At 41.2% G+C, this 121896-nt stretch overlaps 9 protein-coding genes and 2 long non-coding RNA genes across 16 annotated transcripts; 4 read left to right on the top strand and 7 right to left on the bottom strand.

The window, feature by feature from the left end:
- The first annotated feature begins 254 nt into the window (after positions 1–254).
- On the top strand, positions 255–4377 carry fam169b (family with sequence similarity 169 member B). 3 transcript variants are annotated; one of them, XM_041837423.2, is made up of 9 exons: positions 255–337; positions 617–759; positions 1170–1272; positions 1377–1462; positions 1721–1895; positions 2323–2505; positions 3229–3354; positions 3606–3671; positions 3984–4377. In XM_041837423.2, exons 1-8 carry the CDS (start codon positions 301–303, stop codon positions 3653–3655), a joined length of 903 nt encoding a protein of 300 aa, XP_041693357.1. In that variant the 5' UTR covers positions 255–300; the 3' UTR covers positions 3656–3671; positions 3984–4377. The 3 variants fall into 3 exon arrangements, with proteins under 3 accessions (XP_041693357.1, XP_041693358.1, XP_041693359.1); XM_041837424.2 differs by having other exon boundaries at positions 3229–3370; XM_041837425.2 differs by having other exon boundaries at positions 278–337; positions 653–759.
- Positions 4378–5680: 1303 nt separating this feature from the next.
- Positions 5681–7937, top strand: LOC121531888 (arpin-like). Its single transcript, XM_041837422.2, has 6 exons — positions 5681–5925; positions 6201–6276; positions 6507–6639; positions 6874–7080; positions 7192–7355; positions 7551–7937. The coding sequence occupies exons 1-6, from the start codon at positions 5834–5836 to the stop codon at positions 7557–7559; spliced, it is 681 nt and encodes a 226-aa protein (XP_041693356.2). The 5' UTR covers positions 5681–5833; the 3' UTR covers positions 7560–7937.
- A 333-nt stretch (positions 7938–8270) lies between these two features.
- Positions 8271–21603, bottom strand: LOC121531887 (aminopeptidase N). The gene is made up of 21 exons (XM_041837421.2): positions 20394–21603; positions 20230–20271; positions 18809–18951; positions 17548–17690; positions 17054–17180; positions 16637–16791; positions 16387–16500; positions 16118–16261; positions 15899–15964; positions 15625–15690; positions 15332–15480; positions 13037–13113; positions 11433–11566; positions 11001–11056; positions 10663–10810; positions 10464–10543; positions 10256–10366; positions 9843–10010; positions 9609–9749; positions 9124–9205; positions 8271–8903 (listed from the first exon to the last, which is right to left on the bottom strand). The coding sequence occupies exons 1-21, from the start codon at positions 20981–20983 to the stop codon at positions 8742–8744; spliced, it is 2898 nt and encodes a 965-aa protein (XP_041693355.1). The 5' UTR covers positions 20984–21603; the 3' UTR covers positions 8271–8741.
- A 1619-nt stretch (positions 21604–23222) lies between these two features.
- Positions 23223–25031, bottom strand: LOC121531341. The gene has a single exon (XM_041836576.1). The coding sequence runs from the start codon at positions 24440–24442 to the stop codon at positions 23564–23566; it is 879 nt and encodes a 292-aa protein (XP_041692510.1). The 5' UTR covers positions 24443–25031; the 3' UTR covers positions 23223–23563.
- A 3057-nt stretch (positions 25032–28088) lies between these two features.
- On the bottom strand, positions 28089–29617 carry LOC121531886. Its single transcript, XR_005994210.1, has 2 exons — positions 29479–29617; positions 28089–29250 (listed from the first exon to the last, which is right to left on the bottom strand). It is a non-coding gene; the product is annotated as an uncharacterized LOC121531886 (long non-coding RNA).
- An 83-nt stretch (positions 29618–29700) lies between these two features.
- LOC121531884 (histone-lysine N-methyltransferase KMT5B) lies at positions 29701–36874 on the top strand. Of its 2 annotated transcripts, XM_041837416.1 has the most exons (11): positions 29701–29784; positions 30009–30060; positions 31535–31720; positions 31887–32034; positions 32258–32423; positions 32518–32627; positions 32739–32905; positions 33018–33037; positions 33133–33269; positions 33376–33575; positions 34282–36874. In XM_041837416.1, exons 3-11 carry the CDS (start codon positions 31588–31590, stop codon positions 35997–35999), a joined length of 2799 nt encoding a protein of 932 aa, XP_041693350.1. In that variant the 5' UTR covers positions 29701–29784; positions 30009–30060; positions 31535–31587; the 3' UTR covers positions 36000–36874. The 2 variants fall into 2 exon arrangements, with proteins under 2 accessions (XP_041693350.1, XP_041693351.1); XM_041837417.2 differs by lacking the exon at positions 29701–29784 and having other exon boundaries at positions 29804–30060; positions 31444–31720.
- A 1138-nt stretch (positions 36875–38012) lies between these two features.
- Positions 38013–61857, top strand: chka (choline kinase alpha). Of its 2 annotated transcripts, XM_041837418.2 has the most exons (12): positions 38014–38507; positions 38923–39031; positions 41622–41675; positions 49589–49702; positions 51286–51419; positions 52016–52120; positions 53999–54057; positions 54993–55080; positions 56458–56566; positions 56670–56776; positions 57209–57290; positions 59453–61857. In XM_041837418.2, exons 1-12 carry the CDS (start codon positions 38272–38274, stop codon positions 59510–59512), a joined length of 1257 nt encoding a protein of 418 aa, XP_041693352.1. In that variant the 5' UTR covers positions 38014–38271; the 3' UTR covers positions 59513–61857. The 2 variants fall into 2 exon arrangements, with proteins under 2 accessions (XP_041693353.1, XP_041693352.1); XM_041837419.2 differs by lacking the exon at positions 41622–41675 and having other exon boundaries at positions 38013–38507.
- Positions 61858–83138: 21281 nt separating this feature from the next.
- LOC121531340 lies at positions 83139–85047 on the bottom strand. The gene is made up of 3 exons (XR_005994127.1): positions 84779–85047; positions 84571–84682; positions 83139–84426 (listed from the first exon to the last, which is right to left on the bottom strand). It is a non-coding gene; the product is annotated as an uncharacterized LOC121531340 (long non-coding RNA).
- Positions 85048–87026: 1979 nt separating this feature from the next.
- si:dkey-12e7.4 (uncharacterized protein LOC558132 homolog) lies at positions 87027–89958 on the bottom strand. 2 transcript variants are annotated; one of them, XM_041837414.2, is made up of 6 exons: positions 89681–89958; positions 88652–88703; positions 88497–88558; positions 88109–88267; positions 87900–88010; positions 87027–87725 (listed from the first exon to the last, which is right to left on the bottom strand). In XM_041837414.2, exons 1-6 carry the CDS (start codon positions 89825–89827, stop codon positions 87612–87614), a joined length of 645 nt encoding a protein of 214 aa, XP_041693348.1. In that variant the 5' UTR covers positions 89828–89958; the 3' UTR covers positions 87027–87611. The 2 variants fall into 2 exon arrangements, with proteins under 2 accessions (XP_041693348.1, XP_041693347.1); XM_041837413.2 differs by having other exon boundaries at positions 88371–88558; positions 89681–89956.
- A 1787-nt stretch (positions 89959–91745) lies between these two features.
- Positions 91746–96897, bottom strand: LOC121531881 (aspartate aminotransferase, mitochondrial). Its single transcript, XM_041837412.1, has 10 exons — positions 96737–96897; positions 95541–95697; positions 95223–95351; positions 95070–95129; positions 94569–94730; positions 94339–94443; positions 94080–94230; positions 93799–93964; positions 93553–93703; positions 91746–93403 (listed from the first exon to the last, which is right to left on the bottom strand). Exons 1-10 carry the CDS (start codon positions 96814–96816, stop codon positions 93281–93283), a joined length of 1284 nt encoding a protein of 427 aa, XP_041693346.1. The 5' UTR covers positions 96817–96897; the 3' UTR covers positions 91746–93280.
- A 5903-nt stretch (positions 96898–102800) lies between these two features.
- On the bottom strand, positions 102801–117240 carry LOC121531880 (calretinin). The gene is made up of 11 exons (XM_041837411.2): positions 117041–117240; positions 113607–113683; positions 112415–112504; positions 112040–112120; positions 110876–110932; positions 110175–110252; positions 105389–105444; positions 105233–105272; positions 104989–105042; positions 103553–103624; positions 102801–103423 (listed from the first exon to the last, which is right to left on the bottom strand). The coding sequence occupies exons 1-11, from the start codon at positions 117132–117134 to the stop codon at positions 103307–103309; spliced, it is 816 nt and encodes a 271-aa protein (XP_041693345.1). The 5' UTR covers positions 117135–117240; the 3' UTR covers positions 102801–103306.
- Between the last annotated feature and the right edge of the window lie 4656 nt (positions 117241–121896).

The following is a 121896-nucleotide window of genomic DNA, read 5'->3' as shown; positions in this document are numbered from 1 at the left end:
TCTTCACCAACTCTGTTCAACGTGGTGCTTGATTCGAACTCAGCATCCACTTCCGCCATCTTCTCCCCTCCTTCTGGCTTGCCAATTGGAATTGCTCTTGATCCTCCCATTTCTTAAACCCATTGCTCCCCATCCTCACACTTCCCTCGACACGCCCATTATAAATCACTCCAGCGATGCAGCTACCTACGACTCACTTGAAGTGCCTCTAAAAAACAATGTTTTGATATATGTTTTCCCTGTCGCCACAAGGTGGTAGTGTTGCATAACATTCGTCGTCCAGTTGACAGAATTTTCAAGATGGACTCCAACCCGACCTCCCAAACACAAAAGAAAGGTAAAAGAGTGTAACGTAAGCCCATTATGTGACACAAATGCCTAGAATGTTCAGTAGCCGATTTCTGATACGTTTTTTAATACTCTTAAGAGGTTGCTGACAGTCAAACACGTTACACAGTCGTATTCCATGCGTCTTGTAAAAGTTCAGTGTTCATTTGCAAGCAGTGATAAACGCTAGAAAATGTTTCAAGTTACGTTTAGACCTTGGTAGAATTAAAGTCGACATGGAGAAAATATCACATGCAGAGTGTAATGTTATGTTTTACTGTTGCCCAAGGGGAAATCAAGGAAATATATCCCATTGACCTCCCAGATCTAGATTACAGTGCACTGAGTTCAACCTCTGAAAACATATTGACAGCCCTGGTGTCAAACACCTATCAAGGAGAGCGTTGGTTTATACCCTCAAATGGCTCAAAGGTATGTTTTTTAAATTATGAGTTTCTGGTTACACTCACTCCAAATAAAACCATGCTGGTGTAGGCTACAGATGAGCACCTCTCCCCTTATGAAAAAATATGACAGTCAGAGTGCAGTATAACTGCAGTACACTGCAGTATGCTGTAAATACTGCATCCAAAATAACACTGTTTTTTTTACTGCTGTAATTTTGCAGTATAACTGCAGTTCAACTGCAGTACACTGCAGTTATTCTGCAATTACTGCGTCCAAAATACAACAGTCGACTGCAGTTACTGCACTTTTACTGCAGTTTCAAAACTGCAATCTTTTTTTTGTAAGGGTCTTACAAAAACATCCAATGTTGGTGACAGATCTATCACCTGCCAAATTTAACCCCTGCACATAAAACCTCTGCTTCCCTCCATCAGGTGGAGGTGACACATGACAACGTGGGCAGACTCCAGCTGTTCGGTGATGATGATCCACCTTGTACTCTGCTGACTCTGCACATGCCTGCAGATGGAACTCAAGGTTGATACCCTACAGAGAAAGGTTGCCTTTCAGATCTGCTGTGTTTGGTTGATGTTATATAGGCTACAGTATAATGTTACATAGAATGTTATATGTTTTCACAGTGGTGGCCCTAAACCTGCATGGAAAGTGGTGGTCATTAAATGATGTTTTGAAGACATCCATCAAATCCAAATCTGGTCTTGTGATGGTATGTTCTTTACATTTGCACTTGTGTCCTCCATGGTAAGCGAGTAAATGGCATCACTCTTAATGTAGGCCTATACCATGACTTCCCATTACCTTCATGTTTAGAAGGAGTAGGCACACATAAATGAAATATGCACTAAATGCTATGTTTTTACATGGTTATTACATATAAAGGGTGTATTACTACATGTAATAACCACTGAATGTGGCTTTTGCCAATGTGTTTAGGATAAGGCTTAGCTGTGTAGGTCATTAACAGGTGCAGTCTGTTATGGAGAGAGTGATACTGTTCCTGCTTAGTCAAATAATTTTTGGAGTTTTGGAGAGGCCTTCAGGGGAAGAGATTTACTTCTCACCTTATCCTATGAGGGAATTTGGCAAAATTCTATGGCATAATGGAGAGGCAGTTGGATTCTACACCATCAAAAAGAAAGGTAAGGCAGTCTCACATTGTGTTAGTTTCCCATTTTCTGCCAGTTGACAAAAATAGTGGCTTACAAAAAGATTCTCATCTGCACTCAATTTCTATTTAGAACAGGGAGTGTTGCTAGGTCAACACAGTGCATTGCAACAAAATAGTAAGGCTGCACAGGCAGAAAATCAACCCCAAAAACTATTTTACAAATATGTATGCTCTCGGTTTACACAATAGGCTCTGTATGTGTATGTGTATGTTTAAATGTTGAATTTGGGTGAGTCAGAATTAGAGGAAAGTGTCACATTCAATCATCCCATTACTGTTTTCAAGTCAATAATTTATAAAAGAGAAACAGTGCAGGGAGGAATTTATTTTCTTTTGGGGGTTGCATATGTTTTTGATCATTTGGTCAAAGCAACATAATGTATAATTGGCTGTTTCAGGAAGTCTGTGTGATGGATTTACTAGTCGAAGCTATCAGCTTTCTGTCCTTGACACTGTGTTTGTGAGGACTCAGTGGAGGAGGAGTGGTCTGGCACTGCAGATCCTGGGAGACTTCTGTAAATCCCTCCCCAACGAGGAAGTGATAGGAATCAGCTGTCCCATATCCCCAAGCATGATTAAAGGTGGGTCAGTCAGTATTAGAAATTCAAAGGTTAATTACGTCAATGCTGGTTGTACCTGTTGTAGTCATCCATGCAAAGATTGCTGAATTTATATAAGGACAAAGTCAGATAAGGGGAAGTGCTTCCAGTCAATTTGGAGATGGCACACGCTATCACTTGGTTGGACGCATAACAATGTATGGTGTGTTATGAAGGACTGTTTACCTAGCCCCAAACAGAGATATCTATGAGCGAGGGTGGGGTGGGGTGGGGTGGGGTAGGGTTTCACACTAGCTGTACTTTATCTTCCAGGATATGTACTGAGTCATAATGTATGTAGCCTAATGGATCTTTAGACATATACCCACACTTTTAGATGACACTACATTTGAAATAATGCTAGCCAGCTTGTCCTCTTTAAAAAAAATTGGGCAACACTTTCAGATAAAATGTAACCACGATAATATACTGTATGTCTGGACTCCAAAACGTTAACAAGGTAATGAGGTTTTTAAAATGAGGAATTTGCTGCAGGAATTTTCAAGGAATTTACCTTTTAAACATTATAACGTCATGTTTATGAGGACAAATTACAACGAAACAAATGAGTGTTACTAAAGTAATTATGCCTTATGGACAATTCAGGACAACATCAAAGTTACCCCATTTAACCCACAGTGAACTTCTAAGTGAAGTCTCAATTCCAGTGAACTGTCCATTGTATGTCTCCAACTCCCTCTCCAGTGTGCAGCAAGTATCTGCTGATGCACCAGGACCAAAGGGACCGGCTCTATGAGGTGGAAGCTCCTGGGGGCTGGGGCCAGAGACGGAACATATGGCTCAACATACAGCTCAACCGCAGCACAAACAGTGAGGCCCTCCCTAGGTTTGGATCAGGGTGTACCAATGCAAAGGTTGTGTGATAATGGGAGACAGACAGATATCACTGTAAACATCATAACATGGTCTGTTAGTTGTAAGACAAGAAAGCACATTTTGAAAGCATTCCACTTATAAATAGGGTTCATGTTTAATAATATGATGTCAGGAGTTTATAGCTATTTTATTTTTATGTTATTTTAATAACATTACATCTTTGTAAAGTGGGATTGTCTTTGTAGGCTCAAGTGAGGAGCAATGTCCAACAACATTGAACAAGGAGAAAATATAAATAATCATATCACCAGGTGAGGTCATTTTATTTATATTTCATTATGGTCACAGAGTCGTAGTTAGGAGGGACTGTTTATGACCTTGTTTTAGATTTGGTCTCAACCTCAAGTGACTTTTAGAGTCCATCACAACAAATTTAGCAACCACTAGATATTGTAATTAAGACCATTTATAAGCTGTAGGAGGAAAATAAGTGAACTTATACATGGGTTAGGGAAATCAATGTGTAATCAAATATATTACATCTGATTTAGCCTACTCATATTGTCTGAGGAATGTGTATTTATAACTGTTCTATCTGCCTCTTTCCTAACCCTTCCCTCAAGATGTCTCTTGATTATGGGTTTTCTGATGGTTTGGCTGCCGCCAGTGACGCAGCATCTTGTGATCACCACAGGAGTAAAAGAGAGAAGCCACCGGCAGACGGGCTGAGAGGAGTGCTAATTCCAAACAGGCTAGGACATTAGATTAAACCTCAGACCACAGATGGATCATGGTCCTCATAAGACTTCAAGTCATGTTTTTTTAAATGTCATTTGTAGCAGGACATAGAAGGTCATTTGTGTCAGTTGTGATTTTGAGCAACTGTAAGGTGCTGACTAATGGCTAGAAATAATCGATTTTCAAAACAACATTTATAATTTTGTGACCTGAATTGCAAACAGTACATATCAGTTTTATATTCTGCTTAATAAAGTGATAACATCATCACTGTGGTTACATGGGTGTCTGTTGCAATGTGTTTACTGCTTTGTAATCATTCTGTCCTCCCATCTTAGACTATAATTGGATGTTAAAGTAACTGCCCAGTGAAAATCTCACTTTTAAAAGTTCATATTTACATTTACATTTTAGTCATTTAGCAGACGCTCTTATCCAGAGCGACTTACAGGAGCAATTAGGGTTAAGTGCCTTGCTCAAGGGCACATTTACGTCATTTAGCAGACGCTCTTATCCAGAGCGACTCACAAATTGGTGCATTCACCCTATAGCCAGTGGGATAACCACTTTACAAACAATATTCTGTTTACTACTATCCAAATAATGTTGTTGACTCGTCCTATACTCGTATTTGTGGCCAAAGCATAAATTGGAGGAAATAAACTTCAAAACCCCCAACCACAAACTTGTATCTCAAACAGACCATTTAAAAAATGCTTGCTATTTCCTCATAGAACATGATGTCATCTCCCTGAGGAGGGAGGATGAGCTGGCAAATCAGCGGTCTAGAGGAGGATGACCTGGCCAATCAGCAGTCTACTTGCGTTAATATTTTTAATGACTGGTATTCGCCCCCACCCCATTCTGTTGTTGGGGTACGTCCACACCATTCCAACACAGAAGCTGCTTTTTAACATACTTAATAACTATTTTTTTGGAAGGAAAACTATTTCACGCATATTTTATTTATAGGTTATATTTCATAGAAATCTGGAAAGACTGGCCACTTACTTTAAACGTATGTTGCTTGGCAGGGCAACATTAATAAACACAGGTAAACATTTTCTAAAATAGGATACAAGAGAAATAAAGAAAAATACACAGGGGGCACATGCAGAATGCTAAGCAGAACAACTCTAGGCCTACTGAGTAAGAAAGCATTAATGGTGGAGAGTCCTGGACCTAGACAAAAAAGGAAAGGTAGTAGGCTGCTGCCCATCAGAGGAGGCTGGTGGGAGGAGCTATAGTAGGACGGCCTCATTGTGATGGCTGGAATGGAATAAATGGAAAGGTATCAAACATATGAAAACCACATGTTTGACTCCGTTCCATGAGTTCCATTCCATCCATTACAATGAGCCCTTCCTCCTATAGCTCCTCCCACCAGCCTCCTCTCCTGCCCATTCACATCATCATAGGCCAGCCTATTGGAATCAGAGCCAATGTTACAATACCAAACAGTATCATTTAATTTCACTATCAAACATTTATACTTTTCTGATCTGATTGACATGTTTTACTCACCTGTCAGTCAGTGCTGTTGGCACAGACACCGACTGGCCGTCAATTCCAGTGGTGTATCGTTTACATATAATTTCGGGACACACCGACTTTCAAAACGAGCACAACAAAACTTTTTCCCGTTTGACGTAGAATCAGGAAGTCACGGGATAGTTTTGCTTCGGTTTTTCGAGTATCAAAACAGTGTGAATGTTGCTTTATCTACATTTACAAAATGAGCCGAATTTATAACAACACGTCCTTGCAGAATAAACCTGTTCATAATGAGAAGATTGGGCACGCGTGGTCCCCCTCCTCATATCAGAGGTATGATGCCGTGACGCAGATCAAAGCTATGATGCTGCCTGCAGAGAATCAGTGTAATTCTGCATAAAGATCAACTATAATACTGCATAGAGATACAATATAATACTTAAATATGCCTAATGTTATATTAAATGCAGTAGATGGCTCTGTGAGTGCGTGTGTATGAGAGAGAGAGAGCAAAAGAGCGAGAGAGAGAAACAAGAACAAGTGCATGTAGGCTAAGCTACAGTCCTGAAAAATTGTATACAGCAGCCTACAATCATTTTCTCCCACAGTGGTCTAGGTGTCATATTAGAGGGAAAGTTGGTTGATGTCTCACGCCATGTTATCTCTGACGTCAACAATCAGAAGGTAAGCTGACATCATGGAAAAACTTCCTCAATTAAATATGATTAGGCTATTTGATTGTTATTAGGCTATTTTATTGATATCATTGTTCTACTCTGCGCTAAAGTAGTCCTACTGTTGGCTAATTGTACTAAAATGAAAGTGATGACCACATGAGGATCTAGGCCTACTTGGTTTTCTAGGACATCAAATTTAAACAATCTAGATTGCCACATGTTGTGCTGTATTGGCAGGACCGTTTCTATGTCCTATACATCAAACCTTGTCGAATCCACCAAAGGAAATTTGATGCTAAAGGAATGGAAATGGAACCAAACTTCAGTGAACCCAAAAAGGTCAACACAGGTTATCTCATGTCATCATTCAGTGAGTATTCTTATCCACTTCATACAACGTTGTGAATAGGCCTACAGTCTAAGGTCAGATGATTCACAGATTGGAAGATACCGGTAACACCTTACATTTACTCATCAAAGCTTGTTCAAGGACTCTCAGAATGATGTTAAAACATACATACATTTACCACCATACTATATTCTTTGTAAAAACAACTCTAGTGGTGCTGTCTGAACTGGTGTGTTGTTTGTTACTACCATGCAGAGGTGGAGGCTAAAGGAGAGACTGATTGCCTCACTGAAGTCCAGCTGGAAAACCTAGTGACCAAGGAGGATCTGGTGAAAGTGACAGGGAAACACTGTCCAAGTGGGACCTACGCTTTCTGGTACCCAGAGGGAGAGATGGGCAAGACTGAACTAGAAACAGGCCAGGACATTAGACTGAAAACCAAAGGCGATGGCCCATTTATTTGTAAGTTTGATGTTCAGCAATCCCTTGAAAAGTAGCCTAAACCGTTTGCAGTTTGATTGTAGCTCTAAACAGGATCAGCATTGTGTACTTAGTTTTTGTCTGCTCTTTCAGTTTCCTTGGCCAAAATCGATGGAGGCACAGTGACCAAGTGCAATTTTGCCGGAGACAAAGAGGCAGGAGCATCGTGGACAGACAAAATAATGGCCAACAAATCAGATGCCAGCAGTGCAACGAAGTCTGAAGGCAAGGGCGAGGGAGCAGATGAGGAGGAATGGGTAAGGGGAGTGCGAGATTCCTGAGGCACGATTTATTTCCTTTATTTAAAGTTTAAATCTTTTGAAGAACATGTCAAAAATGATCTACAGTCTAATTAAATTATCTACATACATTATTGCATTTTCTCTGTACTGTATATCTTTTATGACACCCCATTTCAATGTTGGACCCCTATCACTGTGTTTCTGTTTTAGGATGATTGAGGAGATGAATGGAATTGCACAGTAAAACCTCCTTATTCCTATGTTGGTTTGTACGCCACGGTTCCAGCCACCAACGTTGCTTGTGCAGCATATGCACACTAAAAAGGAAGAGGCTTGTTTCATTTTTTAAATGTTGCTTTTTATTCAGCACTCCTTTTGTAATATAGAGTTCTCTACAAGAAATTGACAAATCTGGCTATTGCAGTGTATCTTCGGTATAGGGGTGTAAAAGTATTGCTTTGAACCGGTCTTTGGTAAACAGCATACATGCTTTACCCCTCTACTAATTCTCTATTGAGAATGTATCCTTGTTTGTAGAAGGGTACAAATGATATGTACTGCACATATTAACCTTGTAATAAAACAAATGGCAATTTATGTGATGGGGTTCTTGTTCTAATGATGTGTCATCCAAAATGTAAACCATCAATTGGGTATGAGTGATCATGCAAGGGCAGAGTTATAACTTTTACTAGTAGAGTAACCGTTGCCTGCTAATCAGAATATCAGTGTGTGCAAATGTATGAAGTTGCCACTTAGATTTAGGCTACAGTAGGCTAAGTAAACTATTGTAGGTGATTTTAAATCATGCATTCTCCAAAAAAGATTAGAAACCGTTTGGGTTACCATCATTACTTGTGTACATGTAACAAATAAACTAAATGTATCTCAGCTTTTCTGAGCCTTTTACTAACAAATAATACACTTAGATACAATAATGTTCATATTTATTGTTGAATAGTCCCCCCCATGACATGATAGCCCAAAGTTTTACATTCATTTAAAAAAGGAAAATTACAAAAAGGAAAATGGCAAGATGCAATACATTGGCACATAATACTTTTACAAATGCATAGACATAATATTGCTATAGTTGCGTGTTGTTTGATAGTCTTAACAAAATAATTGTAGTTGTCAATGAACCTGAGGAAGTGCTTTCTTTGGATTTGACTTTTTCAGTGTCAACAATATTGGCAAGTCTCAATAACAAATGGTGGAATGTTACTTGTTCAAATAAAACATTAGAATTTCTTGTTGAATTACTACAAGTGACGTAATTCCTTTCAAACATTGAAATATACATATTTCTTTTAGAATAATATTGCATGTTGATTATATGGAACCTGTTTTTGTATGTAATTAGAATTAAATAAAATCTGCTTTTCATCCCATCAGCTCAGTTCAGCTGCTCTCGCTTGATTCTCTTCTAAACCACTCCAGAACAGTCTGCTGGTTTTCCTTCACCCATTTAATGTTGGCCTGAGTTCTCTCAATGGCTTGCTCTAGGGCCCTGCTCGCAGAACCCAATTCTGTTTCATCATAGTCGCTCTGGAACTGCTTCAGCTGCACAATAACAATCAGGGAAAAGTTAGAATTAGGGCGGAAACCAGTAATTAGTGCCATTACTCAAAACTCAACTCCCACCAGCTGAACCAAGTCTCTCATCCCCAGACATTAAAACTCAATCACGCATTCTATTCAGTCATCAAGGCGGAGGAGGAGGAGAGGTTTGTGACTCAGATATTGTTGTAGGCCTGCCTGTTACCAATGGGGAGAAGCTCACCTCTTGGAGCTCAAAGTCCGTGGAAAATCTCTGCGTCACTCCCTCAATCAGACGGCCAAATGACATGATCCCTCCTCCGTACCTGAGGAAGAGGGTGGAGGGGAGAGATGAGCATGTTTGCTCAGCAAGCAGTTTAATAGAAGTCAATTTATGACTGCCTGGCAACTCCAAACAAATGGATGATAAATTAGAGCAGATGTGATTTCCTCTGATTGCCCAAGGAGACCTTAGTACCAGACATGGTTGATCGGTCTACGCCTTCCTTATTGGTATATTGCTTTATTGCTTGAGGTTTATTTAGGTGATTTTTATACAACACCTTATGAGACACCATACAAAAACCCTTAACTGTGCCACCTCATGAGCTGTATAATTACTAGTAGATCATGGGTCCATTATTTCAGTTGGAAACGAACTTGGTTCTCTGGCTTGTTTGTCGTAACATTAGCCCTATATACAGTACTTAACAACAGAAATAAACATACTCCAAGCTGATGTAGTTCCAGTTGGCGCGTACAAAATTCCAGGCTATTGCTTGCCCTGCCACATTCCTGGCTATGTAGTTGATGGTAGAAACGGCATCCATTTTTCTTATCTTGTCAGGGTTCAAAGTGTACTCAAGGTATCTGCAAGATAAGAAGGAAATGTCCGGTAAATGGTTGCACAGTAACTAAAGTTCATGTCCCCGAAGAGGGTGGTACAGAGGGAAATAATCTAACCTGTTCAGGAGCCAGATCTTCCTGGTGCATGAGAGGGCAAATCTTAGTTTGTCTTTCTCCGTGGCTATGGTGGCATTCTGGAACTTGCCCCAAGCGAATTCCCATTCCTTCTCTCCCCCAGCAGCTATAGCTTGGCAGTAGATGGTGGCCTTCAGGTTGGGTTGTATGCTGTGACAGAGGGGATAATCATAGAGAGAAACAGTATCTGTTCATTAAAGTTAAAAGGATCAATACACTCAATATAGCCAAAATAGCATATAACATTCTGGTATTATGTTATTGAATCAATATCATGCATATTACAGGTTATAAATGTGTTATGTGTTCTGAATTATATGATGATCCCATTCAACTGTGGAATACAGTGCTAAGTGCATCTGGTTATGTTGGTTTGATGAAACTCAATCCCATACAGATTGTTGGTTTCGTTTGTCATCCAGTTGTCAAAGAGCTTTTTTGCCATTTTTTGGCAGTCTTCAATGTCATTGCTGCATGCGACTGAGATGGCATTAATCTGGTTGTACCTGCGAACAAATAATAACATGTTAATAACATGCTTTCAGAGAGGAAATGTTAATGGGATTGCAATATCAGATGATTATGGGAGAAAATAAATCTCACTGTTCAGAATGATTCTCAGGGACTGTAGTGACATTTTCAAAATGTTGATAAAGGCCACCAACTTGCTTTCGCATGTATGCCTGGGAATAGCATAGGAAAAATAACATTACACTCGTATTTGTCACTCAATTGTGTAGGAATACAGTTTCCTATGATAACAGGGCACTTTAATGTACAGTATCTGTATTTGAGTACTGACCTGCATTGGGCCATAGACCTCGGAGCGATCAAACATAAGAATGAAATAGTCCAGGTTTCTCAGTGCTGATTCCCATGGTATGTACTCTGTGTCATTCCGGAGGTACTTGGTAGTTCTCAGAGCCAGTGTCACATTAATATGTTTGGCCCTAGATAAACATATAATACATCATATAAGAAGACCTTAGCAGTCCAATGAGGATATTAATTGCATCATGAAAGCATGACTTCCATAAGGTTTCAAACCATGAAAATGCAATCACTGTAATGTGTAAGATGTGTACCAGAGTATACATTTTGAAGGAAAACCATGAATTTATCATTCTTAGATGAGACTACCTTGCCAGGTTGAATGCATCATCAATAAGCTGTCCCCGGTTGATGAGTGGAATTTCCTGTGAATAAATCAAATGAATTCTAATTATTAAAGCAAACTACAATAGCATATTATCTTATTTGACTTATTAAGGGTCATGCTCCATGGTCTGTGATCTGTGACGAGGGGTTCAAAATAGCGGATGCATGCCAGGTGTCTGGCATTCTTCAATGTACTTACAAAAACCTTGTCCAGCACATTCTCTCCAAATATTTATTACCATAACAAAATATCACCTAGTCTCCTTAGAATATGCTACATCGTTTATTCTGCCGAGGACAGTTCATGATAATGCACAAGCGCAGCCTTCTAAGCACCTGCAATAATGTGCTCTGTTTTGTGTCTGACTAGGACTGTATGAACAATACTGTTCGACACAAATGAGGAAGACTGACATGAATATTCATTTCCAGCTGAGAGAGCAGTCTTTCCCAATTTGCTGGATCGTAGTTGACTCTGAAATATCCCGTACAGTTTATGTTGGCAAGCACCCACTTGCCATCTTCAGACTTGAACACTGACATCGTTTCTGTTGAACAAATACAGAACATGAGAGTACAGTTTTGCCTCAATTAGGTTTTTATTCACAGAACTACTGACTAGCAGCATTTAATTAGTTGGGTTTGCTATTATCATACAATATACAGCAGTGTTGTGCTTGAGGCCACCTAAAGGGAGACCGATTCAAGACCAAGACTGGAGCAAATCTAGTCCATGTCAAGACCGAATGAAGACCGAGGCGAGGGGGCCGAGACCGAATCTAGACCGAGGCGAGGGGACCGAGACCGAGTCAAGACCGCGACCAAAACAATGCGAGTCCAATTTAAGACCATGATTGTAATTGTTTCAAATCACCTCCATAATAAGAGTCCGAATTCCCAGTATTTCTGTGTTCATATTAAGAAGAACATATGGATTTTTTTGACATTCAGAATGGTGGAAAAATGCATGCTGAGGGAAAATAGAGAGCCACTCTACAAATTATCACTAACCCAAACAGGTCTCTAAATATTAGATAAAAAGACAAAATATGTAACAACTTCCTCGGTCTGCCCTTCCTAATAGTTTTCCAACGCTTCCCTACTAGCTGCACTGAGCAGGTGACGTTTATTGGGATGAATCTTGTCCTGGAGGCAGAGCTAAGCGATTTCCACTAGATTGGCCAGTGGCAAAGTAAAAATTGGCTTTATATACTAACAATTCCTGAAAACAAAACAAAAATGTTGGTCTTAATTCAAGATCAGGGTTAGGCATACGGTTATCAGTGTGGTTAAGTTTATGGTTAGGTTTCAAATCAGATTTTATGATATTGTGGTTTTGCCAGCTATTGACTACACTGCACTAGTCAACCTGCCAACCTGCACTAGCGGAGCAAAGAAATTCGGTCCGTACTATCAGGGATCCTTGGGATGTCCCAACCCCATTTAAATTGACATTTAAAATAGTTAGGGTAGGGACGTCCCAAGGATCTCGAATAGCACTGACCAAAGACATTCAGACGAGTGCAACAAGGTTTGAAGATAGTTTTCAACGAAAGTAAAGGCCAGTAATGTTACGAGTAAGGAAGGAAGCCCAGGTTCCAATAGGCGATAAGATATTAACGCATCATGAAGGGAGTGTGGATATTTGACCTGTGGAAGCGTTTTAATCCGTTGACTGAATGGGAGCTGAAAACGATGCGTTTTTTTACTCTGCTGGTCTCGGGAAGAAATTACGAGTCCTCACTGTTCGAGACTGAGTCAAGACCAAGTAAAAAAGTATCCGACACCAAGACAAGACCGAGACAGACTCGAGACCTACAACACTGGTATACAGTAGGATATTTGCCATGTTCAGTCTATCTATAATAATGGAGAATTACTGTACAGAACATAATTTAGCTCATCCGATCAGCTCTCTCAGTTACCCTGGGGACGAGGTTACTCATTAGGTGATACTAAGACATACATAAACAATTTTACATAGTGTACATAAGTTCATTCAATGTAATATTCCTTACTTGTAGGACTAGACAGTACTTCTGTTGTGGGAGGTAAACCTTCCTTCATCACTTTGATTGGGACATGCCATGTAAAACTAATGAAAGAGATAAATGAATCAAAATCAATGGCATACTATTATGACCTACAGCCATTGATATTTACATATGCGAATAAAATGCTTAAATGTAGGCCTAATTCATTACAATGTCATCCAATTTAAAGGGTAATAATATAGTAACATCTTATTTTAAATATACATGACAACAGCAGTCATAATATTGTCATAAACATGTCATAACTGAATGTATTATAAATTGTTATGACAGGTGTTGGGACATATGTTGACAATTTTTTGCAATTTAAGCAACAATCTTTAGGTTAAGCAACATAAACTGTTATGTCAACATATGTCATCTTATGACATTCATTGTCATGTTCATGATAATAGTATGTACAGTTGTAGTTGGAAGTTTACATACACCTTAGCCAAATACATTTAAACTCCTGACATTTAATCCTAGTAAAAATTCCCTGTTTTAGGTCAGTTAGGATCACCACTTTATTTTAAGAATGTGAAATGTCAGAATAATAGTAGAGAGAATGGTTTATTTCAGCTTTTATTTCTTTCATCACATTCCCAGAGGGTCAGAAGTTTACATACACTCAATTAGTATTTGGTAGCATTGCCTTTAAATTGTTTAACTTGGGTCAAACATTTCGGGTAGCCTTCCACAAGTTTCCCACAATAAGTTGGGTGAAGTTTGGCCCATTCCTCCTGACAGAGCTGGTGTAACTGAGTCAGGTTTGTAGGCCTCCTTGCTCACACACGCTTTTTCAGTTCTGCCCACACATTTTCTATAAGATTGAGGTCAGGGCTTTGTGATGGCCACTACAATACCTTGTCTTTGTTGTCCTTAAGCCATTTTGCCACAACTTTGGAAGTATGCTTGGGGTCATTGTCCATTTGGAAGACCCATTTGCGACCAAGCTTTAACTTCCTGACTGATGTCTTGAGATGTTGCTTCAATATATCCACATAATGTTCCTTCCTTCTATTTTGTGAAGTGCACCAGTCCCTCCTGCAGCAAAGCACCCCCACAGCATGATGCTGCCAACCCCGTGCTTCACGGTTGGGATGGTGTTCTTCGGCTTGCAATTAACCCCCTTTTTCCTCCAAACATAACGATGGTCATTATGGCCAAACAGTTCTATTTTTGTTTCATCAGACCAGAGGACATTTCTCCAAAAAGTAAGATCTTTGTCCCCATGTGCAGTTGCAAACCAAAGTCTGGCTTTTTTTATGCCGGTTTTGGAGCAGTGGCTTCTTCCTTGCTGAGCGGCCTTTCAGGTTATGTCGATATAGGACTAGTTTTCCTGTGGATATAGATACTTTTGTACCTGTTTCCTCCAGCATCTTCACAAGGTTCTTCGCTGTTGTTCTGGGATTGATTTGCACTTTTCACACCAAAGTACTTTGATCTCTAGGAGACAGAACGCATCTCCTTCCTGAGCGGTATGACGGCTGCGTGGTCCCATGGTGTTTATACTTGCGTACTATTGTTTGTACAGGCGTTTGGAAATTGCTCCCAAGGATGAACCAGACTTGTGGAGGTCTACCATTTTTTTTCTGAGGTCTTGACTGATTTCTTTTGATTTTCCCATGATGTCAAGCAAAGAGGCACTGAGTTTGAAGGTAGGCCTTGAAATACATCCACAGGTACACCTCCAATTTACTCAAATTATATCAATTAGCCTATCAGAAGCTTCTAAAGCCATGACATAATTTTCTGGAATTTTCCAAGCTGTTTAAACGCACAGTCAACTTAGTTATGTAAACTTCTGACCCACTGGAATTGTGATACAGTGAATTATAAGTGAAATAATCTGTCTGTAAACAATTGTTGGAAAAATTACTTGTGTCATGCACAAAGTAGATGTCCTAACAGACTTGGCAAAACTATAGTTTGTTAACAAGACATTTGTGGAGTGGTTGAAAAACGTATTTTAATGACTCCAACCAAGTGTATGTAAACTTCCGACTTCAACTGTAGCTGTTATGGCGTATAGTTCAATTGAAGTGTTACCAATGAGACTCTAAAACTGTTGACTGGAATGTCTGTCAGAGTAGCAATAATGCATTGCTTAGAGGTGGAGTAGCCTTGGTTTGAACTACCCACCTGCTGTGGGGGACCTAGCGCAGGATTTCACAAGGTCAGCCATATAGGCATCTAATTCTACATGGAGGGGATGATCATTGGTTTAGGACACCTCTTCCATTTCTTTTCTCTCTCTGTGGTGTTTCTTGGACTTACTTGTAGTCAGATGTTTGAATTAGGAGGAAATGTTCTTGAGAAACGTCCCCAGTGGTGGTGTTGATGGTGATGACAGGGTAGCCCATTTGCATTGTCCAAGTTTCCATGACTTTAGCAACTTCAATTTCGTAGCCATTTTGTTGCACCGCCTAGAAAGTTTTTGTCATTAGCATTTTCGACCATGTATTCATGCGGCTAAAGCATTCTATACGTTTTACGTGCTTGAAAGCACAGAAATACATATACGAGTTTTGTGTTAATAGGCCTAGTAAAACTACTGTATCATAGTTTACCTGTTGTAAATATTCCCACAGGTCCTTGTGTACAGTATTACTGTACTGGAAAGCATGAAGGTATTTCTGAAACGTTTTGAAACAATAGTATTTACACACACTCTTAAGAATTGGATACAAAAATGTCATTGATTATTGATCCACAAAACGTTCCCATTAGTTTTGATACATCCATATGGAAAATTGCAAAAAACAAATATACCACATAGATGTTCCACACACTGACAATAAGCCATCCTACACCTATAATGGACAGAGACATATTTTGACTTACTTTCAGACCATCCAGGAACACCTTATCCGTCAGATAATCTGCAAGCATTCTCAGCACAGCTGCCCCCTGAAGAGTGAAAAGATATGTTCATATTCATAGATTACATTAACTCATTGCGTCACTATAAAGAACATTCCTGTACAATGTAAAATAAAATGTAAAAAAATAACGTTTTTGATATTGTCTCTCTTCCCCCATTGGGCTCGGTCACATCCAGACCTTGCTGTAGGTGATGGAATCAAAAAGCTCAGTGATGTCACTAGGAGTTTGAACATCATCCTCATTAGAGCTTAGAGGATGGGATGAGGCCAACGAATCCACTTGAAATACAGTCTGGATGTCATTTAGAACAATCAGATCTTTCTGGAAAAACAAAACATTTGAAACCTCTTCAGAGTGTGACCACAATTTGCAATCTTATGCAATAGATGCAGAAAAATATATACTGAGAATGGGAAGTCAAATTATTAATGTTGATGGGGACATACTATGTTCCATTTAGGCTCAATGTGATCCACTCCCATATAAGATATATATGTTGCAAATCCCTCATTCAGCCACAGGTCATTCCACCATTTCATTGTCACCAGGTTTCCAAACCACTGAAAACAACATATTTAAGTGGTGTTACAGTAAATGCCACTACAATACAATATAATGTTTTAATGAATTGTAGTTAAGTTTACATTATACATCTTTTACTAGATTTTGACATATAGTAATTATGAGTTTTCGTACCTGATGGGCAAGCTCATGTGCAATAACTGTGGCAATCCTCTCTTTGTTTGATGTGGAGGACACCCCTTCCTCATATAGCAGAGATGTCTCACGATATGTTACCAAGCCCCAATTCTCCATGGCACCTGCACTGAAGTCTGGTAGAGCAATCTGATCTAAAGTAGATATAAAAGAGGTTATTTTATATTGCATACCATTTGCAAGCATTAGTTGTACATAACCGTATGCTGTTTGATTACATTTCAGCTGATGATTTAATTGAATTTCACAACATTATCAGTGTTCTTCTTACAATGTTTTAGACAGGTAATTTATGCAGTAAAGAATTCAATTGATTTTATGACAATTCATCTTTGTTGAAATGTGATGATAAACCCATGCTTATTTTACATTGTTATGGTGCAATAGTGCACATACCTAGCTTGTTCAAAGGATAATTCATGCCAAATACTTCTTTACTCTCATAGAACGTCAGTATTTTTCCAGTGATATCTGCTGCATACTCTGCATGTCTAGCTTTTATGGCCTCCGGTCGAGCATATGTCTTTAACAAACCGAACAGAGAAGAAAAAAGTGAGTTTTAGTATCATATCAATATGATTTGGTGAGTAAACACATCTCTACCATGAAAATCAGCAGTATAGTCTAAACTGAATACATATACACATTTTTTTGGAGAAGCTATGTTTCAAAACTGTCATGTTTACATGAAATGTATGGTGGTTTGCCTGGAATCTAGAGAGAATTGCCATTTATTTTTCATTTACTACTGTATCAACTTTCTTTGACTTGGCTATTAAAATACAAACCTTTTCACATGGTCCTTGTTATACATATGTTACAAAATACAAGTAATTTAGTTGATATCATATAATACACTATTACAGCTATAATTCAACAACTATACATACCTTAATTTCAACTCTTTCATGATTAGATTGTATGAACTTGAAATCAGACACTGTGAAAGCTAAGAGGTATGTTGACATTTTCTTAGTCATTTGAAAGCGAGTGACTTCCCAGAGCTCTCCATCGATATCCACAAGGGTACTACCTAAAAGTAATTTAAAAATACACTGATTACTTTGAAAGTAAGAAAGAAAATCATTTTGTTTTGACACGTCACACAATCTACAGTAAATAGCATACTCTTTATAAGCAAAAAGAACAGGAATAGTATATGCATGAATTAGCCTCATAATTTGTGAATGTATAGCTAGGTTTCCATCCAATTGGTGACACATTTTCATGGGAATATCAATCAGTATTCTAAAATCCGCATAAATATAATATTTTCCCACCAGTGGTGTGTTTCCACCAACTGGACTTGATACAGATAAAAGACACTCAGTGATGACATAGTGCACACAAAATGTACTTTTTCGCTTTCGTTTTCATGTCCCGGGTGAAAATCTAAAGTTCAATGTGTTTCCAACCCATTTTAAAGTCTACCGATTGTTTTGTCACAAAAACTGTGTTAAATAGCAAATGTGCCCACTCTGGTCTTGGCACGTGTGCTCTAGCCAACAGCTAGCAGATACAGTGCGGGTAGGCTAGTCTACATGATGAGCTTATTATGGATAAGAGCAACACTTTTTTATTTGTCAATCGGCAGTCAAGCATCGATCATCATGTCACCAGAATTGGAAAGGAGCATCAAGATCACTGTGCACTTTCACCACCCTGTGAAGTTCATAAATTATTTAATCTGTAGCCTAATAAATTGTGTGGTTTCCCGAGTCGTAGTGGGAGGACCACACAAGGTATCATCGCGTGACTCCAAGTTAACTTCGATATGATGGTTATTATATCAACATTTGCATATAATAGCTTTCCAACACAATTTCTCGCATAATTCATTTTACCCAAACAAAAAGATACCACCTTGTCTAGCGTATTTAGTTTTGTCAACATTTGGAAAGTGTACCGAAAAATGTGCTGTTTCCATCAGGCCTGTCGTGAGATTTTTTATCTGATATGTACTTTACTCGCATAAAACGGTTGGATGGAAACCTGGTTATAGTTTACAAAAAGACATGCACATAAAATGATGAATTTATTGAGAAGTCATAAGTGTATGTCTATATTATTGAATATACAGTATAGTCTACATACAGTATGAATGTAAGACACCCTTTTGCCTAGTATGACAGAATTAAATGTGCTTCTCACCTGTGGCTTTCCCATTTGCTAGTGCGTGTGTGCCAGGCCTATGGATGATAGTGACTTGAAATTTAGCCTTCATGGCTGGCTCATCGAAACAAGGAAATACTTTCCTGGCATCTGTTGGCTGCATTTGGCTAGTAGCAATGAATCTGTGTGGAAAGTATTTTTTGAAAAATAGGATAAATATTACAACTACAATTGAACAACAGCAATAAAATACAGAAAATAGTTGCTTGTCATTTTGATTCGATTAGCCTTTCAGTATTTCAAAGTATCCAAGCTTCCAATGTATACAGTATGAACTGTGATGGACATTTATTGCGATACAGTACTGTAATTGTAAAGCCACTGAGGAAGTAACAATTTGTGTCAAACGACTGTCCTATTTTATTCAAGGAATGAGAAGCAAAGCTGTTGCTGAAGTGAACTGAGTAAAAAATTGCAACATTCTCCCAGGGGGTCTTTTTACCATAAACACTTTTAAGTTGAGCATATACTGTAAATAGGAGCCAGGACTAACAACTGCTGGGTGATTTGATATGACAAGAAATAAGGAAATATATTCCCATTTTTAAGGACATGTTGTATTTCCCTAGAAAACATGACACCTTGACACACATGAATATGTGATCGTTACCATGCTGTATATCAGTGACCTGCTAGTTTACAGACCACAGTGCTTGAACAGAGAAAGGACACAAAGTTTCTCATGATTTGTATTCTATTGTACTCTCATGCTTCCCTAAAAAACATGATTTGCTTGCAGCTGGAGCTCCTATTTCTTATGAAGAGCCAAAATGGCCTCATCAAAGGACATGGGAACATCCATGTCTGTACACGTATCCACTGAAGAGGCCACTTTGGGCTCTTTTTAAAGAAAAGCAAATCGTGTTTTTTTAGGGAAACATGAGAGTACAATAGAATACAAATCATGAGAAACTTTGTGTCCTTTCTCTGTTCAAGCACTGTGGTCTGTAAACTAGCAGGTCACTGATTTACAGCATGGTAACGATCACATATTCATGTGTGTCAAAGTGTAATGACCAAGTGGTTTCAGCACCATTAATACATTTTGAGGAAGCACTGCATATTAATGGAGCAAGCTACTGCCTTCCCTAACCTGTCAGTAATCTTTCATACTATAGACTCCTAGATGTAACAGCCTCTGCCAAGAGGTCTGGATCTAATGACACAGTAGGTCAAGAGGTCTGGACATTTTACAGGTTCAGGAGTTAAGTGTGCTTCTCTTATAATCACAGAGTCGCTAGACAACTATCACCTGTAAATTGCCCATGTGATCATGCCTTTATCATATAGAAATCTCTATCCAACCTGAGCACTGTTTAGGGTGGTAGTTGGTGATCAATCCAGTTATGTAATGCAATTGATGATGCAAACATATATTATCAGATTTGTACAAGTCTTACCTTTCATCAAGCTCAACGATAATCGTTTCATTCCCGAACCACCTGTAAATGGGTTTTCATATAAGAGTCAAATCTATTTTCCATCTCACAGCATTCTTTTCATATTTTTTGGACAAATTATTGATAATGTTTTGTTTTTCAGCAGTTATCAAAGAAACACTTACCTTTCAGTGTCATCCTTTGTGCTTGGTTCTTTTTTGTATGAACTCATGTAAAAACCAGCCAGATCATCAAGGAGCTCCCCCTTAAATGCAGTAAAGAGACTGTAGTTCCCACCTTCCTCTAAAACATCTTCCAGTTGAATCTCTAAGAAGTTGCTTTCATTATTATACAGTATGGTGTTGTGAACTTTGATGGTCTTTTCATTGTCACGATTTTTCACTGTTACATCAGTCACATTCTGTTTACTGTGAAGGAAGATAGTTTTGGTGTTCTCCACACATCTAAAATTCACAGTGGAGTTTCCAGTGAAGATGAGAGATTGGTTGGTAGCGTTGGTTATAACGGTGTAGAGGTGAGGCTGTAGGACGATGTCATAGTACTCTGGAATGAGGTTTCCTGGGAGTCTCAGGTTGGGTGGTGGTCCAGTTGGATACGGAGTAGTGGCATTAGGTGTTGGTGGTGGTGTAGGACCTGTCTTGATTCTTTCAGTCTCATACACAATCATCATTGTAATTATTCCTCCAATAGATGAGACGGTAAACACCACTGTGGCTATGGCCAGAAACTTTGAGATATACACGCCACTGGCCATGTCCAGTCCTTCTGGAAGAGCCTCCTGCCTCCTGTTGTGTTGGTAAAGCTTGAAACTCGGAACTGAACTTGAAACAGAACTGAGCTGCTTTTAATTGGCTCTATGTCTCCATCTGACCTCCCATAAACATGCACACGGCTATGGGCATGTGCTAACCAGTTATTGCTCATAGATTAAGCATTAACTTGCCATTGCGAGCAAAGAGTAATACTGAAGGAGGTCGATGTTCATTCAAATGAAATCAGTCAGATTGTTCTCCCACACATCTGGCATTGGTTATCCTCTCATACCACCAATCCTGGGTTAGGTGAACCTCAAAAGGGAACGCTTTGTCTCCCAACCATCCCAAGCCTCTCAAGAAGTGCTAGGCACAAAAAGTGATACTTTATAACGCGTAAGCTCCTCTCAAAAGAAAAATGTCCTTTAAGAGCAAGAAAAAAAGCATGCTGTCCCTCTGGTGTCTATGTTGATCCTCACGGTTCTAAGTAATGATAGAACCAGTTGTGTGGGGCAGCAGCAAGAGCTGCAGCCCTCTAAGTCCTCAAAAGTTCCCTACCAGTCTTCCAAACAACCTCTGAGTGCACTGGTGGGTCTGTGTCCCTCCAGCACTGGATTACTATGTATTCAGGGAAAATTAGGAGCATGTGTTTGCGCGAGGAGGGTGTGTTATAGGGGAGGGGATTTTAGTACATTATTATTTGGAATGGCCCCCTTCACCACACATTCTTTACCTCAAGAGAAAAAATGGAAGAAAACGAAACATTCTGGGAAATTGAGTCTGTGACAAATGGAATTCCACTGTGGGAAATCTATTTGCTTGGTAAACCAAGATTTTATAAAAAATAGACGTATAGGCCTACTGTATATAAAGTTTATAGATTGAAGTACCTGTAGATGCTTTTATGATAGCAAATCAAAGAACGCTTGTAAACCCTCAGACTATTTTGAATATTATTGATATAAACTAATTTGTTTGTATCAATACTTCAGATTGTTTTCCTCCTTTACCTGACCAAATAAATCCAAGCATGACAATACCTTGCCAGAAATTATGGTACGTGTTTACAATGGTTTTCAGGAGTAATTAATGTTTGTATCTAGTCATGGTACAAAGTTTAATGTGCTTGATTCAAAGAATTGAAACAACTTCCTGTTTTTCCCCCAGTAAATGATCATTGCATAAAATAAAACAAAGAAAGTGAAAAGGTTCCCAAGTTTACCATTAATATTTTCTTTGCATTCTGCATTTTAAAAGTCAAAATACTGTATGTGGTCAACTCCTTATTCAGTGTTGTCTTACTGCCAACAAGCTGTCTTATGTTAAGCTGTGAGAAATGTTGCCATTAGGTATTTTATTTCTCATGATAGGAAAAGCTCACTTTCAACTAAACAACCATACATTATAAATAATATATAAATTGGTCATTTAGCAGACGCTCTTATCCAGAGCGACTTTCAGGAGCAATTAGGGTTAAGTGCCTTGCTCAAGTGCACATCGACAGATTTTTCACCTAGTCGGCTCGGTTACTGGCACAACGCTCTTAACCACTAAGCTACCTGCCGCCCTACATTAGTTAATGGTCCTCCTTTAAGTAAAATATCCCTAGGCACATATGCAATCACACATACGTTAAATGATATTCCCCCACCCCCCTTTAAATAACAAAGAATAGAGCAGCAAAGACTGTACATGGGTCCTTTAACAGATCCATAAAAGTATTCTAAAATCCCAGAAACAAAACAATGGTCAAAAGGAAATGTCAGCATACAATTCAATGACTTGTTGGAATGTCATTAGCTTATACCCTCAGTAAATAGGCCTACCAACATTCTGGTTACAACCTGATTAATGAGAGCACAGGCATTACTCATTGGCCTTAAATTATGTTTTACAAGTGCAGTTGGAAATACAGGCAAATTGCACCTTTTAAGAGAAATCTTTATGGTTAAATTAAAACATTAAGGATAAGGTCGTCTCGTGGTTAAGGGAGGCACTGCAGGCTTACTAATTCCATTCTTGAAGTAATTCATATTTGTATTTATTGTACTCTAGAAGTTACCTAAAAAAAACTACTTGACAACATAAACAGAGTATACAAAACATTAAGGACACCTGTTCCTTCCATGACATAGAATGAGCAGGTGAATCCTGGTGAAAGCTATGATCCCTTATTGATGTCACTTGTTAAATCCACTTCAATCAATGTAGATGAAGGGGAGGAGACAGGTTAAATAAGGATAAAAAAATCAAATACACAATCATTTTGTGCAATGGAATAAGCTAAAATGTTCCAGCCAACATTGGATTGGACCCTGAGCATTTTGTTTACCAGAGCCAACTGTCCAGGTGTTGGAGACAATAACAGGACTGCTGGAGGATAGATGACAGTTCTCTGGAACTCTGCCCCTTTCCAATCAGGAAGCAGTCACTCATTGTTGAGGGCCTGTAGCTTGGGGGTCCCCTCTCTTAGGAGCTGGTACAGACAGGGCCACCTGCTCTGTATCCTAAGCCTGGTTCGACGGTCTAAAGTAATGCCACGGCCAATCTTTTTGGCCCTTAGTTCTCGTCATGCTGGCAGATTAAGACTGGAGAAGACTACGACCAGGTGATACATCCAGGAACTCTAGAGACATGGACTCCAGCCTGTAAGATATGGCAAGGTGTCTGAGCGACACAAGGATATGTAATGTCAGGGACTTAAGGTTGGGCAGTGACTTAGTCAGGATCTGCAAAGTGCTTGGGTTTACCCCTTTGAAGACCCAAAAGTACTTCAGTTCAAGGACACCGAGGTGCTGGAACTGAGTGAGGAGTGACACTGATGTCTCAGACCAGTCAAAGTGCAGGCGCATCTTGGTGATCTGAGGGCAGCTGTGGGATAGTTTGCCCAGTAGTACCTGAAAGTTAGTGAACTGGACCATCTTGATCTTGGTAATGTTGTCATGGTGGGAATTGGAGCCAACCCACAGGTCCAGTGAATCCAGTAGTGTGAATGTCCAGTTCAGGTCCAGTTGGCTGAGATCCCTGCAGTGGACATTTTCTAGAAGGTCAGAGAGAAAATCCCCCCACTTGTTGCACTGGTCCCCCAGGTCAAATCTGGTTTTAGGGTGAGCAGGCTTGCACCACGGATGGGATATGAGGTGGTGGGTGTAGTGGTGAACCCATGCCTTACAACGCTCAAACTCTCTGTTGGACACCAGCAGTCCTTCCTGTTCAAGGTGGAGCACTCCATGGCGAGAAAAGTCTGCCACTCTCCAAAGCTTCCCTGATCGCACAAGGCAACTCCAACTGGAGCACACAAGCGCGGAAATGCACTTGTCGACCTCAGGAAGGAAGGACAGCACATGGAGCTGGCATTCCAACGGCAGAAGATTGAAAGGGAACAAGTCGTCCCCTGCTTTGGCCATTCTTCTTCTACTGACAGGGACAAAAAGCTTCTTCCTTGGGGACATGGTGTTCATTGGTGGAGGTCAAAATCCCCACAAGTCTGATATAGCTAGCTATGCCATAAATATTCTGGTCCGGTTCTTCCCAGGGCTGAGAAAGATAATAAAATGTTTGCCAGTAATCATCTATAGTATACTAACTATAGTAATTATAACGTTAGTCTTAACTTAACAATTTAACCAATGTATAAGTGTCTGGTTACTGGAATCATAGGTTCTATATATGTTCATGGAATAAAACTCCTATTCCAGCGTTTGCGAAATAGTACTACCTAGCTAACCGGTAGCAAGAGAACTTAGTTGTATAAAAGTAGTAGCTAGCTTGAGAAAAACACCAACGTAAATGCCTGAGCTTGTCATCGACGATGTGGCAATGAAAGAATGGAATTCCTTTTTTTTTAACCTGCTCTAAATCTAACGTTATATAGCTAGCTACCAACTGATGTGTTGTATTAGACCGCTTGATAGCTAGCTAGCGTTACCATTTCATGTAGCTAGATAGCGGTACCTTGGGATGATTTAAATTGTATGCAAAGAGACTTAGCTAGCTATAATGCTAACGTTAACTAGCAACCTTGGTAGTTTTTCATGTAGCTAGTTAATTATGTTCAATGACATAGGGTACCGAGAACAAATGTCTAATTATAAGACCAACTGGATAACAGCTGAGTCAAATACAGTAGTTAGATTGCTACAGTAGCTAGCTAGCTGTTTGAAAACTGTGGCTTAGTTGGGTCATGGCTAGAAAGGTTACCGATTTTGTAAAAGTTACGTCATAGTCCCGCTCACTACAACGAGTCCGTCTTACACAGCGTAGAGTTCTACAGTAGACTGGATTTGATTTCCACAGAATCACTTGCTGGCTAGCGGAACCATTGGGGAAAAGCTAGCTACAATTCGGCAATAAATATACATTCTACAGAGCATTACATGATGTAAATACAAACATGAATTGTGTTATCAGCTAGTAATGTTGCCCTATTAGAACTTCAGAGAACAGCAGCTAGAGATCCGTGTATGGAGGTTCTGAGTAGTGCTGTTTTTCTGTTCTACATGATAATTATTGCACCCACGTGGTGTCCCAGCTCTACCAGTTCTTTCTTTTCATATACTAACTGGCCACCAGACTACAGAAACTATAGCAATGGAACTGAAGTAATGGAATAGCAATAACTATACGTTAGCAATGGGAATATGGCACAAGACAGAAAAAAATAACAAAGTCATTGGCTGCTTAATTCCATTTTTATTTTTCCTCCCTTTAAAAACACCAAAAACAACAAATAAGTGGAACTCTTAAAAAGAGTGGAACCCTCGCTCTCCTAATATAAAGTCGAACCCTATCCATCCCTATCCTTTCCCTTTTTTCTCTCCCCTCCCCTCTTTTGACTCCTCACCGCTCCTCTCCTCCCTTCCCACTCCCCTAAATGTTCTCTCCTTTCTCTTCTCCTGAAAAGTAAAAATAGTGTCTGTGGATGGATATGTTAGACCTACCCCCTATCTATGCACTTATGGAGATGTTTAGATAGGTGTAATTATTATGCAAATAGCTGTACAACCCTAACCCTTGTTTGATTGGTTAGTGTGTAGTCCTAGATATGTTTTATCTGCCATGGGGCGGCGCACAATTGGCCCAGCGTCGTCCAGGATAGGGGAGAGAATGGCCGGCAGGGATGTAGCTCAGTTGGTTGAGCATGGCGTTTGCAACGCCAGGGTTGTGGGTTCAATTCCCACGGGGGGCCAGTAAATAAATAAATATATATATAAATAAAAAAAAGAATGATGTATGCACTCACTAACTGTAAGTCGCTCTGGATAAGAGCGTCTGCTAAATGACAAAAATGTAAATGTAAAAATGTTTAGTGTGGTGTTTTGTATGTTAGGATGTGTTATGTATACAGTGGGGGAAAAAAATATTTAGTCAGCCACCAATTGTGCAAGTTCTCCCACTTAAAAAGATGAGAGAGGCCTGTAATTTTCATCATAGGTACACGTCAACTATGACAGACAAAATGAAGAAAAAAAATCCAGAAAATCACATTGTAGGATTTTTTATGAATTTATTTGCAAATTATGGTGGAAAATAAGTATTTGGTCAATAACAAAAGTTTCTCAATACTTTGTTATATACCCTTTGTTGGCAATGACACAGGTCAAACGTTTTCTGTAAGTCTTCACAAGGTTTTCACACACTGTTGCTGGTATTTTGGCCCATTCCTCCATGCAGATCTCCTCTAGAGCAGTGATGTTTTGGGGCTGTCGCTGGGCAACACGGACTTTCAACTCCCCTCCAAAGATTTTCTATGGGGTTGAGATCTGGAGACTGGCTAGGCCACTCCAGGACCTTGAAATGCTTCTTACGAAGCCACTCCTTCGTTGCCCGGGCGGTGTGTTTGGGATCATTGTCATGCTGAAAGACCCAGCCACGTTTCATCTTCAATGCCCTTGCTGATGGAAGGAGGTTTTCACTCAAAATCTCACGATACATGGCCCCATTCATTCTTTCCTTTACACGGATCAGTCGTCCTGGTCCCTTTGCAGAAAAACAGCCCCAAAGCATGATGTTTCCACCCCCATGCTTCACAGTAGTTTTTACCAAAAAGTTCTATTTTGGTTTCATCTGACCATATGACATTCTCCCAATCCTCTTCTGGATCATCCAAATGCACTCTAGCAAACTTCAGACGGGCCTGGACATGTACTGGCTTAAGCAGGGGGACACGTCTGGCACTGCAGGATTTGAGTCCCTGGCGGCGTAGTGTGTTACTGACGGTAGGCTTTGTTACTTTGGTCCCAGCGCTCTGCAGGTCATTCACTAGGTCCCCCCGTGTGGTTCTGGGATTTTTGCTCACCGTTCTTGTGATCATTTTGACCCCACGGGGTGAGATCTTGCGTGAAGCCCCAGATCGAGGGAGATTATCAGTGGTCTTGTATGTCTTCCATTTCCTAATAATTGCTCCCACAGTTGATTTCTTCAAACCAAGCTGCTTACCTATTGCAGATTCAGTCTTCCCCAGCCTGGTGCAGGTCTACAATTTTGTTTCTGGTGTCCTTTGACAGCTCTTTGGTCTTGGCCATAGTGGAGTTTGGAGTGTGACTGTTTGAGGTTGTGGACAGGTGTCTTTTATACTGATAACAAGTTCAAACAGGTGCCATTAATACAGGTAACGAGTGGAGGACAGAGGAGCCTCTTAAAGAAGAAGTTACAGGTCTGTGAGAGCCAGAAATCTTGCTTGTTTGTAGGTGACCAAATACTTATTTTCCACCATAATTTGCAAATAAATTCATTAAAAATCCTACAATGTGATTTTCTGGATTTTTTTTATCTCAATTTGTCTGTCATAGTTGACGTGTACCTATGATGAAAATTACAGGCCTCTCTCATCTTTTTAAGTGGGAGAACTTGCACAATTGGTGGCTGACTAAATACTTTTTTTCCCCACTGTATTTAGATGTGTGTGTGTTAACTCCCACTGATGTTCCTTTTTTATATATTATCCTTACCTTGTTTTACCTAGTTTCCAGCCTCTTGGTTTTTGTGATTTCCTCCTCGGCCTCCTGTTCTGTGAGACAACCCACACCACAAATACAATAGGATTTAGAGAAAGAGTTCTTTGTCAGAGGCCATATTGTAGAATGGAAATGTTAAATGTACCGTAGATAATCATAGAAAACAATCTTTATTTTGATAGTATTCTGGAATAATCTCATTGTCTACTACAGTATGGGCTGGTTTCCCAGACTCAGATTACACTTAGTCCTGGACAAAAAAGCATGCTCAATATAAATTCAATATAAAATAGTTTATGTGTCCAGGACTAGGCTTAAGACAGGAGAGGACAGAAGAGGAGAGGAAGAGGGTGAGATGGAATATTCAGTATTTAGCTTAGGTACAAGCATGCTAGGGTGTGCGGGGAGGGGCTATGGGTAGGCATGCCCAGGGGTCCTTAGCTGCAATCCAGGATCAGCAGCACGTCCAGGTAGGCTTGGGCCAGACACATCCGGGAGTTATTAGACGTAGAAAAGGACAAAAGAAGGGGGTTAGTGAGAGCATGCTTAGGTACATCAGATAAAGACACAGTACAGTACACCAGATGAGACAAGATGACCATGGCCCCTAGGCAAATAAAAACTGAGTGCAACAAGCCAGGGACTCAGCCCCCGCAATAGAGTCAGTGGTATGGAATCCCAGTTGAGAGTGGGGAGTCGATCAAGCAGAGACAGCAAGGATGGTTCATCAGTCCAGTACCTTGGGACCTGATGCCTCTCTGCATGGCTCTCAGCATTAAGGAATTAGGGAACTAATGTCCTGTCCAGGGGGTCTAGGCTCCTTGTACATCAAGCTGCCTTACGTGACAGAAACAGGAGATAGGCTTCTGCCCATATGGGCCATTCATGCTCAGACAAGTATTATTTGTCCAAGGCTTAGCTACATGTTACTTACTTTAAGTTAAAAGACTGAAACCAAGTCTGATTCTCTCACATGAAAGAGGAGCTCTGTATCCATCTGTTTTCTTAGATATTGGGGGAACAAGGAGTCCTGCATCTTGTGGTTCTCTTCTGTTTTCCCTTTCTAACACATACCCTTCTCAACCTCTCTCTTCCTGACGACATCCCCTTCTCCCAATATCAGTCAATCATAATCACCTTTATTGTGCTTTATAAACATTAGCCAATTTACCATTTGTGCTTCCCTCTTTTTATGACTCGCATGTTTATCCTTGCCCTGGTGGTGGCAGGCGTAGGTTCTCCTACCGACCACCAGGAAGGGGGTTCCATCATAGGGAACATATTTTAATGCAAGTTTTTTCATGATGCGAGATCTGAAAAGTTAAACAAATTACACAAGTTAGAATGGCAGTTCATCTCTATAACTAGCTTGATAGATAATCTAACATCAATTAATAACACACACGTCTCTCTACTTATAGTTAGCTCTCTCTACTTATAGTTAGCTATCTAACGTTACTAGTCAACGGGGTTAGCTAGCTTGCTAGCTAGTTTACTAACGACCTAGATTAATATCACTCCTTGATTAAATTCGAACTCACCCTTCTATCCAGAGGGTTTATCATTTTTGTTTACAACAAATGTGGTCCTTGTCTCCTGTTTATAATGGTTCAGTTTGTCTTCTAAATCTTGTAGGCAAGTAAAATACTATTCTTGATGCAACTCGAGTGGCGCAGACGGGACTATGACGTCACTTTTACAAAATCGTTTCCCTTCTAGCAATGACCGGTGAGGTGATGTTGTTGTTGAAAACGTCATCAAATCGCGCGCCAAAGTTCTCTCAAATGTTCATGGGTTTCAAGTTTGAGTAAGCAGTGCGCAGGCTACTTACATTTATAAAGCATCAGGTACTGTGATGTTTTTTTTGGTACAATTTAGTTAGCTAATAGAACAGTTATTAAACTTCATGCACTCATGGATTCATCTAAGAAACTGCCGTAACATCAAACAATGCCAATTGTATGTCCAGACATCTTTATTGCCAGCTTCCCCTGACCGCCATCTTGAAATGTAAATGTTTGTTTCCTCTGACTGACGTTTAAACTAAAGGTAGCAATTTATATTTGTTCAGATCTCGGCGTGCAGGATGAATCACATAATAGTACAAACGCAGGAATAACAAAGTGAGTATTTTGGACATTGTGTCTCATCAGCGACACTTTTTTACGGATATTTCATGGCCTTTGTTTTGGTGGAATAACGTTAGCTAGTTAGCCATGGCATTGTTCGTTGTTGTGATGTCTTGGCCCAAGCTGTAGCATTCGCTAGCTTTCATCTAGCTAAGTGAGAATCACATATTTTCAAAAGCAGAACAAGTACTAATATCTGTATGAAGCCCCAGCTAACTTGGTAACTAGAAAGCGCATAGCCTCTGCATCAGACCTGAGTCATGTGGTGTTAGCATGCTAACGTTAGCCTAGATTTTAAAGCTAGTTTAGTTTATTATTGTGCCACATTACACTGGCTAGAACGACCCTATTTCTGCAGGTGTAAAGTTGCCTGTCGAGAAAGATGAAATTAATAAATAGACCAGATGAAATACTATGGAAACTCATGAAAGTTAACATGTAACCACAAGGTGTCAGCCTTTGATAAGCTATTAGCTACCAACTGTTCAGGATCTGTTAGTTTTGTTAGGCCCCACTTTCTGCTTAGTTGATGCGCTTGCAGTTTCTCCTTCAGGAGTAGCTATCGACAACTCAAGGGCCTTATAGTTAAGCATTTCACTGTACTGTTTACACCTGCTGTATCCTGTGTATGTGACAATAAAATGTGAAACTTGTCTTAGGTTCTCAGCTGATGGTATGGAGCAGGGGTTCCCAAACGTTTTCACTCAGGCCCCCCTTCCAGCATTGGGGAACATCCCCCCCTGTGCGCACCAAGTCTATTTCTATGGGCACAAACACTGTTCATGATAGAAACTGTTCACACCCCTCTTGTTGGCCGAGAGAAAATGTTGCAGGTTTAAAGCTTATTTCCTGCAATTCTACACTTTTTGTCATGGAGTGCAGATCTTTTTTTTGTTGTTGCAGTTTTAAAGCAAATGTACTTGCTATTCTATACATTTTGCCATGTCTGATGTGTATTTATGAGATATTTGAGTGACTCCAACATTACAACAATCTATGGGCTAAAAAAACCTAGCTAGAAATCATTAGCTGACATTGGCTAGTTGATCAGGACATTTCTGACAAGTTATAAATAGCTCTCTAAGGCATGCAATGACTGACATGATAAGAGGAAAACTGACGATGCACTACCCAATTTCGAAATTACACCTTGTACATTCTACTATTACAACTATCAAGCTGGACTGAGTCCTCCCCCCACAAGGTGCAACTTTGAAATTGGGTAGTGCATCATCAGTTTTCCTCTTGTCATGTCAGTCATTGCATACCTTAGAGAGCTATTTATAACTTGACAGAAACATAAGCACCCCTTATGTGATCTTTGAAGTTCATTGCCTACAAGTGTTTACTCTCAAACCTGTTTGTTTCTTTGTTTAGGTCCAGAATGCATAGTGCTCAATCCCTGTCTGTATCAAGATAAGATTCAACCACGCTGGCCTCCTAACCATCCCTCATCCTCACTCTGCAGATCTTCAAGCACAGACTAGGGTAAATGCTGCTGGATCTGGCATAATGAGGTAGATGGGGGAATCCAAGAACATGGTGTTGAATGGCAGGCGGCATTGCAGCAGATTCTCCAGTGATCGATCCATAACCTCGGCCAGGTCTCTGCGACAGAGCAAGGGCTCCTTTAGAAGTAGGAGATGTAGTCAGCGTAAGTGCTGTTGTCTGGCAATACTCACCACAAAATTACAGAACTATAAATGACCCCTTTTCAGCTTCATAAATAAATTACACTGCTCTATTGCTAGATTTTTAGAATTGTTTAAAAAAAAATTGGGGGGACTCACTCATTTATTTTTTCTAATTTTTCACCTCAGGTGTCATCAGTTCTGCCCTTGAGGCAGAGAGACGTCATACCCCGTCGTCGGGTATGACTCCAAAGGAGCTCTGTGAGAATGATGACTTGACTACAAGCCTTATTCTGGACCCCTACCTCGGCTTCCAGACCCATAAGATGAATAGCAGGTTTGTCTCTCTCTGGCTCACAATTGTCCACATTTGTCATAATAGCTTGTGCATAAGTCAGCAGCCAAAGTTTCACAACATCTGGGGAGGGGGTTTACTCGTATGCCTTAGACGATCTTGCCTATCACGTTAGGCTATGACTCGACACACCAGCTGCATAACATTTGTATTGAGAATGGTTTGGAAAGTGGTTAAAAATTGACTGTCTATGGTGTGCTTTTAGGTTTCGACCCATCAAGGACCGACAAGGACATTTGAAGGAGGTGCTAGAGTGCTTTAAAAAACATGACAACCTCGAGAATGCCTTCCATGCCTTGACTGCAGGGGACTGGTCAAGACCCCACTTTCACCACAAGACGAAGGCTCAGGGCAAACTCTTCAAAGAGCATGTAAGTTATCTAGAAATATCCACTGTTGAGCAAAAAGCATGAACCATCAAAACAACAATATGTGAAAACTATTATTTTGTGTGTGTTTTGGCAGGTTTTTGTTTACCTACGAATGTTTGCAACTAACAGTGGGTTTGAAATACTTCCTTGCAATCGTTATTCCTCTGAGCAGAATGGAGCCAAAATTGTAGCAACAAAAGAGTGGTAAGGATCTGAATTAAATTGTAGTATGATACATTTTGTTAAAACAAAATGTTGCACTAAGTATATAGTCATTTTACAATCTCAAATATTCCTCATTCATATTTTCCCAAGGAAAACCAATGATAAGATAGAATACCTGGTGGGCTGCATCGCTGAGCTATCACAGCATGAGGAAAGCATGTTACTGCGACATGGTGAAAATGACTTCAGTGTGATGTACTCCACCCGCAAGAACTGTGCTCAACTGTGGCTGGGACCTGCAGCCTTCATCAACCATGGTATACATCACCATGCACTTGACAATAACGATCTGCCTCATTCAAAACACTTATGCTAGAATTCAAATACCTATATTAAGAGACTAAACAAATCTGTTTGTTTGTTTTTCAGATTGCAGGCCAAATTGCAAGGCAAGTAATACCAATGCCTGCAAATCAAAAGTATTGTGTAAAATTAAGTGAATTGTAGAAATGGCTAACAAATGTTTGTGTATGTGTTATTACAGTTTGTTTCCACTGGGCGAGATACAGCTTGTGTCAAGGTTCTGAGGGATATTGAACCTGGGGAAGAGATCTCATGTTACTACGGAGATGGCTTCTTTGGGGAAAATAATGAACTCTGTGAATGTTACACCTGTGAAAGGTATAATTTATTGATTTAATATCAAACTTGTAGTTACTTTATATGTATAATAATGAGTCCTACATTGGCTGGGATTTTGCTATTTCACATCTTCTGGTCCCTTCAGACGAGGTGCTGGTGCTTTCAAACCGAAGACTGGGCAGCCTACGGCCACTCCTATTATCAACAGCATGTATGGCCTGAGAGAGACAGACAAACGGCTCAATCGACTTAAGAAACTAGAAGAAGACAGCAAATGCTCTGACAGTCAGTTGGATGGCTCTAATATGGATCCAGACTCTCAGGAAAATCGTGACACACATTCATGTAAGTGCACCTTTGTGGTTGAGCAGGGATTGACGTTAAGGTTTGCCCTATTGCCTAGGCTAGGGTGAGTGAACTGAACAGTCACGCAAGTTAAGCCTGCTCTGTGGTTGCCCCATTGAGCAGGTGATTTCAACAATAAAACTGAAAACAACCAAAATGCAAACAATTCCAGTAGCCTTAAATTGAGATTTTTGGTTCCTCCCCATTGTTTAAGTGGAATATGGACCATTTATGGCATCTGGGCAAGTTGTGCTTACTCTGTGGTTGCCCCAGGAATTTCAGGAAAAGGTTACTGCTAACCAAAATACGATGATTTCCAATAGTGATCTTTCTGGTTCCTCCCCTATGTGCAGGAGAAAGTCAGGCTATAAATGGTATTTCTGCATGTAAAAAGCTAATTGACGTTTTCAGGCAAGTGATCAAAATCTTCGGGCAACTAAAACATACTCCCGAGTCCTGACTTGCCTGATGGGCAAGTGATTTTCAGACATTGGGTCAATCCCTGGGTTGGGGATATATAGCTGCTATTGGTCAATTCTAAGATTTACTGGACACCCATATTTGCATTAAGAACTATATCACTACATCATGCTACATAATAATATTATAATACATTGCAATGATTGTCATTAGGTTTAGTAATGTTTCTCAAACTTTCTGATGACTGTTCTGCCATTATTTCTTATTTTTCCTGTCCACATCTCAGCTGTAGGGAGGACAGCCTGCTCCATTGTAACAAGGCTCAGTGAAGCACAAGCCTTTCACAGGCAAACTCTGTCCAAAATGCCTATCCCTACCTCATCATTCAATCAAAGACACTCAAAGAACTCCAACGTGCCAGAGAGACTAAACTCAAAGTCCATAAAGCCTTTGCACAAGCTAGGAAGAAGGTGTCAGGTAACTGCACACAGGTTTCCCATTGAGGTGGAAGCTATGGGTTTGTGCCTTAAGGACCCGACAGAATTAGTCAGTAACAGGGTCTCACGAAAGAGAGAGATGGATAAGCAAGGACCCATGCAAATGGTGGGAGCAAGGGGTGGTATTGTGCACTACACTGTGAAGGAACACAATCAGAACTCAATGAAAGATGGTAGTAGGTGCCCTGATGGTTTAGCTTGCACTCACAGAACTCGCAGTTCAACCAGAGCATCAGTTGGCACACAGGGGTCTGACAACATTAAACTTGAACCAAACTGCGGTGTGGTTAGTAAGACCAAGCCTATGGACCTTGGAGAGTATGTCACAGATGGTCACTGGATGAACAGCCCAAGCCTGGATATCAACTGTCCAAGTAAGACCTGCCCCAGACAGAGGCAAATGATAAATCAGGAGGAGCAGCACTCTTTCAGACCAGCATCCCTTCTCCAGGAGGAGGTTCCAGGCCTACACCATGCAGCCCGTACCCCAGACATAGCTGAATGCAGGAAAGAGTTGCAATGCCAGCCAGATGGTCGTGAGTACTACAACAACCTGTCGAAGGGAGACAAGCTTCTCCAACTTGGCAAGGGGAAGAAGAAACAGCAGATTACTCGCTATGATTCCCAGCTGATCCTAGCCAACAACAGCTCAGGCATCCCCAAGTTGACCCTGCGGAGACGAAGGGACAGCGGCAGCAGTAGGATTGAGCCTGGTGAGGCTGACCATGCGAAGTCCTCCAGCTCCATAAAGACCAGCATGAAATTTGGGAAGAACCATCACCATGCAAAGACCAAGAGGAGCTCTTATGCAGCCAGACGGAGTAATGGGACTTTCAGTCCTATGGACCACATCCATTCCTCCAAACATGGCCTCAGTCCTGTGGACCACATCCGCTCCTCCAAACATGGCCTCAGTCCTGTGGACCACATCCGCTCCTCCAAACATGGACTCAGTCCTGTGGACCACATCCGCTCCTCCAAACATGGCCTCAGTCCTGTGGACCACATCCATTCCTCCAAACATGGCCTCAGTCCTGTGGACCACATCCGCTCCTCCAAACATGGCCTCAGTCCTGTGGACCACATCCGCTCCTCCAAACATGGCCTCAGTCCTGTGGACCACATCCGCTCCTCCAAACATGGCCTCAGTCCTGTGGACCACATCCATTCCTCCAAACTGCAGATTCAGCTGCAGCGTGAGTGGAACAGCAGGAGGCTCAGCCAGTATCACCATGGCACTGGGCCCTTCACGGGTATAGTAGAGAGGGAGGCAGGGGAGGTCTTTGGGCCTACAGTAGCAACATTTGGGATGCATGATGACACAGAGGAAGACTCGTCCTCTTCTGAAGAAGAGGATGATGAAGACGTCACTGACCATGAAGAGTTTGACGATTTTATTCCACTTCCACCAACAAAACGCCTCCGGCTCATTGTTGGTAAAGACTCTATAGATATTGATATTGCATCAAGGAGACGTGAAAACCAGTCACGAACAGTCAATGCATGAGCTCTGTGGGTCTTTATTTGACTTTTGTTGATTAAGTCAATAAAAGTAAAATCACATGCTGTTGTAAAATGTTAACTGTTTTTGTACATGATGGAACTTGATTTGTTATTCATATTGTAGGATGTGTACATTTTACATAGCATACAATGTGTAGACAATTATTTTTATATCTTCAGCTTTATTTTGTACAATTGTTAATTATATTTAAAGCCTTTTCTTGTTTGTGTTGGTAAACATGCTAAATGTTGCTCCACTGACATTGGAACCTTTTGGGGGAACACTGCAAACAAAATTTGCTTTTTTCAATATGGCAGTGTATACATACATATAAAATAATATGCATTTCATATATTGTTTTCATGTTTAAAAGGAACATAATTCTTGTTTCTTGCTGGAGGTATGTAAAAATGTTTGACTTCCAGTGATTCCTGGGAGCTGGTCTCTGATGTTTTAGCCCCATCGTAATCACTCATTCCTTAATCAGAATATGTTGGTGCTTGCATAATGATTCTCTTTGTTAACTTTTTTGTTTGTGCAGATGTGGTTATTTAGGATTGTATTTTATTTTTTGATCAAATCTTTGTTTTTCTATTCATTTCACTTCAGTCACTCAATTCTCAAACTGTATAATTTCTCAGTCTTGATTTAGCAATCACAAATTTATTAGAACTTACTTGGTCTGGCAAAGGTACTGTAGATATTCAAACACTTTTCTTACTTTGCTATTTTGTTCAACATTTTGATCATCAGTTCACCTGAATTACTTTGTCTGCTGTGTAGGATTGGTGAATGGTGTGCATGTCTTAACTTTTTTAATTGCTCTGTATATATATATTTTTATACTAGGTTGAATTAAAGTCTGTTGTACAACTTTGGACCTGTCGTTAATACTGTGTGCTGTCATACGTAGGCTACTGTCTGTAGTCTTGATTAAGCTACCTTTTGAGTTGCTTGTATAATGTTGAGAATTACAGTTGAATTTCATAAAACATCGCTGTGCTTTCTAGAACTTAATGTATGTTATTCTTAACATTCATCTACTTGTTTGAATGTTTTTCTTCCTCGGAAGAGGAAAAACAATAGTAAACCTGCGCTTATTTCTGGTGAATGTAGTTTATAATGCATTGTTTTTATTTTACAGTTTGAGTACTCAAATTAAAGGTTTCTTCCAAATGTAATGTCTTCATGACCTGATGTGCTGTGCTGCTGTTTAAGAGGGACATTTTATTTTTGTGGTATTAACCAAACAGTTATGCAGCTTCATCTATATTCTAGTGTAGGCCTATGTGGTCAAAGCCTTTAGTTTCCATTCTTAATTGCTGTCCTCACTAAGATCCTATGAATTAACTGAATTTTAGGATCTATATGGCTGCCCTACATTCTTTGTAAACTGTAGGGGGTGTCTTGAAATAATAAGTCGTCTTTTTAGTGAGACATTGATACTTGAGTGGGTAATGGGACACATAGCATTTGAAGTCTACACTACTCCTTGGGTACACAGACTTGACCTCAGCTTTTGCCATGTTAATTTACACTTTTGTGCACACAGATCAGCGCAAACATTACATAGTCAAACCATTTGTAGGAAACGCATTGTGAAAATGTAAAATTCCCAGAAGTCTCCCATTGAGGTGTAAGCTGTTTTATAGAAAGTCTTGTTGAATTAGATCTTGACTAACAATAGTATAATTCATAGCATGGCATAAAGTAGATAATGTTTTGGTCAGGTTTATCATCGCACAAGATAATGTAAAACATGTAAGTTGTCTGCCCACCACTCTGGCAAACAGAGAATACATGTTTTTCACTAATAAAAACTATAGCAAGAGGACAATGGTTTGCTATAGATCATTTGTGAAATAACTACAAGGAGGCATTCATCATGCATGGGAAATGGTGCTGGGCTGGCTTTGTTTTGCTCGTGAAAGGACGTGCCTGTGCCAACCAATGAGGGGAGAGAATGAGTGCGGTAGTATGACGTGTAGATGCAAATCCCCTCGATTTCATCCTATTGCCTGACGCAACCAGCAAGTGTGTGTCTTCAGTCTTCATTCCTTGCCACTGATCGAACCTGATTATTCTGCTGTCTGAATAAAACACGCATATTTTCTAGATTGAAAAACATATGATTGTTTGCTGTGGATTAAAGACACATTGCTTGGAATCAAATCGGATAGTTTTTTTCCTCAACGCAAGACTGCGTAATTATAAATTTACTTTTATCTAATTCATTCAAAACGGTTGGCTATTTAGTATTTTTTTTAAAGACAAAATGAAGACAAAATTTATCAACGGGGTGTCATCCTCCCCTTCTATGGCCTTGGGTTTGTTGGTCACTGAAAACGCACTTGAGGTCCAGCTAGACACTGAGGGTGAATGCAAGGATATCATCCGACCGGATGAGCCCGACCTGGAAACGAAGCGCAAGGCGTATTTATGGTGCAAAGAATTTCTCCACTGTGCATGGAAAACGGTGACAGAAGAGGATTTTCAAATCAGCATAATAAGGTAGATATGTTCTTTGAGGACATTCACCATTATTTATCACTATTTATTTGTCATATAGCCTATTACACAGAGAAACAGTTGCTGCGTTTGCAACTGCATATAGGCCACATTTTTTTCGCCCTATGATTGAAATGAATAGTCATGATGGTGCCAGTGGCATGATGGGGTTAATAAACAGAAAATTTGATACTGGGTTACACCTAATGTTATTTCAAATTAAAATGGTAGCTTCGCCTATATGGGATTGTATTGTGTGTTTTTGTTTTTAAAGCATCACTCCTTATTTATGGGCTTTCTATCCTAGAATAAAACCGTCATTTAGGCCGCCACATCCATTGGCCTAATGTACACGCAGGGGATAGGGAAATGTGACGCCTTTATGAGCTTCATTCGTTTTTTTGTGATGTTGTGACAGGGGTGGCCTCAGCAACAAGCTCTTCCTCTGCGCCCTGCCCGACACCCAAACCAGTGTAGGTGATGAACCCCGCAACGTCCTCTTGCGTCTGTATGGAGCTATTCTACAGGTGTGTATGACAACAGACAATGGAATGTTGAGTGAGTCAGTCACATCTTACCTTTTTCATCTTCAGTTTAATTGAAAACACCCTAGTTCTGAATCTGAAAATGTAATCAATGTTATTTTGGCTAAATACGTAGCCTACCGAAAGGCCCACTCTTGGACCCTTGAAAAGTTCAATTTGATTTACCCTGATTTTCTGGTCATGCTTTAGAATAGAATAGAATGTGATAATATAAAAGTTTAGGAAAAGACATAGCTTACATGTATTCCTTGAGAGGTTCTGAACAGGCTGAAAGGGTCTTTGCTTTGCTGCTGGAATTTGGGGTTGGACAGAAGGGAAAGGAGATATATCTTCTTCCTCAAACATCTTTATGTTGAAATGCTCTTTGGGGAAAATACCCACATGATGGCATGGACTAGGGTGGCTCAAGTTGTGTGTGCGTGTGTGTGCGTGTGTGTGTGTTTCTGTTGTTGTGGTGTGATGTACCACCATGGCTGTACATGCGTATGTTTTTTGCCGTAGGCCTTCCAAAAGGAGCGTGCCTTGAGCACACTTGTTTCCAGGTGATTCCACCATACCATACACGGTACAGTATGAGATCCCTGAAGTCTCAGTATTGTCCTCAACAAAGTTCAACCACATTGTTTTGGAAGTCAGCTTGTGAATTGATGCACTTGTGGAGATATGGGGGGGATGTTTTTTTTCAATTTCTCCTCTCCTTTTCTTTTCATATTAGAAACAAGTTGTCAAATACCATAGTGAAAAAAAAAGGAGAAAACTCCCATTGCAAATCAATAAATTAATTGGAGCTCACCTGACAGCAATTATGTGAGGTGTTGCACTGTAACGATAACAACTAGTGATGACATTTCTTCATCTGTTTTTGTTTAGTGTGTGCATCATGAACTACAGCCAAATGACACAGGATGATATAATTCCTGATGATGTATCACTAGGTCCACACTACATTACTCATAGGTCACATGATGGTAAACTAGTTAGGGCAACCCCAAGTTAACCTCCTGGCTAAAATTAGATGACCAGGGAATCCAGGTCAAGAGTCAGTCAAGCTTATAAAGAACTGGATGCTCCTGTATTTGGATGGGAATGACAAAAGCAACTACTCTGATCTAAAACAGTTGAGTGAAAAATGATTGAAGTAACACTATGAAATAGAAAATAAAATGAGACATGCCACATTTCTAATAAGAAGTAATACACCATTTGGAACCGGAGGACAAAGACCCATGAATTAAACATTTACAATAAGCCAGGAGATGTAAAGCACCCACGACTATTGTAAGAATTGAATAGAATGGAATATTAATATCTATTCATTATAGACTCATGTAGTTTAGGATATTTTTATTTATTGATAATACATGCGGTAAAGAGATCAATCGAACTCGACCAAAACAATGAAAATGCCATGGAAACTCATGGGGGAAAGATCCCCGAGTCTCCTCATTGGCCACCAGGAAAATAACCCTACATTTAGGCTATTGTTTATTTGTCAATTTCACACTATGTTGAGGAGTAGAATGCTTGTATGGATGTCAACCCCAATACATGTTAATGTCATCGTCACCAATCAACTGCATTACAGTTCAAAATGATTGACTACCACCACCAATTTCTATATGCTAGCTATGCTACCAGCTTATACGAATGGGAGTTAGCATTTAGCAGTCACTTCTAAACCTGCAAAGGGACCACTTCTAAATGTTATCCAGTGAAAACAGCCAAATATATAAAAATCGGGCTTTTAGTAACCACATTGAATCTATTGCAGTATGAGTGGTTACCCTTTATTGAGTATGGTTACATGCACACAATAATGTGATTATTGTGGATAGTCAGATTAATATCATAGTTCGATTAAAACGTTTACATGCTTTGCAAGAATAACGATTTCCCTAATAATCCTGTTTACATGGACACATCTGAAATCAGGCTACCTGGTGGCACTCTGATAAATGCATAAAATTGGCAATCAAAATAAACGTTCTACCACAGCGACCATGTTATTTTTGGGAAGCATATTTGATTTCAGACATATAAAGTTTATATGTGAAAACGACTTCTAAGACGCATACATTCAGTTGTTTCGAACTCACTTCAGTCGCGCTACAAAGGGAGGCTCGCTCAGCTGGTGATAACACATGCGCAGATCTAATACACTGCTGTCTTATCAAATACCTAATCTAATTAATAACTCAGAAATTCGTTGAGTAACTGGGTTTCCTCAGAGGAGAAAATATGAAAAGTGCTAGTTCACAGATATAATGTAAATATCTGCCTTTTATGGCAAAGCATACAGCCAGTGCCAGCCTTCATGCCAGCTGCCTTGATCAGGAGATAATAGATGCCTTTCAGAGAGAGAGAGAGAGAGAGCTTGTCTCTGTTTCTACAACTTTACTTTCTCAACAAGGTTGTTAAATGCACTGAGCACTTTCCTATTGCCTTTTTGGCCGTTGGACTTGGGGACTATACTGTACTCTGTCTCTTTGTGAGAATGCTATGTAGCATGATGTGTCTTTTCAAAACATAGATGTACTCATGGATAGTTTCTTGCTTTTTCTTTCATTGATAGATGTCCTGTAATAAGGGGGAGCCCAGACAGTCAAACAAAGAAAATCTCTTTCAAGTAAGTAACTAATGGCAAAGGTGATTTACCCAGACTATTAGTTAGAGTTGCTATCTGATTGTGAAAATGACCACACAGCATGTTTCATTGTTCTGGCCTGGAAACTATGTTTTTGTATTAATTTTCTGGAGTCTGTGATCAAATTAGTCTGTATAGTTTAGCATCAAAAGTTTTAGTAATTGCCAATGGACGTAGTGATCACTTTGAAAAATGTAAATCCCAGACCTTTCTCCCAACTGGATGGTGTAAAATGGTGTTAAAATAGCACTGTTGAGTCATCTCTTTGGATTGAGGTGACCTCTGTTAGTCAGTTGATGATAGCAAGACAAAAAGAGGGTAAACATTCATGTTTTGCCACCAATGTGTTCATGATGTCACTCATCTGTCATGGCATAAATCTGCAATTACTATCTTTTGCATGAGAGTCACATAGAGATTGATCTCATTAGAGGCTAATCTGAGCTTGGCTAGCCAGTCTGTCCCCTCGTAACCCTCACTGCTCCTTAGCCTTCATTTGCATGTTTATGGCCTTTTCCGTATATTGTCTTGAAACAGGATTAAGGTTCACATTGACAACAAGATTGCCCATTAGGTTTTTAAAATACAGTTTGAGGACAACGTGGCATACTTCACTATAGACTCTCGCCTTTACATGATGACTAATTCCAGTAATAGTGAACACACCACTCATAACCAATGTTCCCTCTACTTTTTTCCGGCACTGAGCAAATTTCAGGTCTGCTGAGCGCAAACTTGAACGTTGTGAAAATTCTGTTCAACTTCCAGCGCGCGTTTACTGTGAACACTGGGGCTGTACCCGCTTTAAGTTACAGTTTTAACAGTGGCCAAGTAGGCTACTGTGGCTATTTGATCATAATGTAGGCCTACCAGAGTGGCCTACCATCAAAAACAATGGAGAAAATGCATCCCATAAAATATTAACATGGAAATAGCTGTTCTATCATTCAGCCTACAGTAGCAGCCAATGTGTGGTGTTCAATGTAGGCCTACAGTCCATGATACTTTAGAAAAAAACATGTACTGTATATATATATTTTCTGTTGTATTTTTGACTTTATGTTTTGTTTACCCCATATGTAACTCTGTGTTGTTTTTATCGCACTGCTTTGCTTTATCTTGGCCAGGTCGCAGTTGTAAATGAGAACTTCTTCTCAACTGGCTTACCTGGGTAAATAAAGGTTAAAAAAAAAAAAATGCAGGGCTTGACATTAACCTGTTTATCATTTTACATTTTCGTCATTTAGCAGACGCTCTTATCCAGAGCGACTTACAAATTGGTGCATTCACCTTATGATAGCCAGTGGGACAACCACTTTACAATCTTTTTTTTTTTTGGGTGGGGGTAGAAGGATTACTTTATCCTATCCCAGGTATTCCTTAAAGAGGTGGGGTTTCAAGTGTCTCCGGAAGGTGGTGAGTGACTCCGCTGTCCTGGCGTCGTGAGGGAGCTTGTTCCACCATTGGGGTGCCAGAGCAGCGAACAGTTTTGACTGGGCTGAGCGGGAACTGTGCTTCCGCAGAGGTAGGGGGGCCAGCAGGCCAGAGGTGGATGAACGCAATGCCCTCGTTTGGGTGTAGGGACTGATCAGAGCCTGAAGGTACGGAGGTGCCATTCCCCTCACAGCTCCGTAGGCAAGCACCATGGTCTTGTAGCAGATGCGAGCTTAAACTGGAAGCCAGTGGAGTATGCGGAGGAGCGGGGTGACGTGAGAGAACTTGGGAAGGTTGAACACCAGACGGGCTGTGGCGTTCTGGATGAGTTGTAGGGGTTTAATGGCACAGGCAGGGAGCCCAGCCAACAGCGAGTTGCAGTAATCCAGACGGAAGATGACAAGTGCGTGGATTAGGACCTGTGCCGCTTCCTGGGTAAGGCAGGGTCGTACTCTGCGAATGTTGTAGAGAATGAACCTACAGGATCGGGTCACCGCCTTGATGTTAGCGGAGAACGACAGGGTGTTGTCCAGGGTCACGCCAAGGCTCTTTGCAATCTGGGAGGAGGACACAACAGATTTGTCAACCGTGATGGCGAGATCATGGAACGGGCAGTCCTTCCCCGGGAGGAAGAGCAGCTCCGTCTTGCCGAGGTTCAGCTTGAGGTGGTGATCCGTCATCCACACTGATATGTCTGCCAGATATGCAGAGATGCGATTCGCCACCTGGTTATCAGAAGGGGGAAAGTAGAAGATTAATTGTGTGTCATCTGCGTAGCAGTGATAGGAGAGGCCATGTGAGGATATGACAGAGCCAAGTGACTTGGTGTATAGCGAGAATAGGAGAGGGCCTAGAACTGAGCCCTGGGGGACACCAGTGGTGAGAGCACGTGGTGCGGAGACAGATTCTCGCCACGCCTTGTCCTTCAGACAAGGAGGTGACTGAAAATGTTGTTGTGTTGTTTGACAAAATACAATGCATTATTATACCCAAACCATTATTACAGAGAATCAGACAAATTATGCTACCCTCTGCCTATTGGCTACTTAGCTTATTCAAGCCTGTCTCAAAATACAACACTGCCCCTTTAAGACAAGAAAAGCTCTTTAACTGACTTGCTTTTCAAAGATGTCTAGAAATGTAGCAATCACTCCCATATTGCTGACTACAAATGATCTATAACTGGGCTAATAACTCACTAACTAGCAAAGGATATGAACAAAATGTGCACACGTGGCTACATGCACCTCTCGCTTTGATCTCAAAACAAGCGACTAAGTTTTGCATAGTTCGTTTTGTTTCGGTATGTTACATTGAAAGTGGCAAATATTGCGTAGATTCAATCACAGTTGCCACAGTAAAGGGAAACGCTGATAGTGTTAACTAACAGGGAAAACTCTAGAAAGTTGAGTGAAGTTCAATCTCGTGCTTCTCTCCATGGGCTGATATTTATTCTGCATGCACGCAGTTTAGAGGGGACATTGCTCATAACTGGAGCTTCAAGTGGAAAATCCCCACAGCTGCTGTGCCATGGTCATGTGACCATAGCCCTGGTACATAGGGGGTAGAGGGAGGGCAAGTAGTACCCAGGGGATGGTACTGTGACATTGAACTTACTGTTAATTCATTGTGTAGAGATGCCTACTGTTAATGTGTTTTTAGCTGAACTTTCAAACTAGTATTGAAACTATTCATGCTTCATTTATATTACCGAAGGTGAGAGCGTTGTGAAACTAAGGAGTTCATTCACACATTTGTCAACAATGATTGTTTAAGGTGGTGGAGTATGATCAATCTTATTTTCAGTCAATGAAGGTACTCATTACCCATGGCCATGGGTACTACTGATTGAGTTCATTATTGCTATCTGTCTTGTTATCTGAATGCACAGACATCCAGGCCAGAGATACATTTATTGACAGGGAAACAAAGCTAAAGCTAGAAAAGGTTAGAAAAGTGACATGATTTTCCAAAAACAATGTTTTGTCAACATTATGAAACATGGACCCCAGTAGTGTTTCTGAGGAAGTGTGATTTCCTTCCATTTCTCAGAATAGTAGTGTTAACGCTAGGACAGGCCACAGTGGACTACGGTATCCTGTTTCACTTCCTGTTCCACAGAATAATTGTAATCAAGTATTTCAATTTGCAAATCATATATTGGGTTGCAACAAAGGAAGTTAAAAAACACTTTTTATTTTTTCAATAATGAGGAATGTTGGAGGAATGGAATGCTGAACAGTTGCACAACAATGTCAACAGACCAGGATGTGGACGATCGATAGTATTGTTGATTATTAACCTGAAAAGTAGGCTACTTAGCCAGTTTAATTTGACAAGCCTTGACCAGCAACCTGTTAGGGTTATAGGTCATAGAAATAGGTCATAGAAAGTTAAATAAAAGTTGTTGGAAAACTGAGGCTGGCTGCTGACCCACTTTTAGTGTTGTCACGATTGTTGTGTAAATGGTCGGACCAAGGCGCAGCGTGGTATGCGTACATGTTTAATATTATAAATAAACACTTGACAAAATAACAAAAAGCAACTGAACGTGAAATTCTAAACGCTAACAGCAACAAGCCTAAACAGAAACATAATCAGAAACAAGATCCCACAACATAGGTAGGCAAAATGGCTGCCTAAGTATGATCCCCAATCAGAGACAACGATCGACAGCTGCCTCTGATTGGGAACCACACCCGGCCAACATAGAAATATATAACATAGAATGTCAACATTCACACCCTGACCAAACTAACTAGAGAATAACAGGGTTCTCAAGGTCAGGGCGTGATAGTACCCCCCCCCCCAAGGTGCGGACTCCGGCCGCAAAAACCTGACTCAATAGGGGAGGGTCCGGGGTGGGCATCTAGCCTCGGTGGGGGCTCCGGCTTCGGACGCAGTACACTCCTCTCCTTTCCTGCCTCCCTGTAGCACACCTGGTCCGGTCTGGACCCCGGCGTGATGCTTCCCCTCTCAGTCCTCCCACGATGCACCAAGCCCTGTCTGGACCCTGGTGTGGGAGCCCTCGACCCTGGAGAGGCACTGAACATGTAGACCTACATACAGGCTGCAAGGCCACAATATGTATCAGGATGATAATGATAACAGAGATAATACGTGGAGCAGATTTCCATTAGGCATCCATCAGCACTACAGAGGAATATTGCGTAATATCATCTGAACAGAGCCCATCTGTAAATGTGTCAATGAAGATGAGTACTTTGCAGAGTTGAAAATTGGCTTAGTTGTTTTTAGGACGGCCAAACCAAGGGTCATTATGGTTTCATATACATATATTGTCTATGGTTGATGGGTCGCACCCCTTTTAAGGCAAGACATCCACACAGTGGATAGAGCTAAATATAACAATATCTCTCTTTTGACTAGAGGGAAAGCTATCATAGATGAGGACTATAGAAGACCCCCTGTTGTCATTGATTATTTACTAAAAATGTTTTCCCCATGTCTATAGTCAAATGAGGTCAGTCCACAGTGCATACAACAGGCCATAAGCAAAGCACTACTACAGTGCCTTGCAAAAGTATTCATCCCCCTTGGCGTTTTTCCTATTTTGTTGCATTACAACCTGTAATTTAAATTGATTTTTATTTGGATTTCATGTAATGGACATTGATGAAGTGAAATGAAAAAAACTAATTGTTTCAAAAAATTCTAAAAAATAAATAACGGAAAAGTATTGTGTGCATATGTATTCACCTCCTTTGCTATGAAGCCCCTAAATAAGATCTGGTGCAACCAATTACCTTCAGAAGTCACATTACTAGTTAATTAAAGTCCACCTGTGTGCAATCTAAGTGTCACATGATCTGTCACATGATCTCAGTATATATATATATATACACCTGTTCTGAAAGGCCCCAGAGTCTGCAACACCACTAAGCAAGGGGCACCACCAAGCAAGCGGCACCATGAAGACCAATGAGCTCTCCAAACAGGTCAGGGACAAAGTTGTGGAGAAGTACAGATCAGGGTTGGGTTATAAAAAAAATATCAGAAACTTTGAACATCCCACGGAGCACCATTTAAATCCATTATTAAAAAATAGGAAAGAATATGGCACCACAACAAACCTGCGAAAAGAGCGCAACCCACCAAAACTCACGGAACAGGCAATGAGGGCATTAATCAGAGAGGCAACAAAGAGACCAAAGATAACCCTGAAGGAGTTGCAAAGCTCCACAGCGGAGATTGGAGTATCTGTCCATAGGACCACTTTAAGCCGTACACTCCAGAGAGCTGGGCTTTACAAAAGAGTAGCCAGAAAAAAGCCATTGCTTCAAGAAAAAAATAAGCAAACACGTTGGTGTTCGCCAAAAGGCATGTGGGAGACTCCCCACACATATGGAAGAAGGTACTCTGGTCAGATGAGACTAAAATTGAGCTTTTTGGCCATCAAGGAAAACGCTATGTCTGGCGCAAACCCAACACCTCTCATCACCCCGAGAACACCATCCCCACAGTGAAGCATGGTGGTGGCAGTATCATGCTGTGGGGATGTTTTTCATCGGCAGGGACTGGGAAACTGGTCAGAATTGAAGGAATGATGGATGGCGCTAAATACAGGGAAATTCTTGAGGGAAACCTGTTTCAGTCTTCCAGAGATTTGAGACTGGGATGGAGGTTCACCTTCCAGCAGGACAATGACCCTAAGCATACTGCTAAAGCAACACTTGAGTGGTTTAAGGGGAAACATTTAAATGTCTTGGAATGGCCTTGTCAAAGCCCAGACCTCAATCCAATTGAGAATCTGTGGTATGACTTAAAGATTATTGTACACCAGCGGAACCAATCCAACTTGAAGGAGCTGGAGCAGTTTTGCCTTGAAGAATGGTCAAAAATCCCAGTGGCTAGATGTGCCAAGCTTATAGAGACATACCCCAAGAGACTTGCAGCTGTAATTGCTGCAAAAGGTGGCTCTACAAAGTATTGACTTTAGGGGGGGTGAATAGTTATGAATGCTCAAGTTTTCTGTTTTCTTGTCTTATTTCTTGTTTGTTTCACAAGAAAAAATATTTTGCATCTTCAAAGTGGTAGGCATGTTGTGTAAATCAAATGATACAACCCCCCCAAACAATCTATTTTAATTCCAGGTTGTAAGGCAACAAAATAGGAAAAATTCCAAGGGGTGTGAATACTTTCGCAAGCCACTGTATGGTTGGTTTTCCTCCTATTTAGTTTCCGACAGGAAGCGCCAAGCCACTTTGAAGTGCACCACTTAGCACATTCCTCAGTCAACTGTCAGAGTCCACAGACCGCTGCCAGCTCATAGCAGGTTACAGTAGACCTAGATAAGGGCACCTGTCTGCCCCATTTGGATTGCACCCAGTGCAATGGGTTATGATTAGAGTTGCTACTGTACAGTGTAACATTGGCAATAGTTTTTAATGTACTTTCATTAATAACTACACAGTAACAAGGACCCTGTATTTATAAGTGTTAACATAGATTTATTTGTAAGTTAACATAATTTTTTGTGGGCCTATCTTTTGAATGCTAGCTATATCAGAGCTCTGGCCTCAGATAATTGCTCCTGCCACCATTTTTCCTCCCCAGTAGAAAAGCCCTGGTGTCTTCTTCGGTTAAGCAGCCACAATTACTGATTGATACTGTTGGCAGGCTCTGCCTCTCTCAGTACAATTGGCCCCTTGTTTTATTATTCTCATCATGTGGAACGCAACTCAATTCTCCCCTGTCTGTTCCAAATCTGCTTTTAATCTTACCACCATGACGGACAAAAATACCTGCCAATTCTCTGACAGAGTTGGGAATGTAATTTGTTTAATTGAGGTGGCCATTTTACAGTTAACATGCCTCAAAGACCTGGATCTGTGTATAATTGATTTATCAATCGTGAATGCTACATCCCTGGAAAAAATACTCCCATCTCTTCCAGACAGCCATAATGTCATGTGCTCATCATCAGCTTCCTCTGTCTAAGCTGTTCTTCCTCATTTCATCCTATAGAATTGAACGTGGTCCTCTGTAGCTCAGCTGGTAGAGCACGGCGCTTGTAACGCCAAGGTAGTGGGTTCGATCCCCGGGACCACCCATACACAAAAATGTATGCACGCACGACTGTAAGTCGCTTTGGATAAAAGCGTCTGCTAAATGGCATATTATTATTATTATAATAAGTTTCTGTCCTACTAACCCCCACCTGATGGTGGTAGTTGTGGAAAATCACAGCTTACAATGGACCACAGTTTGGCTGCAGTCATTTCCAGCTCATCCTATTAATTGTTCTCTCTTCCAGTTGCCATGAAAACATTAACCAATGACAGTCATTTTACCTAATCATTTCTAAGGATGGGGTTGATTGTGCAAGGAAGCGGTGACTGACAATCATGAGGTTCAATAGGAGAAGTCAACAACCACAACTTTCTCTCATTCACCTGTCTGTTTGTTTGCATGCTCATTCCTGTTCTCTGTGTCTGCAGGGTGCTGAGGCCATGGTGCTGGAGAGTGTGATGTTTGCCATTCTGGCAGAGCGGGAGCTTGGGCCCAAACTCTATGGCATCTTCCCCCAGGGCAGACTGGAGCAGTTTGTCCCTGTAAGTGACTATGTGGAGTGATAATCATTGATAGGGGGAAAGAATCATTCATGACTATGTACGTGCTTGCTTGTGTGCATGCGTGCGAATAGGTGTCTGGATCTGTGCATGTGTCTGTGTGTGTTCTGTTAAATGATGTGTGTTTAATTGATATAGAAGGGAATACTTGAACCATGCTAAATCTATTCCCTATTTAAAGTGGCAAAAATAGCTTGAAGTGATGTAATTTGACACTTTGTGCTAGCGAGAGTGTTCTTGGTCAATTTAATACATGCCCACGTTGCCCAAACATTCTCCTAGGGAGAGTTCTCTTGCTAAATTCAACCCATGCCTAGGCTAGACAATTTAAATTTAAATCGGTACAGATCATGAGTATAGTCATGTTCTATCTGAATCAACAGTTTTGCTTGTATGATGTACAGGTAACTGCCAAAATTAAAGGAAACACCAACATATAGTGTCTTAATAGGGCATTGGGCCACCACGAGCCAGAACAGATTCAATGTGCCTTGACATAGCTTCTACAAGTGTCTGGAACTCTATTGGAGGGATGCGACACCATTCTTCCACAAGAAATTCCATAATTTGGTGTTTTGTTGATGGTGGTGGAAAAAGCTGTCTCAGGCGCAACTCCAGAATCTCCCAGAAGTGTTTAATTGGGTTGAGATCTGGTGACTGAGACACACACACCCGATGCTCCTTTGAGACCCCTCTTTGAAAGTCACTGAGATTTCTTCTTCTAGCCATGGTAGCCAAAATAATGGGCAACTGGGCATTTTTATACATGACCCTAAGCAAGATGGGATGTTAATTACTTAATTAACTCAGGGACCACACCTGTGTAGAAGCACCTGCTTTCAAAATATTTTGTATCCCTTATTTACTCAAGTGGGTAACGATTTACTTTGACTACCCATAATGCGTTTATTACACATCTATAGGCATTTCATGAATGTGTTATAACAGGTCCCAACCTCTTTATTAAAGGTTCATTAAATATATCCATAGCATATCTATAGCGCACTCATGTCATGCTATGCAAGAGCTCATATTTAGGTATCTTAATAGTGTCATCATTATTACTGTTCTCAAAGTGTGCTTCTGCCATAACAGTGTTAATGAATATGCCAAAAGGCCAAGCCACGTTTAGAAAATTATGCTGATAAATAGCCTGTGACTTACCTTCTTCTTCTCACTGAGGTCAATGGTGCATGAAGATCCCAACAGGGTTAATGAAATGGCCTGTATATTTTAATACATTTTTGAGAACAGCAGTAAAGATGAAACATTTTAGTTATTCACTAGTCCTCAGAGACCAAGAAACCACAGAGCTCAAGCAAGTGGCCTTTAAACATCTTCCTCTGTGATCAGATCTTAAACTGTCAGTGGCCAAAGGAGAGGGCCTGAAGGCAATGGAACTGGTTATACCCTCCATTCTTTTTGACAACCCTGTCAGTAGTCTATTGGTAATGGTGTCTCTGTTTATTGTTGCATAAAAAGCTGTCAGTGTGAGGGGAATGAAGACAACCTGTATTCAGCTAAGACTTGTAGACCTTACTTCCTTGACCTCTTTGTGTTAATAGAGTCGCAAACTGGACACGGATGAGCTGAGCGTGCCTAGCATATCTACTGAAATAGCTGAGAAGATGGCCAAGTTCCATGGTATGAGGATGCCTTTCAACAAGGAGCCCAAATGGCTGTTTGGAACAATCGACAAGTGAGTTGGTCTCTTATTATGCAATTTCCAATAGAAACTGTAAACCCTCTTTGCCTAACTTGACCTCACTGAACACTCCAAACAAACATTAGCTGTCACACATATCTCCTCTTACAAAATGGTTAGCTAGTTTGCTTTTGTTGGTCAATCCTCAAGTCACCTGGTTTGAGAGAGCCAAATTATGTTTTCCTAAGGTATTTGTAGAGTAATGCAACACATCAATAACAGTCTTGGTCAATTTTATTTGCCACCTCTTTGATGTGTTTTATGAATGGCCTTAGTGTACAGTAAATTGACTTATTTGCTTACAGTTAAAACAGGGCATTTAAGTTGTTAAAGGGATTCGCTAATCAGAGTGAAATGTTGACTTGTTGACCTGCTTCGTGGTCTGAGGATAGTTTCCGGTAAATCACAGGGGGAAAGTTGCTTGTCAGCAAAAGAATGCGTCATTTGTACCAGTGCTGTGTAAACAAGGAGTGCATCGCTGTGATAAAATAGTGATATCTGTCTTATCTCTAAACTCTACAACGTCTTGTATCCCAGTGTTCCCATACATACAGTACCCTGATTGTCCTGATGTTTCCCCCCATCCACAGGTACCTGAACCAGGTGATGAGACTCACCTTCACCAGGGAGTCCCACATGCTCAACTTTGCCCGTCTGATGAGCTATAACCTGCCCCAGGAGATGGAGAGTCTTAAGTAAGGCCCACATCACGTCCACCCTGGTCCTGCATCACGTACATAACACTATTTAGACTAAGCACACATGAACAGACATGATTACATGTATATGCAGAAATTCAGTTATAGTATAGTCATATGGTGTTTTCCACTAAATTTGTGTGGAATCCAATCAACAACAATAAGCCAATAATTCTATACAAAGACTCTGTTGTCTGAGTGGTTGAAATACATGCTGGCATTTGGCATCCTGTTTTTGGGGGTAAACAGTGAATTAGTGGACTTGCAGTGCATTCGGAAAGTATTCAGACCGCTTGACTTTTTCCACATTTTGTTACATTACAGCCTTATTCTAAAATGGATGAAATAGTTACCCCCCCCCCCAATATACATACAATACCCCATAATGACAAAGCAAAAACTTGTTGTTTTGTGTGCAAATGAAATATGACATTTACATAAGTATTCAGACCCTTTACTCAATACTTTGTTGAAGCAACTTTGGCAGCGATGACAGCCTCGAATGTTCTTGGGTATGACGCTACAAGCTTGGCACACCTGTATTTGGGGAGTTTTTCCTATTCTTCTCTGCAGATCCTCTCAAGCTCTGTCCGGTTGGATGGGGAGCGTCGCTGCACAGCTATTTTCAGGTCTCTCCAGAGATGTTAAATCGGGTTCAAGTCCGGGCTCTGGCTGGGCCACTCAAAGACATTCAGAGACTTGTCTCGAAGCCACTCCTGCGTTGTCTTGGCTGTGTGCTTAGGGTCGTTGTCCTGTTGGAAGGTGAACCTTCGCCCCAGTCGGAGGTCCTGAGCGCTCTGGAGCAGGTTTTCATCAAGGATCTCTCAGTACTTTGCTCCGTTCATCTTTCCCTTGATCCTGACTAGTCTCCCAGGCCCTGCCGCTGAAAAACATCCCCACAGCATGTTGCTGCCTCCACAATGCTTCACCGTAGGGATGGCGCAATGTTTCCTCCAGATGTGACGCTTGGCATTGAGGCCAAAGAGTTCAATCTTGGTTTCATCAGACCAGAGAATCTTGTTTCTCATGGTCTGAGAGTCTTTAGGTGCCTTTTGGCAAACTCTAAGCGGGCTGTCATGTGCCTTTTACTGAGGAGTGGCTTCCGTCTGGCCACTCTACCATAAAGACTTGATTGGTGGAGTGCTGCAGAGATGGTTGTCCTTCTTGAAGGTTCTCCCATCTACACAGAGGAACTCTGGAGCTCTGTCAGAGTGACCATCTGGTTCTTGGTCACCTCCCTGACCAAAGTCCTTCTCCCCCAATTGCTCAGTTTGTCCGGGCGGCCAGCTCTAGGAAGAGTCTTGGTGGTTCCAAACTTCTTCCATTTAAGAATGATGGAGGCCACTGTGTTCTTGGGAACCTTCAATGCTGCAGACATTTTTTGGTACCCTTCCCCAGATCTGTGCCTCGACACAAGCCTGTCTCGGAGCTCTAAGGACAATTCCTTCGACCTCCTGGCTTGGTTTTTGCTCTGACATGTACTGTCAACTGTGGGACCTTATATAGACAGGTGTGTGCCTTTCCAAATCATGTCCAATCAATTGAATTTACCACAGGTGGACTCCAATCAAGTTGCAGAAACATCTCAAGGATGATCAATAGAAACAGGATGCACCTGAGCTCAATTTCGAGTCTCAGCAAAGGGTCTGAATACTTATGTAAATAAGATATTTCTGTTTTCTATTTCTAAAAACCCTTTGTCGTTATGGGGCATTGGGTGCAGATTGATGAAGAAATGTTTTTATTTAATCCCTTTTAGAATAAGGCTGTAACGTAACAAAATGTGGAAAAAGTGAAGGGGTCTGAATATTTTCTGAATGCACTGTATAACTCCTGCTTATTATCTGCTTAAATATGTCTTGTTTGTCTCTGTAGGTCTTTGCTGGACTCCACTCACTCCCCTGTTGTTTTCTGCCACAATGACTGTCAAGAAGGTAAGGGATCTAAAGGATTCTGCATGCTTCGGTTCGGCTGGCACCTAGCTGAACTCGGCTAGGCGAACCGAACGAGTGTGCTTGCATACTCCCTTAAAAGACCTTCGCTTGAAAAACAAGGAAAAAGTGGCAATAGTACTGTTTGTCCATATTGAGACTCTGTAGCCAGTATACACTTCCACAAAATAGTCAGAATTAATCTAAGATAACTCAAGAAATCTGTCATACATTTTTACGTTTTTGCAGAGGAGATCTTAGTCACGGAATTTTACATCTAACTAAGATGTTTGGTGAAGTATTTCTGAAGTGAATTTTTTTTCATGAAAACGAGTCGTCTATCGTTGAATGACAACAAACACCTAATTGAAGAATCCCTACTGTTGACCAATGACCGACGAAGGGGTGTAGAATTCGGCTACCGAATTTCAGCTTGCCTCAAGAAAAAATGTAGTGTGCACAAACAGCCGAAAAAAACCTTGCCAAAGACCAAAACGAACAAAAACGTCACAAGATGTCTTCATAATAATGCATGAACTGTTCCAAACAGTTTCGGATGGGAAGTGTGTGCACAGGGATAGCATATAAATACATTGTAAGCCATGATTTTCATTTTATGACAGGAAATTAGTTTTAAAACTGCTTAATTTTCTCTCAGCCTCATGGCAAAATGTGTAGAATAGCATGAGATTAGCTATAAAACTGCAAAATGTTCTCTATGCCAGATGGAGAAAAAAAATGAAATCATAAGAAATAAAATAAAAAATGGGGGGGTTGCCCGTGCTTGAACCTTGTGGGGACTACACAAAACTGTGCTAGGCCACTGTTAGGCATAGTATTGCAGTTTGTGTAAAGCTAGTGAAGAAAATCTTTGAAATCCCTTGCTAATGTTTTGTACTATGTGTGTGTGGTGTAATAATTATTCGCTCATCCTTTAGGAAATGTCCTTCTCCTTAGTGGTCGTGAGGGCACTGACAGACAGAAGCTCATGCTGATTGACTTTGAATACAGCAGCTACAACTACAGGTGTGTTCATGCTCAGAGCACTAGTCAGTGTATACTGTAATCATCCCCTTTACAACCGATTCAAATACTTTGATCACAAATTGTAGTGAATGTACAGAATGTACAACATTTTGGGTGTCTGAGAGCCGAGGCACATTCCTCAGAACAGGGGATAGATCCAGCAGTAAACATTGACCACACTGTACGATGTGGGAGGGCTATGTCTGTCCAAGGTGACACTGTCTCTGCAGATTGTAAATCACACCCCCCCCCATGGCCGATCCGTTGTCACGTTCTTTCACCATTCTGAGTGTGTCTGAGTCTCTGGAATCAAGCAGACTGGGCTGGTGGAGCAGAGCCAGACACCCTGTTCAATCTAATCATCCAGCTAGCTTTATGCACAGGACCTAACAGTGGATTCCCAAAGCTTCCCTGACTATTCTCCAACCATATTCCTCCACATTCATAATTCACAGCTTCTGCCTCATTAAATATTCAAAGGAACTCTAATGTAATGTCTGCTGCAACACAGTTATTGATGGAAGGAATTTACCCAAATATTTTGTATTTATCATATTTTTTAATTAAGACAAGAATGTAGCCACACATATTTCTGAGTCTTATTTCATAATCTAAACAAGCCATCCAGACCTTCCACACAATCCACACAGTCTCTTACTGTATGTTTTCCTGTACCACTTAGTCTTTCGTTTTTTTATAAAACATGGAACGCTTGAGTGCCCCATTTCTCAGAAAGGACCTTCACTGTTATTGGCCTTGGCTCACAGCCAAGTTAGTTCCGTCATAACAGACCTTTAGGAAGCTGAGTGTTCATACTAAAGAACTGGTTAAGTCACATGGACTTCTGTACACAATGAGAACAGTCCAAGGAGGCCCATATCAGACTCACATTTTGTTTGATTTCCCACTGTTTTCTTCCCAGTTGGTTTCCTTAGCAGCTGGTGTGGCTCGCTTGAAAGTGCTTGGACTGTACTAGTTTTCAGCACTGACCTATAATGCCGCAGCCAGGGGTAGAAAAATGTTGGAAAATAGTTTAGCCTCGAAGTTGTTCCTTTTGTCTGGTTTCCAAAGGAGCTGTGATTCCCTTCACAAAGAGCTACCCATTTTCACTCCCTTTGTGAGAACTCATCGCATATTTATCTTCCTTTGCTATGGTAGCCCTAGTTTTCATTTGGGCATACAAGGAAAAGAGCCCAAGCAATCATAATCCTCAGTCCATATGGCAATGCAATGTACATTGCAGAGAGATCCAAGAATGTTCAGTTCTGCAACATTGAAAATAAGCTTATCAAATATCTGGTGTAACTGACGGGACTGCTGACCTGCAAATGTGATATCATTGTTCATGTTTTTTCTCTATATATTTTGTGTTATCAGGGGATTTGACATAGGAAACCACTTTTGTGAATGGATGTATGACTATACAAATGACAAGTTCCCATTTTTCCATGTCAACTCAAAGAATTATCCCACTAAAGCCCAACAGGTGAGTAAGGATGACAGTATGAAGACTTTTTGTCCTCTGAATCTGAATGAGTGGCTCTCTAGGCAAAAGCCAGCCAATAACCATGTGATCTTCCTCTTTTCAGCTGCATTTCATTGGAAGCTACCTGTCAGAGACTGACCCGGGATTTGAGAATCTGAGCGCTGAAGAACAGATGAAACTCAAAGAGGAGCTGTTTGTGGAAGCCAACAGGTGAGCCCCAAGTTGAAGTGGCCAAGGCTTTTCGCTGGAATGTGAATGAGTGGCGCATTGAAATTGCTCACGTGTCTCTGACACACCACATGAGTCATCATGACACATGAGGACAAGTTGACTTAGTGTTTTTTTTACAATTCTGAGGACACCTGTGGTTTAGTACTTAGAATGGCCTCCTGTTGAGAGAGCAGCAGTAAATCATAACAATAATGAACCTCTCAGACTGGGCCTCTTGGTTACTGTGAAATGCTCCCTGGGAAATAAAACCCTGGAATCCGTCCAGTAGTGATGAAAGCACATATTTCCAAGTGGCAGTTGCTATGGACCAAAGGTTTTCTCAGTTCACCCAGATGTATGTTTAATGGACCATACTGCCAATGTGCTCGTCCACTGTTTTATTGAAACATTTGTCTGTTGGTAATTACACAGGTTTGCTCTGGCTTCGCACTTCTTCTGGGGTCTGTGGTCGATGATCCAGGCAAGAATCTCCACCATTGAGTTTGGGTACATGGTGAGTGTCCATTATCTGGTTGTCATGCCTTTGTTCTACGTATTTGTATGTGTGATATAAACAACACAGCCATTCTCCCTCAAACAAAGTATAAATAAATGAGAAGTGCATGTTGCATAAGACAGGAAATGGAAGCATACATTTTATACCCAGACAATCAGAAGCACTGTCAGTGTGTTCCTTGCTATGTTTGGTCTCACAGACTACTCTGAACTATACACAAATATGTGCCATGGTCAGGGCAACCTGATAATTATTATCTCTGTTATATTTCCTTTCTATGCTGAAATATATATACAGTACCAGTCAAAAGTTTGGACACACCTACTCATTCCAGGGTTTTTCTTAATTTGTTACTATTTTCTACTTGTAGAATAATAGTGAATACATCAAAACTATGAAATAACACATATGGAATCATGTAGTAACCATATTTTTTTTAAACAAATCAAAATATATTTTATATTTGAGATTCTTCAAAGTAGCCACCCTTTGCCTTGATGACAGCTTTGCACCCTTTTTTTTTCTTTTTTTTTTCTTAGGGGGTAGATCAGCTTTAATATTGCAGATAGATTGTAACTTCCATCAATGTAATTATCTGCATCACTTCCAATCCCCCATATATATTTTTTCCGCTAATATATATATATAGATACATATACATTTACATTTACATTTTAGTCATTTAGCAGACGCTCTTATCCAGAGCGACTTACAGGAGCAATTAGGGTTAAGTGCCTTGCTCAAGGGCACATCGACAGATTTTTCACCTAGTCGGCTCGGGGATTAGAACCAGCGACCTTTCGGTTACTGGCACAACATACATACATACATACATACATACATACATACATACATACATACATACATACATACATACATACATACATACATACATACATATACACTACCAGTCAAAAGTTTGCACACGCCTAGGGGAGGTATACAGAAGATAGCCTTATTTGGTAAAAGACCAAGTCCATATTATGGCAAGAACAGCTCAAATATGCAAAGAGAAATGACAGTCCATCATTACTTTAAGACATGAAGGTCAGTCAATACGGATCATTTCAAGAACTTTGAAAGTTTCTTCAAGTGCAGTCGCAAAAACCAACAAGCGCAATGATGAAACTGGCTCTCATGAGGACCGCCACAGAAATGGAAGACCCAGAGTTGCCTCTGCTGCAGAAGATAAGTTCAGTAGAGTTACGAGACTCAGAAATTGCAGCCCAAATAAATGCTTCACAGAGATCAAGTAACAGACACATCACAACATCAACTGTTCAGAGGAGACTGCGTGAATCAGGCCTTCATGGTCGAATTGCTGCAAAGAAACCACTACTAAAGGACACCAATAAGAAGAAGAGACTTGCTTGGGCCAAGAAACACGAGCACCGTGAAGCATGGAGGAGGAGGTGTGATGGTGTGTGGGTGCTTTGCAGGTGACACTGTCTGAGATTTATTTAGAATTCAATGCACACTTAACCAGCATGGCTACCACAGCATTCTGCACCGATACGCCATCCCATCTGGTTTGAGCTTAGAGGGACTATCATTTATTTTTAAACAGGACAATGACCCAACACACCTCCAGGCAGTGTAAGGGCTATTTGACCAAGAAGGAGAGTGATGGGAGTGCTGCATCAGATGACCTGGCCTCCACAATCACCCGACCTCAACCCAATTGAGATGGTTTGGGATGAGTTGGACCGCAGAGCGAAGGAAAAGCAGCCAACAAGTGCTCAGCATATGTGGGAACTCCTTCAAGACTGTTGGAAAAGCATTCCAGGTGAAGCTGGTTGAGAGAATGTCAAGAGTGTGCAAATCTCTCATTAAGGCAAAGGGTGGCTACTTTGAAGAATCTCAAATATAAATATATTTTGATTTGTTTAACACTTTTTTGGTTACTACATGATTCCATATGTGTTATTTCATAGTTTATGTCTTCACTATTATTCTACAATGTAGAAAATAGTAAAAATAAAGAAAAACCCTTGAATGAGTAGCTGTGTGCAAACTTTTGACTGGTACTGTATATAAGTGACACACATACTGTGCTAGGTGGATTTTCATTTTAATACCTTTTCTCTCTCTCTATCCATTGTCTGAAATCCATTCTGTGCAAATGTTCCAATATTTTTCTTTCCTCTGTCTGTCCACAGGAGTATGCCATGGCCAGGTTTGATGCATACTTTGAGCAGAAGCGGAGCTTGGGTGTCTAAGCGAGGGACCACATACAGTAACAAGGAGGTGGAGGGTACATGGATTAACAGCGCTTAACTGAAAATAATGCAGACAGGCAATCAGGGTGTAGGACCATGCTTTAATGGGGTGTATGACCATGCTTTAATGGGGACCCTGTGCTTCGGGAATTAAGTGCTCGCTACAGTTGGTATCGCATGGACCAAAGTGAAACCATTCATATCTGGTTTGGTGTTGAATTATGCCCCATGCATTGCTGCTCAGTGTTTGCACAATACTACGCTCCTAATATTACATATGCTCACAGGTTCAAGATTATTCTTGGCTTCTCTTTTCTTCAAAGAATATCAGGAAGATTAAGACAGGGATAAAAATCTTCATTCTGAAAGGAGGTGTGAGTTACATCTCCAGGAAGTCCTTTCCTGTTTGGAAATGTACTGGCGTAGCTAAAAAGAACAGAAGTCTCAATGAGCCTTAAAAATCTTTGCTTATTGATTAGCCAGTAATCTCTTATCTGTGACCCAACGGCGATAGTACATTTTCTGTGACATAAGAGCAAGGTTCAAAACGTAAGCCAAATGACTCTGTCTCAATTTCAATTGATTGGTAGTTTTTTTGCATCCATGCTATACATGTCAAATTCCTCTAAGATGACTTGTATATGGAAATATTTGGAACTGCCAATTAGATGGGTGCATCTCTGTCCAACAGCCTTTCCCACCTGCAGTACTATAAATATAATCTGCTAAATGTGACCTGAAACACAGTACACTCTTAGACAAAAGGGTTCCAAAAGGGTTGTCCAGCTGTCCCCATAGGAGAACCCTTTCTGTTTTTCCAGGTAGAACCCTTTCTGGTTCCAGGTAAAACCCTTTTTGGTTCCTTGTAAAACCCTATGTAGAAAGGGTTCTAAATGGAACCCAAAAGGGTTCTACCTTCAACCAAAAAGGGTTCTTCAAAGGATTCTCCTATGCGGACAGCCGAAGAACCCTTTAAGGTTCTAGATAGCACCTTTTGTTTTGGTAACCTCACAACCCTACTCTGTACTTACCATTTCTGGAGATTGTGTAGAGTAAGAGTATCAGCTCTGAATAGGTCATTGAAATGGTAATGATATTCAAACAGATATATTAATAATGAATACATCACAGATAGTACATTGGATAAGTAAGGAAATAGCGAACAGGAAAGCTCTCGCTTTAACTCAAACAGACAAACTATAGAGATGCTTACTGTGTTATTCAGCTGAAGTAAACAGTTGCAGATTTAGTTGTGAGAAGAACTGTAAACAAGTTGTAAAAAAAATCCTCATGTAAAGGTTTTTAATGTGTATAATGATATCTTTAGAATGTGTTTGGGGACTGGAAATGTTTACTTTACATTTCTTATTTTAGTGAAAAATACATAACTGAACTGTGATAATTATTGCTGTTTTAATATGAATTTGAATTCTGTATTTCATCATTCTATTTGTTTTATGTAAACATGTTTATTTAATCTGGTTACAATAATATTGAGACAAATATGAGCCTTCACTTTGAAATGTCATTGTTGCGTAGGCTACAATGTCAGTGGCACTTCAATCTCATTCACCAGACACTTCTTCCCAATGCTCATACGCTATTAGCCTAGGGGCGAGATTAGTGGCACTTTCCTGACCAGTTGCATTTTTTAAGATAACGTTTTAAATTTTTTTCCTGAAATGGAATATGTATTTTTCTTAATAAGAAAGTTGTCTCTTTCCTTGTTGAAATACGTCTCACTCCTGTTTTCTCAACACCTGCTATATCATTATTGTGTGATTAACTACATTCCATTTTCAGGTATACATTGTGTATATTTGTATATACATTACACCTCTCTTTATATTATTTGTTTGAGACAATAAAATAAGAATTGATCCAACTGTTTTCAAATTCAATTGTAATTGACAGGTACATACAGTTTTCTGAGTATATCCTTGGTGTATTTCATGTCTTGCCATCCAATACAGAGATCAAATAAAATGTAATTGATTATCAAAACGTGAGTGAAGAAGGAACTCTACATTTCACTGAATATTGTTGATTATGTTTATTGTAATCTTATGGATAATTGAACTGAATGTCCAATTTGTACATGCTGTGAAAGGATCCCAACTACTTTATTTTGTGAGTGCAAACGTTTAGCCTTGCTTACCTATACAGATAGCTATGCAGATATACACTAAAGTAAGAAAATATGTACCGTATAAATTCTTCCCTTGTAAATAGCAAGGGTAAAGTAATTTGAAAATGTACCACTAAGGCAAGTTCAGTACATATATTTACTGTACCTTCTACTGCTTTGCACAAATACTACAATAAAGACAAAGAAATAAAACATGTATTCTTGCATTTCAGTCTATGTAACTGAGGGGAAAATATGATTAACTGCGACATTGTACCGTATATTTGCGTCAATCACATTGTTTAATCTCGGTTAAAAAAAAGACAAAGAAGGAGCGATAACATAATGAGAAATACTGTAGTTCCTATCAAAACTGTTGTAATGCGTTGTGTGTGGCTAGCACCATCATGGTCAATTACTGGACATGATGTATGTTAATAAGTAGACAAAGTACTGTATCAATGATAAGTGTATAAGCAATTAGAGGTCAATTGGATGACTGGATAAGGTGACTCAGAATGGGCTGACAGTCACATGCTATGTCATTCCTCTAAACCTTGCCTTCCTTTTACAAAGCAGTTGTACATTCACTTCCAATGACTCATCTTTCATCTTGTTGCTTTCATCAGTTTATTGCATATGCCACGTTGTCCTCTGCAATTATGTAACTGCTGTGTTTTTTTGTGGTCATGTCACCATCTCCTCTCCCCTTCTCTGGCTCTTTTGCACATTGATCTCTCTGAGGTGGCAAATTGGGTTAAAAGTATTATATTCTCCGGGACACAGAGGTCTCACTATTCTAATGAGACTGATAAAGACCTTGATCTAAATTCAACCAGTTCAAACTAACACTACAAGGGAAACATATTACAGAGCTGCCAGAATATTGGTGGGAGAATGGCTCTAATCTACACCTGGGATCAGAATTAATAAATGTTTGCTCCAGGTGGCCCTGGGTGTTTTAAAATACAACCCCTGCCTGTTGACCTTGGCCAACATGCCAGCACCAATCCCAGGCAGGCACTACATCTGATCTGGCCTTGTCTTTTCTTGTTGACCCCATCGTGGTGTGGCCACTGGCCACATGCAGGGATGAGCACAGACAATCACATTCCTCAGCTAAAAACATGTTTGTGTTATCATTTAACTGGGTGTAGTTTCACATAGACGCAGGGTCTCTAGAAACTTCAAAGAAAGGCAGAGCCTACTACTGTAAGTGTAAACAGATGAAGATGAATACTCCTGCCCTGTGGAATTACAGTGTATCTATGAATACATTTTTACTCCAATCTATACTTCATCATGTTTATCTGATGCACTTTACAGAGTATGTTACCAATGAGTTTCTTTGTGGTACATCTGGTGCTCTTCAAATGCCTTTTTCTCAGGCTTTTCTGCCAGGCTAATTGGACATGTATCTCTAGCCAATTGGAAGTTATTCTATACAGTTGGAGGGATATCTGAAGGGCAGGTGCTGTGCTGCAGTAGCAGAAAATATTAATTAGGGAGAGTGGAAGGCACAGTAGTGAGCCAGAGACCTGTCCTTGAGAAAGACAGCTTTTATTGTGGTGGAGATGAGTCTTTGGCTCGTCTCTAACTCACCGCTTGGTATGGCAACTGCTTGGCATCCGACCATAAGGCGCTACAGAGGGTAATGCATATGGCCCAGTACACTGGGGCCGAGCTTCCTGCCATCCAGGACCTCTATACCAGACAGTATCAGAGGAAGGCCCACATTTTATTCTAAGACTCCAGTCACCCAAGCCACTGGCTGTTCTCTCTGCTACCGCACGGCAAGCGTCTGGAACCAACAGGACCCTGAATAGCTTCTACCCCCAAGCCATAAGACTTCTAAACAAGACTGCTAAATAACTAATCAAATGGCTACCCGGACTACCTGCATTGAACCTTTTTTGCAAACTCTCTTGCACTGACTATGCACACACACTGGACTCTACCCACACACTCACTCACACAGTACATGGCCAAAAGTATGTAGACATCTCATTCCAATATTATGGGCATTAATATGGAGTTGGTCCCCTCTTTGCTATTATAACAACCTCCACTCACTGGGAATGCTTTCCACTAGATGTTGGAACATTGCTGCATGGCCTGAACCATGAAAAACAGCCCCAGACCATTATTCCTACTCCACCAAACTTTAGAGTTGGCACTATGCATTCGGGCAGGTAGCGTTCTCCTGGCATCCGCCAAACCCAGATTCGTCCATCGGACTGCCAGTTGGTGAAGCGTGATTCATCACACCAGAGAACGCGTTTCCACTGCTCCAGACTCCAATGGCGGCGAGCTTTACACCACTCCAGCCAACGTTTGGCATTGCGGATGGTGATCTTAGGCTTGTGTGTGGCTGCTCGAACATGGAAACCCATTTCATGAAGCTCCTGACGAACAGTTCTTGTGCTGAGGTTGCTTCCAAAGGCAGTTTGGAACTCGGTAGTGAGTGTTGCAACCGAGGACAGAAGATTTTTACGCACTACGAACTTCAGCACTCGGCGGTCCCGTTCTGTGAGCTTGTGTGGCCTACCACTTCGCGGCTGAGCCGTTGTTGCTCCTAGACGTTTCCACTTCACAATAACAATACACACACACACACACACTTCAGGTGTGTGTAGCCGGCAGGCAGGTAGCCTAGCAATTAAGCGCGCTGGGCCAGTAACCGAAAAGTTACTGCTTCGGGCAGGCTTCGGCGTTCATCGTCACCGGCCTTCTAGCCACTGCCGCTCCTCATCTCTTTCTTCTAAAGGAAGTCCAGGGAGGGGCCTGCCCGTTTCACCCCCCAACCCGGATCACGAGATGATGGAGCTGGGTGGTGCGGCGATCCAGGAGAGCGGAGGACGACAGCGTCAGAGTCACTCTTGTGACATGAGAGGACATTCTACTGCACGCTGTCGTCAGCATTCTTTTGGGTCTGGAGGCGGCAGGCAGGACACTCTCGTGTCACCCCAGGTATCGAACACCCACTCTCGTTCAGAGCCCTCTGCTGCACACTGTACCCTACACATCCACTTCCCTGATTACACGGTAGTTCCCCAGTGTAAGGCGCTGGTCGATTCAGGCGTAGCTGGGAACTTTATGGACAGGTCGTTAGCACATAGTCTAGGTATTACATTGGTTCCCCTATCCATTCCACTGTATTGATTACCGAGCACTTAACAAGGGGACTATTCATTTTAGTTATCCTCTACCCCTCATTCCATCTGTGATCGAGTCAATGCATGGGGCGCGCTTCTTCACAAAATTAGATCTCCGGAGTGCGTACAACCTGGTGCGTGTCCGAGAAGGGGACGAGTGGAAGACAGCATTCAGCACAACCACGGTGTATTACGACTACCTGGTGATGCCCTACGGTTTGATGAATGCTCCATCAGTCTTCCAGTCCTATGTGAATGAGGTGTTTCGGGACATGCTTGGTCGTGGTGTGGTGGTCTACATCGATGACATTCTGGTGTATTTCGCTACACGCGGCGAGCATGTGTCCCTGGTTCGCAAAGTGCTGGGCCGACTGTTGGAACATGACCTTTATGCCAAGGCAGAGAAGTGTCTATTTTTCCAGCAGTCTGTCTCCTTTCTCGGATACCACATTACGACCTCAGGTGTGGAGATGGAGGGAGACCGCATTTCAGCCGTGCGTGATTGGCCGACTCCAACCACGGTAAAGGAGGTGCAGCGCTTCCTTGGCTTTGCCAACTACTATCGAAGGTTTATCCGTGGCTTTGGCAAGGTCGCAGCTCCCATCACCTCTCTGTTGAAGGGTGGGCCATCCTGGCTCCGCTGGTCTGCAGAGGCTGACAGGGCCTTCAGTATCCTGAGGGGTCTGTTCACCTCAGCCCCGGTACTGGCTCATCCCGATCCATCACTTCCATTCGTAGTGGAGGTGGATGCGTCTGAGGCAGGGATAGGCGCTGTCCTATCTCAACACTCGGGCACGTCAACCAAGCTCCACCCCTGTACCTTCTTCTCCAAGAAGCTCAGCCCGGCGGAGCAGAACTACGACGTTGGTGATCGGGAGCTGTTGGCTGTTGTCAGAGCCCTGACCGTGTGGAGGCACTGGCTCGAGGGGGCGAAACACCCTTTCCTCATCTGGACTGACCACCGTAACCTGGAGTACATCCGGGCAGCAAGGAGGCTGAATCCTCGTCAGGCCAGGTGGGCCCTGTTCTTCACCCAGTTTGATTTTACACTGTCCTACATACCGGGTACTAAGAACGTGAAGGCAGATGCACTGTCACGGCTGCACGACACAGAGAAGAGGCCCATAGATCACACCCCCATACTCCCGGCCTCCTGCATTGTGGAGCCGGTAGTATGGGCGGTAGATGCCGACATAGAGTGGGCATTACGCACCGAGCCATCTCCACCTCAGTGTCCAGCTCGGCTGCGGTACGTGCCGGCTCTTGTCCGGGACCGTCTGATCTATTGGGCACACATGTCCCCCTCCTCTGGTCACCCAGGTATCGGCTGTACAGTGCGCTGACTGAACGGGAAGTACTGGTGGTTACTGGCCCAGCGCGCTTAACCGCTAGGCTACCTGCCTGCCGGCTACACACACCTGTAGTGTGCGTGTGTGTGTGTGTATTGTTATTGTGAAGTGGAAACGTCTAGGAGCAACAACGGCTCAGCCGCGAAGTGGTAGGCCACACAAGCTCACAGAATGGGACCGCCGAGTGCTGAAGTTCGTAGTGGGTAAAAATGATTACTCACCTCGGACTGGACAAATGTTTTTCTTTAATGAATCGGAGGCGAAGAGTTAAGTCTACTCCCGGACCAGGCCCAAATCCCCGTCATTCGCATGAAGAGGAGACGCAGATACAGGGGCGGCAGATCTGTGTGCTTAGTGAGAATTAGTTGGCGAGTGGATAATTTGCCTTTACAATCCGTCCTATTGGTGAACATGCAATAACTGGAGAATAAACTGGATGAGCTCCGTTCGAGACTATCCTACCAATGGGACATTAAAAACTGTAATATTGTATGTTTTACCGATTCGTGGCTAAAAAAGGACATGGATAATATGCAGTTGGCTGGGTTTTCCATGCATCGGCAAGACAGAACAGTAACCTACGGCAAGACGAGGGGTGGTGGTCTGTGTCTATTTGTCAATAACAGCTGGTGCGTGATCTATAATATTAAGGAAGCCTCTAGGTTTTGCTCACCTGAGGTTGAGTACCTCATGATAAGCTGTAGACCACACTATTTACCATGAGAGTTTTTATCTATGTTTTTCATAGCTGTCTATTTACCACCACAAACCGATGCAGGCACGAAGACCACACTCAATGAGCTGTGTAAGGCCATAAGCAAACAAGAGAATGCTCACCCAGAAGCGGCGCACCTAGTGGCAGGGGACTTTAATGCAGGCAAATTTACATCAGTTTTACCAAATTTCTTCCAGCATGTCACACAAAAAAAAACAACTCTAGACCACCTTTACTCCACACACTGAGACGCGTGCAAAGCTCTCCCTTGCCCTCCATTTTGCAAATCTGACCATAATTCTATCCTCCTGATTCCTGTCTATAAGCAAAAACTCAAGCAGGTAGTACCAGTGACTCGCTCAATACAGAATTGGTCAGATTACGCGGATGCTAAACTACAGGACTGTTTTGCTAGCACAGACTGGAATATGTTCCGGGATTCATCCGATGGTATTGAGGAGTATACCACATCAGTCACCAGCTTCATCAATATGTGCGTTGACCATGTCGTCCCCACAGTGACCGTAGGTACATATCCCAACCAGAAGCCATGGATTACAGGCAACATCTGCACTGAGCTAAAGGCTAGAGCTGTCGCTTTCAAGGAGTGGGACACTAATCCGGATGCTTATAAAAAATCCCGCTATGCCCTCCGACGAACCATCAAACAGGCAATGCGTCAAAACAGGACTAAGACTGAATCCTACTACACCGGATCTGACGCTCGTCGAATGTGGCAGGGCTTGCAAACTATTACGGATTACAAAGGAAAACCCAGCCGCGAGCTGCCCAGTGACGCGAGCCTACCAGATGAGCTAAATGCCTTCTATGCTCGTTTCGAGGCAAGCAACACTGAACCATGCATGAGTGCACCAGCTGTTCCGGACAACTGTGTGATCACGCTCTCCGCAGCCAATGTGAGTAAGACCTTTAAACAGGTCAACATTCACAAGGCAGCAGGGCCAGACGGATTACCAGGATGCTTACTCAGAGCATGTGCTGACCAACTGGCAAGAGCCTTCACTGACATTTTCAACCTCTCCCTGACTGAGTCTGTAATACCTGCATGTTTCAAGCAGACCACCATAGTCCCTGTGCCCAAGAACGCCAAGGTAACCTGCCTAAATAACCACCCCGTAGCACTCACATCTGTAGCCATGAAGTGCTTTGAAAGGCTGGCCATGGCTCACATCAACACCATCATCCCAGAAACCCTAGACCCACTACAATTCACATACCGCCTCAACAGATCCACAGATGACACAATCTCTATTGCACTCCACATTGCCCTTTCCCACCTGGACGAAAAGAACAACTCCGCGAGAATGCTGTTCGTTGACTACAGCTCAGCGTTCAACACCATAGTGTCCTCAAAGCTCATCACTAAGCTAAGGACCCTGGGACTAAACACCTCCCTCTGCAACTGGATCCTGGACTTCTTGATGGGCCGCCACCAGGTGGTAAATGTAGCCAACAACGTTGATTCTCAATACGGGGTTCCCTCAGGGGTGCATGCTTAGTCTCCCTGTACTACCTGTTCACCCACGACTGCGTGGCCACGCACAACTCCAACACCATCATTAAGTTTGCCAATGACATGACGGTGGTAGGCCTGATCACCGACAACGATGAGAAAGCCTATATGGAGGATGTCAGAGACCTCTCAGTGTGGTGCCAGGACAACAACATCTCCCTCAACGTGAGCAAGACAAATGAGCTGATCATGGACTACTGGAAAAAGAGGGCCGAGCACATCCCAATTCACATTGACAGGGCTGTAGTGGAGCGGGTTGAGAGCTTCAAGTTCATTGGTGTCCACATCACTAACAAACTATCATGGTCCAAATATACCAAGACAGTCATGAAGAGGGCACGACAATGCCTATTCCCCCTCAGGAGACTAAAAAGATTTGGCATTGGGTCCTCAGATCCTCAAAAAGTTATACAGCTGCACCATCGAGAGCATCATGACTGGTTGCATCACCGCTTGGTATGGCAACTGCTCGGCATCCGACCGCAAGGCGCTACAGAGGGTAGTGCGTATGGCCCAGTACATCACTGGGGCCAAGCTTCCTGCCATCCAGGACCTATTTACTAGGTGGTGTCAGAGGAAGGCCCAAAAAATGGTCAAAGACTCCAGTCACCCAAGTCATAGACTGTTCTCTCTGCTACCGCACGACAAGCGGTACCGGAGCGCCAAGTCTAGTTCCAAAAGGCTTCTTAACAGCTTCTACCCCCAAGCCATAAGACTGCTAAACATTTAGTCAAATGACTACCCAGACTATTTGCATTGACCCCCTCTTTTACGCTGCTGCTATTCGCTGTTTATTATCTATTCATAGTCACTTTACCCCTACCTGCATGTACATATTACCTCAATTACCTCGACTAACCTTTACCCCTGCACATTGACTCAGTACCGGTACCCCCTGAATATAGCCTCGTTATTGTTATTTATTTGTGTTACTTTTATTTTTTTGCAAATATTTTCTTACTTACTTAAAAAAGAAACATCTGCATTGTTGGTTAAGAGTTTGTAGGTAAGCATTTCAGGTGCTTGTAAATAAACCTTTCACGGTAAGGTATTCGGCGCATGTAACAAATAAAATTTGATTTGATTTGATCAACTGTCTGAGTGGCTGAAATATCCCGCAGGTGAAGAAGCCGGATGTGGAGGTCCTGGGCTGGCGTGGTTACATGTGGTCTGCGGTTGTGAGGCCGGTTGGACGTACTGCCAAATTCTCTAAAACGACGTTGGAGGCGGCTTATGGTAGAGAAAATAACATTAAATTATCTGGCAACAGCTCTGGTGGACATTCCTGCAGTTATCATGCCAAATGCACGCTCCCTCAAAACTTGAGACATCTGTGGCATTGTGTTGTGTGACAAAGCAGCACATTTTAAAGTGGCCTTTTATTGTCCCCAGTACAAGGTGCTCCTGTGTAATGATCATGCTGTTTAATCAGCTTCTTGATATCCCACACCTGTCAGGTGGATGGATTATCTTGGCAAAGGAGAAATGTTCACTAACAGGGACATAAACAAATTTGTGCACAGAATTTGAGAGAAATACGTTTTTTGTGCGTATGGAACATTTCTGGGATCTTCTATTTCAGCTCATGAAACATGAGAGTTTATATTTTTGTTCAGTGTAAAGAAAAAATACATTTCTATTGACCATGATAGAGGAGGCCACAGGTGACGATAAGTCACGTAGTCTGCGCTCCAGCAGCTATATCTCACTGGTCATTCCCAAAGCCAACACCTCCTTTGGCCGCCATTCCTTCCAGTTCTCTGCTGCCAATGACTGGAACGAATTGCAAAAATCTCTGAAGCTGGAGACTCTTATCTCCCTCACTAACTTTAAGCATCAGTTGTCAGAGCACCTTACCGATCACTGCACCTGTACACAGCCCATCTGAAATTAGCCCACCCAACTACCTCATCCCTATATTGTTATTTATTTTGCTCTTTTGCACCCCAGTATCTCTATTTGCACATAATCTCTTGCACATCTAGCATTCCAGTGTTAATACTGTAGTGTATTAAAGATTATGACTTTCTTAATGGAACCAGAGGATGTTTATCTTAGTTCAAATGTAGCCGTTTGGAGGGTGACGCCCCAGGGGAGACTGGTGATTGGCCAGAAGAGGGAGCAACCCATCTGTTTGCATTGTTTATAAGTATGAGCAAGACAAAGAGGGAGTCAGAGCGGCCATTGCAATCTGAGGCGTCGCTCTCTGGGTGGGCATGTCACCTGTAACTTATGCTGAAAGCTTGTGATATGAATAAACCTTATGATCAAAGTTCAGTATGAGCGGACTCCTTTGTTCATCAGCAATAATTGCCAGCATTTACTCGATACGACAAATGGCGCCCAACGTGGGGCTGGTCTGCATCTCTCCTTTGCTCCATTCAGCCGCCAGGCTAACTCGTTCAAAAGTTATGGCCAGACAAGGGTGAGTTTTTCTTACCGCTTTGGAGGTTGTTAGTTAGGATACTGCTTTTGTACACTGGAGGGATGTACCATTACGACCGAAATGTGCCTCGTGTGGCGTTATTGCTGTTGACTAGGAGTCTGTAATAATTATTCTAAAATGTGGTTGCATTGGTAAACGGTAAATAATAGGAAGTCTAGAACAATGGATTGGTAGTGAATAAAGGCAGGAATACGTATACATTAGGGCATTGTGGATCTGTGAAAGACCTCGAAATGGGGCGACTCCTTAGGAGTGGGCCATAAATCCTTGCAACGCGCTAGGTGTGGTCAGGTTAGTTCTGGGAACTATGAGGTGGACGGTTATATTGTAAGTTATTCTCATCTTGTAGTCGACGGGGTATCTGTTTGGGGTAACCGCTCATATAATATCCAGAACTCACGGCAACATAAAGTTAGAAGGGGATAAATGGACAATGATTTAGGCACAATGCAAGGTTACTTAGGGCGTGGTGCCAGCCACAGGGTAGCTAAGGGCTAATGCTAATGCTGATGCTAAATGTTGGTTGGGTTTCAGGCCACATTGTACATAAAGGCTAAGGCTAAAGGCTAAATGCTAATTGTGTTGCGTGCTACATGCTAACGGGTTTCCTTAGAGGTGCCATTGCGATGGACTAAGCCTCTTAAAATATGTCTGTGTGTGTAGAATTCAGAGTTCTACGCAAATGTGAGCTCTGTTATGTGTAATTGTTCGATTATAAGGTATAAAATAGTGAGGTTGTAGCGGAATGCTAGCGTTCTATTGTCTGGGAATCGTATCGTTGAATGCATTTGCGCATGCGTTTAATTTTATGACACTACACTACAAAACGTGGGAGTTGGAGTTTATGGCACGAGATTATGAGACGTTGGGGTACGGTACTAAAACTACAACAAAGGGGATTGTGGGTAAAGTGTCATATTTCTGTTGGGCTGTGCCGCAGGGGGAGACAGAGAAACAGACGAGGGAACAAAGAGGAAAGATTTGAAAATGAATTAGATCTTCTAGTTTAAACGGCTGTTGTTTGAAAATGAAACTATTTGTTGAGATGTAGTGAATTTATAAATTAGATATAAATGACGGATTAAAATAAAATAAAAATGTTTTTGAGCGATCTATTTAGTCCTGAGTTAAGTCTTAAAGCGAATGTGAGTGGGGGAATATTGAATATGGTTGAATAACTCAGTGATTGCATTAACTACTAAAATCTTTTTCTGTGTCTCTGTTCTTCTGTCATATGAGAGGAACAATGGAGAGAGAGAGAGAAAGAGAGGGGGTGCTGACGTACACGTCACGTGACGCGACAGAGGATCAAGTCAAAAAGGTTTTGGTACTGGTCTGGTTACAAAATCTTCCCCTACAGGATATCTGATGTTATGACAATTTCACATAGGCTTGGCAAATACTGATTCATAAAAAATTGCATTTTGGAGGCTATGTTCATCACTTGGGTTGATTGGAATTGTGTTGGGAATCAAGGACTGACATTATTCTGTAAAATTAAGATAATTAGGTGCTTATAGAGCAAGGGGGTTTATGGGAATTGTAGTGTTGTAAGGTTAGAAGGCTTTGTTTTTGGGATTGCTTTGAAGTTGACTAACTTACATTTACTTTCCTGATGGGTTGTGGTAAGATAGCCACTAATTGATAAATGGGTAAGATAGGATATAGAAATAAAAATTGGTTTTAATTATTCATAATTTTTAATTGATTTTTTAATTGATTTTTTATTTTAATTAGAAATTGTTTTTGAATAAAAACTTTAATTGAATTTTTTCATATTCATATTTTTATTGGGTGATTATTTTTTTTTTGGGGTTGTTTGGTTTATATTAATAATTAAAGGGGGGAAGCCATAGGCTATATAGTCTAAAATAAAATAATTCACGATAAAGGAATATAAAAGGGTTGTTACAATGGGGAAAAACGACATCAAGGCTATAATGTAATGTAATGTAATATGCCATTTAGCAGACGCTTTTATCCAAAGCGACTTACAATCATGCGTGCATACATTTTTTGTGTATGGGTGGTCCCGGGGATCGAACCCACTACCTTGACGTTACAAGCGCCGTGCTCTACCAGCTGAGCTACAGAGGACCACACTATGAAGGTGATTACACCTTGATATAGTACAAAATAGTAATCCTTTAACTAAAGTATTGCTAGGTTATCCGGCAAATGAAACAAAAGTTGCCCTTCATTCTCAAACAAAAACTGATAAAAGATTCCAGCGATAAGATAAAGGTATAGAGAAAATGCTAAAGGAAGGAAAGGCGACAGAAAAACTAATGGCAGAAGTTAGTACACCTTTCTCACATACGGATTCAGCAAAAAGACACCCACCTTACGAGAAGGAAGTAGAGCTTAGGGATGTTTATCCTCAGCTTCCAGTGATCATCCAGCAGGGTGATTGTTGCATCGGAGAGGAAGATGAACGAATAATAGATAGAGGACAAGCAGAAACGACCAGAAAGATGAATCCAAAACTCCAGAAGTAAGAAAAACCCAGAGGTCTGGAAACTAAGAGAAGAATGAGGTTCGGGAAGATGAAGACTTAGAGATTCAACAATGATTGGCACAGAAGAAATAGAAGGAGATATAGACCGATGCTTATCATGCCTGGATAAAGCGACTAGTTTAGAAGAAGTAACACAACTGGATGAACAACTCAAGAAGAGAAGATACAGACGGAGAAAACCTGCTGAGAAAATAATCCCAAGAATTGGAGGAGAAGAATAATACATTGAGGTCAAGGAAAGGCCAATAGTAAGAAGATGATGGAATATGATATTTAGAGGACAGAACTTAGAATATAAGCTTTTGAAGAATCCTGATATGTCAACAGCAAGAAAGAACAGGACGAAGAAACTCTCAAACTCAATCATACAACTGGTGGAGAAGGAGAAGAGAAGCTTTGGTTATGAAGAATCAGAGTGAACCAAATCAACAATCACGGTTACAGCTTCAACTGAACAATATCAAACGCAATTGTACCAGCCACCAAGGGGGGTACCAGGTGTTCCATATCCACAGCCAGTTTCTGGACAGACACAGAATTGGAGAGGAAGAGGACGAGAATACTTAGAAGGAGGAGGAAGATTTCAGCTACACTTCCAGCAACTTTCAGAAGACTGTTATAATTGTGGACAGATTGGTCACTTTACCTGTGAGTGCAACAAGTCAGGAGGAAACATCAGAGGGAATTTCAGAGGAAGATAAAGGAGCAAGTCAAGATCACCTGTTCTCCAGGTGAACCCTAAGGATTCTAGAGTGCCTAGAAGATACGAAGGGGGGTGTCAGCTGATAGCACCGATTAGAGAAGAAGAGAAAATATCTAACAATTGAAGTGAAAACAAAGGACTATGAGAAATAATGGTGAATAGTGGAAAAACTTATCTGTGTTCAGCCTAAAGAGGTTAAACATCTCACTATGTAAAATTAACTAATTAGGATAGGGATTTGAGGTAGTAAAACAGCTAATTACTCTTAAGGAACCAATTGAGCTCTGCTATAAAAATCAAAGAGAAATTAAAATAGACATACTAATATTAGAACATATACCTATTGCATTGTTGGAAAGAGATGCATTGTGTAAATTGAACTGTACAATAAGATGTACACTAGACGGCTGTCTGGTAGAAGATTTAAAAAAGAATAAGGTTTTTGGGAATCATATTTGCTTAAAAAGATAATATCATAGGAAGAATGATAATCTATTAGACTGCCTATTAGACAATCTGTCTGAAAAATAAAGTTAAAAGAGGTGATGGGTATTCTGGGTTACATTCTTACACCAAGGGATTTCAGGCTAGGCTAAAAGGTGTTTAGTCGTTTGCCAAGTCTGTGTGTAAAGAAGTCATCACATCTCCTAAAAATTTGGTGGTAAAGGGATTTTGTGAATAAATCAGTGGAAAAGGTTTTTAAAGGTTAGGAGAAAAGATTAGATTACAAAAAAGTTAGGAGAAATAGGTTGAAGGAACTCTAAGACAGTAAGCTAAGTTTCAAAGTTAGTAGTAAGAGAGAGAACAATGGTGAAGGACACTTTAGAGTAGGAAGATCAAGGTAATTGTAGGTGTATTTTTTATAATCAAAAGTTTGAAAGTTAGGGTTTAGAGTAGGAAGAGAGAGTGAATATAAGTTACATTTACGTCAGTTGACACTAGTGGTAATAGATGGAAGTACAAGCAAAGAGTTCAAAGCTTTGGGGAAAATGGATGAAGTAACTAAGGACATTAACACTTCAGTCTATTAAAACAACAGTGAGAAGCAATTTAACTCTTTCAACATTGATAGTTATTAAAGCCATAAATATATCGCATTTGATTATAAGGGAACCAATAGCTCCAGCACCAATTTTAGGGGGAAAAATACTTATTAGGGTTAGGATGGGGACGTTCTGTCACGCTCTGGCTCCGGGACTGTGTATTTTGAGCCAGGGTGTGTTCATTTGGTTGTGTTGTATTTGGTTGTGTTTCATTGTTTGGTCGTGTGACTCCCAATCAGTGGTAACGAGTGTCAGCTGTCGGCTCGTTATCTCTGATTGGGAGCCATATTTAAACTGTCAGTGTTCACCTTAGTGTTGTGGGTTTTTGTTCCTTGTCAGTCATTGTAACTGAGGACTTCACGATTCGTCATTGTTTGTTGTTTTTTGTAGTGAGTACTTTAATTTAATAAAGTCATGTTCGCTCAACGCGCTGCGCTTTGGTCTCCCTCATTAGACGATCGTGACAGAAAAACCCACCAAGATGGGACCAAGCAGCATGTCCAGGAGCCATCGCCAGGGAGATCCCTCACAGATCTCCTTCGCCTCCTGGACTGGGTCAAGCCGAGTGAGGAAGAGAAGGGCTTGACATTATGGCAGAAGGGCGAGAGGCTGGCGAGGGACATGGAGACCTGGTCCACGGGTAGGAGAGACGCCCCGAAAATTTTTAGGGGGGGGCTCACGACGTCGGACCAGCAGGAGGCCGCGATAGAGCGGCCCAGTGGGTTGCCGGAGAAGGCCGCCGGGTTACGGGGGCCACTGGTCGAAGAGGGGATGGAGGAAGTAGAGGCACGGCGAGAGGTACTGGCGTGTGTTGCCAGTCCGGTCCGGCCCGTTCCAGATCCCGGTGTAGGACCAGTGGTGTGTGTCCCCAGTACAGTCCGGCCCATCCAAGCTTCCCGCATCAAGCCTGTGGTGCGTCTCGTCAGCCCGGCTCTGCCCGTTCCTGCTCTCCGCACCAGGTCTGTGGTGCACGTCGCCAGCCCAGTCCGGCCCATTCCTGCCACTCGTACCAAGTCAAGGGTGCGAGTCGTCAGCCGGATTCAGCCCATTCCTGCTACTCGCAACAAGCCAAGGGTGCGAGTCGTCAGCCGGATTCAGCCCGTTCCTGCTACTCGCACCAAGCCAAGGGTGCGAGTCGTCAGCCGGATTCAGCCCATTCCTGCTACTCGCACCAAGCCAAGGGTGCGAGTCGTCAGCCGGATTCAGCCCATTCCTGCTACTCGCACCAAGCCAGGGATGCGAGTCTTCAGCCTGGTGAGGCCTGTTCCGGCTCCACGCACCATGCAAAGGGTGCGTATCGTCTGCCAGGTCCGGTCCATTCCTGCCTCACGCGCCAAGCCAGGGGTGCGCGTCGGCAGTCCTGATCCAGCTAACTGGGTCAGATCGGACTGGGGGCACTACGGGGGATTGTAGTAGGGTGGTGGTCAAGCCCGGAGCCGGAGCCGCCTCCGAGGAGCAATACCCACCCAGCCCTTCCCTATTTGGGTGTAGGCGCGGTCGGAGTCCGCGCCTTTAGGGGGGGGTACTGTCACGCTCTGGCTCCGGGACTGTGTATTTTGAGCCAGGGTGTGTTCATTTGGTTGTGTTGTATTTGGTTGTGTTTCATTGTTTGGTCGTGTGACTCCCAATCAGTGGTAACGAGTGTCAGCTGTCGGCTCGTTATCTCTGATTGGGAGCCATATTTAAACTGTCAGTGTTCACCTTAGTGTTGTGGGTTTTTGTTCCTTGTCAGTCATTGTAACTGAGGACTTCACGATTCGTCATTGTTTGTTGTTTTTTGTAGTGAGTACTTTAATTTAATAAAGTCATGTTCGCTCAACGCGCTGCGCTTTGGTCTCCCTCATTAGACGATCGTGACACGTTCCTCCCACATGGAGAGATAATTATGGAGAAGAAGTATTGTTATTAGGACCAGAAGTAGAAGCTGTTGCACCTAGTCAAAGGAGGTATAGTTTGTACAACAATATGAAGTGGAAGAGGGTTATGAGTGATTGTTCATTTATTTTGCGTAATGTTACAGGGAAAGATCAGGGAGAATATATGTGTACTTATCAAGTGCAAGCATTAAAAGTTGTTCCGGTTAAGAATTATTGGTTAAAAGGTGTGAAGTCTGTTGAAGCTTTCACAGTCACAGAGGGAGTTCAGGAGGAGTAGATTACCGTAGTCACTCCAACAGTAGATAATACACCGAGGATATCGGGAACTTTCCCACTAGAAGTAGTTAAGGGTGTTAATACATCAACTAAATCAACTACTTTAATGGTAACGATTAATGATACGATGGCAATAGCAAATGTAGGAAGTATGACACCGACAACAACTTTTCTGAAATTAAAGGGGGTAGCAAGAAGGACTCAGGGGTTTATGTTACGGATGGAGAGTGCTGTCAATGATAGTACGAATAGGGTTAAAATAGGAGAGCAGATAGTAGTAGAGAACAATATAGATTCATCTGAAATAGTGAAGGATACTATCATGGAGGTACAGGATGAGGATTTGATTTTAATGACAGACAAGGAGAGGTATCTGATCAGTACCGCTCGTTAGGGAAGAGAAAAACTAAATGCATGTAGTTTGATTCTTCTGTTGTGAAAATTAGAGATAGCTGGGCAGGTAGGAATCTTTGGTTCCAGCAGCTCATTCTGTAATATCAGTGAGGAATCTTGAGGGTCCATGTCTGTTGAGAATTCCAGCCAAACATTTTAGAGACGGTCGCTCGACCTCTATCAAGTATGTGTCAATCTTATGCTTTGTCATGACTGTTGTATCAGCAACAACAATCAGTAACAGATAAAATAATGTCGTTGTCAAAACATTTGTTTAAGCCTAGGGTTAGGTGTTATTGGGTTAAGTGAATTAACTTGTGTGCATTTGTTAGATGGGAAGGAAAATCAGGTAAAAGCAAACCCTGAAGCATTGGAGGTGAAACCATTGAGGGCTAAAAGTTGTTTTTGTTCTAATAAAACATATGATGGAAAGGGTATGTTTATGGGAATATCAGATTGTGATGATTATATGATAACTTTGGGTAAGCATGACCTTAAGGGTAGTAATGAGAAATATAATGTAACTTTTTATGTTCCAGTTAGTAAGAAGAGCAGGATTTTGATGGTTAAAAGATTAGCTTTTGCCTGACAATGTGACTATGGGGAATTTTAGAGATATTTTGAGGGTTTGTGGTGAGAAAGTATATATATTCTTACCCTATGGATGGATAGGATGTTGTTACATGTTAACGTTGAAGCTTCCATATGAGGTTTCTACCATTAAAAGAGGGGTAGCACCGGACACAGATAAATCTGAAGCTAGGTTTGGAAATAGGATGAAAAAGACATGGCGACATGTCATAGTCTTCAAGCCTATCATTGAAGGATGAGTCCAAAAGAGAAGGGGGGACTTTTTCCATGGTATGGTGTAACATTTGGGAAGATCATATTGATAATGTTAGTTATACTTTGAGTCCAGATAGTTCAGATATTATCACTAGGGTTATATATGCATTGAAGAATATAAGGGATGTATTTGGTAGATCTGAAGGAGCTGGATGGTCAGCGAAGACTTGGTTGCAAGATCAGGTAGGCCAGTAGGAGCAGTGATGGATTACATTTTAATAGCAGCTTTGATAGCACTGTGTGTGATGTTTGTAATTTGTTACTGACCTTTGAGAAAGCTATGATATTGAGATAGGTTGGAGAGTGATGCCTGGAGACAACACTCAGATGCCGTTGTTGACTGTTCCTGATCTGGATGAAGATGGACAAGGGGGTCTGGATGGAGTACTAATGGATAAATATCCTTTTTGATTATTTGATCATTTTTCTTTTTTTTTTTCATTTTTTTTTAATATTAGGGTGATTTTAGTATGATTTTATGAATCAAAGGGGGGAAGTGTATGAATGAATAATTATCCTAGTTCATTATTCTATCATTTATATTGATTCATACATCATTTATATATAATTTTTATATTCTTAGTTGATATTGATGTTTAATTTGAAAGGGTTGTTTTGCAAAAGATACTGTTTGGTCTTTTCTTTTCTTCCAGAAGCATTTGGGGGAATATGTGGAGATTGAAATACTCAAACAAGGACAATATGAAGGGACAATATGAAAGGACAATGACTGGAGGAGATGGAACAAAGAAGGTGTGGAAAGATTCTGATTCCATCATCAACAATACATTGGAAGAGGAGACTACGGGGGAGATGAAGTGTAGTGGACTACATTCCAGTGTCTGCAATGAAATATAGACATATTTGCATGTGTAAATACATAATTTGTGTCATATTCTTAGGTATAAATTTTTGTAGAATGATATTTGATGTTATTGAATACATGTGGGGAACTTAGATGTTTTTGTTTATTTCGTGAATGCTTAGGGACAGGGAGTCTAGGCAGGGAGAGGTCCAATATAGGGTCCAATGGGTTGACCAGCCTTAGAGTGGACATTTTGTGGATAGTATTTTGTTTGCAGGGGCTTTCATGTGTATTTAATTGCATCATAGTTTCAAATGCATTTATAAAGAGTTATGAAGTCATTGGGAGTACCTAGGTGGTTGCCTGGGGCAGAGGAACCGTGAGAGAATATTACTGTCTTGATTGATGGATGGATATCTGGAAAGATGGCTGCCGGACAGGTTTTTCGCTCTCACACTCCATAAAGATTTGTTCATATTTCATAATAATGTATTCACACTTCATAAACATTTGTTCATATTTCATAGAAAGGTATTTACACTCTAGAGAAAAATGTTTTTTGGTTTAATGTTAAAGATACTCAATAAGATAAATTGTTTCTAGTCATAATCCTATTCTGTTTGTTTTCGATACTTTTTAGTTAGTCTCGAAGGGGGGAAATGTAGTGTATTAAAGATTATGACTTTCTTAATGGAACCAGAGGATGTTTATCTTAGTTCAAATGTAGCCGTTTGGAGGGTGACGCCCCAGGGGAGACTGGTGATTGGCCAGAAGAGGGAGCAACCCATCTGTTTGCATTGTTTATAAGTATGAGCAAGACAAAGAGGGAGTCAGAGCGGCCATTGCAATCTGAGGCGTCGCTCTCCGGGTGGGCATGTCACCTGTAACTTATGCTGAAAGCTTGTGATATGAATAAACCTTATGATCAAAGTTCAGTATGAGTCCTTTGTTCATCAGCAATAATTGCCAGCATTTACTCGATACGACAATACTATTGTAATTATTTTGCACTATAGCCTATGTATTGCCTTACCTCCATAACTTGCTACATTTGCACACACTGTATATATATTTTCTGTTGTATTTTTGACTTTATGTTTTTTACCCCATATGTAACTCTGTGTTGTTTTTATCGCACTGCTTTGCTTTATCTTGGCCAGGTCGCAGTTGTAAATGAGAACTTGTTCTCAACTGGCTTACCTGGTTAAATAAAGGTTAAATAAAAAAAAAAAAATAAAGTCCTCAGCTGTATTCACAGTGTGGGAGATCCGACGAGGTTTAGGAAAGTGGTAAACAGCGGTGACTAAATGCTTACTTCTAATTTCACATGGAGCAATAAACAAAATTGCAAAGCAGCTGATGACAATGACATAATATATTTATGTTTACTATTTTGAGACAGATATTCTGCATCGCTGCACATTACTAAAGTCTGAATCAATCAACATTATAATGAGAGCAACTTTTCATTGTTCCTACAGAAGGGAACTATGAAATGTAGAGCTGCAGATCCACTTAAAACCTCTTTGATTTAAAGTCCCCTGTTTAGGGGACTTACTTGGTTCTGGTACCGATTCCGACCGACATTTTCGCTTATAAATCGATCTATAGACACCGTAGATCGAAATGGCTTGCATAGATCGGTAGCCCTGATTCTCACGGACACAGGAGTGTCTCTTCTGCCTGTATAAAACAGGATGTGAAATCTGACACCACTTGAAGATGGGATGAACAACGCATATGCTTGGAATCCTTACATCGCAACGCAGCAGGAGAGAGTGGTTTCGTCGATGTAGCACATTCTGAGATTGATTTATAGCCAGTAGCCTAATCTAAAATAATTCATAGATTTAAAGCAAAAAACACTTTCTGTTTGTCATAGACAAACGAGTTCAGGAAGCCAAGCTAGAGCTCTGTGAGACATTCAGAGGGCTGGGGGCAGACGTGTTGATCAAGAGAGACCTTTAGAACATATGCACATTGTCTCTAACACTAAATATACAAATGTGTTCAACAGTTATAAGGAAGGTACAATCTTATAGACCTTACCGTGAAATTCTTACTTACAAGCCCTTAACCATCAATGCAGTACAAGAAATAGAGTTAAGAAAATATTTACAAAATAAAATAAAGTAAAAATGTAATATAAAGTAACACAATAAAATAACAATACCGAGGCTATATACAGGGGGTACCGGTACTGAGTCAATGTGCGGGGGTACAGGTTAGTCTAGGTAATTTGTACATGTAGGTAGGGATAAAGTGACTATGCATAGATAATAAACAGCGAGTAGCAGCAGTGTAAAATCTAAGGGTGTCAATGTAAATAGTCCGGGTGGCCATTTGATTAATTGTTCAGCAGTCTTATGGCTTGGAGTAGAAGCTGTTAAGAAGCCTTTTGGAACTAGACTTGGTGCTCCGGTACCGCTTGCTGTGCGGTAGCAGAGAGAACAGTCTATGACTTGGGTGACTGGAGTCTTTGACAATTTTTTTGACCTTCCTTTGACACCACCTAGTATATAGGTCCTGGATGGCAGGAAGCTTGGCCCCAGTGATGTACTGGGCCATACGCACTACCATCTGTAGCGCATTGCGGTCGGATGCCAAGCAGTTGCCATACCAAGCGGTGATGCAACCGGTCAGGATGCTCTCGATGGTGCAGCTGTATACATTTTTGAGGATCTGGGGACCCATGCCAAATCTTTTCAGTCTCCTGAGGGGGAAAAGGTGTTGTCGTGCCCTCTTCACGACTGTCTTGGTGTGTTTGGACCATGAGGATGAGGAAGTTTGCTGGTGATGTGGACATCAAGGAACTTGAAACTCTCGACCCGCTCCACTACAGCCCCGTCGATGTGAATGGGTGCGTGTTTGGCCCTCCTTTTCTTATTTTCATCATATTTGTACTGTGTACTGGAGATTGTGTCCTCAAAAGTGACCATACCTCAGCAATTTACAGAAAAAATTACCAGAAAGGTGAGATTTTGGAGATCTTGGAGTATGCAGTATTACTAGTTATTGTTTATGGCCCTCTCATGATAAATAATTACTTTTGGTTATTACGTAGACTACACTTTCGATTACATTTAGTTACATTTAAGAGGTTTTAAAAAGCATTATGGCTGTGTGCATATTGTGCATTCCGGTGTGCAAAACCCTTAGTAGATTGGACAGAATCCTCCCACCCCGGCAGGTCACTGACCTGCATAACCCCTGACAGCTGTACTTCATTAAGAGTGTGGACACTGGACAGTAATTGCATGTAGACTGCAGCCCCTCTAAAGGCATGGCTGTAAGTCCCTTCCATCTCAAGGTCTCTAAGTTTATTTTCTCAGGCCTCAGCTTGTTCACATTAGGAGGTAGTGGGCAGGGGGGTGGAAGCCAGCTAGAGCTAACAGCACATTGGCCTGGAAAAGGGGTGGGCACTGCCTGGGAATGGCCTTGAGAGGGTGAGATGCAAGCTGCCCACTAATCTCACATCAGCAGCTCACAGTGTTGGAAGAGGTTTTGTAGTGTTTTATTTTGTGATTGGGGAAGCACATGTTTTGGGGTTGCGGTCTGAACTCAGAGAACTCTCTTCTGTTTTTGCATTTTTCAAACACCTGAGAATTTTACATTTTTCAAACATGTGAAACATGTCTAATTCTATATATTTTTAACTAAGATAGTTAGACAAACTACTCTAACTTGATTGATTGCCTGAAATAGCTTGGTAGCTGGTTATGAGGTTGGGAGATTGGGAACTTTTCTAGCTGGCTAGCTAAAGCCAACTTCATAAAATTGCTAGGCGGCTAGTATTACAGAGAAACAAAACAGTTTTGTTTTATTTATTCATCAAGAAGGCATCAATAGGCTATATAGCTTGATCAAATTAATTTACAAACATACTCCTGCCCAACACCGGCAGCTAAAATCAAATCAAATGCTGTGTGTGTCACTCTACACTCTCTCTCCACTGGGCACACACTGGTTGTTTCAACGTCATTTCAATTAAATTACATTGAATCAACGTGGAATAGATGTTGAATTGACGTCTGTGCCCAGTGAGTCTCCTCCTCCACTGACGATACTGCACGCACTATCTAGCATCCTGCCTAAGCATCTCTTTGCCTCGTGCAGCTTGGAAGGAACAACTTACTAGGGAGAATGGGGGGGATGGGGGCTATTCTTTGCCTGGTCCAGTAAGTGTGCCCCCTCCGCAAAATACAGATGACAGATCTTTTTATAAATAATTATGATAAAACGTGGGCTGAAAATGTAGTTTAGTAATTAATTTAACATCTAAAATAAAATAAAAAAACATGACAAATCTGAGGGAGCATGTGCCTTTGTGCCCCCTATGGCCATGACGCCACTGTCAGCACAATTGATTACATTCTGTTTATTTGTACTATATGTATGTTGATGGTTTCTAGAAGAAATGGAAGTACCTTGAAAGTGCCTAAACTGCTCGTGGGAGTCCGACTTCAGAGCTGAGATTGTATAAATATGCAAATGTTTTTACTCAACCTCTTTGCCCATAGATTTCTTCAAGAAATGAACTACTGAGTGTAAGTGCCCTCTAGTGTTCCTAAAAGGGGGGGTGCAGTGCAACGTTAAATAGGTAGCCTACTGATAATACTTATATTATTCACAGGTGATCAGGCACTGCTCATACCAAGTGAGCAGCTGGAATTTATGATTTATCCACAGAATTTCAATATAATAGTCTATATTTCACAGAGAAGTGATATCAGTTGTGAGAAATAGCTTGAAAAATCCCTTGTAATCCCGGTCCTCCACACACTTCCAATATGCTGTGCATCACAAGAACATAGTCAAAGTAGGTGGACTGGCCTGGCTAGCCTCAGCTTAACAGCTGATGCCACTTTGCTATTGGCTGACGAAATTATCGCATCAGCTCTTTCCCTTTCCAAAGGTGACCAGGCCAACCTGGCGTTTGGATGACTTCTTGGCTGCATGGATCTTGTACACAGAGACCACAATGCAGCACTCCCTGATCTGTGGGTCTGGCAGCGTGAACATCATGACTTCGTTGAAGACGGTCACTTCCCACCAGGTCTTAACAGTGGACTACTGATGCCGCAGCTTGAACTGGTTGCAGAGGACACTGATCTTGGCATACAGTGCTGTGAACAGAGTCAACAGAACTAGAACAATAAAATGGTAACTTTTTTAAACACTCACCAATCAATCCTACCTTTATCTACAACGCAACAGTATGCAACTTCAGCTCAATAATGAGTTTATCGCACAAGAAAAGTGCCATTTACCTTTATTTTTTTTACTTGGCTGAGGCGGTGCCCAGATTTTCAGCAGACCAACCTCTAGCCTCTGGAGGGTGTGGAGATACTTCAGAAGGAGAAGCACCTCTCCAACCAGGTCCTGGAAATTATAATAATATATTACTAAAGTCAAGACAGTACACAGAAAGGATTTATATAATTATTATCCTATAGATCCAGATAGTGTATCACCCACCTTCTGTGGTGTCTATAGGTCCTCGAGGACATCAAGAGGATATGAGATTTCCATATCGCACAGATGAACTCTGACCTCTCCCAGGATCCTATGCCTGGAGAATTTATCAAAGTCTCTAACCTGCGGAAAAGAGGGAAATATGTTGGTAATCTGATCTAATTAGCTAGTCAATGTAACACCAAACAAATTCAAATAATTATCTCAGTTATGTACCTCAAACCTGACGGTGATGTGAGGGAACATAATTACAAATCATTTGTAGACTGCAATTTGACCGCAATAATCCCAAACAGATATAATATTTCACTAAAACATAATAATTTCAAATCTTGCTTAAATTTGTATACGATCACATGTATCTCTCTATTATGCGTGGGAATACTTGGGAACAGACTTCCAAAATTAAAATAACTTGGAGCTGATTTCACAGTCTTTTATGGCCAACAATTATGTATTTATTTTTGCTCAGACAATTCGGTCCACAGGCCGCCAGTTGGGGAACCCTGTTATAGCGAGACAACATTATTTAGTTAGTGTTGCTGTATAACAACTCTGTCATAACAGTCATAACAAGCAAATTACACTGAACAAAAATATAAACGCAACATGTAAAGTGTTGGTCCCATGTTTTATCAAAAATGTTCTGCACAAATTTGTTTACATCCCTGTTAGTGAGCATTTCTCCTTTACCAAGATAATCCATCCACCTGACAGGTGAGGCATATCAAGAAGCTGATTAAACAGCATGATCATTACACATGTGCACCTTGTGCTGGGGACAATAAAAGGCCACTTTAAAATGTGCAGTTTTGTCACACAACACAATGCCACAGATGAGCGTGGGAGTGTGCAATTGAAATGCTGACTGCAGGAATGTCCACCAGAGCTGTTGCCAGAGAATGTAAAGTTCATTTCTCTTCCATAAGCTGCCTCCAACGTCATTTTAGAAAATGTGGCAGTATGTCCAACTGGCTTCACAAACGCAGACCACGTGCAACCACGCCAGCCCAGGACCTCCACATCGGGCTTCTTCACCTGCGGCATTGTCTGAGTGGGGGTGGGGGCAGTGCTGAGGAGTCTTTCTGTCTGTCTGAAAAACTCATTCTGATTGGCTGGGCCTGGCTCCCCAGTGGGTGGGCCTGGCTGCCAAGTGGGTGGGCCTATGCCCTCCAAGGCATAGGCCCACCCGCTGCACTCCTGGGAACGCCATAGATTAGGGCCTAATGTATTTCAATTGACTGATTTCCTTATATGAACTGTAACTCAGTAAAATCTTTGAAATTGTTGTTGCATTTATATTTTGGTTCAGTATTTATTAGAGAAGTAAACTAAATATATATTTCAAAGCAAGTAGCTCCCCAATAGCATGTTATTACACATTATTGACAAATGTATAACAATGAAGTCACCCATATCCTTAATCCTTATTCACTGTATTCTGATCATTCTTTACAATTGCCAGATAGAAATACACAGTGACACACTCTGACAAACATAATCTGAGCGATGTACAATTATAATAAAGACTAAACAGAATGTGAAATAATAATTAATACCTTATGACACAATCCGTCTGTCCCTCTCCTCCATTCACTGTCATCTGTGTGTTTACATCACCATACATTCATTCTCTGGCAGACTGACTCACTGATCATTACAATACCTGACTATCCATCACCTGGTTAAACAGGTCTGATTAGTTTTTAATGATGTTCCAAGACTGCCTTGTCTTATTAACTTCCTCCAAAAGCAGCCTTGACATTTGAAGCAATTCCATTCCGGCTCATTTTTCCACCAGCACGATTTGCAAAGCAACTGCTAGGTGAGGTTTATCACATGTAGTACCCAAATAGCCACCAGATTAATTAGATAGTATGCAAATAAAACAGGGTTGAATTGTTTCAGCAGTCACCTAGCAGTGTTTGGATGTTTGAGTGATCATATATAATTGACTTCTGAATTGAAAATCTCTTAATAGTGTTTGTTTTGTGCGGAGACATGCAGTTCTCTGAGATAACTAGAGCAAAGCAAAAGCATTCCTAACATGAGAGAAGAGAGAGAGAAGGTTTTTAAAATATCCACCCACTTCCTTGTTCCTCAACATTTTTGTGCACAACTTTTATTTCAGCTAACATCAGACAAACTCCTACTATGCGTCATAGGGGATAACACAGGGGATAAATGTTATTTTCCAGGATACTGCATGTTACTATATTTTCTAAAGACACAAATAAATACTCTCCATTACTATTGTGTAATAAGACCAAACGTTTAATTGGAAAAGAGAGCAGTAAAATGCATCATCCTTTCAGACGTAACAGTGGGATATTTCCTCATAATAACATAAGGAAGTGCCAGAACACTCACTGCTCAGCAATTAAACAATTTAATTGAATATCCTCTTATAGGTTTACAAAGAAGTCTCATGGGAAGATACTGATCTAAAGCTGAAAGAAGGGCTTTCTTCAAAGACAAACAAAACTGTCCACTATTATACACAAAAATGTATGCACGCATGACTGTAAGTCGCTTTGGATAAAAGCGTCTGCTAAATGGCATATTATATTATTATTATTATTATTATTTGCTTCCTCGCCACTTCAACCTGTTGCACATAGGCCTACTGAACAATTAACTTGCCTCGTTTAAATAATATAGGCTAGGCATATAGTGTCAGTGTTACAGCAAATAAAACTTCATGTCATATAGAACATTACATGATGCATTTGTCATTTAAAACTGCTATTTAGGTAGTACATTCAACTTTGCAAAGTCAAAGCATAAACATGTGCAAAGCAACAACTTTATAAAATCATCCATGGTGATATTCCAATCACCAGGGTAGTGGCTCCCCAGTGTAGTGTAGAAATGACCCATGATCCTTTTCAGTCAATCCACCAATTACTGACAACACAGATAATATGCTCTCCTCTGGACTCAAAGGTGCCTGGAGGCAAAGGGGAAATTATAATGAGTATTAATTATCAATGTCTCCCTAAAAAACTACTATTTATTCTCATGGGGCTATTACTAAAATAAACAAGTACGGATGTGGGGACAGATATTGTGATGCTGTGTGCATTACGTTGTCTCTGCTGAGAAGAGGAGAATAGAGGCTTACCTCTGGTCCACCCATGTCAGTGCGTACCCAGCCAGGGTGGAGGCCCATACACAGGATGCCATCAGCCTCCAGATCCACTGCCATGCATCGGGTCACCATGTTCAGGGCACTCTGTCAAAACTTGTTGTCAGAGCCATGTCACTTATGTTATATCTGCTTGACACTTGTCCACATTTATCAGGTTGTCAAATGACCAACAATATACATACCTTGGATGTTCTGTAAGGATACCACTTGATGTTGTTGGCCCGGTCACCCCAGTTGAGCTCGACTGACCCTAACAAGGAAGCAATGTTGATGACTGCAGCTCTATGGATGCCCATCCTTGTGCCTTTGACAGCTGCCCTCTTCAACAGGGGTAGGAGAGCCTGGCAGAGATACAGATTGTGAGAACATTTCTATTTCTCTCATGCAGGTGGACTATCATGTTGTATTTTTGTTTATGTAAAGATTAAAATTAACAAATTAAACCTTAGTGATCATAAGGGGGGCAACAGAGTTGGTGTGGAAGTTCTCCAACATCTTCTCAGCCGTGACGGTCTCAAAATTGGCGACAACATTGATTCCAGCATTGTTGATTAGACAATTGAGGCCCACCTCCTGAACAAGCAGGTCAACGTCTTGTGCAGCTTTCTCTATGCTCTCCTGACTGACAACATCTGGAGAGGAGGCAAAGTCAAGAACAAAACAATATGATTTTTTTTATAGCATTATATCATGCATACAAAAGTTATTGATTTAATTATTCTTACCAAGCGTTATTATATGGATATTTGGATGTTTTTCAGCTAGTTTCTGCAGTTCCTGCAAAACAGAGAATTACTTCACACAACTACATTGCAAGTCTGATGTGCAGATATGCATGCACCAGTGACATGGGTTAGACCAGCCTGGTCTCAGACTAGACATAACATAGTACATCCGGGACACTCAAATAAGTATGATATGTTACATAAAACAGAAGGTTACTTAACGCAAAAACACAGTAAGGTTATTAGTCCGGGTGGATGGATTGGTGTATAAGATGAACGTCTAGCAATTGGGTTGCATGTTCGAATCTCATCGCGGACCACTTTTGCATTTTAGCAACTACTTACTACTTTTTAGCTACTTTGCAACTACTGACCATGTTAGCTAACCCTTTAACCTTACTTAGCATGTTAGCTAACCCTTCCCTAGCCTAACTCCTAGCACTAACTTTAACCGCTAACATTAGCTAGGCTAGGGGTTAAGGTTAGGGTTAAAGTAACGCGAACGTCTAGCAACCCAATGGTTGCGTGTTCGAATCTCATCATGGACCATTTTAGCTATGCAGCAGCAACTACTTACAACTTTTTAGCTACTTTACACCTACGTAGCATGTTAGCTAAACCTTCCCCTAACCTTAACCCTTTAACCCCTAACCTCCAGCCAGCTAACGTTAGCCATTTAGCCAACGAATTGTAATTCGTAACATATCATACGAAATGGATGATTGACATCCACAAACATCCCATGTGAACCGTTACATATCATATTAATTGACTTGTCCCAGATTTACATTTACTATGCTAAGTCTACCCCTGAGTCCAGGTTGGTTAGACATGGGTATTTGCTGTTTGAGAAAGTATGAGCAAACGTTAGCCTACATCAAAATGTTATAAAATATTGAGAATATGCATAATTATTTATATGACAGACCTTACATGAAGTCCACCAACTCCTATAAAAGAACACTGCAGCCTAGGCTACGCTCAAAACACAGCACAAGATGTATAACATTTCCGCATGGGTTTATTTACCTGGGCCCCGCTCGGATTTCTGGCCGTGGCAATAATTTTGTCCGGAGCAGAGCTCCCTGCCACCAGACTTTCCACTACTTGCAGACCGAGGCCTCGGCTGGCTCCTGTCACCATTACCGTTCGGCAATTTTTAAAAGCTCTATTCATGGTTATTATGAGAAGTTACGAGTTGTTGTGTGCTATTTTTTCGTATCTACTGTGAGTAATCATACCATGATTTACTGCAGTGGCTTAGCCTAGTCACACGATTTAAAGGCCCAGTGCTGTCATAAACGTAATTTTCCTGTGTTTTATATATTTCCACACTATGAGGTTCGAATAATACAGTGAAATTGTCAAAATTATGATAATGCCCTTTTAGTGTTAGAGCTGTTTGAAAAGACCTCATGAAATTTCAGCCTGTTTTGGTGGGATGGAGTTTTGGCCTGCCTGGTGATATCAAATTAGTTAATAGACCAATAAGAAAGAGAGTTCCAAACCTCTGTGTGCCAATAACAGCTAGCTTTCAGTTTTCCCCTCCCCTCCCTATATATATATATGAAGGCTGCTGAGGGGAAGGGGAGGAAGGCTCATAATAATGTCTGGAACGGCGCAAATGTATTTCATAACTTCCCGAGTGGCGCAGTGGTCTAAGGCATTTGTGGCTGTGCCACTAGAGATCCTGGTTTGAATCCAGGCTCTGTCGTAGCCGGGGCAGCGCACAATTGGCCCAGCGTCGTCCAGGGTAGGGGAGGCCGGCAGGGATGTCCAGGGTAGGGGATGTCCTGCAGGGATGTACCTCAGTTGGTAGAGCATGGCGTTTGCAACGCCAGGGTTGTGGGTTTGATTCCCACGGGGGGCCAGTATGAACAAATAAGTAAAATAATGTATGCACTCACTAACTGTAAGTTGCTCTGGATAAGAGCGTCTACTAAAATGTAAAATGATACCATTCCACAAATTCTGCTCCAGCCCGTTACCATGAGCCTGTCCTCCCCAATTAACGTGCCACCAACCTCCTGCATTTGGAAAGTATTCAGACCCCTTCACTTTTTCCACATTTTGTTAGGTTACATCCTTATTCTAAAATTTATTTAAATATTTTTTCCCCTCATCAATCTACACACAATACCCCATAATGACAAAGTGAAAACAGGTTTATAGAAATTTTTGCAAAAAAAATAAATAAAAAATAATAAAGAAATACCTTGTTTACATAAGTATTCAGACACTTTGCTATGAGACTCGAAATTAAGCCCAGGTGCATCCTGTTTCCATTGATCATCCTTGAGATGTTTACACAACTTGATTGGAGTCCACCTGTCATAAATTAAATTGATTGGACATGATTTGGAAAGGCACACACCTGTCTATATAAGGTCCCACAGTTGACAGTGCATGTCAGAGCAAAAACCAAGCCAAGAGGTCGAAGGAATTGTCCGTAGAGCGCAGAGCTGGGGAAAGGTACCAAAATATTTCTGCAGCATTGAAGGTCCCAAGAACACAGTAGCCTCCATCATTCTTAAATGGAAGAAGTTTGGAACCACCAAGACTCTTCCTTGAGCTGGCCGCCCGGCCAAACTGAGCAATCGGGGGAGAAGGGCCTTGGTCAGGGAGGTGACCAAGAAGCCGATGGTCACTCTGACAGAGCTCCAGACTTCCTCTGTGGAGATGGGAGAACCTTCCAGAAGGACAACCATCTCTGCAGCAGCACTCCACCAATCAGGCCTTTATTGTAAAAAAGCCAGACGGAAGCCACTCCTCAGTAAAAGGCACATGACAGTCCACTTGGTGATTCTCTGGTCTGATGAAACTGAGATTGAACTCTTTAGACAGAATGCCAAGCGTCACTTTGAAAGTTACCAGTAAAATACTCTCCCTTTGCAACCCTACTCCAGGTATTTCTACCTGACGTTTCCAGTGTTCTGCAAGCGCTGAAGAAGAGAGTATCCGTATGTCGGCAGGTTGTAGGCTACAGGCCTTTCATTAATGAAAACATAATTTTTGCACCTTATCCTTTCCCCGCTACAGTTGACATTTTTTTGTAGTTGAATCATTGCTCAAAATTAAGAAACTGACATTTACAAACTGTGCAACCATCTTTATTTTTGTGACAATAACACTGGTCGGACATAATGAAATGAAGCTGACTCAAATCTGAGAAACTCAGATTACAGTACACATAAATCATGAACAGATTATTTCAGAGAATTGAGTACCATTCAAAAGAACGTCAGTTTAATTTATGTATGAAACAAACTAGATAGTGACGTTGGGCAGAAAAAGATTACCGTTACAGTAGTTAAAAACTGTGTCTAATTGGAACAAGCAGACTCCTCCACCAAAATAAAGGAGTTCCAACTCCTGGGACCACAGGGTGCCAGAGTTCTGCAACCTCAACAGAACAGGTGATTGAAAGGGTAAAACTTCTGACATGCTTTAGAATGTTTGGGTCCCTGCAATCCATAATCTACAAGGTGGAACCCACCATTAATCTTTCACAACACAAAGTAAAAAGTCTGCTAAATGGCATATTATATTATATTATAAAAACCATAAGTCTGAATTTCAAGCCAGTGCTTGGCTTTGAGGGCAAGTGCGTGTTACAGGTTGCCTGGACTCTGCTTTCCATGGCCCATCAGAAATGTACACCACTCAAAGTCAGAGGGCATCTTAAGGTGCATTACATTTGACTTTCAATGATGGTGAAGCACATGAGGGGGCATGTTTACAAGGCAATGTGCAAGCAGCAAAACTCCCTTTATGCTCCTGAAATTGAGTCAAAACAGTTCATACAGTATACAGCCCATAGATATAAAACAGTTATATTCAATTCTATGGTACAGCATTAGTGGGAGATGTGGTAGTGGATTGGTAGACTGGTCATCCGTTACAATAAATTACAACAGCAAAATAACATCCTTAGCACACATTGTGGCCAGTTGATAATCACAATCAGTGACTCCATGCAGCACATATCATCCCTCATAAAACAAGTTCCATGACTCCACTAGCATCACCTAGACAGGTTCCACTGACAAAGTTGATACCAAGTTTTGCAGCACCTGATATATTTTTTGAAAGATACTTCGTAAGTTAATAATTAATAATTCAGAGACACATATTTCAATACAATTACCTGAAATAATTTTCTTAATCCTTATTACTTTGGTGTTCCATGTTACACCCAACAGTTGAGCACAGTTCTTATAGAGACAAGGTGTGTTCAAACTAAGTGAGAGGACTTGCTGCAATATAGACAACATTATTCTAAACTTGTGCTTTCATTGGGAAGTGTGATCTATAAGATATTTTGATGTCTGAGGGGGGTCAAAAAAGATTCAAGAATTCCTTGATTTATTTTCCAGGGAACCCACAATGTTTCCAGGGGACTCAATTAAAAGCCTAGTTACAGATGGTCCAACATACAGTATCTAGACAATGCCAACAGAAAATGACAACAGAAATAACACCATGGTATCTTCTTACTTTTGAGTCTTTCCCTAAAGGAAAGCTGAGGAGAGAGTTAATTTACATAAGGATTTTTATTTTTCTTGTCTGACGCTAACGCCCCTCTCTGTCCTCTGGTGGTGACTACGGTGTGACTCCTGGTCGACCATCTCACTTGGTCACTGCATGGATACCTTGTGCAAGATAACCCACGTTGCCAGAGGTGACACCAGCCATGGAGATACGCCCATCCTTTGTCATGTAGACGGAAAACTCCTTCGTAAGGCGCTCCACCTGCACAAGTTGAAATACAGTTATACTCATGACTCTCATCTGATACTTATAGTATAGCCAATGTTTCATCTGATGATTCCTTTACAAGTAGGTGACCTGATGGAAATCACATACTATAGTATGAGACCATGTAGAGACAGTTACTCTACCTGTTCAGGCTTCAGCCCTGTGAAGCAGAACATGCCAATCTGGTCGACGACGTGCTTCCAGTTCCGAGTGGAGCCCTCCTTCTTCAGGTTGGCCACCAACAGTTCCCTCATTGTGATGATGCGGTTGGCCATGCCATGCACCTCCCTCAGCCTAGGGAGAGAACAGTCGTGACTCAACTGGGCCCATATTTATTAGGTTGGCTGTGAGACAATTGAAGTATGACACTGTGGATGGCTGTTATTCACCACTCTTTGTACAGATCTGGTGTATTGAGGATGGTGGCAGCGATGCGTGCCCCATTCATGGGAGGGTTGGAGTAGATGGGCCGAATTAGGATCTTCAGCTGGGACTCCACACGCTTGGCCTCCTCAGCATCCTTACACACAACAGTGAAGCCCCCAACACGCTCACCTGAGGACATAGCACACCACCACACAAGGTATGTTGCTTAGATTAAATAAAAAATATTTGGGTTTTTCCCCCAACATTATACTCAAACATGACCAGTGTGATTATCATTACTCACCATAGAGACCCATGTTCTTAGCAAACGACTGAGAAAGCACAATGTTGTGGCCTTGCTCAATAAAATAACGTACAGCCCAGGCATCACGGTCAATATCACCACTGGCAAAGCCCTGGTAGGCCATGTCAAAGAACACCAGGAGGTTCCTTTTCTGGAATAATGAAAATTATAAGAGAACTTGTTATATATTTTGGCCTGGTTGGTGGATCGAATGAGGTGTCAGAGGGCAACTGAGAACTTTATATTCAGCTGTGTTTACCTTCACCAGGTCAGCAATCTCCTTCCACTGTTCTAGCCGAGGGTCCACTCCTGTGGGGTTGTGGGCACAGGCATGAAGCATGATGACACTCTTCTCAGGGATTTTCTGAATAAGAGGAAACAATACAAAAAATTCCATCTATAATACATGGACATACAATTATCTAGCAGTTTATTGTACTTTCTCTACACATTGACATGGGGAGATTAGGCTTCTGTGCCATGTCTTACAGAGATGTCATTCAGAGCTCCCTGGAAGTCAAAGCCACAGGTCTTTGGGTCATAGTAGGTGTATGCCTTCAGTTGCATCCCAGCATCTCTGAAGATGGGTGTATGGTTCCCCCAGGAGGGCTTGGGCAGATACACATCCCTGGCTCCTGTATGGAAACGGGACTGAGGGACGGGTGCAGGAACGAAGAGAGTGGGGAAAATAATAGACGTTCATTAATAAGCTTGTGCAGATGCAAAGTTTGGTAACAGAATTACAGCACAAACAGCACAAACCGTCATTCTGTTACCAAATTTTGCATTTGCACTGTTCTTCAAGTAAATGTGTTTTTGTACAATATTCTGTGGAAATTGTTAAAAGTAGTTATTGTGCATAGAGTTTAACTTCGCAATCATTGTTTTTTGTTTAACATACATTTTAAAGTGAAAAATCTGAGTCTCAGCATCACTATGTTACCATGGAACTACCCATCTGTAAAAAGGCAAAAGGAACAGGGCTCTTACCAGGAAGTTGGCTCCGATTCTCAAGGACCCAGTTCCAGAAATAGTTTGGACAGTGATGTTCTGTGAACAGGGAATAAACAACAAACTGTCAAAATAAGGCTTCTAAATCTGTGCTGTGGAATCAGGATGTCTGAGGTTCCGGGAAAGATTTACCCTGCCACTCTTGATAACCTCATTGTCGTCTCCCAAAGCCAGCTTGGCGCATGCCTTGGTAAAGTCCCCCAGACCGCCAATAGCCAGGTATTCTTTGTCCAGCTTCTTTGCAGCAATCTGAGCTTCAGCCTAAGTATACACAGGGTCAAAGTCAAGCCAAGGTTTTTAGTAAAGTTGTTCTCAGTGTCAAGGTGATTATAGACAGCTAGGCTGACGTCTGTTTAACTTCTAGTCTCTTGTGAAAGTCTGGAGTTTCTCATGTTATGATGGATATAATTAAATTAGTTATCATAAACATCAAGCAGTGATTGAACACACCTTGCGAACACAGCTGAGGACATATGGCTTGCCCTGGTCATCACGGTATGCTCCTACACCCAGGTTCATCTTCTTGGGGTTGGTGTCACGCTTGTAGGCCTCCGACACCCCCAGGATTGGGTCAGGGGGACCCATCTGCACCTCGGACCACCATGAGCTGAAACAGTCAGGGAGGGAGATTGAGACACGTAGTAGAATATATTTACTGTCTACTTCACAGAGTTGCATCAACTCGATTTACATCCAATTAAATTGTCTGATACCTTTGCACTAAGCAGGATTCAATCCAAATTAGGTGGTAATCCCCTAACAATCTCAACTTGAGATTGTGTGCTTTCACACACAAGAATACTCATACTGGATAGCTTGTGCATCAACAACCAACCACTAATGTTGCAAGGATGACATTCAGTAATCCTGCAATATTTCTGTCCATAGGCCTACATCATTTATTGCATCAATTAAACTTAATTTCATGGGCCTAGCTAGCTATCTTTCAGTGGGCAGCTAGTCGTCATCAGCAGTACAGTAATGAAACATGCTTGACCAGTCATGTGGAGGGGGAACATCACTAGCTAGCATGGCCAGCCAACTAGCTTCTAGCTACATGGAATACAAGCTAGCTCGCTAGTGTTTTGTGACTTTAGCACAGTCATATATAAATATTTGTGTGTAGCAAGCTAACAAGGCAGGTTTCAACTCCAAGTTCTTGCTCTTTTGCCAGCACTACTATAAATCATAAGAAAGAATATGAAGTATTGACAGCTAACCAGTTAACTTACCTGCCAAAACACATCACTGGATCCATTCCTAGTTACCTTGACAACGTTAGCTTTAAGTTTAGCCAGCCACTGAACAACCTTGGTTTGTTTGAGGTTGCAAATGCCAACCAGCCTCACAAGGCTAATGAAATCCGGTATCTAGCTACATCATTGACTAGCTAGATGCTTGGACTAACATAGTAACTACATGGACATGGCTGTGAAAACTAGCTAGCTGTTCATATGTCTTGAGTTGGCTAACTAGTAGCCTGCTCCCTTTGAGGGGAAAGTCAATGGGTCGTCTGCTAGCTAGCTAGAACTAGTATGCTTGCCAGCTCTACACTAGTTGTCTATCTTATGGTTGTCAGCCTAGCTAGCTAGCTGACTAGTCAATAAAACAACAATAAAGCAGTACTCTAAGAGCAGAATATGTACCTGGCACGAATAGAGAGGACACCCAATGGAGGGTGAACGCCGACGGTAGAAATGATCTTGCTAGATTTCAACAGGGCCATTGCTGATACTCGAGACGACACGCACGGGAAACTGTCTCCTGAGTTCTCCCACACTGGACTAGCTAGCTGAAGTCGCTGTCAAAAGCAGCACACCACCACATGCTCAGCAGCGCAGAACGGTCTCATAGACTAGACGTAATATAGTAAACGTAAATCCGGAACATTCAATTGAGGATGATATATTGTATGTTACGTTTGGTATGGTTAAATAATACAATCCAGGTTTCCATCCAACCTTTTTATGCGAGTAAAGTAAATGTTGGATAAAAAATGTAATGACAGGCCTGATGGAAATAGAACATCTTTCGGTAAACTGTCGACAAAACAAAATATGCTAGATAATGTGGGATCTTTTTGTATCTGTAAAATTAATTATGCGAGAAATGTTGGTGGAAATGGTTTAATGCGCAGATATTGATATAATAACCATCATTTTAAAGTTAACTTGGAGTCATGTGATGACATGTTGTGGGGTCCTCCGACTACGACTCATTGGGAAAGCATGCATTATGCCATGTTCAAAACAACTGGGAAATCGGAACATGGAACTGGGAAATTGCCGACTTCCGACTTCAGCGCATTCAAAACAACTGGGAATAATAAAAAATAGCTCTGACTGGGAAAATGTGTTTTGAAAGGTCATCTTACTCGGAATCCATGGCGGGAACTCATGCCTCTTTCTGGAGCGCCGGCTTTCTGACCTGAAGATTACTGAGGTCATGATTCAACCTCATTTTTTTCAGAGTTCCCAGTTCCACCTCTGGCCTGCTAGCCCCCCTACCTCTACGGAAGCACAGTTCCCGCTCAGCCCAGTCAAAGCTATTCGCTGCTCTGGCACCCCAATGGTGGAACAAGCTCCCCCACGACGCCAGGACAGCGGAGTCACTGACCACCTTCCGGAGACACTTGAAACCCTACCTCTTTAAGGAATACCTGGAATAGTATAATAGTAATCATTCTACCCACCCTTTACTACCACTGTCTTTTGTCTAAACTAACACCTGACTTATTTCACCTGCTAGCACTGACTTGTTTAAAGAAATGTACTTATTGTGATCAAGATGTAGTTGTCCCTGATTGCACTGACTTTGCTCACAGCTGCTTGTTTGAAGAAGTGTACTTACTGTGATCAAGATGTGGTTGTCCCACTGGCTATCCTAAGTTGAATGCACCAATTTGTAAGTCGCTCTGGATAAGAGCGTCTGCTAAATGACTTAAATGTTAAATGTTGTTGAAAGCACCATTAGGCTACAGATGAAATAAATTACAGATGAACTTCACAGGTTGGTGAAAGTGCAAGGTGATTAGCTTGACGCTCCTTTCCAATAAATATTGAGGGTCTTATTCTGGTGGCATGATAATCGATGCTTGGCTGCTTTTTGAAAAATACAAATAATCGAACTCCTTTGTCCATCATTTGTTTTCTTTTTTCTTTTTTCTTTTACCTTTATTTAACTAGGCAAGTCAGTTATGAACAAATTCTTATTTACAATGACGGCCTACACCGGCCAAACCCGGACGACGCTGGGCCAATTGTGCTCATCATGTAGGCTATACGTGCGCTCTAGAGTCAATTTGATAGAAACACATCTCTGATGTGGACCTCTGTAGCTCAATTGGTAGAGCACGGCGCTTGTAACGCCAGGGTAGTGGGTTCGATCCCCGGGACCACCCATACGTAAAAATGTATGCACACATGACTGTAAGTCGCTTTGCATAAAAGTGTCTGCTAAATGGCATATTATTTATTTATTATTGGTGGGAAAATGCAAATTATGTTTTTATGCAGATTTTAGAATATTCGCATGAAAATCTGTTGCCATTTGGATGGAAACCTAGCTATAGAAGGTTACTTAATGCAAAAACAAAAGGACGGTGGTTGGTCGGAGTGGATGTGTGGGCGTATAATGCGAATGTCTAGCAACCCAAAGATTTAATGTTGGAATCTCATCACGGACAACCTTAGCTACTTTGCAACTACTTAGCATGTTAGCCAATCCTTCCCCTTACCCTAACCTTAACCCTTTTAGTTAACCCTAACGTTAAACCTTTAACCTAACTCCTAACCTTAACCCTAACCTTAAACCCTAACCCCTAGTCGTTCTTCAATTCCGGTCCTGGAGGGCCGAAACACTTCTGTTTTTTATTTCTACCGGGTAGTTAATTGCACTCACCTGGTGTCCAAGGTCTGAATTAGCCCCTGATTAGAAGGAGAGGATGAAAAACAGAGGTGTCTCGGCCCTCCAGGACCGGAATTGAAGAACCCTGTTTAAGTGCTAGCTAGCATTAGTGTTAGCCACCTAGCCACTTAGCTAACGTTAGCCACAACAATTTGTACATTCCTAACATATTGTACTTTGAGCAAATTCGTAACATATTGTATGAATTGCAATTCATAACATATGATACGAATTGAAATTCGGATACATATCGTAGGAATTGTAATTCCTAACATATCATACAAAATGGATGGTGGTCCTCTGTAGCTCAATTGGTAGAGCATGGCACTTGTAACGCCAGGGTAGTGGGTTCGATCCCTGGGACCACCCATCCGAAAAAATTTATGCACACATGACTGTAAGTCACTTTGGATAAAAGCGTCTGCTAAATGGCATATTATATATATTATTATATGATGAATATCAACAAATTAATACATACCATACGAAATGTAACATATCATACTAAATGGAGTGTCTCGGATTTACTTGCAGAATAATACGAAATGCTCTGTTGAATGCATTCAGTTGTGCAACTGACAAGGTATCCCCTTTCCCTTCCCTTTCCTAAAGGAGTGCCTGGGATTTACGTACAGAATAATACGAAATGCTCTGAGACCACGTTGCAGAAGCAGCTACACCAAGAAGAGTTCAGTCTGAGTGCGCTGCAGGTTTGGGAGTAGCATGTAATATACAGTATTGGCCACTTGGTGGCAAAACAACATCATAGTACTTTATTAAAAACAAGGTCTATGCTGAAGATTTTACAGTCAAATATATATATTTTATGCTATTGTATTTATTATTTATCAGCCCACCCAGTGTAATTACTTTAAATGTTGACATCTTAAATAAGTTGATAATCATCTCTTTATTGTCATTTATGAAGAAAAAAAAATGTATGCACTCACTAACTGTAAATCACTCTGGATAAGAGTGTCTGCTAAATGACAATATATATATATATATATATATATATATATATTTAATCTCACGTTCAAAGGTTGAGTAGGCTATACAGAGCACAACCCCAATGGAAATCAAGCACAGCCTTACCTGGAATGCTTTATTTGTTGGATGCATTCACTAAAAGTGTTATCATTGAAGAATACGTTTTCTACCAATGCATGCAAATTATTACTATATCTTACCATTTCTGGTCTTTGCACAGTTTCTTTTAGTGCTTTCTCACTCCATTTTACAAAAAAAAATCCTTATGTTCAAGAATATTAGATGCAATATTAGTGCATAGTTTATAACTGTGAAATAGTTGTGTGTGAATGTTTGTAAATGCAATAAATGTAGAGATTCCCTCAATTCAAGGGAGAGATGTTTGGAGGGCTTTTTCTATGCCTGAGCGATGACATTGCAGATTAAATTTGCACGCAGGAAGGCATGCAAATTGCAGGCAGGAAGTGCATTCTGCTGTGTATAGCAAAAGTGAGGTGTGAGTTAGGGTTGGTGTAGCAAGAGTAATTGTACCTCTAGCTCTGAGAAGCCTTGCCCTTTCTGCTCCCATCCTGTATTTCTAGCTCACCATCACTCTCACAAGTTCCTCTCCTGTCTGCTTCCTTATTAGTCTGCTTCTCCTCACTGATTGAAACAGCAAGTCTGTTGTAAAGGCTTGTAGGTCCCCTAGGACATGGAAGCCATTTGAATATTGTCATCTATGATCTGTGTGGAAAATGAAATGGATCTTAGTAGGAATAGCCATGGAAAAGCCCTGATACCACAATTAATGCGTAAACATAATCTATGTCGAGAGAATATACTAAATGTGTTGCCAGTGGTAGGCTATTCCTTTTATATAATTGGATTTCCTTATTGCCTTTGTTGGGCACCATTATTATTTGAGATATTGTATCTCACCACACAAGCAGCTACATATATAGGATCTTAATTTAAACTATATTGTCACAGCAAAACGATCCTGCTGCAACAGGATTTGAACGTTTAGACTAGGGGTATTCAACTCTTATCCTAGGAAGTCCGGAGCCTGCTGGTTTTCTGTTCGACCTGATAATTAATTGTACCCACCTGGTGTCCCAGGTCTAAATCAGTCCCAGAGTTGAGTTTGAGGGGTTTAGACCATAACGTTTCTTGATTGTGGTTAGGCTATTAGCTGGCCAAAAGTAGGCTACATCAAAAGTGCAATACTGTTAATATAACCGTGTGCTAGTGTGGGTTTTCATTGAATTTATGTAAATCATGAAGCTCATCTGCATTTTCTACGCTGAAGGAAAATTCTCAGCAACAAAAGAGTGATCAAATTAAGATCCTACATTTATATGTGTTGGGATGGCCTAAGTCATCCCAACATATTACATTACATTGCATTATGGGTATGTGGGAGGATAGTCCCTTGGGACAAAGACTGGGTTTGCCTATGTGCAATCATCAAAGCTACAGTGGGATGCTTAGAAATGTCTCGGTCATGTGTTGATGGCATGTTGGCAGTGTAATTTACAGTTTGTTAGTTGTCATGTGTCGGTTCAGTGATTAAATGGGCCAGGCCTCAATCTTTTCCCGATATGATTCTGTTTTAATTGGGCATTGCCTGCATCTGTATACCAGCTGGCCTCTTCCCTCTACGTCTGTAAATATTTCATAATTTTAAACCATCATGAAATGTAGCATTTCAAACTTGTTTGTATTTCTCACAGGGAGGACCATCTACAATGATGTGCAAATATATATAATTATCTAGTGTATTGTACAGTGAAAAATATAATTTGTAAACAGGCTCAGTATTTATGTCTTAGTCACCAGTGTGTATTGGTGTTTGTGTGTATGTTACTCAGTGGATGTCCTGTAGGGAATTTAGGCAGGGACATCCATTCAATCACTATTTAATTCTCAATAGCTATATTTAAAGAGTACATTAATAAAACACCAGGGTCCCTTTCATAAAGTATACTGTATGCATACATAATGAGAGTCATCTTCACATCTAGTCATAATATCAGTTATTAGTTAAGATCAGGATGGTGATTGCAGATTGCAATTAAGCTAAAACATGTCTATTTGAATCTTAATGATATTTTAACCAAATAGCATACAATAATTTTGTATCATAAATTGTTACTTTTGGTCTGACTAAATATAGACTAATATGGTTAGGGAGTGAGGGATTTTTTTTATCTCATACACGTTTCTCTATTTCTCTATAAGTCTTTGTTAATAAGCATTTTATAGAAATTACTACAACATAACACAAATGCTAATCTCTGTGCATTGCACGTTGGATGAAAAAGCTAGTATTTTCTTGCAAAACCTGCCTTCAATTAAACATTTAAATAGTAATGATTCATTGATAGGTATTTCTACAAGCTCGGCTGTGCGAGAGGGAAGTTTGACTGCTGAATTATTGAGCTCGTTTTAAAAGCATCTGCACACAATTAGAGGGGATTTTACTATAAATATGTCCTGCTTTAGAAATACCCATATAGGGAATTTAGAACATGATGGAGGTATTCTCTTATAATGACAGAAATGTGTGAGTGTTTCTGTGTGTGGTCGCAGTAACATTCACTGTTGTCTGGTTTGACAGTAGGACTCTCCTTATTTTCTCCCCACTCTCCCCCCACTTCATCTTTAGAAATACTCATTGATACTAACATAAAACAGAGGGCATCTCAGTGTTTTTCCAAGACACTTTTTTCAAAGCAGCGTGTCAATATTCAATTGAATGGATTATAAATTCTAAGCACAAGGAGGGGTAGCGAGCGAGGTGTAAACAATGTGAAAGTCAAAATGAGACGAACCTTAATCGTAAGATATCTTTAATTAATGCTTTCGATAACATCCTCATTATAACAGTATCAGCCAGAAAACCCAACATCAAAAATCTAAATGTAACATGATAATAATTTAACGATGAAACACCAGATCAAACAGAGAAAAAAGAGAGGAGAAAAGTCAAACCAAGCATTCAGAATAAATAATCGTATCATATTCATTTTCATTCCTCTCCTGTTCACATTGCAATCATAGTTATCATAAGTACCTTATTATCTTTATTCATTTTGTTAAATGTAGAGTTTAGGGATTGAGCAGAGAGCAACGTAAGAGCTGGGTCAGTCTGCAGGGACGAGTGGGGACAGGGGTCATGAGGGAGAGCTGGTTTGTGCTTCTCAGTTGCACATTCATGAAGGGAGTGACCGGCACATGCACCAGGTTACAGTCGTCAAGCAGCTGGAGGTGGGTGTGATCTGAGGATGGGCAGATAGGGTCATGGAGGTCAACAAACAGACAGCGATGGTTGTCAGGGTTCACAGCATGGGCTCCCTGCAGAGCACAATCTCCAGCTCGGAGCGGTACAACTTCCCCCCGTCCGACAGGGCCATGATGCTCTTCTTGTAGCCAATCAGGTTTTTGGTGTCCACCTCCTGAGAGAAGATTAGAGAAGACAAGACACCATTATCTATACTGGTGCTTCTGTAATGACGCATTATAATGAGAAATTCAGCATTATGTGGGAATGAGAGCTGAGCTCCAAACCTTCCATATTATCTCACCTTTTTGTTCTTTTCATAGAGGTCACGCAACAGAGCATCGAGCTCCTGCTCATCAATGTAGCCGTTTCCATCCTGGAAGAACGAGGGGTAAAATGTATCATATACCTGCATTAGAACCGCTCTCAATTCCCTACTTTCAATGGAAGTTTAAAAAGGTACACTTCCCTTAACATTTCACTCATGAATAAAGAATATGTACTGTATATGGCTGCTCGAGAGCAAAAGCTTTAAATGTATAAGGAGACATTGTGGAGGGGAAGGGCCATGGTACTGAAGTTACAGTGGTGGGGTTTTTCTTTGGGAAGCCGGGAAACAGACTGTCTTGGTTGCGTGCTGTCAAACATTTTGTGTTTTTCAAAGCTCTGCACATTTTAATTTTGGCACAGTGAGCCATGTTAGTGTTCGGTTGACCTGGCGTGCTTCTTGCTCTCGCCATTCTTTTTTACCCATAATTCCATAGCAGTGACAGCAGCTGCCAGTGATTCAGCTGCAGGGTGGGGGTTGAAACAAATGATGAAATAATTATGCACGTAAATGTTAGCGTTTGACACACATCATGTGTACATGGACTGCGTTTCATTTATAATTGAGCGTCTGCCCCAGTCCTCTCAGTAAGCATCTAGTCCAGACATAGGCACGCAAAAAGCCCTCTGCTCTGCTGAAGCATTTCAATTTTACTCTCCATCATCACTTTCATTTCAGTCCACATTTGAAAACTTTTGGCATATTAAGTCACAGGATCTAACCTGTCACTCAGGGAGTCTGTGAGCTGTTTGGAGCCATGCTGATGTAATAGTTGTCTTATGGATCACTAGTTTAATATTGTGAAACATGTAACCCTCAATAGAGAATAATGCATGCTCTTGTTGGAAAATGTAGCAACATACTGTAATTCAATAGAGAACAATGTATATGTAATGAAACATGTATCACAATACTTGTAGCCTACAAAGCAATGGCGACAAGAAATTGGCAGAGATACAGTGCAGGTTTTGCATTAGGCCAAATCAAATAGTCCATATATCACAATCAATTCTAGGGGTATCAACAACACACGAGTGATACGAGTTGGCATTTTACTTGCTTGAAGTCAGATCCCTATCCACTACATGCCAAGCCAGATGTAATGCTATTATCCCAAGACATTACTCCATTCCACAACAGCAGTTTGTTCCTGAAATCTGGCATCACCTGTCCACAAATGATGGAATTTATGTTCAACCAACACTCAAACAAGAACAGCAGGTGTACCAATAAAGCTTATTTACCTACCCGGATGAGCGGAAAGACCACTGTTTTGCATAGACATGGCTTTCACGACAGAGAGTGAAACAACTCAGTCATCCACCAAACCTGATTGAAAGTTAAATACTATACATACAGCATTTAGCAAACTGTATCCTTTTAGAATATCCAATCACATATCATGAATGTACCTTGTCGTAGAATGCAAAGATAGCATTGAACTGCTCAGAGGTCAGTTTGATACCCTGTAAAACACATTTAGAAATAAAAACATATTATAACAGAACAGCATGATGTTACTGAGTTAGATTGCAAATTAATGATTGTGTTCTGAAATATCAAATGATCATGTTGCCGGTATTTTTATCAGCCCAAATTACTGTGGAAAAGGCATTTGTTTGAAGGGACTATCAGTTCCTCTTGCACACTCCTCACCTGGAACTTCAGTAAGAAATTTTCCTGAACTGGGAGAAGCCTTAAAAGAGAAAAACAGAGAACAGAGAATCATTTCCATGAAACACTTGTTAGGAGTGTCGGATGCTGAAGGCAAACATGAAATAGAAACATTTCTTCTCAGTTACTGACAGTCACCTCGCCATTTCTGACAGGCCCAGCTTCCCATCTCCGTTTAGATCAAACATCTTGAGCTACAGAGAGAGAGCGAGAGAGAGAGAGAGAGAGAGACAAGGAGGGAGGGAGGTCGAGATAGAGACATTAAAGCAAGGGGCCTTCACCAGTTGTGACAACAAGTTTGGCTCTTCATACATTTTATTTTATTTACAATGCTACTCTGTCGTCAGTCCGTTGTACATGGAAGTTGCTACTCAACACTAAGACTGAACAATACAGATTGGTTTTCTCCCCAGAGTAATTCAGGTCAAGCTTTAGGCCTTGAGGTTCAAACAGATGTTTGAACATCTGCTGTTGGAACACACAACCCGTAGGACATCGTGAGTCCCACTCCCAACGACTCAACCACATGGCAGCCACCAGCATGACGGGACAAGGGATACATAGCTCCCCTGTTCACATATAAAGTATATTACATAATACCTACAGACAATGACTACAGATGTAGGATCTTAATTTGATCACTCTTTTGTTGCTGATACATTGTAGAATAATAGTGAAGACATCAAAACTATGAAATAACACATATGGAATCATGTAGTAACCAAAAAAGTGTTTACCAAATCAAAATATATTTTATATTTGAGATTCTTTAAATAGGCACCCTTTTCCTTGATGCACAATTTGCACACTCTTGGCATTCTCTCAACCAGCTTCATGAGGAATGCTTTTCCAACAGTCTTGAAGGAGTTCCCACATATGCTGAGCACTTGTTGGCTGCTTTTCCTTCACTCTGCCGTCCGACTCATCCCAAACCATCTCAATTTGGTTGAGGTCGGGTGATTGTGGAGGCCAGGTCATCTGATGCAGCACTCCATCACTCTCCTTCTTGGTAAAATAGCCCTTACACAGCCTGGAGGTGTGTTGGGTCATTGCCCTGTTGAAAAACAAATGATAGTCCCACTAAGCCCAAACCAGATGGGATGGCGTAACGCTGCAGAATGCTGTGGTAGCCATGCTGGTCAAGTGTGCCTTGAATTCTAAATAAATCACATACAGTGTCACCAGCAAAGCACCACCACACCCTAACATCTTCTCCTCCATGCTTTACGGTGGGGAATACACATGCGGAGATAATCCGTTCACCAACACCGCGTCTCACAAAGACACGGCGGTTGGAACCAAAAATCTCAAATTTGGACTCCAGACCAAAGGACAGATTTCCACCGGTCTAATGTCCATTGCTCGTGTTTCTTGGCCCAAGCAAGTCTCTTCTTCTTATTGGTGTCCTTTAGTAGTGGTTTCTTTGCAACAATTCGACCATGAAGGCCTGATTCACACAATCTCCTCTGAACAGTTGATGTTGAGATGTGTCTGTTACTTGAAATCTGTGAAGCATTTATTTGGGCTGCAATTTCTGAGGCTGGTAACTTATCCTCTGCAGCAGAGGTAACTCTGGGTAACTCTGGGTCTTCCATTCCTGTGGCGGTCCTCATGAGAGCCAGTTTCATCATAGCGCTTGTTGGTTTTTGCGAGTGCACTTGAAGAAACTTTCAAAGTTCTTGAAATGTTCCATATTGACTGACCTTCATGTCCTAAAGTAATGATGGACTGTTCTTTCTCTTTGCTTATTTGAGCTGTTCTTGCCATAATAAGGACTTGGTATTTTACCAAATAGGGCTATCTTCTGTATACACCCCCTACCTTGTCACAACACAACTGATTGGCTCACACACACTAAGAAGGAAAGAAATTCCACAAATTAACTATTAAGAAGGCACACCTGTTAATTGAAATGCATTCCAGGTGACAACCTCATGAAGCTGGTTGAGAGAATGCCAAGAGTGTGCAAAGCTGTCATCAAGGCAAAAGGTGGCTACTTTGAAGAATTTCAAATCTAAAATATATTTTGATTTGTTTAACACTTTTTTTGTCACTACATGATTCCATATGTGTTATTTCATAGTTTTGACGTCTTCGCTATTATTCTACAATGTAGAAAATAGTAAAAATAGAGAAAAACCCTTGAATGAGTAGGTGTTCTAAAACTTTTGACCGGTAGTGTATATTAGTTATCTTAAATAGATTTTCTGTATCCTGTGGTGCAGGATGTGGTGGTGTTGGTTATTTCTCAGATAAGTTTGTGAGGAAGGCATAGTAGTTTGGGGCTGGGGGTACTGCAATTTTTCTGCTGACTGTGGGGATGCTGATTTTTTTGTTGTTGCCCGCACTGAAGACGTCTATATCGGTCCACCAATACATGACTAGTAATGGCCCAGCGCAGAACTATTTTTGTGGAAAAGTGTGTTTACCAGCATTTGTAACTTGAGTCTGATAATTATCTGTACAAAACAGTTAATCTGATAATACTTGATATATGTTTTCCAGTTTCTTGAAATACTTTGCTAATGCAACTTATATCTACAGTGGGGAAAAAAAGTATTTAGTCAGCCACCAATTGTGCAAGTTCTCCCACTTAAAAAGATGAGAGAGGCCTGTAATTTTCATCATAGGTACACGTCAACTATGACAGACAAATTGAGAAAAGAAAATCCAGAAAATCACATTGTAGGATTTTTAATGAATTTATTTGCAAATTATGGTGGAAAATAAGTATTTGGTCACCTACAAACAAGCATGATTTCTGGCTCTCACAGACCTGTAACTTCTTCTTTAAGAGGCTCCTCTGTCCTCCACTCGTTACCTGTATTAATGGCACCTGTTTGAACTTGTTATCAGTATAAAAGACACCTGTCCACAACCTCAAACAGTCACACTCCAAACTCCACTATGGCCAAGACCAAAGAGCTGTCAAAGGACACCAGAAACAAAATTGTAGACCTGCACCAGGCTGGGAAGACTGAATCTGCAATAGGTAAGCAGCTTGGTTTGAAGAAATCAACTGTGGGAGCAATTATTAGGAAATGGAAGACATACAAGACCACTGATAATCTCCCCTCGATCTGGGGCACCACGCAAGATCTCACCCCGTGGGGTCAAAATGATCACAAGAACGGTGAGCAAAAATCCCAGAACCACACGGGGGGACCTAGTGAATGACCTGCAGAGAGCTGGGACCAAAGTAACAAAGCCTAACATCAGTAACACACTACGCCGCCAGGGATTCAAATCCTGCAGTGCCAGATGTGTCCCCCTGCTTAAGCCAGTACATGTCCAGGCCCGTCTGAAGTTTGCTAGAGTGCATTTGGATGATCCAGAAGAGGATTGGGAGAATGTCATATGGTCAGATGAAACCAAAATAGAACTTTTTGGTAAAAACTACTGTGAAGCATGGGGGTGGAAACATCATGCTTTGGGGCTGTTTTTCTGCAAAGGGACCAGGACGACTGATCCGTGTAAAGGAAAGAATGAATGGGGCCATGTATCGTGAGATTTTGAGTGAAAACCTCCTTCCATCAGCAAGGGCATTGAAGATGAAACGTGGCTGGGTCTTTCAGCATGACAATGATCCCAAACACACCGCCCGGGCAACGAAGGAGTGGCTTCGTAAGAAGCATTTCAAGGTCCTGGAGTGGCCTAGCCAGTCTCCAGATCTCAACCCCATAGAAAATCTTTGGAGGGAGTTGAAAGTCCGTGTTGCCCAGCGACAGCCCCAAAACATCACTGCTCTAGAGGAGATCTGCATGGAGGAATGGGCCAAAATACCAGCAACAGTGTGTGAAAACCTTGTGAAGACTTACAGAAAACGTTTGACCTGTGTCATTGCCAACAAAGGGTATATAACAAAGTATTGAGAAACTTTTGTTATTGACCAAATACTTATTTTCCACCATAATTTGCAAATAAATTCATAAAAAATCCTACAATGTGATTTTCTGGAGAAAATAAATCTCATTTTGTCTGTCATAGTTGACGTGTACCTATGGTGAAAATTACAGGCCTCTCTCATCTTTTTAAGTGGGAGAACTTGCACAATTGGTGGCTGACTAAATACTTTTTTTCCCCACTGTATGTGAAAACTGAAATGGTATTTTCATTCCTTTTCAGTAGACACTCTTATCCAGAGCTTATCCTTACAGTAGTGAGTGGATACATTGTCATACTGTTTTGCACTGGTCCCTCGTGGGAATCGAACCCACAACCCTAGCATTGCAAGCACCATGCTCTACTAACTGAGCCACACCATCACATCACATCGTCACAAACCATTTGATGTCTCAATGTACTCAATTACTGTATTGTGGATTGTTTTTCTTCATGGTGATGGAAAGTCTACAGGTACAAACCTAGATGACCAGTCTATGTACAATACAGTAATGTACATTTACATTAAGTGGTTTGTAAGGAGGGTAAATTAATGCTGCACAAAAAGTGGTTGTTTTCCATGTTATTTCATCAAGAAAAATATTTTATTTGATGTGGATGTTTTGTATCTTTGCCCATAACTTTGTACCTTTTGATGTAAATGTTTGAGGACAGGGTTTTGTTCTTTCTGGATTCCATTAGAATGACAATCGCAGAGAAAGGGACAGGGCAACAACTCTTACAATTCCAACTATTGAATCCTGCAAGATACTGTTCTTAATTATAAAACTACCTTTTTTGCCAAAGCAGAGATGCTGAAAATGTTTTATGCCTGTCCTACAGCCATCTATATTGGTCCGCTAATACTAGTACAGGCCCAGTGCACTACTTTTGTAAATAAATATACACATTTATTGTTTTTATTTCCCCCCGATTTTTCAGTGGGTGCTGCAGCACCCTCAGCACCCCTTCTTCCCACGGCTATGGAGGAAGGGTTTGGGCACGGTACAGGAAGGGATTAATTTAGACTGAAAATACTCACTATTGTCTGTGTGTACTCTTGAAGCTTCTGGTCATCGTAGTGTCTGTTGGCTTTCTTCAGCAGGTCTGAGAGGAATCCCTGTGGAGGTGAGAAAAGTGAGTAAACTATAATCCCCTAATAGTTTAAAAGAAATCCTATGATCTTAGAGAGTCTGGCTCGTCTATACGTTAGCGCTGAGGCCCCAGTTATTGCTTTCCGTCAGTCATGTAAGTATTGGCTTACGCAGAATTGGAAGTGTCACATACATTCTCAGATCCTTCATTGACAGAAAGGGCCATTCTATCTATCACTACCAGCCTGTGTTACAGTAACATCCTGCAGTTCCCTGCAGATAAGACAGCAGAAAACGCTTTAGAAATTAATCAGTGTCAGACAACAGCATAATGGGTGGTATTACAAGTCAAGATTTGTATAGTGTCTTTGTCTGACAGCCGTTGAGACAAGAGAAATATGCATAGTCCCCATTTGCCTCACTGCATCAACACAACAACTATACCTGCAAGTTTTTGGGTGTTGGTTTCTAAAGCTTCATTTACATTGTAAAGTATAATAATGCATCTCCTTGTCATCTTATAGCTGGATCGAATGACAAGGAGAGTTAGGAGACAACTATTGACTATGGTTGGAGCTCTACCATAGTTTGTAAAAGGACATACTGTAAACATGTCTTACATTGATGGTTAACAAGTGAGGAACCATACCTTTAGTTCATTAGCTTCAATGTACCCACTGCGATCTGTATCGTATCGTCGCCAAGCCTACATATGCAAACACAAAGTCACACACATTAGAAATGAAACAATAGACACACAGCCAATCACTTGCTCCGACAGTAGTACCAATCACATTGTAAATGAGCCATCTCATTCCTCCACTCACACTCAAACACCCCCATATCCAATGTCCTTTAACACCAAAGCAATCGAAATGGATTGTATTAATGGGATTGCATGTGACGTTCATGAATTACTCTCTGGAGGGACAGAGATCACTTTCAAAAGGAGAGGAAGAGCACCAAAAAATCCTATCCAATTTATGTGGCTGGTAATTGTTAGTTGTTTCTTCCCGTTATCACACTTGGGTCTTCATTATACTTTCCAGATTTCTTTCCTATCTCCCACACATTGTGAGAGGGCAAGGAGAGAGAAATGCATTTTAATTAATGTTTTAATCTAGCAGCTGTCCCTGTTTCCAGAAAGGGCTCTTATCAAAGATAGATGCCCTCCCTCTCCAGGTCTGTTGAGAATTACAGCCTCACATCTATAATATATGATTCTGAAAATAGAAGTTTGTACTTCCTCATTCGATCCCTTTAAAAGTCTTTGTTACCACACCGGGTGATTAAAAAGCCTAATTTTCTCTTTCTCGTTTAATTCTTCCTGCCCTTGACATAATAGGAGTGCAGTGGGTGACTGGATGGTCCCTCCTGGTATCACTGATAATCAAACTCTTTCCATTTACACTGTATGAGAACTAATCTGACAGAGCTGTCAAGAGTCTCTGGAATTTCATCTCCTCTACCAGTGAGTGATTGTGGCTTTTCTCTTGGCAGAGGACACATGACAGAGAAAAATAACCTTTGAGTATGACTTTTTTTTACATTGAAACTTTTCTCTCAAATGTTGTATTACTTTCAGTGCAATTCCCTAATATGATTTGGGTATGATTTGGGCTGGGCAACGATTCCAAAATGTGGATTGTTGTGGGTTTTAATTGCTTTGTTTAATTGTTGTTTTTCATTCTGCTTTATTACAGTAGCTCTGTATTTCCAATCCCACCAACACACATTATAAATAGCCTGTACGAGTCTTCACATTCTTACTCAAACCAAATTAATACTCAAACCATCTATTTTCACCACTTACCGCCATGAACTCAGAACTGGATCCCACAAACTCTCTGAAGCAAAGCAGGAAGTTCTCCTCTGTGGGCAAAATCTGAGCCAGCTGGAGAAGAAGAGAAAGAGAGAGATTAATTAGGGAGAAAAAAGATAACCTTTGCTTCTCTGTGTTTGATAGTGTGAAAAATACTGTGTTTGATAATAGAATCTTATCTCTTAGACGAAGATTACTTGAATGAAGCATAGATCATCGATTCATCAACAGTTTCAGAACACATCTACCATAATAGTGTCTGATTATTTCTGCATTGATATGCAAACTGCCTGAGATCACTGGTAATACTTCTCACTAGCATAATCAAATCCTCATTGATCTGAAAAGGAAAAAATGTCAGCTCACCTCTGACATCTCAATTCTCCCATCTGCGTTCTTGTCAAACTTCTGCATAAACTCCTTCATCTTCTCTCTGAAAGTGGAGTTTGATGGGTCCTATAACACATGCACAAATACACGCAAATATCAGTTTGTCATGACACAAACATCAGTAAAGATCTTTTTTTTTTACGCAAACCATCCTCTCGTGTTATAGGACTGTGGTCACGCACATTGTTGTGACAGAGCTAGTTTTAGATTTTAGTGGTTGCTACACTGGGCAGACTGAGAGATTGTTTCTCTAAAACAGACAAGCGTCTTCTCCCCAGCTAAAGGGCTCGTCATCTTCTAGTCACAGACTTTATGCAGCTACTGGGAGATTATATGTAACATGATTACTGAAGCTCTCTGATTCCTGTGTTGTACACACACGAGATGTGGTGACAGAAAGATTATTGCACTGACTCCTCCCAAGAAAGAGAATATTTTCCATCTGTGGGAGCACTCTCTGGAGAACTTTGTTGTTTTGATGTTGCTTAAATAATTAATTAGCTCTTGGTTGGACAAATCAGTTGCCTTTTAATTACTGCCAGTCCTTGACAGACTGGACAGCTTATAGACATGAGTTCATATCTCTAGGGCTTGTTCCGGAACTCAATGAACAACCTACCAGAATAGGCTACAACCTTGATTAGTGAGGAGATGCCAACATATGACTGTTGGATTAAAGAACAAACAAAATACTACCTTTACTATTGTCAGTAAAAGTTGGAAAGTTGGTGGTAGAATTACTTTGTACCTTTGCCTGTTAGCCTGTTAAAGTAAACTCACATTACACCAATTACTATGTCCAATATTTGTTTGCATGAGGTTGTACTCCTTTGGTTTTACCTAATAAAATCCAAAACATATTTACTGTTGTAATTAAAGACCAGAGCTATGACACTTTCCTTGAAAGTGGTCAGTCAATCCAGCATTACAGTATATCTGCTGTAGCATACAGTAATATATCCCTATAGAAATAATGTTACAAAATGGTATTGGATTCAGTACTGTAAAAAATTCCACATAGACCCATCAGAGACAGAATAGGCCTGAGACGTACAGTACGTAATGTATGTGGGCAGTAGTTATGTAAACAGAGATACTGTATAAACATTGCTATGACATGTTTGATTGAATTGAGCCCTTAGTCAAGGCCCAGGGATCATTCCCTTACCACTCCGGTCCCTCTCCGTGCAATCTCCAACTCCCTGAAGAAGTTCTCCAGTTCCTTGCCCTCAATGTAGCCATTGCCTGCAGCAGAGAAAACAGGGATTTGACAAATCAGCCCAATACTATCTATCATACAGGCAGTGACTGTGAAGCATCAAAGATCCCTCTGTAATGTATAGTAGTACCACTGTGAAAGTGTGATTCTTGAGAAGTGAGATTGTACAAATTTGATAGCAAATTAGGCCAATGCGTCCCTGTTTTACAGTAATACTCCAGAACTACGTTTATCTTGCTTGCTTGCTGGCTGATTGGATGGCTGGCTCAATGACTGACATAATAACTAACTAATTTGTTGTCCAGATGGTTAGCATGCTGCGAGGCTGGCTCTGGCTGACGTGATTTGTGAGCTTGCACTCAAACGTTGGAAACTGCTTAATTAAATCCCTTGATTGGGGTCTCCCAGTCTTGAAATGCACTGTTACTCTCTCTTTCTCTCTCTCCATCTCCCTCTAATTGAGGCCTCCAAAGCCTTTTAAGTCCAGTTATTTGAAAAGACAATGGGGAAATCTCTGCCTGGCAAGACAGTGTACGAAATCAATGCAGGAATCCCAACTTCAAATAAATGTGCCTAGTTGCACCCTTGCCAGGATTATTTGGATGTCTATAAATAATGGTGAAGGAAATGATAGAGCTTTAAACTTAATGTTGCTAAATCGAGGGAGACCAGTGAGATGGTTATTATAGTGGCTTTTGACAAATATCAACTATGCCTTTCCTATCAGCTTCACGATTGAAATGTCTTGCAAATGCCTGTGTATTAATTTGCCTGTGGATCCTAGTGACATTTGCATGGACCTGAGTACCGAAAGTCTCGGGGAAGCACTCAGTTTTATATTTACCAGAAGAACAAGTACATATCATTATGAACAAAGCAAATTTGCTTTTGATTACACCGAAAACATAAATTGCTCTATATAGAGCGGATATGATTCTAGCAATATCATCATAATGCACTTTTATTTTATTGTCTCTTTATTTTATTGACATGTATACATTTTTATAATAGCTTTACATATGATTTACTTTATCATTACATGTTAGTATGACCAATATGATCCAGTGGTTTTATATGCTCATTGTCTATGAACTTTGTATGAACTTTGTATATGTGTTAATAAATCAAAAACAAGCTGAAGGTGTGCATGTATATTGCAGAGTATGCTGTGTATGATGATGTGATATACACTAGACCAAAGTAGCCTATGTACTGCAGTGTCCCATTATTTTTCAATTATCTACTCATTTACTTTTTTTCTATTTCATTGGAGAATTGCCAATAACAAATGAATACTGCTTATTTATCTAAACAGTTGTGGCAATAGAATGTGGCCAATTGTATTGGTTTATGTCCCACTTTGTGGTCACAGACATTAGCCATCTCCAACATTATCTGATATAAGCTACCTATTTATTCTTAAATGTAAAGGTATCCCTCAGAAGGTGACAACTTATGAGTAGCATACTGTCATGCAATCAGAATGCAATATGTGACTTGTTTTAGGCACATTTGACCTCTATGGCCTATCATCTCATTATGATCTTGGGTTAGCCTATACCATCATTCATTTTGAGTCATTTTTGACACATAATTATATTCTAGGCTTATGTGAATAACAAATGCTGATAAACATTGGCAATCATTATGGTGTTATTATTATTTATCTCATACCCCAAAAAAGTGATGAACTGTTAAAACAAATACCAGCTGGTTGATAACCTCTTCCCCACAAGACAGGGAAAAGCTACAATACTATAATACATTATCAGGGGACCACAACATGATCATGCCAAGTCTTGCAATGCATTATAACTGCATCATAAATTATGCATTACTGAAATGTCAATATCAGACAGACATTAGTCGGGTATCTCTCTGTGTGTTCTCTATAGCAAAATGTTCAGCAACATTGTTGATGGGTCTAATCATTTCAGCACGATGGACAGCGGCAAAATCGGTAGGCCAATCGCATGATCTGATGTTCTGGCCTAGCCTACTTTGGTTATGCCTACTTGCACCAGACCAGCAATTCACTGAGTACCATGTCCATATCCCTATGTCATGTTGTCTTTGCAGAAAATGCTCAATCCATAGAGACAGCACAGTATAGGCCCTATAGGGTGGACCAACAGCACCAATCCCTGTTTGTGCTCAGATAACTAAACACCCAGAGGGAACTAGTACTGTAATCCGAGAGACTATTCACGCTTCGAGGATTATCATTCCGCTTCAACAAATGGCCGGGACGGAATGTGCAGTAACACAATCAATAGGGGAAACCGATTATGCCCAGAGGATGCCCAGGAATAATACGCTTGGAGGGGCGTGGGCTCGTGCGCTTGAATTGAGCCGACAACTCATCTGTATAGTGAATTACATTAATATAATACTGTTGGATTAAACTTTTATTTGTGACGAACTGTAGGAATTCGGTTGACAAACTCCCTCCTCTTTTCATACATTTAGTTACATTTTAGACGCACCTTTTTAAAGCAGGATTCCAACCATCAGTTATGATGCCTATGGAAACTCTTGAGTCTGTCCTGACATCATCCAGATGTTTTTCTTTTGTTTAATCGTGCTTTATAAAACAATACAGTGGAATAATATGATTACTGTATTTAAGCATTCAGTTAAGTTAGTGAAGCCAAATTTTTTAGAGGCCTATACAAAAAAGGCACTTATTGTGTGGTTAGGCTACATACACGTTTTAAATGGACGACAGTGTGGCACACGCCCATCCCTCCTTTAGCGCACGGTGCACTGAGGTATAGCCTAGACTTCTGATGCGTTTTGATCGATAGGCTGATATACATTGTAATACTGATGTATTAGATTTATCTGATTGGGTTCTTCTAGTAACTGAATAAAAGTCATGCATCCATACAATCAACCTTTTTAAATCAAATATTGCATTGATCAATTAATACACAGGTAGTCTATTCTAACCTTTCTAAGGATACAGTATTTAGTGCCCACAATTAATTACATTTAAAAAGTGTATTTTTTTATCAATAAATCAAACAGAAACCTCAGCAGTAACACCAGGAGTTATCCAGTTGCTTTTCTAACTGCCAAGAAAGTAAATGCACTAGAATGCTTATACAGCATTTTTTGTCCAACACTTCTTGTCTTGTCCACACAAAATGAAACAAAAAAATCACAATTCAAAACATCCAGCATTTTATTGCCTACGCTTTTTCCATCATGACCAAAAGTTAATTTCAGTTATGATAAACAACACTTTTTAGACAGAGCTATCCCAATATCCAACATGTTAGCTTACATTTGTGTCTGCATTTGAAACAATGCCTCGTTCAAAAAAGTGCTGCGTAAAATTCAAGGTAACATTTTGGATAACGTTGTGCTCCGGTACTGACCGTCGGTATCGAAATGGTTCCAGATGTCGATGAACTGGGTGGCGCTCAATTCCGCCAGATGAAGGTGAGGAGGCTGCTGTGGTTTGTTTGCCATGTTCTCAACGACTTTTCCTCCTGTGCGCTAGAATATCCCGTGCGAACTTTTTATCTGTAGGACCACAATCCACACTGTAACCCCCCTGCGTGTTGCCGGAGCTTTTAAACCAAAGCAGAGACTGCAGTTCCCATATAGCCACGCAGGTGGCGCAGTGACACCAATATCAACGCCCTCACGCATCCATTCGTCTGCGTTCGCCACCTGATGCGAGGAATCGCGCATGGCACTATTCCATGCGGAGAGGGATGTTCAATAGTCCGAATGCATCCAAAGAACATAAATGGACTGAACCGTCCGTTGCTGTTCAGGTTTGAGCTCTGCCATCAAGAACCAGATTTCTAGGCTATGTGGCTTGAATTATGTAAATCACATTGAGATGCGCAGGAATTGTCTAGCTCCATGGCAGAAACTTCCCGTGTCATTTCCTTCCTTTATTTTCACTGTCAATTTGCATTCATGTAGAAGATGGGGATGGATTGGCATTGGATAGAGTGTTAATCCTAACTGTGTTTAAGTGTGTTCAATGGACTGCATGGTCACCTCTTAGATGTGTTTACAATCACAGTAAGAGGCACTGGTCCCTAAGGAATTTCCCAAAGGCTTGGGTTAATTATCCTTTAGCGTTCATGCATTGAGAGCAGCTCAGTCAGGAGAACCAGAGCCCAGGGAGGAGTCATGCCTGTGCCCTGGGACTGAGGACGCACAGCAGTAATTACTATAGTCCTGCTGCTGCACAGCCACTGCACTGCATAGAGCTGCTGCATGCACAACTCACTCAGCTTTAATGAATGCCAATTACTAGGGCTTCAGTGAAATGATTCAACCAACGCCAGATTAATTAGAAATCCACACTCTAATCACATTTTATACAGCCCTAGAGGAATCTGTGATTAGGCTGCATTTCTTTGAGGACCAGAACATCCAACCAACATTGCAATCATGAAAAGGCATTTTCCATGCAACTTATAACATACACTACATTACCAAAAGTATGTGGACACCTGCTCGTCGAACATCTCATTCCAAAATTATGGGCATTAATATGGAGTAGGTCCCCCTTTGCTGCTATAACAGCCTCCACTCTTCTGGGAAGGCTTTCCACTAGATGTTGGAACATTGCTGCGGGACCTTGCTTCCATTCAGCCACAAGAGCATTAGTGAGGTCGGTCACTGAAGTTGGGCGATTAGGCCTGGCTCGCAGTCAGCGTTCCAATTGATCCCAAAGGTGTTTGATGGGGTTGAGGTCAGGGCTCTGTGCATGCCAGTCAAGTTCTTCCACACCGATCTCGACAAACCATTTCTGTATGGAGCTCGCTTTTTGCAAGGGGGCATTGTCATGCTGAAACAGGAAAGGGCCTTCCCCAAACTGTTGCCACAAAATTGGAAGCACAGAATCGTCTAGAATGTCATTGTATGCTGTAGTGTTAAGATTTCCCTTCACTGGAACTAAGGAGCCTAGCCCGAACCATGAAAAACAGCCCCAGACCATTATTCCTACTCCACCAAACTTGACAGTTGGCACTATGCATTGGGGCAGGTAGCGTTCTCCTGGCATCCGCCAAACCCAGATTCAGCTGTCGGACTGCCAGATGGTGAAGCGTGATTCATCACTCCGGAGAAGGCGTTTCTACTGCTCCAGAGTCCAACTCCAGCCGTTGCTTGGCATTGCGCATGGTGATCTTAGGCTTGTGTGCGGCTGCTCGGCCATGTAGCTCCCGACAAACAGTTTTTGTGCTGACGTTGCTTCCAGAGGCAGTTTGGAACTCGGTAGTGAGTGTTTCAACCGAGGACAGACGATATTTATGCGCTATGCGCTTCAGCACTCGGCGTTTCCCATTCTGTGAACTTGTGTGGCCTACCACTTCACGGCTGAGCCAAAGTTGCTCCTAGACGTTTCCACTTCAAAATAACAGTACTTACAGTTGACCAGGGCAGCTCTAGCAGGACAGAAATTTGACGAACTGACTCGTTGGAAAGGGGGCATCCTATGACAGTGCCACGTTGAAAGTCACTGAGCTCTTCAGTAAGGCCATTCTACTGCCAATGTTTGTCTATGGAGATTGAATGGCTGTCTGCTCGATTTTATACACCTGTCAGCAACGGGTGTGGCTGAAATAGCCGAGTCCACTCATTTGAAGGGGTGTCCACATACTTTTGTATATGTAGTGTACTTGCTGTGTTTGGACATGTCAAGGGTAATGATATTCCTGATTTAGCGTTTCTCTATTGGATTTATACAATCTTCTCAGTCATGCTCAACTCTCCTTGGACGTGCAGATGGAGTTTCAATGGTCAATAATGTAACAATGATGAATGCCACCTGTAGGAAGCTCAGAAATGAGGGCACACCCTGGTGTAAAAATGTGGATTTCTACTACAGGAGAAGCTACTGGCTACAGCTTAGAGGTGGGCTTTAGTCCAAGTGTCTGTCTGGACTGAGCTGCCCTGGCCTTGGGGCACAACACCTCAAAATGATCCTCTGTGAAAATTGTAAATTCCCTCAGTTATTGAGGAAATATGTCTTGTAAATTGATGTATCCACGACCTGGCAGTGTCACACTTCCCCTTGTCTCCTCATGACATACTGTAGTCCTCCTCTCAAGGCCAATGGCGAGTTTGGGACTACGCTGGCTCTGAGACTGGCTCTGTGTTCTGACACTGACCAGGGTGGAACAGTGCAACAGACATCTTTTGGATGTCATAAAGGGCTCAGTAACCCATACAACTTTGTATGGAAAGTCAGCTAACATAATTTGAAATGTGTGGTCAGCTAATATGATCTGCAATTGACAGTCAGACAATACCATCTGGACAGTTGTCACCTGAATCTTGGCACAGTCCCATCCTCCATCAGATCCTATGCTGACAAGCCGGTTTGGGAACATTGAAAGCCTTTATTCAGCAGAGATGTCTCAGTCTATTTCCACCGCAGGTCTTTTCACCATGCAATCAATAGTCTCACTTCACGTTTATTGGCAAGACAGGGACAGATAGATCAGCATTCTGGAGATAAGAGCTGTCACAATGCAGAGAGGATTAAAGCGTTGACCTTAAGACAATAGCAATGGCTTTCTAGTCCTTCACCCCCTCCCCTTTTTCAGTTATCACTCTTGTTTTGTCTATTGAAGGAAGGTGGTCGTTTGTCCCCTTCATGAATTGATTGATGCACAAACAGCGAATAGCAATTGTTCATATAAATATTAAAACCGTGTCTGACTCATAATGTTGTATTCAATTGTGGGTTTCCCACCTCCGCTGCTCATGTATTTATCTTTCTTCCTTCCTGTCTACTAGTTTGTGATTTTAATGAACAAATAAAGATAAACTTAAGCAAACTTTTAAAAGAGTGTGTGTTGTTCCACTGTGCACTGTTGTGTGCCGGTGGGAATCTCCCAAACTGCTTTTGGAAATGAATACTTTAAAATCCCTCTCTTATTATGACACTCTCTTTTTACAGGCTTTCTCCCTCTGGTAGCTTAGAAGATTTGAGCCAAGAGAGTGGGGAAATAAAAAAAGGCTCTCCATCAACAGTGGGATTGCACTGCACTGATTACACCAAAATGAAAAAGATCAAAACAACAGGATGGAGGAGGGGAATGTGTGAGTGTGTTGTTAAGAGATATCTGGGTAGGATACAGGGAGAGCGTGCCTCGTGATCTAAAAATGAATATATATATATTTTTTTTAATGGTGTGTGTTTATATAGAGTAGAAAGACCACACAACTAGTATCACATTCGTCAATCTTTACCTCGATTTCTTGTGTGTGTGATTTACAAGTTTAGTGGCTCATATGGGTTTACTCTTAACTGAAATCAGTCATCCACATAGAGACCTCGGAAAGAAGAGTGCCCCTGAAACAGGAAATATGAGGCCTGTGAGAACATTAACGCAAAGTGCCATGAATTCATATTGAGCTAAAATGGAATTGGGATCTCTAGGATGATTTAGCAGTTGGTGTTTGAGCAATAGGGGGGAAAAGCTGCAAAAAGGGAAGGAAAATGAGCCTGGAAAAGAGAAAGAGGGAAAAGATAGGAAGAAACACTAAAACAATCTCTGATATCTGACCCAAGATGGAAGAAAGTGTACAATGCATGATTACCACAATGTATCTAGCTAACTCACTGAGACATCATGACATCATGCAATGAACTATGAGATTGCCTCAATGTGCAGACCTCACTGCACACACAGCTTTGCATTATTTACACGTCTGCAAGTGGCTAACTTCATTACTGTGTTGTACAGGTGTTGGATCTTAATTTGATCACCCTGTTGCAGGAGAACCTTCCTTGTCTCATCGTTGCAACTCCCCAACAGGCTCGGGAGAGGCGAAGGTGGAGTCATGTATCCTCCGAAACATGACCCGCCTAACCACGCTCTTTAACACCCGCCAGCTTAACCCGGAAGCCAGCCGCAACAATATGTCAGAGGAAACACTGTTCAACTGGCGACAGCCTGCCCGCAATAAGGAGTCGCTAGGGCGCGATGTGCCAAGTAAAGCCCCTCCGGCCAAACCCTCCCCTAACCCGGACGACGCTGGGCCAATTTAGCACCGTCCTATGTGACTCCCGGCCACAGAATAACCCGGGTCTGTAGTAACGCCTCTAGCACTGCGATGCAGTGCCTTAGACCGCTGCGCCACTCGGGAGGCCCATGACAGGTGTGTTTTTTAATCTGACCTTTGCGTGGTGGTCAAATCGATTTGACCTATCTGGATCATAGGAATTCAGTAACGCTTATGTTGCCTCCATTTCAGG

Source organism: Coregonus clupeaformis, chromosome 19 (assembly GCF_020615455.1).
Source record: "Coregonus clupeaformis isolate EN_2021a chromosome 19, ASM2061545v1, whole genome shotgun sequence".
In the NCBI taxonomy this organism is placed as follows: Eukaryota; Metazoa; Chordata; class Actinopteri; order Salmoniformes; family Salmonidae; genus Coregonus; species Coregonus clupeaformis.
This window is presented reverse-complemented; position numbering and strand designations above follow the sequence as displayed.

Coding starts and splice junctions, on each gene's coding strand:
- LOC121531881 (XM_041837412.1), bottom strand. CDS start 96,816: ATGGCCCTGTTGAAATCTAGCAAGATCATTTCTACCGTCGGCGTTCAC. Junction 95,130..95,222: donor AGGTTATCAAGAGTGGCAGG/GTAAATCTTTCC, acceptor CCCTGTTCACAG/AACATCACTGTCCAAACTAT. Junction 93,965..94,079: donor TAAGAACATGGGTCTCTATG/GTGAGTAATGAT, acceptor CTATGTCCTCAG/GTGAGCGTGTTGGGGGCTTC.
- fam169b (XM_041837423.2), top strand. CDS start 301: ATGGACTCCAACCCGACCTCCCAAACACAAAAGAAAG. Junction 760..1,169: donor TACCCTCAAATGGCTCAAAG/GTATGTTTTTTA, acceptor TCCCTCCATCAG/GTGGAGGTGACACATGACAA. Junction 1,896..2,322: donor CTACACCATCAAAAAGAAAG/GTAAGGCAGTCT, acceptor TGGCTGTTTCAG/GAAGTCTGTGTGATGGATTT.
- LOC121531884 (XM_041837416.1), top strand. CDS start 31,588: ATGGGGGAATCCAAGAACATGGTGTTGAATGGCAGGCGGCATTGCAGC. Junction 32,035..32,257: donor ACCCATAAGATGAATAGCAG/GTTTGTCTCTCT, acceptor GTGTGCTTTTAG/GTTTCGACCCATCAAGGACC. Junction 33,576..34,281: donor AAATCGTGACACACATTCAT/GTAAGTGCACCT, acceptor TCCACATCTCAG/CTGTAGGGAGGACAGCCTGC.
- LOC121531341 (XM_041836576.1), bottom strand. CDS start 24,442: ATGAACACCATGTCCCCAAGGAAGAAGCTTTTTGTCCCTGTCAGTAGA.
- LOC121531887 (XM_041837421.2), bottom strand. CDS start 20,983: ATGGCCAGTGGCGTGTATATCTCAAAGTTTCTGGCCATAGCCACAGTG. Junction 15,691..15,898: donor TGTTCCTGGATGGTCTGAAA/GTAAGTCAAAAT, acceptor AAAACGTTTCAG/AAATACCTTCATGCTTTCCA. Junction 15,481..15,624: donor TGTGGGAATATTTACAACAG/GTAAACTATGAT, acceptor AAAACTTTCTAG/GCGGTGCAACAAAATGGCTA.
- si:dkey-12e7.4 (XM_041837413.2), bottom strand. CDS start 89,827: ATGAATAGAGCTTTTAAAAATTGCCGAACGGTAATGGTGACAGGAGCC. Junction 88,559..88,651: donor TATCCATATAATAACGCTTG/GTAAGAATAATT, acceptor CCTCCTCTCCAG/ATGTTGTCAGTCAGGAGAGC. Junction 88,268..88,370: donor CCCCCCTTATGATCACTAAG/GTTTAATTTGTT, acceptor TATCTCTGCCAG/GCTCTCCTACCCCTGTTGAA.
- LOC121531880 (XM_041837411.2), bottom strand. CDS start 117,134: ATGGCAAACAAACCACAGCAGCCTCCTCACCTTCATCTGGCGGAATTG. Junction 110,253..110,875: donor TTGAAGCTAATGAACTAAAG/GTATGGTTCCTC, acceptor TCACCTCCACAG/GGATTCCTCTCAGACCTGCT. Junction 103,625..104,988: donor TCTTTGCATTCTACGACAAG/GTACATTCATGA, acceptor TCGTTCTTCCAG/GATGGAAACGGCTACATTGA.
- chka (XM_041837418.2), top strand. CDS start 38,272: ATGAAGACAAAATTTATCAACGGGGTGTCATCCTCCCCTTCTATGGCC. Junction 52,121..53,998: donor CAGGAGATGGAGAGTCTTAA/GTAAGGCCCACA, acceptor TTGTCTCTGTAG/GTCTTTGCTGGACTCCACTC. Junction 54,058..54,992: donor CCACAATGACTGTCAAGAAG/GTAAGGGATCTA, acceptor CTCATCCTTTAG/GAAATGTCCTTCTCCTTAGT.
- LOC121531888 (XM_041837422.2), top strand. CDS start 5,834: ATGAGCCGAATTTATAACAACACGTCCTTGCAGAATAAACCTGTTCAT. Junction 6,640..6,873: donor TTATCTCATGTCATCATTCA/GTGAGTATTCTT, acceptor ACTACCATGCAG/AGGTGGAGGCTAAAGGAGAG. Junction 7,081..7,191: donor AGGCGATGGCCCATTTATTT/GTAAGTTTGATG, acceptor CTGCTCTTTCAG/TTTCCTTGGCCAAAATCGAT.